Source organism: Manacus candei, unplaced genomic scaffold, assembly GCF_025592945.1.
Source record: "Manacus candei isolate 608988 ecotype Guabito, Panama unplaced genomic scaffold, ASM2559294v1 h1tg000047l, whole genome shotgun sequence".
Lineage (NCBI taxonomy): Eukaryota > Metazoa > Chordata > Aves > Passeriformes > Pipridae > Manacus > Manacus candei.
The window spans coordinates 2,684,387-2,827,105 of record NW_026138095.1 but is presented as its reverse complement, the minus strand read 5'-3'; the positions used below and the strand labels follow the sequence as shown (position 1 = coordinate 2,827,105).

General features: G+C 47.3%; 2 protein-coding genes across 5 annotated transcripts; one reads left to right on the top strand and one right to left on the bottom strand.

Annotated features, from left to right (window-relative positions):
- Positions 1-69,960: 69,960 nt before the first annotated feature.
- Positions 69,961-102,238, bottom strand: RGS9 (regulator of G protein signaling 9). 4 transcript variants are annotated; one of them, XM_051797670.1, is made up of 19 exons: positions 102,113-102,238; positions 96,041-96,137; positions 93,385-93,435; positions 93,110-93,216; positions 92,325-92,376; positions 91,230-91,288; positions 90,762-90,838; positions 89,243-89,324; positions 89,000-89,062; positions 83,361-83,390; positions 82,652-82,713; positions 80,384-80,497; positions 79,294-79,409; positions 78,576-78,663; positions 77,948-78,086; positions 77,230-77,315; positions 75,812-75,926; positions 71,980-72,353; positions 69,961-71,115 (listed from the first exon to the last, which is right to left on the bottom strand). In XM_051797670.1, the coding sequence occupies exons 1-19, from the start codon at positions 102,173-102,175 to the stop codon at positions 70,959-70,961; spliced, it is 1,932 nt and encodes a 643-aa protein (XP_051653630.1). In that variant the 5' UTR covers positions 102,176-102,238; the 3' UTR covers positions 69,961-70,958. The 4 variants fall into 4 exon arrangements, 3 of the variants coding, with proteins under 3 accessions (XP_051653630.1, XP_051653631.1, XP_051653632.1); XR_007906270.1 differs by lacking the exon at positions 69,961-71,115 and having other exon boundaries at positions 72,269-72,353; positions 75,686-75,926; XM_051797671.1 differs by lacking the exons at positions 69,961-71,115; positions 71,980-72,353 and having other exon boundaries at positions 73,054-75,926.
- A 5,608-nt stretch (positions 102,239-107,846) lies between these two features.
- On the top strand, positions 107,847-137,224 carry GNA13 (G protein subunit alpha 13). Its single transcript, XM_051797697.1, has 4 exons — positions 107,847-108,208; positions 110,450-110,676; positions 128,010-128,060; positions 132,468-137,224. The coding sequence occupies exons 1-4, from the start codon at positions 107,926-107,928 to the stop codon at positions 133,038-133,040; spliced, it is 1,134 nt and encodes a 377-aa protein (XP_051653657.1). The 5' UTR covers positions 107,847-107,925; the 3' UTR covers positions 133,041-137,224.
- Positions 137,225-142,719: the final 5,495 nt, after the last annotated feature.

Sequence of the window (142,719 nt, the reverse complement as noted above, 5' to 3'; positions counted from 1 at the left end):
CATAGCTGGGGAAATCTGATCCCAAAAAGCTGAGATTTCTTCTCAAAACAGCCAGACCTGCCTGGACCTGATGGCTGGGATGGTTGTAAGCTTTTCCTGTTGCTCCCATGAGCCATCCCACCACAACTGTCCCATGGCCCACCCCCTGTAAGAGATAATTATTTTCAAGGTGAACATTCCTATTTAATGGGAAGCACCTTCTTCGTGTGAAAATCAATTTGAAACATCCCTGGGCTCGAGTGGTGCAGAGAGTTTTGACAAAATATTTGAACTGTGTTTAGCTCCTTGGATAAATCTGTCTTGGCAGAAGTATAACCGTTTTGATAAGCTCTCATTTGGAGAAATTTCTCATCTCCCTCTTTGCTCCCCAAACAGAATAATTAATAAACCAGGAATACAGAAGACTACACTGGCATTCCAAACAAGCCTCTCCCTTGTTACAGGAGGGTAGCTGCTCTCATGTCTCCTATTAGGATTACTCCTCTTTCAGAAATCAGCAAATTTTTTTAAGGAACTTGAATCAGATTTGTCCTGAAGGTGCAATCAAGGAATCAGTCACAAAACAAGGAAGAAAAGCTCTGCAGGTTTTGCCCTGCAGGAGGACAGTCAAATTGCCATTTTCCCTTTCTCAGTGGGCTGTGGATGGTGCCAGTGGAGCTTCTCCTGGTGGTCAAGGATGAGAAGTGTCACAGAAACAGCCAGTCTGGTTCCTTCTGCCTTTCCTCAGCAGCCAGCCAGGAGCAAGATACTGGTTTTATTTCCCCTCAGTCTCTCATTTCCAGGGTATTTTGCCTTCCCATTAACCAGTCAATGGCTTGTCCCAGCCTTGTCCTGGTTTGTCTTCCCTCCTTGCATCACAATTGGGACAAGAGGCCCTGTCTGGGCATCAAGGTCCACGAAGAGCTCACAGAAGTGACCCTGAGATCTTCCTGACCCTCTGCTGTGTTTGCTCATTTCCTTCTCAGCTCTCCTTCTATTGCTTTTCAAATTAAGGTGCACAGGAAACCAGAGCGGTTTCTGATCTCTCCTCCACCTAAAAAATTAGAACATCAAAACCAGTTTTACCAGCAATAAACGAAGCTACTTTGAAAAGTGAGGCAGAGGGATCTATCTGGAGTCAGTAAGCCATTGTTAGGATCTCTTTGATCGGGAGCCTTAAATGAAAATTATCAAATGGCGCTTTAAAACATACACCCTTTTGTTTGATTAGCCTGCTGCAGATAACCTTTATTAAACCTGATCTAAAATTACAGCCATGCACTGGTGGTTCTTTGATGCCTTGGCTGTTTCATTTCCTGTTTATACTATGATACACGTTGCACTAGGAGATAAAGCACTTCTGAAGGATATTAAGACATGAAAGTCCCTTGGCTATTTGCTGGCACTGTTTTGATGTTTTCTTGCTCTCTAGAAATTAGCATATCCTTTTCAAAGACTGCCTCTGATGAGAGTAATCCTTTGCCATGATGTATTTGCTAAAAGTCATAAATGATAGTATATTGTGTAAAGAAATGACACATAAAAGGGACGATGCTAGATTATTGATAATGAGGCAACTTGTGCAACTCTGCTTTTGGCTTTTATAAAACACATTTTTGACACCATAAATACATTGAGCTTATATTAATGAGGATTTAATACTTCTGAGATTTTAGAAACTTGCTTAGAACAACTTTTCAAAAGAAGGTTTTTTTGGGAAGTTTAATGTTTTCACTAATTTTGATAAGATATTCTGTTAAGCACGTTTTGCTGCCTTCATAATGAGGAATGACGGAAAGGTTTTTAGCACGGCTTTGCCAGAATTAAACTGTGCTAGAATATTTATTTTATTAATTTGTACAGTGTCTATTGCCATAGAGATGAGGTGGATTAATTATAGACATTTGCAACAAAATGTTACCTTTCAGAAAAAAAGAATTTTGACACACATAAAAGCAAAACATGAGGATCTGATATCTGAAGGTGTAAATAAGTATTGCTCCGTTGAAGCTTTGAAGTGACATTGATTTACATCACCAAAAGATCCGTCTCCTGTTGTCACAGACAAATGACCTGAGCATTTTCACAGGAGAGAAAGCCATGCCTGGATGACCTAGAAAATAAGGACCAGGGTGTTGGGATGACAGAGGGACAAGGAAGAGCAACAAGGGCTTGGAGATCTTAACCAGTCTCTTTTCAAAGGCACTTTTCTGAGACTTTTCAAAGTGCTTTGGATGACAAGCTCTAAGTTAGACTATAAAATTTCTGCAACTGTATGAAAATCATCATAATATTTACTGAGTTGTGTTTGCACAAACACTCTTCCATCACTGTCACTTGCTGACATGTGGCAGCACAAGATCTGGGCTCTGAGGGAGGTGACACGGGCCAGGCGTGGTGGCATCGCTGGCTTCCTGCCCTGTGGTGACTTTGGTGGAGTGTGATAAAGATTTACATAAGGGTTTTTTTCTGTAGACAGACACAGAGAGCTGAATTCTGTATTTTTTTCAAATTGGGTGACCAAAGTTACACACTTGAGGCTGTGTGTAACACCTGAGGATGAGGATTTTGGGTACCTAAATTAGCAAACAGAATTTGCAACCACCCTGAATACCTGAACTCACCCTCCCAAAAATCCAGTCCCTTATCTGTACACCTTCCTGTGGAGCTGAGCCCTCACCTTAGATATCCCAGGTTGATAATCCTGCCCTCAGGAGCCAAAGATCTCATCTGATACTCACCGAAATCAATGGAACAATTGACTGTGGGTGGCTGCTCCAAGAAGCCCTAAAGGCATAAAGGTCACAGCCAGCCTGGAAGGAGAGGTACAGCCCTGCTGCCACCAGCACCCTCCCAGCAGGCACCAGGATGGCCCATTTGGAGTTGCCACCATTCTAATCAGCACAGGGCACTACTCTTCCTCTCTGTGCACCTCGCTGGCTTGGGGCAGGAGCTGCAGTTTTATTAGTTCAGGTAAACTACAGCAGGAGATGAGAGGAAGGAGCAATTGGAAAGGCAGAGACAAATTATACCTCCAGTGATGAAAGCCACCTTAACTGCAGCAGGGCTAAGACATTGCCAAGATGATTGCCAGTTAAGCATGTATTAGGCAAATAACTCTCCTTCCTTCCAGCTAGGCCTCCAGTGGAATTGCCTTCTCCTACAATTTACTGGATTGAAAGTGCCTTGAGTGACAAAATTACTTTTTTTAATGGCTGCAAAAAAAAAAAAAATCATAAACAGTTGACAATTCAAGAGAAAAAAGACTTCTAAAAAATTGATAGTGTTTTTTTTCTGTATCCTTGTCAGAAAGTCTTTCAACTTCCCTCTTGGAAAGCAGAGACACGAAGAAGGTGTTGGGAAAAGGATTTCTGCACGGGCACCTGCTGTTATTGCTGCAAGCAGTGACAGGGAGTGAAGGTATTTAGGATTAGTCCCTAAGAAATGGTGATTATCAGGGTTCCTTTCTGCAGGACCTTTGCTCATTGGCCTGCATGCCAGCCTGTAACAGGATTTGCAGGACTCCAGCCAGCTGTTTGGGGAATGTGTCCCATTCCAGAGCTTTGCCTTATGCCATGGAGTATTCATGGCAATGAGCATGACTCATGAGAACAGCTCATGCCTGCAGAAGGTTTTCCACAAATTTGGGGTGATTTCACTAAAATACACACAAGGCTCGTGCTGAGCTCGTGTTCTAACCAAAACAGAAAGAAAGGCAGTGAGCAGAAAGCATGCAATGTCCTCAAAGCCAAAGGGTTTGGTCTTTCCTGGAGGTCCTTGAGAGCCTCCTGCTGTTGTCCTCGGAACTATCCATGTGTCTCCATGGGTCCAAGGCAGAGGAACCAGAGGCTGCTCCAGAATCCAGCTGAACTGACCCAAGAGGCAGCTGTGAGCGAGGCCAGACACTCCCTGCAATAACGGAGCCTCCAGGAGCCTCCAGCCAAGGGCCCTCCCTGCCAGCATGTCACAAGACTGGTGAGTCACAGGAGGATCACAAAGTGCTGTTCTCATAATGGAGCTTAATAACAGCCAGTGTCAAGGTAAAAGCACCTGTAAATGAAGCTGCACGAATCCTCCTTCCATCTGCAAATCCCTCTGTCCTCCTCATCCTACTGCTTTGCAACTCCAGGGAAATTCCCCTTCTCTTTCCCAACATACAGGTGATGCACTCAGGTGCTGCCACATTCACCTGGACCCTGCCAGCCAGGCAGGAGGTCCATGAACAGCAACAAGACCTCACTAAATCACCGTGTCTAAAACTGCACTTTCAAGCACCTGGGGGAGGACATCTGCTCACCTGAAGATTTTCCTGCCCATTTGCTGGAGCTGACAATGCTCTTCACCTCCTCCCTGGCACGCTCAAGGTTGCATCCCAAGCACCCAGACACTGCCTGTGAGATTTGGTGCAAAAGGTGACCTTTCCCTTTGGAGTTCCTCTAAAAACCCACCCAGCACACACCCCCCCCCCTACATTGTTTGTCTCCTGAGCATCGTTAGGGTTTGATAATGATCTCAGAGGTGCTAAGCTGATAATCATCTACCTCAGCCACTCCACACACTTTGTCAGAGGCACGTTGGTAATGAAAACATGAAGTGCAAAGATATCCCCTTCCCAAGGTAATGGAAAACCTGAGTGTAGATTGACATTAGAAACAAGATAGGAGGAGGGAGAAGCCAAGTAAAAAGGAGGAACATCTGGTTCCGTTTTTCTTTGTGAAATTATCTCACACTGACCAAGCAGTACCTTCTCTGAAGTACATAAACGCTGAAGACACACACACATGGTTGTTATCAAATGGTATTGTGCAAAATTAAATTGGCTACTTTATGGTGAAATGGAGAAGGAAAGCAGGCATTTCAAACACATGCGTGTCTCTCAGCGAGGTCTGGAAGCGATCACGATGCAAGGATGGCTACTTTAAAATATCTACAAATAGTTAGGGCCATTCTGCGAGATGAATAAGCTGGGGCTGAATTTAATAAAGTTATCAAGGCCATAATAACACAGGGGCCAGTGCCTGAAACTAATAAGTGGTTTGGTGAGCATGAGATAGTTCATATGTGCAAAGCATTCCTCCGGCGCTGACTTGCAGGGGTAAGACACCGTGCCAAATTCCTCTAACCTCACCAAGATGTGCTGAATGGCTGCCCTTAGGCCAGGCTCAGCAGAGCCAGGCTGGAGGGGACATTTTTGTCCAAGGGGCAGTCACCAGCCCTTCAGTGAACAGAGTTGGTGGGTCCCCCACAGCAGGCACATGTTTGTCCTTAGCACTTGTGCTCTCTGTGCCAGTCAGTAGCAGGTTTGTGGTTTAAGGAGAGAATCAAAAAAAAAAAAATCTTCACCAGAAGCAGTCTGTTACGTCAAGTTTTTATCTAATGCTTTTCATCAGTAGCTTCAGGGCAGGTTTCTCAGGGCTCCAAACTCACTGAGCATCCCCAGCCACAGCCACGGGTCCCTGCTGGTCCCTGGAGCTGGGAAGGACACAGGGGCTCAGCTGAACGTGGGTGTGGAGAAATGTTCTCCTTTGCATTCTCCGAAATTGAGATTTTTCCCTTTTGTGGAAAATTCCACATCTCTGATTTTATTATTGTTTTTCCTAATTCAGAGGAATATTTTAGATATGAGAAATTTTCTCTGGGCTAGAAATTCCCATTGCTGCACGTGTTGAGAGGAAGGCGTTCAGTTTTTCCATCAGACCTGTGGCAGAGCAGGAAAGAGGGCTTGATTTTCCTGAATTCCACTCCAGAGATTGGAGCTCATCAAGCCACAGAGTCACTGCGGGACTTCTGTTTGGATAGACCCACCTTTCCCACAGAGCTGCAAACCTGGGCAAAGAGTAAAGCAACAAAAGCAACAACCTTACTTATTTTATTTTTCTTTTAATTTCAGCTTCAGAAGCAGAGACCCAGGAGCAGTGTCGGGTTGGCTTCGGGGAATGCAATTCTCATTCCTTTGAAAATTCTCGTTCTGCCGGTTGGGAGTTTTGTTCAGCATTTCCCTTCCCAGTTGGCATCGTGGGGCTGAACTTTCTCAAGGTGTTGAGTGTGTGGAAAGAAGAAAAAAGAAAGGCAGATTTCATCTAGCTTGGATTTACCCGGGGAGTGATTTTCTTCCAGAGATCCTAATCTGAAACCGCTTCTTCCAGCTCCCTCCCGTAGTAGTTTACAACTCCTGACGTATGTACACAGGGATGGATTGTGAGTCTGGGAGCACCAATGGGGCTGGCCATGGGCTCAGGGAAGGGATGGATTGGCATTTTGGCTCATGAGATTAAGAATCAGGTTTATTCCAGCTGTGTCTATGCCTCAGCCCTGTGGCGAAAACCACAGCATTTATATAAAAACCATTTAGGCAGAATTTACTCATCTATCACCAATTTTGGCAGGGCAAAGGAGTTTAGCTGAGCTTCTGGACATCTCCCAGAGCTGGTTCTGTTGAGATTAACCTTAAAACTCTCCACCACAGCCCTCTGTAAAGGTAGAAGAGGCACATCCTTTGGAGGGAGCACCTACAGAGGAGACTTTCAAACTGCTTTGGGAAACATAACTCTGAGCCCCAAGTTTCAATGGAAATGCACTGAAGAAAACCTCAAAAAGCAAACTACAAGCTCCTCTCCCAGATTTCCTTTTCCTTTCATGGCACAAATTAGAGAATACCAACTTAGTGGAACTGCAAGCATCTAAGAATAGCTTTGATTTTCCTAAACATTTACAATTCTGTTTTATGTACATAGTCAGAAAAGGAGCAAGGAAATACAAAATGTAAATCTTTAAATGAACCTGAATACCAAGGAGACTTTACATATCTGCTTGGAACAAATGGGATGTTGCAGCTAAATCTCAAACAGGGGAATCAGAGAGTTTCAATAGCCGTGGATGTGTGGAGCATAATCAGACATGGGATGCCTCGTGTAGGGTCCCTCCCTCCCTAGCAGGTTAAGAAAACTGTTGTAACTTGCTATAAATTTTGCTGCCTGTTTGGTTTCATGGCTCCCAGAGCCAGAATTCCCATCTCCATTTCAGAGAACAGCAACTGCTTGCTAAGCTGGATGTCAAAACCCTCCCTGGAAAGGGGCTGGGAGGATGATCCATGGATACTGTCCCCATTAAGTGGGTTCTGTGCAAGGTCTAATGGACCCAGAAGCTGTGGGCCTGAAAACACCTCCAGACATGGAAGATTTGCCGGAATTCTGGAGAGCCTGTTGGGTACCTTTGATAAAAAGTCACATTTACAACAGGGATATTGTTCTTGGTTGTACTGCAGTGCTGAGAGAAAAGTTGAATTTGGGAGGAGGTATTAGCCCTTTCCTCAGCAGGACAGCCCTGACAGAGCAGAAAGCATTAAGAAAGCAATTTAAAAAACATAATGCTCAGGAAGCACCTAATTTTACCACCAGCTGGGTGTTAAATTAATTGTGTGCAAGGCGAATGTGGCACGAGATGGAAAAGTCAGGCTGGAAATGCGTGTGCTTTCCAAGGAGCAGTTTTGTTCCTTGGTTGAAAGCAGGGAGTGTATCTCAGGGAAAGCATCAGGTGATCAGTGACTGATATCATGATGGATCAGCCCAGAGAATGCTCAGAGGTCAGGAGCAGGTTATAAGTGTCTCCAACACTGAGTTATGAGCATGTGTTGCCATCAGTGTACGGAGAGGTTCTTTGGGAAGCGGGAAGGAGGCTGCCTGTGGATGGGCAGAGCGATGATTCACTTGTCTCAGCAGACTGAGGAAACACACATTAGTGAAATCGTGGAGACCGCAGAGCCTGGAAAGTGTTACCACTCCCATCTTCTCACTAGGTAAACTGAGGTCAGAGATGCTTTTTGACTTGCCCAAGGTCACGCACAAATTAGTGGTGGAGCCAGAAACAAGACCTAAAAGACCCCGTTTCCTTTCATTGCCACAGCGTTTTCCATTGCAGATGCAGAAACGTTTCAGGCCTGTTGTTCAAAAAGAACCCATTACCCAAGTCTGCAGGACTTGTATCAACCTCAAGAGAGATCAAATAGCCCCGTGGTGAAAAGGCATCCAAGAACAGCTGCCTGCCTGCTGACTGGTTTTCAGGCTGCAATTCCTTCAGTAGCATCGTTCCTGGTTCCCACTGAACACTCTTAATTTGGATTGATGGAGCCATTCTGCAAAGCAAGAAACTTTCACTTGCAGACATGCAACTTCTGTACTTCTTCAAAACAGCCAGAAATGTTATTTATGCCAAATTTACAGCTCAAAGCTATCAGCTGCTAAAGCCCCTCCCTGCCTGCTCCTTCTATCTTTTTTTCTTCTTCTTTCTTTTCTTTTTTTTTTTTTTTTTTTTTTTTTCTGGTCAGGCTCTTGTTTTGGAAATACCCCAGATTGTAATAATTTTACTTGTACTGCATTACTTGGCTTTGTTCATCTACTGATGAAGTGCCAGCACTGAAGTAGTGCCAGATGAAAGTAGGCATCTCACAGCACTGAAGGGAACTTTCCTGAGATTATTTACTGGTTGAGTCACCCTGCAAGTGCCCTGAACGAGGAGCAGGTCACTCCCCAAACACGGTGGGAAGGTCTGATGCACAGCAACCATCAAAGCCCAGGGAAGAGGCTGCAGCCTCAGCTGGACCTACTCTGGCCACAGCTCTGGCCAAGACAATGTGCAGCAGCCAAGTTTCAAGGGAACCCAAGCACTTCAGTCCCCAGCTTACATTTGGGGTGGTTTGGGTTCCCAAGCAAGTCCACGTACCATGTGAAGCATCAACACAGCCTGGGAATGGGGGAAATCCAGCCACCATCCAGGCTCATCCCACCCCAGACAACATTTGCCCCCTGGCTGGTTTGAACTCCAGACTAGGGTTGGTTCAGTTCTCAGGCCCAGATTCACTGCAGAGATCTGAGTCCTGATGAGCATTTTAACTAACTTGGCCCAAATTCCCAGTTCATAACAGAACACAAATCCAGGCACTTTGATGTGGTCTGAGGTTTTGTAAAGAAAGGTTCAGCTGGCTCTCAAGCTGACTTTGGGTTTGGCTGTGCCTCCTGGGTCACTGCAGCCTGCGAGGGCTGCTGAGGGCTGGCCCGAGGCTGTCGCTGTCACAGCTGGGCAGAGACCAGCTTTTGTCACTGCAAATTGCAGAGAAGCAAGAAAATAGTGGGTGACTGATACAATTAACTCTTTGCAGGCATCACTGTGATGATCTGCCACGAGTTCCTTCCAGAAATTCCACCCTGTGATGGCCTTCTGCAAATAAACCACCCTTTACAACAACGGGGTTTGAACAAGCAGATCATCTTACTTGCTTTTCTTGGTTTTGGGCCATTTTAACAGTCTAACTTGCATCTTGGTAAGACTGTGATCTACTGAATTATCACTGCAAAAATCCAAGTGCCACTGTTTTCTCTCATTGTTGTTGTTGTTTTCCCTCTCATAGGTTTCAAGCTGTAGGTGCAACACCTCAGCAAAGAAGAAGGAATTTTTTTTTTTTCCCTGGGAAAACGTGATGGGCAGCAAGTGAAAGTGAGCTGCTGGAAAGTGAAGTCCTTTTGGTACTTGTGCATGTCACACCAGCTTGCTGACCAGTTACTAGCTTGGTTGAAGTCTGGCTCAGCAGATCCAACTACAAAGACATGCAGTTTTGAAGGACTTCTTTCCTGCAAGAATATATAAGAATCCTTTCTAGGAGAGACTGCTTAAGTCCCTCCTGTGATCTCCCACAGTAGACCTAAAAAGTAGATTAAGAAAAGTAATAAGCTAAAGGAAAAAAAACCCCAGTGCTTTGCTCATTTATTTTATACATTAAGGGGAACACTGACCTTCGAGATCTCTTTTTTTTCCCCTGGAATTCATGGTGATGAATAGAATGTATTCTGACTTTAAATGAAATGGAGTGCTTTGAAAAGAGAGAAAATTAGCAACATATGGGCCAAAGGACCCAAAGAGATGAGAAAAAAGGAGGGGGAAGAAAATGAAGGAAAGTTTCAGATGTCGCTGTGATCCTGCAGCAGAATATTTTAATATTTCTGCTGTGAGGGGAGGTCAGGCCCCCTTTGGACATCCCCCGGCATCGTAACGAGGCCTTTCTGTGTGCAAGGCAAATAGGAATTCCACTTCCTCCACTGCAAATGCTCCTTTACTGACCAAACCAGGGGATGCCACAGAGGAGGACAGGAGGGTCTGACAGACAGGGTGGTTTTTCTCTTCCCCATCCCCTCACTGCTGTCCTCCAGAGGTGCTTGATCATGTATGACACAATGTCCCCTGCCAGACTGCCCAGAAACCTTGGAGTCCAGGGATTTTGGTCACTGGTACTTTCCCCCGGGCTCATCTCTGCTCTGCCCAGGGGAGGACTTGGCCATGAGGCAAAATGCTGGATGTCCCTGTGTGTCCCTGGATGTCCCTGGACACCTGCACGCTGCAGAACAGGCACCAGGACACCACAGGTGTCCCCACAGGAAGCTATACTGGATCATACCCCAAAAGAGCAAAACCTGTCCTATTAGCTGGCCACCAGCACTGTCCACAGTCACATTTTCCACAGCCAAACACTTCCTCAAGTGCTTCCCCCTGACCACAACACACCTGCAACCTACACCAGAGACAAGGCTTGCTCTGGGCTCACCACTGCACTGACACAAGCATTCGCTTGTTTTATGAAATAAAATCAAAAACAACAACAACAAAAAAATCATAGTGACATTTATATTCCTATCACAATTTTTCCTTAGCTCACTTTTCTAGGGGGGAGTTTCCCTGTTTTTCTCAAAAGTATGTTTGAAATATTCCATTCCTACAGGAGGAGGTGGCCCACTTAATAAGGGGTGGGTGATTAAAGATAGTTTATGCCCCAGAAGAACACTAATCACCTTTTGGATGGGTGGGAATCTTCATCAAATCAGGAATTAGCTAAAGCAGGAGCTGAAGTACCACACTGCTCACAGTCAACTTTGTGCAGTCATTCAAGCGTCTTATTAATTGAATCAATATTCTTAATTAAATTCCCAAACGCTCCTATTTTAATTAAGGTTTGATTCAAGCCATCCAGAGCAAGGGAACTTGGAATGAAGGCTTCCAGCTTCTCCCCCAACTCTGTTGCAGCACATGTGCCTGGAGAGGCCACGTGCTGGCAGGAAACCTCTCCAGTGGAAGATAATTAGTGCAGATGAAGCCGACCTGGCCTTGCCAGTGAGTTCTGGGGTGACACTGGGAAGTGCCACACTTACACATTATGCAGACAGCTCCGAGAGACAAAATGTTTTTTTTTCTCAAGTGAAACCAAATCTGGGTAAAATTAACATTCTATCCTGTGAGTACATTTAGTCCAGATCCAAGCCTGCTTATTTTTTCCGTTCTGCCTCTGTCATTTTAGCTCATTTGTCTCTCAGCTGAAAAAAAAAAAGAAGGGGGAAAAAAAGTTCTCTGCTGTTGCACAAGCATGAAAACTGTTCTGTGCTCCCCAAAACACCCCTAAATCCGTGTATCCCCTGCACACCTTGAGATTTATATTACACATCCACACTCAGATATTTGCACAGACCTGCTCTCACTTTTGCCTTATCCCCCTATATTTTGGAGTGTATAGTGAAAAATTACTTTGGGCTTTGCTTCTCCTCTTGGCCATTGTGCAGCTTTGCTTTTCCACAGGATGCACAAATATTTCTCTAAAAGCTTTTTTTTTTTTTTTGAAAATGCTGCTGATTCCTTCCAGAGCTTAAATCAGCAGAGTGTTAAAGCAATGAAGTAAATAGGAAGCTTGTGAGTGAAATGCTCTATCTAACATCTCTTGCAGTAATAGCATAAACCCCTTTTGGCATTAGCTGTGGCCCACTTTGGGGGAGGACAGGAGAGAAATTAAGCCCCTATGGGCTTTGGCTTCTGTGCCAGATCTGCCTACTAAGGTCCTGCTTTGTGTGAGGTTGTTAATGGCTCATGGATTATGGAAATCCTTTAGCAAATGGGCTCTCTGAGCAGCCCCACGTCTCATCTCGGGTGTTTTGCAAAGAGGAAGTCAAAGTCCTGGGATGGGGTTGGAAATGATTTATACCAGGGCCAGCCCGACACAAACTCCTCCAGACCTTGGTGGGACATGTCATGATTTGAGCATCACTGGCTCTTACAGAACCAAACTTGCTTCTCAGTGTTTCAGCTGGTCACGGCTACCACCAGCTCCACCTGCCTCCTGCAGCACGGAAAGAAAACCCACCTCACATTTTTATCCACACTCTCCCAGATGTCCATGCCTGGGATAGAAAGAGTGAAGGAAACAGCATCTTGAGGTCACATTTTGCCCTCAGGCTGGTGTCACCCAGGTCGAAGGAACAGCTCTCCTGTTCCACGCTGGTTTCAGCAGCCTGGGAACATCAAACCATAAACCTGACCACAGAATGATGTCCTGAGCCCTGGGCTGTGCTCTCAGCCTGTCTCAGCAGTGGTGACCTGTGAGCCTCTCCCAGGACACTGTGAGAAAATTTGTTTGCAGGTGGCCTGAGACTTGAATGAGCTGGTGGCTCTTCCCACAGTCCAGTTCACACAACCTCACACAGATCTGCAGGTGAGCAGAGAATGGTTTGGGTGGGAAGGGACCTTAAAGCTCATCTTTTTTCAATCACCCTTCCATGGGCAGGGACACCTTCCACTATCCCAGGTTGCTCCAAGCCCCATCCAACCTGGCCTTGGACACTTTCAGGGATGGGGCAGCCACAGTTTCTCTGGACATGATTTTCCTCTCAGGCTCACATGTATAACCAGAGCAGTTATTTGCACTCTGCCTCTTCTCCACCAGTTTCTCCTCTGCCTGTCAGGTCTTGCCTTGTGGGCCAGAAGGGTTTTGGGAGAGCGAGCGCCCAAGCCCAATGGTGCCCTCATCTGGCTGAGGCTCCAGAGTGATAAATATCCACTGCAAATCCTCATCCTCATCTTCAGCTGCACACCAAGCAGTTCCAAGAACAATGGACACAAGCCCCAGCTGGGCTGGGACGTGGTTATGCCTCACGTCTGAGATGGGCTGGACCCACATGAGCCTTTTTCCACCCGTGCCACTGGCTGCTTTCCCAGCTCCCCCTGACCTCTTCACTTCACTCTTCACTACATGGAGCATGTAGCCCTAAGAGCAAAGTCCTCAGGTAATGATTTTTAGGGTCAGACAAACTCTGCCCCACAGCCAAGAGCGGGGCCCTGGGGCGACGTGCGCCCTCCAGCACCTCCCATCCGGGGATTTGAAGTGACATCACGAGCTTGTGGCTTTTATTTTTTTTCCTTCTTTTCCCCCCCGCCCCCCAAAATGGGGATCTTTCAAAATTCAACTCTTGTGGTTCCTTCCACCGATTTTGCTCCAAGAGATAAGGCTGGATCTTGGCAAGAGTCCAGCTCAACTGTTGACGGAGCCGCGCGGTTCAGCGCCGAGCTGCAGGACTCTTCCTCCAGAATAAAGGCTCCTTTTCAGTTTATAGACACAAATACACGAATAAAAGCATATTTCATGCGTGATGTCTAAGTGTATCAATCAGATAACTGGAACTGGTGTGTGTGTGGAGAAATTTCTGACGTAATACAACTTGTACGAAGAAGAAAGGCGCTTTCATTAATCTGCTGCTTGGAATGTCACTTGTACACCAACAAGTGATTCAGTAAGAACTTGGAAAAACAAATGAAGCCATCGTTTTCAAATATGCAGGAGCCTCCCAGATTACAAGAGCAAGTGAGTGTACAGGATTCACAAGCAGAAAGAGGCCCCCCAGATCCTAGAAAGGTCTAGAAAAATAACTGGAAAATGCAGAGCAGGTATGCAGAAATTATGCTGGTGTGCCCAACAGAAAATAGATTAGTTCACACCATTATATCTTATTTGGAGGAAGGAGGAAATCACTATAAAAAATAAGATCCCGAGGATCAGAGTTTGCAACATTCCTCTTGCAAATTGTCTTTGTAGTGTGAGTGCAGAAGGGACTGGCTGACTCCTGTCAAGATTAAGAGTCTCCTACATTCAGATCCCGTGTCCTGTTGAGATTTCCAGTTTGTCTGTAACATGAAGACAGACTCTTCCATCATGTTCTTGTAGCCCTGAGAACGTACAATATTCAAAACACATTGGGACCAACTCACACAAATGCTAGTGGTGGATTCACACTGCAAAACTCAGCTCTGGATACAGGTTTAAATGCCCTGAAGTATGGCAAGTTTGGATTTACTGAGAGGCACTACATTAAAATTAAATGAAAGATTTTATTTGAATCAAAGAAAGGAAATTAAATTTAGGTGGAAATTCCACCAACAAAAATTCCTGCACCGTGTCTCAGTGCCTTGGCACCTACAGATGGGTAAATACTGTTCTGTCCTTGGACACCTCCAGTGTATCTTAAGTGACTTCTGTGTAGGGACAAGATGATAGTTAATAATATTATTTCATCTTAACTGAGAAACAGCGTCTTTTCTCTGAAAATGAAAGACAGGCTCTTAAGATTCCATATCATTTTTTCTTATTTATCACAGGTATTTATAAGGTGTCTGTCACATGGGTATCCAAGCCCCAGGTTTTCTTCTTGTAAAGAAAAGTTAAATTCTTTGATTGTTTTTTTTTAAAGGTAATTTCATACCAGGCAAACGAAGCTTTCATTTTAAAAAGTATTAAAAGAATAGTTATAAAAGAGGAGGAAACATCTCTCCAGGGATAATATGAAAACTGTATCTGCTTTACAGCTGTTATGGCCCATTCCAGCAGTTCCCGAAATGTGGTCTTGCACCATTGATGCTCCATGGCATATTTGCTGGAGCTCCACAGAGATCTTGGCTCTCTTCCTCATTTTCAGCTCCTAAGCTATATAAAGAGACAGCTTAAAAATACACATTATTCTTTCCTAATGCAGCTTTTCCACTCTGGCAGCTGCTCCCCTTGGCAGAGGGAAGTCTGTTGGTCCTGATGGGGCAGGAAGGCAGACTTTGCTGCTCAAGAAAAGTAAGGAGCAAGAAAATTAGAAACTTAAGAGATAACTGAGAGTGACAGAAGTTCCCCTCAGGACAGGCTGTGTCCATACAGAAGGATGCAGTTGTCCCATTATTGGAGTCTGGTGGCACCATTGGCTGGTGACTGTGCCAGCCTGAAGAAGGGGACACATCTGAGATGAGCTCAGTCAAATGTCACATTGAAATGGGGCATTTTCCACCAAATTGCAGAAGAAACTCTTTGGTCCCTTGCCTGTCTTGCAGGGTAGGTTCAGAAAATGGGGCTTCAGCCACCAAAATCACCCTGGATGCTCTTAGTGCTGGATGGAATTAGTGCTGTCAATGGAATTTGCAGGAGCAGCAATGGATGCAAGTGGGCATCAAGATAAAGAGAGACAGTTAGCAAAGGGTTAATTTACCAAACACCAGCACAAAAGATAACAGCACCCTGTCAATGACAGTGCCAGGATAGCAGCTGATAACAGTGACACTGGCCATCAAAAAAAAAACCTGACGGTGCTTTTTAGTGGCTGCATCTCACACGTTGATAATGTTTTGGTGACTTTTGTGCCATTGAGAGGGGAGGGGAGGAGAGTGGAGTTTGCAGCTTTACTGCAGCCTGTTTGCAGGGAGGAGGGGGGATCTCAGTCTGTGGATCCAGAGCTCACTGACAGCAGCCATGGTGCTGGGTGGGGATGGAGGGGCAGCTCTGGAGCCATCCAGCCCCACCTCTCCCTCCACCTCTGGATTTGATCAACTCTGCCCTAGAGAACGGTGTTTCCAGCCAAGATCCTCATACATAAAGGTTTAGCTCAAATCCTGCATGGTATTTATAAACATCCCATAGCCTGGGATCCTGGAAACAGCTTCTCCACTAGGAACAAGGTGACAGCACTCCAAAGGTTGGGATTCATGGAGCTGCTGTCACTTGGGGCATTTCCACTGAGGAGGGGACATTTTCCAGCTGCTGTTGGGGGTTTGCACAGGCCATGAGTGTGAACTCACAGGCACAACCAAGCACTCAAGGACCAGCCCAGCATCCTGGCCATGCCACTTTGTCTGATTCCACGGAGCAGCTCCCATCCAAAAGGGCTCTGCCCACTTCCAAGGGAAAGGTTAACTACTGTGCTGAGTTAATTTTATCCCGATAAAAAACACCAGCCTCATTATTCCATCGTGTTTCCCTATCCAACTTCTGTTTATTTAAAGTAAACACCCTCAAATTATGCTGTCTTAAAAATACAAGACACCCCCAGTTTTATTTCCAGGGATACGTGTTCATTAGAGATAAGGTGATTCATATTTAAAAAAAAATCATTTTATACAGCTACTTGTAAGCAGAAAACAATAAGCTCGCCACAAAAACGCACAAATAATGCATCACACAGGCCTCGAATGCTAGAAGTCCAGTAATTGCTTTTTTGATAAGATGTGTTCAACTTCTTAGTATTATTTTTATAGCTAGAAATCTCACTTTCAGACAATGGGCTGGGAACTGGCATTCCCTGCATGTTTCAGACAAATAATGCACTCTCGATCGAAAGCAATGGAAGAATCACTCCTGCCTTGTGGGTATTATATTTTTTAATCTACCAATAAGTTTGGTTTTTCTTTCTTTTTTTTTTTTTTTTTTTTTAGTTTTACAGAAAGTAATTCCAAACTGTAAGCCACGACTGACCCAACTACTTATTAAAAATGCTAATATGCTTTTGTGCTTTGATGTCTGGTGAACAATAAAAGGGAGAGAGTTACTCTGGGACACTGTAATCCTTTATTTGTCACTAAGTTATGACACCCAGCAGAGCTGTGTGACAGTCCAAATCAATCATCCCCCGTGCACTGCAGGCCTTCTCTGCCTCCTGCAGAGTCTATGCAGTTTAATTAGCTTTTTTTCACACTAGCATAATGTACATCTGCAGCTTCAGCAAGAAAAAGAAATGGAGGATAGTTCACTGGGATACGGTGCCTTAAAAAAAGTTCATATAAAAAAAAAAAAGTCTGAAAGAAGAAACATCACAATCCTTTGTAGTTTACTTCAGAGGAGTTTGCGGTAGAAATCTACAGGACTGGGTACTCTATATTGTTAAATGTAGATTTTTTTTTTTTTTAACCTAATAAAGGCCTTTTCAGCTAAAATCTCAGATGGCATTTAAAGCCTTGTTCTTTTCTAATGGTCTATATCTTTTATACCTTCTTCTTGTGGTTGATCATGCAGTAGCTCATTATCTGCTCCTCTCCCCCTCCCCACAGAGGGTTGGTACAATGGAGGCTTCAAACTGGTATTTGCTGGTTAGAGATCGCTGCCCCCCATCTCTGGCAGCAGCAGTGCCCTGGGCTGAAGGGGGCAAAGCCCTGCTCCCTCCCACCAGCACTGATCCCATGGCCAGAGCAGGTTTGAAGTGGTGGATCCGCAGCAAAGGAGCATTCCCTAAAATGAGTCAAACACAAGCCCATGGGAGCCCGGGTGGAGAGGGGTGGGCAGGGGCTGAGCCCGCCTGGCACCCCCTCAGCCACCCTGCCCGAGAGCAAGCAAAGTCATGGGACAGAAGGTCTTCAGATAAATGGGATTCTGTCATCCCAAGAAAATATTTCTGGCCTTATTAAGCTCATGGTTGGACCCGATGACACATTCAACCAAATAAAACCGACTCGGGCGCTGCCTTGTTTCAGGAGGGGCAGTATCCCTTTCCAGCCCCTCCAGCTGAGGCGATAGAACTTGTTAAACGACGGGTGCAGACTAAACTGTTTGGCTTTTATTTGCCTTCTCTCCCCTTTGTGTACCACGAGGAAGTTTAAAGGCGCGCGCGCGCTCCGTCCCGACGCCGCTCCTCCGAGCGCGACCACAAAGGAGTCACCTGCAGAACACAGCAGTCGCTTCATTCAAATGATAGATTACATTACCAGAGGCTTGTCACTCTTAATAACCTCCCAGCAGAGAAATGCATCTGAGGAGATGGCGGGTTGGGTTCAAACGGGAACGTTTCAACCAGAGCAGGCACTTCCCGCTCCCCGGGCTCGGGGGGACGCGCCGCGGTGGAAGCGCCGCACAAAGGCTGTGGCTGCAGATGGATGAGGTCCGGTGGGTCACCGTGGCGGGGACCATCACAAAGGGCTGGAAAGCAGTCAAAGCCATTTATCAGCCCCTTGATTTCGAAGCAGAACTCCGCCTTCAAACAACAGCAATTTGCTTAAGATCTGCCGGGACCGCCGATGTTCACCTCCAGCGCCTTCGCTCGGGAAACGCCAACGTGATCCACCAGTTCTGGGCACTCATGAAAGTGCAGGAGCAGTGGTCAGACCTGCTGTCAAAGACCCTTGTAGAGCTGTACCTGAAATTGTCTTTCAAACAGCACCTCTCTAATCCTTCAGTGCAAAAATACTTTATCCTCTTGTGGGAATTATACATATTTCCCAGTTCAAAGAGGTATAAAATATAAATGTACTTCTGTACAATTCAGCATTAAGAAGAGTAAATAGTGTACAGTGCCTTTTCATCTTTAGATTTCAAGTTGCTTAAGCATTTAGAGACTACAGTTGGCATTTCTTGCTGTGCTGCTTCTTGGTCTAATGCTATTATTGAAAATACTTTTATCCTGGGCCTTGGCTGGGGTAATTCCTTTGAAAAATCTTATTCCACACTTACGCCAGCAATTCTTCACTGTTTCCCCCTTTTAAAACAGATAATTCATTAAGACTATAATATGCAGTTTTAACATATTTAAAGTTTCGTGTCTAACAGAGTGTTCCAGTTTGGGGTCTGGTGGACAAAAGCACTGGATTTCTTGTTCAGAAGTGAAACATTTTGAAATGATTGAAATAACCCAGCTGAGCTGCCCCTTTTGAAAACTAAAGAGCAGCCATGCCCTTCATGAGACATCCTGGAAGGGACCTCCTTCTCCCACAGGACCCTCTCCTGGGTGTTTCAGTGCAAACATCCACTTCCCTCCCAAGGTATCCCAAAGCTGGGAAGACTGGATCTTCAAGGACTTGGAGAAAGACAAGCAGAGGAGTGACATCTCTCTTATCAGCTTTGCTCTCGGGAACAGAGACCACATTGGTCTCCTAAGGAACACAACCAGATGGTGACACAGGGACTCCTCCTGCCCTTTATCCCTGCACCAAATGACTTGCATGGATACTTCATCAGCCGACACCTTCCTCCTGGCCCATGTGCCCAAACCACTGCACTCCCAGTTCCTCTTCCCAGGGAGAGCCTGAGGGTTTTCCTTTTTATTTCCACCCCCGTCCTTTCCTGGCCAGAGGACAACCCTCACCCCAAAACAGGCTCCAAGACAGGTAGTACAGGGTGCTGGGGAGTGATTAGAGGAAAAGATGAAAAGTTGAGATAAAATCTCACTCCTTCCTGTTTCTTATGCCTTGTTAGTGGAAATCTTTTGAGGATGAGGAAAAATGAGAGCTTTAAGCCTCCTCCGTAAGAAAGAGAGAATTCAGAGCAGAAAATAACTTCTCTTTGTAATTCCATAGGTCTTACACTAAAGTAAAAGGGAGCTCAATCAAATTATTATAATAAAATAATTTGTGAGCCATCTAATTCCCTGCCTAGTGAAGAGAAAGCACTGCTTTGGTGAAGAACAGCCCAAAGAAGAGGAGCAGAGGCTGTTTCTGGGAAGAGGATAAAGTAACTGGTTCTCTTTTTGAGAAAGTCAAGGGAGGAGGTGGTTGAAAGCATCACACTTCCACTGGAAGAAGCCACAGTGCCACTGTGAAGACAAGTCATGGCTTTTACCCTCATTTGCCACCCTATCATCTTCCTCAGGGAGGCCCAAGAAGAAGAATTTTGCACATTAGGGCAGCAGCAGGTGAGATTTGCAAGAGCTTTCCATGCTGTTACTGCCCCATTCTCTCCTTGCTCTGCCCCTGCAGGAGGTTTCTGCTCCTGTGGCACAGGGAACCAAAAGGTTCAGACCTGCAGAGCCTGGTACAAAGCCCCCCCTCTCTCTCCCCTCTCTGTGAGGCTGCTGGGTTTCCCCTCGACAGCTTTGCCCTGCCAGCTCTGCAGGGGAGGGGTGGGCAGGGGGGAGGACAGATGGAAGGGGAAGTGGAGGTGTGGTAACATGCTGGAATTCACCTGCCAGGCCCCTTAGTCAGGCAGCAGGTCAGTGGGATCCATCTGCACAGTTGGGTGGTTGCCTCCAGCAAATCCAAGACCTGCTGTTCCAGTGAGGGAGCATCAGAGGGAACCCACCCCGCTCCTGATTCTGTAGCTTCCAGTTTGCTGACACTGGAAAGGCATCAGAGAAGATAGGAGGGTACTTATGCAAAGGCATCTATCAATGGGGAGGCCCATCTTCAAAGCTTTGATTTTGCCAGGTGCTGGCACCCCATCTGAGAGCTGTTCTTGCTTGGGGGGATTCCATCTCAAAGTCTTCACATCACAGGAAGGGGAGCCCTGCTTTGAAGAGTCTCACCACCAATGGGCCAAACCTCCCATTTGCATTTCATTTTTTTGGCTGCGTGTGAAGCCTCCTGGTTGGCACCAAACAAACATTTTGCAACCTTTTTAGAGCAGCAAGGCTCAGTGTTTGCTGACACAGCTCAACACCAGGACTTGTGCATCCAACTGAGAAAGTCACCGGCAGTTTAGGCAGGTGTGGATGAGCGAATTAGAGTTAGAACAAAGTGCTGGTGCACTTGGAGTATGCCCATCAAGTTGCAACAAGCTAAAGTTAATGTTAAATTAAGGGATGTTCTTCCAGCGTTTGCACTTGGCAGCTGGTTTGATTCCTGAAGTGAAACCACGACGAGAGTTTAAGGTTGAGTTTATTTTAAGGCTGTCTCTTTTGAGTTGCTTTGCTGATGGTCCTGGGAATCTGTGTCACGTTGGACTCCAGCAGAATTTCTGCTGGATCCTCAGCACTGCCAGTGGGGCCTGCCTGGTCAGGGAGCAGCATCTTGCAATATCTCAGAAGTACAAAAGGCATCGCCAAAGGCCACTCAAACTTGTTTTTAACTTCAACTTTATCCAACTCAGAGTTTCTTTAATTTCCTAAAGGTTCTTAGAATATAGGGCAGCGCTGACATAATCAAAGCAGCCAAGTCTCCTGGCTCAGACACCGTCTTTGACCTTTCTGTGGTTCATTTTCCCTCTGTCACTTACTTTTTAGTGGAATTGCAGAGCTTCACCCTCTAGTGTCTGAGGAGGAGTTTGGAAGGCATTTAAGAAATGAAGGTCATTAGACATTACCTTTCCTGTTGCAAGCCCTTGCATGATGCACAGGGATTATTATGTCCTTGCCCTTTGGTGTAAACAAACCTTGGAGCTGTTCTCTGCCATGCTTGTAACCAGAACAAAGCCCTTTTTGCGTCCTTAAACCTCTAACATGAGAGAAAAGGAAAGCCTATTTACCTTGCATAACACAAGAAAGGTTCCTGAATAATCCAAGACAAAAGGCCCATGGTGGGAAAGTACAGAGGTGGGACTGCTGGTTTCCCTTTCATGAGGATCCCCTGTTCCAGGCTGGCACAAGGAACCTGGAGCTGCTGGTCCTCCCTGCTCTGCTCTCTGTCCACAGAGGACTTCAAGAAGATGCAACAAATCTTATGTCACGCTCACAAATGCTTTGTGTGGTGGGTGATCTCAGTGCCTGGGGACAGGCTGACAAAAAAGAGGGTTCCCAGGGAGGCAGAGCTTTGCACTGAGCCCTTGACACACAAGGAAACGGCTTTGAACTGCGTGTGACTTGGGTTGTGCTGCAGAACAGACTCTTTGGTCGGGCTGAGGTTGAAGCCGAGGACTTGGTTCAGGTCAGCATTCCCACTGAGGGGGTGAAAGCCAGCTCAGCTTCCCATGGAGAAGCCAATGCCAAAGCCTGGCTGCTGTGCCAGCAGGACTTCAGGAACTTCCCAGCCTAGTGCCCACTCACAGCCCCCTTCACATACACTGCAACAGCAGCTGTGAGCGAAGAGGTACAAAGCAGCTTGTTTTGCCCTGTTTCACATCTTTTAATCATTCCCCTTGACCCTCCAAGCACAGTTTGGCTGTATGAGAGTGTGCAGGGGACTGCTCTCCCCCCACATTGGTAGATGTGGGACCGGGCTGCCCGTGGGATGTGTGTGACAGGCAGTTTGCAGAGTGTGCTGCTCTCCCATCTCACTATGGCAATCAAAGCCCTGCACTCAAAGGCCCTGTGCTCCGCTGAGGTGGTACCTGGTGGGTCTGAAAGGGCAGGTCTCCTGTTCTTTGTTTAAATGCTGGCCCATTTGTTGACTCAGAGGCACCCAGTCCTCACCAGCAGCAGTGAAATCGTGTATGGCTCTAATGAGCGTCCCTTCAATAACCACTGCCCTGATTTTTGATACCTGGAGAGAAGATGCACCAGCTAGGGAAGAATTTATCAAAAACACGCCACTGACTAGACATCAGAGGGAACCTCAAAGGGACAGTGAACTAGAACAAAGAACAAAAACATTTACAGAAGTGCTACGCTGAAAAAAAAGGGAAAGGGAAAAACTGTACTAACAACAGTAACAAGGTCAGCTATAAAACCAGAATTAAAAGGCACTGCTGGGGAAAAGACGACGACTCAAAAAAGCACCAAGAACTAAGAACACAGCTTGCCAATCAGATCTGCACAGATTCCCCTTGATATCTTCCCACTAACAGGCTTTCCTGCAGGACAAGTAAAAAGTTTAAGCGACTGGCTCTGTGAAGGTGGGCTGGAAGCAGGAGAGCAGCATTCCCAGCTTTTAACACAGACCCTCAGGTTCTCCATCAGTGGGATGGCTGGGAGGCCTGGGGGCTTGGCCAGCAGAGCTGTGCAGTGGCCAGGAGTGGGAACTGCCCTCCAGCAAATTCCACTGAGGGCAGTTCCACAGCCTGAATAATTATTAGTGGAGGTTTGGCTCCTGAAGGGACTGGTTGGTGCCCTGAGCACATGCTGCCTCTGCCACTCCTGTCATTCACAGCCTGGGGGAGGCACTGCTGTAAATCTGCACAAATGAAGGTCCAGCCCCGAGCTTCACCAAAGTGGAGCTAAAATTAGGATGGGTTGAAAAAAAATGAAAGCATTTCCTGCAGAAACGGAAGTTTTCTACTCCACAGTAAAAGAATTATTTCTTTTTTTAATCAGTCCATAGGAATATGAGAGTTTTCAGCATTCCAGCAAAATATCCAAGGGCTTTTCTATACAGAAAGGTCATTACACAGCAGCTCTCTTTGCCTCCTGTGCAGATCCACTCATGCCACCTTTCTGAGCATCCATCCAAAGGGAGACCATCTCCCTCCCTCCCACAATTGCTGGTGATATCCACACCACAGATAAGCCCTGTTTCCCCATGGGGCATTCCCAGGTATGCCCCTTGTGAAAAACCAGTGGAAGAAAATCAGCTTGAGATCTTAATCCTGAATCTTCCTGTTCCCTCACTGCCTCAGGAGTCAAAAGTGGTTCATAGCCAATAGTGGCCCCAAACTGGAAATATCTGAGCACAGATAACAGAGAAACTTTCAGAGCCAAACCAGCTTCACAGCTTTGACCTGTACTCTGGGCTCCTCATTTCTGCCTGCAAAAACTTCAAGAAAACTGAGTGAACTTCCCCCAGAAACAAGAGTTTTTCTATCTTCCAAGCCCTGATGTGACCCCAGGACATCCTGCCAGCATGTCACTTCTGCATTGGAGCTCTGCTTGAACCTGGGTGAGCAGATGGAAGGTTTAGGGGCCCTGGGGCACCTCCCTGACCTCTGCACACTCCATCTCCCACCAGTCATTGCTGTACCCACCAGCTGGGCAGACCTCCTGTGTGACCTGAGGAGTCCAAAATGGCATGAGACCTCTACACTTAGGCCACTGACCAGCTCATGAGATATCAGAGCGCTTGAATTACCTTCCACAGTGATATTCATCCTGCATAATCAAGGGAGCTTGGCTTATCAATGGAGATGGATAGGTACCTCTGGAGGAGGATGAGAGCAGGAGACAACCTTTGCTGCTCCTAAAGGAGTCCCTCTCTCACCAGGAGCAATGCAGGGAGCTCTGAACACCAACATCAAACATCAGGCATTGTGAAGAGTGTAATCATACACCTCCCACCAATTTCTCTCCAAAATCAGGGTGACTTCTATGGGCTGGGCACTAATATTCCATTTTTAAAGCAGGTCCTGCTTGCTTTTTTCCCAGTCCCTTCCCTGTGAAGCTGTACTTGTTAGTGAAAGTGAAGAGACTTTTGATTTCTAAAGCCAATGTTAGAATGAGCATTTCCCCATGAGAGCACCTGGTTCTCGTGTTTAATGAGTAAACACAAGAATACAGAGGCTTGAAGAATGATTGTTCCCAACATCATTACTTCTGAACCCGACATTAAAGAGAAGCAAAAGACAACAGCACAGCAGTTCTTTGTTTTTCCACCACTCTTCCTAAAAAAAAAAAAAAAAAACAAAACCAAAACATCCCTAATGAGACGCATTTGAAGTTTAACATGGGGCCGTTCTCCTAGATTATAATTGATAAATCTTCCAAATTGGTGCGGGGAAAAGTATTGTGTAATAATTACTTGTTCCTTTTGAGGAAATAAATAAAATATGAAAAAAAATGTAATTACCAACCAGCAAAAATGCGGCGAGCGGGTTTCCCGCCGACCGGAGCGAGGGGAGCTGGGATTTCAAAAGTCTCTCTCCGAGTGCAGCGTGACACACAACGATGTTGTTGCTGCTGCTGCTGCTGCTCGTGTTGTGTTTTCCAAGTGCCAGCTTTTCCAGTCGGAGCCACTGGTTCGTTTGAAGCCCCCGCGCCACGATTAATTCCGCTCGAGAGAGGAACAAATCGCTGCTCGTGCCTCGGCTGGGCCGTGGGGGAGTTGGTTGCCTTGGGTGGGGAGGGCTTCTCCCAGCTGCCAGGGAGCAGGGAAGGGGCAGTGCATGAGTTCCCTGGGCAGCTGGGGGGGTCAGGGACCCCCTGGCAGGGTGGGAGATGCGATATCCAGTGGATGTGCTCCATGGATGCGCGGCACAGAATCGGAATATTCTCAGCTGGAAGGGACCCACAAGGATCATCAAGTCCAACCCTTAAAGTGAATGGTCCCCACAGGGATTGAACCCACAACCCTGGCATTGCTAATGCCAGGTTGAGCTAATCTCAGGGTCCTGTGGTTATCCCTACACTCCAGCTCCTCCTTGCTCCACTCCCCACACTCCCCCACGCAGTTATTTCCAATTTTTCTGATAAAACCACTCTGCAATTTCAACAAACGTCATCTCCAGCACATCTCAGCCGGGGCAGTTCCCCATCCCAGTCTGTGCTGAGGAATTACAGCCCTGATCTGCCCTGGGAAAACCTCTTTAGTCACAGACACCCCCCCAAAGCCCAGAACAGCCACAAAATGGTTTTCAGGTCCTCATGTTTGTGCCTCTCCATGAGGCAGCAGAGATCTGCTGGCCCTGACAGGTTCACCATGTCCCTCTCCTTTCCCTGGAGCATAATTCTTGCTCCAGTTGTCTTAGAGAGAGGCAAAACTTAGTGCAAAAGTGTCTAAAGACCCTCAGACTGAGAAACTTGAAGTTTCTCGTGAGACACAAAGATTTCCCCTGAACTTTCAGCAACTGGTTTCACTGAGTAGCCTCATCTCTGGGCTCCACTGTGTCCAGTATCTACTGGGAATGACCCTCTTCTTCCCTACATAGCATGGACAGTTCACACCCTGCCTCAGTCATTAATCAATCAGTAATTCTCAGTCTAACCCACAGATAAAACTTTCTTTCAGCCTCAAATTAGTTCAAGTTTCAGATTTCTGATTCTCAGATAAAGCTGTCAAATATATATTCAAATATCTATATTCATGCCTTCTAGACCTTTTCCTTTTTTTGCTTTCTTAACCATTGCTTTGAACAACAACATGAAAACTTAATGCTTTCAGAAGACTTCAAGCCAATTCTTCCCTTCCTAATTTTGTAAAACGTTATCATAAATGTTTTATGATGTTTAAAAAAAAATAAATCTTTCCTTAGAGTAACAATTTGAATTTTTCATGCACAATGAAGACCTTTATCTTATTCACAGTTGTCATTTTCTGTTTAGCATCACAACACAATACTAATAAAAAAATGCATTTGGATTGCCTTAAGCACTTTTGCCCATTTTAATGTATGGTACAGCTTTGTTCATGTTATTTCTCTCTGTGGAGCATCCTTAAATCTTTGTTCTCCAAGAACATCCTTTATTGGTTTTTGGAGAGGGCAGGCTACCTACAGAGCATGCCTTTCCTACCAAAAAAAAAAAAAAAAAAGTGGTTTTTTGATTCAAATAATGTGTGATAAAATTCTAGCAAAGACGACGATTAGTAAATTTTTGTAGTTTTCTGAATTATAATAATTCAGTTTGATCCTCACCCTGCAAACCTCAGTCTGATTAACACCCAAGAGCAATTTGCAGCAGTGTGGTATGAAGTGTTTCACTACAAACCCAAAGGCATATTGGCAAAGCAAACCTTGGCTGAGGTTCCTCCTCATTCGTTGGTCAAGAAGAGTGTTTGTCTATGAGCAAGGCTGAAAGGCCTTTAAATCTCTCAAATTAAGCCTAAACTGCAGGTGGATTAATCCTGGAGTGACCTGGACACAGGGCAGGACATGGAGCCTGAGCAGCACACCTGGGAATGGCCTCGGGGAGGGCAAATCCCCCGGGACAGAGACCGTCCCCTGCGGTGCTGAAGAGAGGAAAGAGATCTGTTGGGTCTCCCCACTGAATAGATTTGCAGCTTTCCAGGCTCTGGGCTCAAAAGTGCATCTCTTTCAAGTTCCCAGGCAGCAGATTTTCCCCTCCATCTTTTGCTTTTGAGAATTCTAGGAGCATCTTCCATTAAATACGAAGATGTTTAGCCTTTTAACCCTCTAAACGTGATACCACAGGCTCTAGTGATCTATTGTCAGTTAAATTCACCCTCTACACTCTCTACTTCAGCCTCTCTCTTGTGTTTCCTTCCCTGCTGCGTGCACTTATCCCTGCATTGAAAACATGCTTTTAAACTAACACACACTATTAGTTATTTTTAGGTATCAAAGACATTTTTCTCAAGATCTTTCTTCATTAATTCACTAATTCACTTTTTTTGTCTTGATCCCATTTGCCCCACGTTCTTTATTGTCTCTTAACCCTGATGCTCAAAAGGCGTCAGCACAGATTAACGAGGAGCCTGATAGCTTCTGGAGAGCAGCATTTCATGTTCTCCTGCATCCTTTTAATCAGGTTTAAACTCTTGTGGCCTCCTGTTTAAGTTCAGTTTGAAAAACAGCTAGCAAGCCTCAAATGAAAGACCAAATAAAACACATCAGTATCCCTTTCCTCCTGTTTTGACACACATTCCAAATAAGCAGCCATGCAATAGGACTCAGGAAAAAAACCCCTACAATAACATTTTAATGAGAAAGTTTTGTCCTTTCTATTAAATCTGTAAATAATTTTGCTTGAGTTGGTCAATAACAGGGAGGAATCACAACGGCACAGAAAACCCTCCCATCTCTCCTCCTGAATGGTAAAATAAATATTGAGGGCAAGAGATAAGTGCTGCAGCAGATGGGCTGTAGACCCCTGGAACATCTTTGAAAATCCACAGCAATAGCTCCCAAACCTCAAACTCAAACGCTTCTCCACTCTGGGGTTTTCAGTATTCAATCCCAGTGGTGCCTCTGAATTTGCAGCTTGAGTCCATCTCAAATCCAACCCAGTCCTAAATAATACATTATTGTAAAAACTGTAACTCTATCCCCCACAGACTGCCTGCCCCAGTAATAGCTTCTTATTCCCAATTGCTTTTCCCATACCAGAATGAGCAAAGGCTGAGCTAGCAGTTAAAGCAAGGGACTGTGAGCTGGGGGGTCTGGGGTCTAATCCCCGCTCAGCTCCTCAGATATTTGGGGAAAACACTTCACTTTTCTGCCCTGAAAAATAAGGTGGCACTTCTTTATGCCAAGACTTAGTTCATGAAAGTTTGGAAATGGCTTTGAAGTCTGTAACCAAAAAGTACTGTAAAAGGTCAGAGCATAATTATAAAATAGCTAATATCCTCTTCTCATTTTCTATTGCTGGGCCTAGCATAAGAGAAATAAGTTAGACTAAAACCTCAGGGATCTCAGAAGACTCATGAGAAACCTGAACTGGCACAAGACTTTTCCCTATGGATGTCCCAGCGATTGATTTGGACGGGCACAGCCCTGAAATTGTTATTTCCTCTGAGAGTTTCAGGATGTTTCCCAAGGCTGAGAGACTAAAAAGGCTGAAAGCGAAGCAAAGTCGCTTTTTGCCTTCAGGAAATCAGCCGACCATGGAAGAGCTGCACAGCCCTGGGAGGAGAGGACAATTTCAAAGGGAGCTTCTGCCATTATAGCACATTTTGAGCAATGCCTTGGCAGTGATGGTGATAGATGTGAGCAGAGAGACTGAAACAGGAACGAGGCAGGAGGTACCTGGGCAAGCCCGGGGTCCCTGTCGGTGCAGTCAGTGCACGGAGCTGCCAAGAGCACATCAGGGTTGCAGGGAAAACACGTCCCAAGAAAGCATCAGCAGCTTTCTCAGGCGGTGGAGAGCAGAAGGCTGACTCCCTTCTTGAGCCCAAGCACTTTGGGAAGACCACAGTAAAGCAAAGAACTGCCTCAGCCCTGCCATCCTCCCCCCGAGCGCCCGCATTATGTTTTCGGTTGGTATCCAAAAAAAAAAAAAAAGAGAAGAAAAAGTCAGTTTATGCTAAGCAGCAGATCCTTGTCACCCCACCTCTGCCAATCACCAGATAAAAGGAGTCATTATTTTAAGACCCCTGCAGATGTCTGTCTGTCTTTTGTAATGAACTCGTGAGCGCCCGCGATCGCCGTGGCTCTGTTAATTGGAGCACCCACCGTGCTGGCTGCTGGTTGTGTCACACGAGTGATTCCTCCTCCAGCAGGCCTGGTTTGCAGGCAGACACACGTGTCTGCACACATTTCGATCCAGGTGGCTCCAGAGAGCCAGGCCAGGCTCCTCTGGGGAGCACAATGTCTTCCAGAAACCTGCTCTGCGTCTCCTCCTGGGGCTGCAGGAGGACTCTGGAGTGCCCTGTGAACTGGGAACCAGTGGGACTGGCCACCCAAGCACTCCAGCTCCTGACTGGCTGCCACCTGCAGCAATAAGCTCAATCAGGTAATTAATACCAGCCTTTACTACCTGCACTACTAGAACTGCTACGAAGGAGATGGTTTTGTTACTTTTTAAAGAGCTTTCATGTGGTTACTGGGGCTTGTGAAAAAAAAAAACAACAACAAAACCAACAAAAAACCCCACCCTCATCCCCCCTGATAGCCGTCTGTACAGCTTGCTTTGTATTTTCCTCCTCCTCCAACCCCCTTCCATGACTTTCAGGCTTTCAAGTCATGTAATGCTTCGACATGGCACTGGGAGAACAGCGGAAGAACAGGATCATCACAAAGAGGTTTGAAAACCCAACAAAACTCCTCAGCAGCGGGACGAGCCTCGTTAGCTTTGTCTAAGCTTGATTTCATCGTGGAATTTATTTACCAGGGAAAAGTCAGCTTCGAGATGCCACATCTGGTTTTTCAGTGAGGGTGTTCCAGCATGGTTTTGGTTTTGTTGTTTTTTTTTTTTTTCCAAGAAGCAAGGAAAAGGAAAAAGCCCAAACCTGTGGTTCTCCAGAGAGAGCTTAATACAACAGTTGGCCCAAGTTACATGTCTAGTCAGTGGCTGAGGACTAAATTAGAGAAATACCACATTTCTTCACGCCACTCATATCCCCACTTTGCCTCTTTTTCCCTCTGTCTCAATCACTGGGCCATCCCATGCTCTGCTTGGAGTCCAGCAAGGCCACAATCCAAGGCTTTCCTTTCTATTTAAGCCACATCATCTGCTGTTTCCTATCAGCCCTCCTGAGACCCTCAGAGGTGTCTGTTCAATAGATAATTGATAGCTCAGGGGCTTGAGTGACCTTTAGAGAGCTAAGGTGGGCTCAAAAGAAGACCGGGTCTAGATCAGCACCCTGTAACTTTAAATTTTGGCTTAAACTTCCCTACAGAAATGCTTAGCCAAATACAAAAATCATGGAGATACTTCATCTCACGTGATACACAAATCTAACAAACTACCACAACATCAGCTCCATCTTCTAGTTTGATGGATGCATCTCACTGAGGGAATGAGGAGCTCAGTGCTCTGCTGCAGCACGTGCTCAGGGAGTGATGCTGTGTCCTGAGATGGAGTTTGGAGGGTGCTGGGGAGGTAAAGTGAAGCCTCAGACACACATTGCTGGAAGCCTGGAGAGGATTCATCACACGTGGGACCTCTGAGCCTCCTCAAGATTGGAAACATCAGCCTTGGGTGCTGAGACACCAAGTTTGACTCATCAGTGGTGGGATCCTGCAGGCAGACAACAGTGTTTGATGAATATTGAGGTGCAGGTAACCTCTGCTGTGCTTGGCTGTGAATTTCTTGCAACAACTCTTATCCTTTGCCCAGTAACTTGTTGATTGCCTTGAATCCAACTTTAAGCAATGTTCAGTCATTTTTTAAAGGGACCTTCTGCCATCTTTGCTACTTCAAAATGAGAACAAGGTGGTTTCTCAGCGATGTAATCAAGGGGAACCAGATGTGACCAGTTGCCATCTTGCCAGGGAGCACAGCTGGATCCAAACATACACACTCACACCTGCAGATGTAGCACAGCCTCCACAAGCACAAAAACCACCAACAGAGGAAAGAGGAGCTGCCTCCAGCCACTGTGCCTGGATTTGCTGTGTCTGAGTTTCATGCAGGTTTGTCAGGTTGCTGGTTATTTATTCTCCCTCCAGCTTTCAAGAAAGGATCAGCATTTTCAGGAGCAGCCCCTCTCCAGGCCTTGGAGAGGGAGGAGTGAGGAAATCAATGGTACAGATCCAAAGTGATCAGACAGCCACAAATTACAACTCGAGAAGGGATGTCTAGAGCTGAGCACACAAGGGGTTTTGTTCAGGGTTTCTTTCTTGTTGTTATTTTGGACTTTTTATGAGCTAGCACAAAGTTGTCTCCTTTCTGAAACAAGGCTTAGCAGTTGAGGGATGTGATTGAAGCTGGAAGTAAAGGCTGACAGTGCTTTTTCCCAGTGTTCTAGGAACAGAAAGAAATATGTGGCATCTATACAGAGAATAAGAGAGTTATTCTAGCCCTGCCCATCCCAAGATAAAACTGGACTCAAGCCATGCTGCCTTCCATCCTTACCATCAAGGAGAGATGGTGTAGTTGAGATCCTGGTGGGAAGGAACATATCTCTCAAAAGCAGTGGGAAAGGCTCTATTTTTATTTCTTCTGAATAAAGTACTTATTCTGAAATACAAGTTCGCTGTTTCCTGAGGTTCACATCAAGATCAGATGTATTAAATGTCCATCAGCCACATCTGACCTGGCTCTGGGAGAACATTCAGGCACATTCTTCTGAAGTGTTTAGATGAATACCTGAGACATCAGATTTCCCAAATGTCTGCCTTATCTAAACCAAATCTCATTTACTTCAGTGGGACTGAACATCCTCTCTGTAAATCCTGCAAAGCATCTTCTGATTATTTAGGCACATAAATACCTTTAAAAATGTGTGCCTGCAGCTGGGGTCCATCCTGCCACATGCCAGTCAGGTGTCTGGTCTTAGCCAGTCACGTAGGCAACTTCTGTCACCAGGGGAGAGTGGACATCACCACAGGGCATCTCCTCAAACCTCCCCTGAATGTCAATCTAAGGGCTGGGGCCTCTCCCTTCAGGGCCCTATCTCCTTCTATTCATCATAGAGGGAGCCAAAATGTCTAATTTGATCTGTTAGAAGTCTGGTTCTGTCTAATTTAAAAGAGACAGATCCCACCCTCCACAACTACACTGTGGAGACAAGTAAATCATGCTGGAAATGTACCCTTTTCTGAATTTGCCAGCAGGACAACGTGACAGCACACAAGGTGCTTTGGGTTGGTGTCTTGCAGGAATGCTCAGTTTACCAGCAGGCAGGCTCTCCAATAATAAAGTTTGAAGTTTAACCCCTTGAATGTCATCCCAAAGCAAATTTCAGATCAAGTATTTTAAGTATTTTGTCAGTCAGTTAGTCAGGAGGAAAGAGACACGATGCAATAAGACAGAAGTAATTTGCCAGCACCCATGGAATGCTGAAGTTTAACTCTCTCAAAATACCCAGAGAGAAGAAATAAGGTACAAAGACATGTACAAGTAATTTAGAATAATAGAGGTATTTTCTATGGCTGAACACCTAAAGACTTGTTGCCTCTGGTAAAGATTCTGCTTCAAGGAAAAAGTTCATCATCTTTTCTTTAGACATCAGCACTGAAAACATCAGCTGCAGGCTCAGAGCCACCAGTCTGACTGGGAAGTGAAAGCAGTGGGGAATTGTGGCTTGCTCTGAAGAAATGGAGCAGCAGAGGATCACCTCAAGGAACATGCCAGCGAATTAGCAACACTCCCCAGAAAAGGCCACTCTGACAACACAACATCATCCATCACGGGCTCCCGAGGACAGCTTTACAGCCATCAGGGACCAGGCTCGTAATTATAGCACAGAAACGGAGCAGGCAGGGTATTTGGACACCAAATGGCACGGGGAGCCACAGCCTGGGGGCAGGAATTTGCATTTCCATCCTCGGTGGGAGCAGGGGCTGGCTCAGCTCTGCCCTGGCTCGGGAGTCTGGGCTGAACTCAGCACAGCCACACTCGCTGCACGGGGCAGAACAAGGGGCTCAAACACATCTCAGTCACTTCCCTGTGACCTGCTGTGCCACATGGAAACAGCTCCCAGACACCTGGACAGGAGCAAAGCACCACACTGTGCCAGAGGCGCCTCTCCCTCACCCTGCAACACTGAGCATGCACCAGGCCAGGAAAAACAAATGGAACTGCTCTGCTCCTGGTCACGCTTGTCTGCATCCAACACACTCAGAGCAGTGGCTTTAAATCCAGCCCTGGCCCCAGGTCGCTGTACTGGGATCTCCCTCCAAGTGCAGGGACCTCAGAATCTGGGAAAGCCAATGCCTGAGACAGAACTTACATCTTGAACTGGAATATCCCCATTAATTACGACTTTGTAGGGGTGTTGCCAATGGGAAAGAATTTCACAGATGCAAGAGTTGTTTCTTACTTCATCCCCTCCTTTTATGCTTCAAAGATAGACCAAATGATCTGGTAGCATATGAGGCTTTTAATTATTCCCAAATCCCTTGGCTCTTCCTGCATAAAGGGCCAGAGTTAAATTCTCCCTGGAAAGGTAACAGAGCATGGATCCTGACATGGAAACAGCCAAGAACACAGGATGTTTGCAGTCTGAGAGAAAGGCCTGAGACCCTGCATGTCAATATTTAGAAGTCCATCCAAAATCACGAGTTCTAAGCTTAGCTCCAAACATAGCACATCCAGAGCTGAATCTGCTTTGTCTCTGGCAAAATACATGTTCTGCAAATTTTATTATTTATTCATCTCATTTGTTTTCCGTGGTCATCCCAGACACAGGATGATTCAGACAAGATTCAGGGTAGTTGTAATTAAGCTTTTATCATTACAGGAAAAGTGTGTTCTTGGAAATGCCAGATTTGGAAAGAGGATATGGAGGCTTCCCAAGGCAGCACTGGCATCCAACACTGGCTGAGGAGCAGCTCCTCAGTGCAAAGGGACAAAGCTAAATACCTGCCCAGCAGAGCCTCTGCAGGGATTTCTGTGGTGAGACAGGATTTGGGAGCCCAAAAGCTCCAGGATCAGGTCCCTCACACCTGCACACAGATGGATGCTGGACAGTCCACACAGGGCACGATCTGCTTCTCTAACATGGGATTCCTACAGTAATTGTCACGTTATCCCTGGTTTTCCTGAGGTTCTACAGTTCTATCCCATGGGCTTTATCACTGCAAGGATCTGCCCGATGTACTGATGGCTCCCAAGGTGGCTGGGAAGCAAAAGCCTTGTTAATACCAGCTAAGGACATCACTTCTCTTCCCAGTTACCCTTGGATTATTTTCCAGTAGCAGAATCAAGAAAACTTTGACCCCTCAAATCAAAGAAAGACCTCGAAGGTCCACAAGCTTGCCAAACTTGCTCCAAAGGCTTGTTGGAGAAGGGAAAGGACTAGCACTAAGTGTTGGTGGCTGCTTGCTCAGAGGATGCAGAGGAGCCCCAGGCTGGGCAGATGCTCAGCTCAGGGGTGTGATGGAATCACAGCAGCAGCCACACCAGGCAGAATAAAACCCAAAGCAGATGAGGAAAAGAAATCTGGGCTCGGGTGGCCAGGAAAACCAACAGAGATCCCAGGACACAGCCTGAGCACAGACAGTAAAGCTCAGCTGACAGACACCCTGGGTCCAAGTCAGAGAGAGGAAGGAAGTCTTGGTGTGGTCACAATGAAAATCTAGAGAGCTGAGCCCAAACCACCCAAACCCAGGCTGAGGAGGGACAAATAAAAGTGTCAACATATGTCTGTGTCAGGCATAAGTTTGTATACAACATATAAAAGTGATGAGATCTATTCAACAGCCACACATTCAGCATGGAAGAAGTGGTTCTTTGAAGAGCTGGATTACATATCCATCACAGAGGGGACAAAACAAAAGGTGCTGGTTGAAGTGGGTGTCCCATCCCACTGGATTGCACAGAAAGCTCTCCCAACCCTTCAGCTGCCTCAGCTGTGCAAGGGGGAATGGTTACAGTTGATGGTAGGAGGTTATTGGACTAATATTTGTAATTCCTTTGAGCCTCAGATCACAAGTACCACTAGAGGAGGGCAAAGCATTGTATCAGCAAGAGCTGTTTGTTATCCTGCCTCAGGATCTGTTGCAGGTGATGCCCAAACACTGCTCCGTGGATGGGCTGTTCCTGCTCAGTATTTTGTTTTGTATTTTGTTTTCTTCTGCATCTACCCTGACTGAAATTTGGAAGGTGGAAGTGCCAAGTGCCTGAATTCAGAGGGATCCACTTGCCTGCTGAGCAGAGGCAGCCTCAATCTGCTCCCATATCTCCTCACTGCTTCACTTATCAGAGAACTCAACCTACTTTAATATAGAGAAAGAGAAGAGCCTGGAGCTGGAACATGGGTTCAGTCCAACACTTAGATCCTGAGAATGGAAAACTCACAGTCCCTGAAGAGGAGAGAGCCTGGGTTGTGGTTTCTAGAGGGAGAAATTTAATACAATCTTGTGGAGTAAATAAACTGCAACCTCATCCCTACGTCTGGCGTGTGAGAACCTTCAATCCCCAGCAGCGGGAAAGAAATCCTGTCTGTAATGGTGCTGGAGTGAGGAGCAAAGGAAAACCAGATGCAAGGGCAGGATGAGCCCAAGCAGGCATGGCACTGCTCCTTCACAAGGACTCTGTGTGCTCTGGTGGCTGGTGCCCACTGCTAACCATGGGATGGGGAAGGGGATGGAGATGCCTCCTCTCCCGACATCCCCTACCCAGCTGGACCTGACCCCGGTGGGTGGGGTAGGAGGCAACTCCAAGGGGCAGGGACAGGAAATTTCCCTAAATCCTCTTTAATCCCCAAAGATGCTTATGTGTCACAGAGCAAGAATCAGCCTGCAGAGCATCATTGTTAGCTTAAAAAACACCCACCACAAACTTCCCCGGCTGTAAAAGACCGAGGCAAAGCCATCCCAGAAGACCAGTGTTTTAAAAGTTGGTGGCCAGCTCTGTCAGCTGCTGGTCCTGGCTTTTAATTTCCTGAAGTGCCTCATTTCTCTCCCTTTGCAAAAGGGAGCCAGCAAAATCCTCTTTCTCCCTTTCTCTCTCCCCTCCTCACAGTTGCTCTTTGAGTAAGGCCGTACCTAACAATTATTCAGGGAAACATTATGTTGACATTACTGTTTAGAAAATAAAAAAGGGTTTTTAAAGCTAGAGAGTAACATCATGACCATATAGCACTAGTGAATGATTAAAAATTTAGATGACTGCCTTTGAAACAATAAAAAGCTTTCGAAGCTTCTTAATGAGCAGCTATCAGAAATAAAGCATTTAAAACTTCAGAAAGTGCCTCTGTGGAAATTTCATTGTCTTTGATGCTGTAAAATAACTGCAGGGTGGATTCATTTCAAGTTCTTTTTAGCATACTGGTCGTTTAGAAATATTGGGAGATATCTTTCTTAGCAATATGTGGGGAAAACAATGTCTTGGTCGCTTTCATTTATCTGCAATTTGACAGGAGTGCAGTTTATTAACTTGAAAAGAGACAGATACATTATCTGAAACACAGAGAGTATAGTGGGTATTGCCTCCTTTTTATACCAGTGGGAGTCCATGACACTTTGAACTTGCTCACCATTAAACGCCTTCCTGAGTTGTTGAAGAGGCCTTTAAAAAGGGAGCCTGTGCATTTATGATGTAAATTCGTTATTTTGACAGTCTTTGAAATCTGTCATATTCACGTCCAATTTAATGCACCGCAAAAATTCCTTTCTTTTAAAATACTTTTCTTTTAAGATTTCAAAGCCATTTTCATGTAGAAAACTATTGTTATACCTAATATATCCTGAAAGTGTTTTAGCAAAGGAACTTATATGATTCTGTTTTAAGTCATGTCAGGTTTTAAAACATGTCATTTCTTCAAATAAGCTTTGACCATGATACCTTTTTTTTTTTTCATTAGTTAAAGTGCACTTGATTTCCATGGATACAATTAGTCAGAATATCTGCTATGGGATCATCATGGGATCAAAGGGGGTCCTTTCAGGCTGTATTCGGTGGAGCAATTGCCCACATATCTGAGATCAATACAGACCAGCACACAGGTAGGGAGATGCAGAGAGCTGAGGGCTGGTTGGCAAAGTGGAGGATTGTACTGAAGCACAGCATATTTAACGAGAACCTGGGCCAGGGGGAAAATTAAACAGCTCCTTTTAAAACCACGAGCTCCGAGTATTTACTCTAAACGTGGAGTGGGCCGAGGAGGAGCAGGGCAGGAGGGGGCCAGGCAGCATCTGATGAAATCCAAGTTCAGTTTATTTCTGGTCAAATCCAAGCCTCACACATTTCAGCACAATCTTCAATCCAAACAAACCTCCTTAGGCTCACTAATCCTCATTACACAGTGGATTTTAGCTGTACCTGCACTTCTTTATCAGTTTGCAAGATATTTTCAGCTGGTACAGAGGTCTTCATGCAGCTCTGCTTCAAAGCCACGTACAGAGGAGGTTCTGTACAGAGTTTCAGACAGTGTTTACTGATGCCTTATCACTTTGGGAGAGGAGGTTGGTGGGCAGGGGGAACACATTTCTCCAAAGCAGTGCAGAATCATCTTAATCTAGGGAAACGATCAAATAAGAGTTTCAAAGATCTCCTACTACAAAGGAAGGCATTAAGCTCACTCCTTGCCTGCCCAGACTCCAGGGCTGTTTTGGAATACATGGAAATATGTCTGTAACACGAAGAAACCTTCCACTGATGGTTTAAGCACCATTTCACATGTCCCCAGTGGCTGGGTTTAAAAAGCAGTGTATCCTTAGTGAGATAAACCAGGAGAATCATTACTTCAGTGGCATTTAACCCTATAATTGGGTGGTTTTTTTGGGGCCCTGATTTTATAAGGTCACCCTGTTATTTCCTTTGCTGGCTGGCTTGTGATGGTGCTCTCACATGTTATTACTCTCTTCCATCACAAGGAATGATATTTCGGGACTGAAAGGGCGAAAGATTTGTAAGGACTGTCCTTTCCCACACTGTGATTGTCTGAAAGCTTCAAACAGTCAAAGGCTGAGTGGAAACGTGCTTTAGATGGTGTCTCTGGGGCAGAAATCCCCCCTGGTCTAGGGATAGAAAAGAACTATAAGGATCTGATCATTTTATGGTTAGATCGCCTTGTCCCCCCGCAAAGGGAGGATATGCCTTCCTGATAGAGCTTGTATCAGATATTAAACCAATACTGCACTTGATCTCAGCAAAAAGGCCATTAAATCCCACAACTTGAAAAAGGCATCTTGATCCTTGAAGCAGGGAATCCTGCAGTGCTTGCTGCCTGCTAACCCGACGGCCCGGCTGCGCTCGCTCACGGAATTCATTCCCGCTATCGTTTCCCCCAGTCTCGGATTTCCTTGGCACGAGCAAAACCTTGGGCTGCATGAGAAAATACTTTGAAACGGTGCCTAATTGACTTGGGCCCGGTTCAGGGCATAGTACACCACACAAACCACCATAACATCAATCAGAGGGGAGAGAGGATGTCCCCATGTTTGGCTTAAACTACAGGGTATTTCCTTTGCCGAAAGCATTTTAATCACACTTAAGTATAGGTCTGCTGTGGCAAAAGAGACCGACCTATTCCAGCCGTTGATTTTTTCCCACAGAAGGAAACTTCTGTCAGGCACCCCGGGAAACGGCCCAGGGTTCGTTGCACCAACTGCACTGACTTCACCAGCCTTATCGTGTCTCTCCTCTCTTTACTCCCACAGTAAAAGCCGTGTTCCTGTGGTCTGCCAGAGTAATGTTTCCATCCAAGTTTGATGGTATTAAAGTTAAGTCTCTGGGATCTACGCTCCCCCTTCTCCTTCCTGGGTTTTATGCCCTTTCCCCTCGCTCCCCCTCTCCAATTAGTGCTTGTTAGCTCGGATAGTGCCTCCCTGGTAGAGAAGAAACAGGAGCCAGTTGTTATAGATATGAAAAAAAAATGTTATTTCAAGGAGACTACTGAAAACAAGCAAACCCTGTGGTTGTCTTGGGCATGACAACCCTGCTCAACAGAGCCCATCTGCACCCAAAATTATGGCATTTTCATGTCTCAACACTCTCATGATAAACTAATCACTTACTGAACAACCATCACTGTCAAACATGGGTTTAAAAATGTCTCAATTTTTAGTCATGCAAATGTCAGACGCCGAGCATTTTCACTAAGGTTTGGGTAACCTCTGTGAAACCCAAATCTAAGCAATCACAAAGCACATTTAGAAATCCAAACCAATAGATATTGCTATAAAGCAGGCAAGGGCTTGATCCTGCCCTTAGAGCAACAGCTCGGGGGCAACACCTGGGTTTAGGCTGGTTCTAGGAGAAGTGAAGCTGTGGACTATGCTACCAGTGTAAATTGCCATAGTTGGAATTGGTGAGAAATTAAAGTCACATCTGGGCATGCAGGGAACAATCATTAATAGCCATTTCAGTCATCATCTCCGTTGCTCAGTGCATACAAGAACCTCACTCTTTATATTTCCCCTCTCAGGAAACGGTGCTTACAAAACAAACAAAACAACACAATACAAACAAAACAAGTGCTTACAAACATCAGCCAAGTGAGAGAGGAGGAGAAAGGGGGGGAACAAGCCCCTGTTAAGCCATTCTGATAAATCAGAGATACAACAGGAGAATTTATCAGATACTTGAATGAGAATAAAAGCACCACTCTCTCAAAAAGCCCTATGAAACCCAGTCATCCTATGACATATTGTAGCTCATTCTCGGGTGTTTGTGTGCAGAGAGCAGAGCAAACACACAAATGACAATTGACACCCCAGCTCAATTTCTAAGCCTTTGAGATACCACCTCCGGGAATAGTATTTTATTGGAAAGAGGTTTCAGGGATACTTCCAGTTGGACAAAGCTACTTAGTGAATCACACACACATCAAAGGATGGGAAGGACATTTCCCTTGCAGCTTCAGCCATCACTCCTCCCTTTTCTGGCACAAGAGGGGCTGTACCTCATGTGTATTGCCACCATGTCATCCAGGACAACAGGAGCTGTTCCTTAAGTGCCCAGGTCCAAACTGGCCCTGAACCTCACATGAGACTGCAAGTACAGAGCTCTGAAGAGCAACGTGTTTTGGCAAGAAGCCCCTCCCAACAGGCAGGCTACTGAATCCTGCACTCCCCTGATTTCTAAATGCCTTTCAGGCATAGACAATGGCCTGCCCTAAACAGAAAAACAGCTGCTTCCAGGGAAAACCAGAAGGAACAAATGTTCCCCTGTAACCCTCTGTCCCCGTCCAAAGTCCTGCATCTCACATCAGCACTCCCGGGACTAGAAGGAACAACCACCCACACTCATTTAGGAGAGAACAGTTCATCTTAATGCAAATATTGCCCAATTATGTGAAAGGCCTCAGTGCCTCAGACACATGGATGCAATTCATGAAAGAGTCCAAACAAAGCAAGAGCGAGGAATCCTGATCAGTTGTGCAACCTCAGGCAAAGAACAAACACAAAGAGCCACTAAGGAACATCATGGCATTGTGGGACAGGCCAGGACATCCTGATATAGAAGCTTAACCATGCCTAAGGGTAGTGGTGAAAGAGAGGATGTTGTGGTAGGCAATGGCCTTGTACACACTTCTCACAGCTTTGTGCTCCTTTGCCTGGTGTATCCCCACCTTCACCTGCACAAAAATACACACACCCAGCCCAGCACCTGCAGAGATGCCTTTGGTTCAGCCAGGCTTCCTCAACATGCCTTTAACTATTATTAACTTGATATTTTTGCTATTTATTTATCATCTGATTACTTTTTTCTGTCCCCTGAAACAGCCTGCAAGTGCGAATCCTGCTGTTAGGATTGTCGAAAACAATAAAAATTAAAAATAATAATAATAATAATAATAATAAAGAAAAATCAGAAGGAAAACATAAAAAATAAGAGGCAGTGAAATATCTTCCAGACGGAAAGGGAAAGAGTAAAACTGCAACAGTGGGTTGCAAAAGCAAAATCCATTGAACTTCACAATCCTAGCAACACATCCCTTTGTTTACGAACCATCTGAAGCAAGTTCTGCCCTGCAAACTCCATGGGGAACCCTGATTTCTCCAGCCAAATTAACTAATTTTCCTAACACACACGCTAAAATCCGGTCATTTGGTGTGTCACTCAAAGCCTGCCCTCCATGTCAATAAAAACAGCCCGTGGTTTGGATTGCACAGGAGCCCATAAGGAGCACGGGGCTGGAGGATGTGTGTCCTCCACCTGTGCAGGGATTCTCGTACAGGAGGAGCACCAAGGGCTCGGCATGTGCAGGAAAAGATGTCGAAAATTACTGAAAGAAAGCTATTTTTAAATCTGCCACAGATATAGGACAGATTATATTCTTATATCATGTATAAAAATGATTGTCATTTAAAGTCTCAAGTAGGCCAAGAGGAAGATGGTGCAACTTCACAGTGCCTTCACGTTGGAACCCCCGTTGCACCCAGGTGCTGTACTTTCCCCAGTCCCCAGGTACTGAATAACTTCAGAAACAGCTGGAAAAATCACACAGACACCCTGTTAACACAGGCTACATCAGGGGTTTATATGGAGCATGATCTGCCCATAAATATAATGGAATCAAACTCGTTTAGGCTGGAAAAGACCTTTGAGGTCATTGAGTCCAACTGTAAACCCAACACTGACAACCAACAGGATGAACTTCAGAGGCACCTGAACCCTATAGATCTCACAGGGCAAGGTCAACTTGAAGATTTTTTTTTTCCCCCCCATTTTCCCTACCCTGTGCCTCTTTGCCAACCCTTCAGAATTTCACTCCTTCATTTGCAGGTAAGTACTGGGAATGACCCCGGTGGTTATGCAGCCCTGAGGCAAACTGTCTAATCTAGGCTGTGTTACCCACACTGGGGCAAGGACTGCTATGGGAAGCAGAATAGCTCCATGCTTTGCTCCAAGGGGGAAAACCTTGTGCTATTCCTGCTCCACAGAGTCTTCATTGAGCTCCTTCATGGAGAGACACTTGTGTTTTGTGTCCCCTCACTCACGAGTGGGATCCCACGTGCCCCTTTCATATTCAGAATTTCAATTTAATACCAGGCTGGGTAAAATCCACCCCACTGCTTTACAAGCACTTAGAGGGGAAAAAAGCTGGAGAAGGAAGAAACGATGCTTTGAGGAGCCTGATGCAGCAGAATGACTTAGCGACAGGAAAATTATGATCCAATCTGTATTTTGTGGGATATAAAATCCAACAGGTTCAGAGCTGCTTTCCCATCCTCACAGGAGACTCCAACAGCTTTGAAGCTGCCACTGGGGCTGCGTTTCCTTTCTCTAAGAAAGCTTTTGTCCACTAGGACCAGATGGGGATCTCAAACCTCATTTGCAGTGAAGGTAACATACCAGAGACAACACGAAGTGATAACCTAAATGGAAATGCTGATGTGAGCTCAGGCTTTAAATATTCACCATATCCCTGCTGTCATCTCAGTGTCAAAGTCTCTAAGTCCAGACAGACAGACATGGAGTGCACAGAGCTGTAAGAGAACCTGGCACCCTTTTCATTTTTAATTTCCATGTTTTTATAGCGGTGTTTGATCTGTTTCCCCAGCACCCAAGGTATGACTCACTGCAGAAGAGTGACATAAACAGTGTACTGTGTTTGAAATTCTTGTCCTGTAGGTAAGTGTGACTGGGCACTTCAGCCCTACTGAGCCAGTGACTCACTCCCAGGCTTGCAGTGTCCTCAGCTGGACAGGATTCTCCTCCAGACCTTTTTCCAAATGACCCATTTACTGAGTCACTCCTGCAAATAGGGCCCTGACAGTAGTTACAGTGCAGGGGAAAAGCAAAGGGGAGCAAACAAAGAAAGCTGGTTTAGAAACATGAGCAGGTGTAGATAGGACAGGGGGAATGGCCTCACACTGACACAGGGCAGGGTTTGATATCAGGAAGGAATTGTTCCCTGTGAGGGTGGTGAGGCCCTGGCACAGGTTGCCCAGAGAAGCTGTGGCTGCTCCATCCCTGGAAGTGTCCAAGGGCAGGTTGGATGGGGCTTGGAGCAACCTGGGCTGGTGGAAGGTGTCCCTGCCCATGGCAGGGGGTGGAATCAGAAAATGTTTAAGGTCCCTTCCAACCCAAACCATTTTATAATTCTATATAGACTGGGGAATGCTCCATTGCATTCACTCATCTGAGGCTTATGATGCTCATGGAGCCCCAGCAGCCACAAACTCAGGGAACTGCTGCCCATCCTTTGCTTCTCATACTTCCCAGGGTGGTGGGAGATGCTCCATAGTGTCAGGATAAATGATATTCTGCTGTTCTCAAGCCTGTTTCAGGGACTGAAGAGAGCTCTTGTCTCTGGCTCCACTGCCACACGCTGCCAGTTGAGTTTAATTAAAAAAAAAAAAAACATATACAAGTTGTGCCAGCTTTAAAGAGAGGTGCCCAGCAACAGCTCTGGTGCAGCTCAGCACAGCTGCCCCTCTCCAGAATCTGGGTGGGAGGTTCCCTATTACATTTTATAGCTTCATGGTTTTTTTATTATTATTATTATTATTTTATGGGCTTTTAGGTAAAGCTGCTGCTCACCTGTTTGAAAGCCCAGCTCCCAGCCCTGCCTTTAACCCCCCCAGGTGCACAGGCACACACTTGGTGGGAGCTCATTGCAGCCACTGAACTGTCATCAGCCCCTGCTCCCCACCTGTGCCCTCCTGGCACCAGGACATGGAAAAAATTCCCCAGGCACAATGCTGGGCTTGTGAGATCTGCCCTGGGCTGGTTCCTGCTGCACAAACACACGAGCTGATTGACAAAGGGATCGTTAAAAAGCACGGGGAGGTGAACCCTCTCCTGCCATCACACCCAAAGAGTGCCCTGGGCTGTGCCCCTGCACACACCCCGGGCTGGCAGGGGCGTGGGGGAGGCTCAGCTGAACAGGTAGGAAGGAGAAGTGGAGGCTGCAAATACCTTCCTGTTCTGATGCTCGAGGTCGTGAGTGTAAATTCTCACTTACATTAAAGACCTTTCAGGTTGGCAAAGTGATTTAACAGGGCAGCAGGGGGAGGGATAATCATGCCCATGCTTTTGCTGATCAGCAAAAATTGAGCTCATAGCATGTAATTTGTCCTCAGGGCTCTGACCCTACAGAGGCTACTAAAGTTAAGTGCTGGGAACTCCCAACTATTTTTCTATTAATACTCTCTGATAGCCACTGTCCAAAATATGGCACAGGTAGCTGCTTGCAGGAACATCACCCTCTCAGAGCAGCAATCAAAAATGATACTCAGCTTGTTCTCCTCCAAACTAGCAGAATCCAGCTGTTACCTCAGTGATGGACAGGATTTCTGTTTTCTGACTATTCCATTTTATTCTATACAAGCATCATTTTTTCCCTTAATTCTCCTGGTGCACCTGTGCCCTGTATCTCCTCACTGCATCACACCTGCCTCTGGTTTCTGTCTAGATCTCCTAAGTGCTTCTCTCCTGTGGGGCAGCTCCAGCTGTGCAGGGAGAGCACAGCAAACACCCAGAGAAACAGGTGATTTTGTGGACCAGAGGATTTCCACGGATGAAAAACACACACTGTCGACTGTTGTTTATCCCACCTCACCTTCTGCACCCTTAACCAGTGGAAAACAGCATTTTCTCACACTTCCAGCACTGCTCCAGTGAGCCCCTCCCAGAAGCTCTGCTGCCTCCTGTTTAATCCCACTATCATCTCCAAGTCTGCTCCTTATTCCCTCAGAGAAATATTTAGGCACACAGTGGTCCAGTTTGCCCCTGCAATGCAATTTTACCTAAAAACTGTGGACTCTGGTCATCCCATCCCTTCTCCATGCATTTCATGGAATGGGGACAACCTGAGCTCCTGCCACAGGTGGGTCCCTTCCTGCCTCTCATGCAGGTGACCTGACCCCAGCCTGGGAATTTTGGAGAAGTTCAAAGTCCCCTTTGCTGTCCCCAGCTTTCCTCAGGGGCCATGCACATGCTTCTCCCTCCCATGGGCACAGATTAGGGAATTTTGCAGCAGAAATGGAGGTAAACAGCAAAAAAAAGTGGGGCTGAGTGGATTTCCCTTTGCAAGAAGGTCTCCCACTCCCCCCACCTTTGCCAGGATCTGCTCAGATTCAGCCTCTGAGTTTTTCTCAGGGAAGGCAGAGGGGGAAGCATTTGTTTCCCAGTTCCAGATTTTCTCCTGCACTTACATGTTTGTCCATGAAAAAAAAAAATTCCTCTATTGTAAAACTTGTCAAATGAGACCACCCAAGTGGCCAAAGGGAGGGAATTGGGAAGGAGGAAGAAATGCCTTGAAAACCATTTTCTTTTTGATGGTTTAGAAAGGGAATTGAATGTTATTGTCTCACTTTAAATATGTTCTTTATGAGGAGGTCATGTAGCAGGCACATAATTTTCTAATTACAACCATGCAGATAACATGGAAACAAAATATATGGAGATTTTCCAAAACAGAGGATGCAGTTTCAAACAATATACTGTACAGTTCATCCTCCAAGTCCCAAAATAAAGCAAAGAGCTTTACTCAGAATGAACTAGATACAGTTGTAAGCTGCTAATCACTTCCTTTTACCCACTGTTTTATTGTCAGCAGAAAACCTAAACTCAGTCAGTCCCCAGATAATAACTGGAAAACGTTGTCTGAGCTTTGATGGAGTTTTCTCAGGACGTGCTGGTGCCATCCATGGAAACAGTCTCCCTAAACCCACTCACAGGAAAGGAGGAATTCAGACCCACTGTAACAACACCAAGATCCAGAAAGTTTTCCCAGCAAAACAGCAAAACTTGCTCACTGCAAACTGCACAAGGGGAATTGCATGATCAAATCCCATTAAATTGGCAGGAAATGAGGCTTAAGTGGAAACCAGTGATAGTTTTCAAACATCTCAGGCAAGTGCTGCAGAGAAAGAGTGGACCTGGGGCTTTGGTTCCCATACAGAGATGGATCCATGTGGAGAGACAGGAGGGGAGAGATGGAATCACCAGGTCGTGCACCACTTCATGCCAGTTCCTTCAGGGAGCTGGAAAACTGTGGGACAGTGCTGAGAACGTGTCCCCAAGATGCCCTTCTTGGTCTGTGCCACCTGCTGAGGTTGAAGGAGGGGTTGCATTTGGGTATAAAATGAGATTACAAATTATCTGCGGTTTTATCCCTCCCCAGATTTGCCTTCACTAGAAAAATCACCCTGTGAGCTTCAGGGCTCCTGACTTTGTGCAAAGCTTCTGGGACAAACAGGGACAGTCACACCTCAAGGCACATCAGAAGGCCCTGGTGAATGCCAGGAGGGAGCAGGACAACTCCTGACCAGCCAGGACTTCAACATCCTCAGGAGATGGCACAGTGACTTTGTGTCTCTTATTCACAGCTCTCCAACACACATTTTCCCAGCAGACAAAAAAAATCAAGTGTCCCTCTGGCTCCATTCAGCTGGATTTGACCATAATGAGCGATCAGAGTTTTCCAAGGGGGGTAATTTAAATGTGTTTACACTGCCACTAACCCCCCTGCTTTGTTTGCCCAAGATGCTCAGGATAAAGGGATGTGTCTCTGGTCTCTTTGTAGTTGAAGTAACACAGTAGCTTGTAATTGAGAGGACCACTTTTAGGCTAAACTGTTCTGGTTGCAATCCTGGATAATAATAAATTATCGTGGAGTGAAAGGGAAAATGATGGGCTGGATTTCGAGCTCCTGCTCCAGAGAAAAGCCTGATTTGGGAGAACCCAAAGATGCCTCTCAGTTTTTTTACTCACATCTCTCCCTGTTTAAAGCAAACCCATCCTTCTCCTTCACCACATCTGTTCCTGATGCTCAGGAATGCAAACTTAATATACACCATAGATGAAGCAGCTGGGAACTTCTGACCAAGCACAAAATAACCCTTTATGACCTGGAGTGACCAACCTACCTGTGCAATCAATGCACCTACTGCTCTTTACTCCCTCGAGTAAAGCTCAAGCAACCTGAGTTTCCTTATGGCCTTTAGAAATTTAGAGCAGGTGTGTGATTTCATAGGTTTGGTCCAGGATGAGAAAAAAAAATAGGGAAAAAAAGCATTAAACGAGGTAAAAGGAACCCACACGGAATAAGGACATAAAAAGAGCAGCAAAGGACAGAAGGGGAAGGTTGGAGCAACCCCAGGCAAAGCAAACTGCTCTTTTTGTTTCAGTGCTTTCTGTCCGAGCCTGCCCAGCAAGAAAAGCCCCTTTTTGAAAGGGACAGAGCTGGATTTCACACCTGGAAGCTGGACCTGCTGCTCCTGGCATGGGATGGCCACAAAGACCCAAGTCAGCTTGGATCAGTGTCAGAGCAGTGGGGGCATAAAAGGAGCTGAGCCCTCCCCTTTACACTGCACTGCTCCAGAAGAAAGCTGTGTTTGTTCCAGGGGGGCTGAATAGGCTTTAGGGGGGAGTGGTTTTTTTGTTTGGGATTTTGGGTTCTTTTGTGGCTTTTTTATGTTTGGGAGGGTTTTGTTTCTGTTGGGGTTTTTTTTGTTGTTGTTGTTGTGTTTTTTGTTTGGAGTTTTGTTTGGGTTTTTTTTTCTGTTTTGTTTTGAAGCATCCACTTTGTATCTATTTCTATCCCTCAAAGGGAGAGGAGTTCTGCAAATCCACATTAAAGCCTCCCTGGGCAGCAGTGAGGAGCTGTGCTGTCAGAAGGCTCAGCCTCCCTGGGCAGGAGCACAACCCACCTCGTTGCTCCAGCAGAACACCCATTCCCACAAACCAACTTCAACAGATCACAGTGAATCAGCTGCTGGCCTGCTCCATCCCAAGCTCCATTCACTAATCCCACACAGACAACACCGAATTTGTTCACTAGAAGCAGTTTCTAAGCTGGGGATGTTCCAGAAAAGCTGCTGGACCCCCCCAAATCCCATTCAAAGGCACTGCCAGTGGAGTCAATTCTCCTATCCCTGCACCAGGAATTAACGACCCATCAATGCTGTAATGCCTGTCCTTAGCCTGAGACCATTTGAAGCCCAGGATCTCCCCCATTCTGCACATTTCTTTCGCCAGGCAATTCTAACGAGGTCAGAATTATTTTCCTTCCTTCGCTCTAATCTCCTCGAAGAACAAAAAGAAGTATGAAAAGAAAACACAATATTTATTGTAAATCAGTGACTTCTGCATTAAAATGATCAAAGTGTGTTTGCTGCACACTTGAAGTTCAGATGCAAAGGGATTTCCAACTTAAATAAATAAAAGATTGTTTTTCTGTAATGCAAATTGCGAGGGAGCAATCGGCACAAAGTCGTCAGACACGCTCTGCAGAAGGACTGGCCCACGCCTGCACCCCACATATTTTGCATGGATGATGCTCTTCATCTTTTCAAAGGAACCACCACTCCACCAGGGCATGCTAATGCGTGCCAAGGGGGTAGAGTGGACTCCACTTGATGCCTGATTACAATATGCAGCTTAATAATATAATTTCTCAGTTCAGATATTGATCCTTGGGAGCGAAGCAGTGCTGGGAATAGAGCGGAGCAGGGGGTGGAGAAATATCTGCTGCCTGTTTTCTCATCTAACAACTCCCCAAAGAGACAGAGCCTTACCCATCCCACACACCCAGGCGTGACAAGAGATCAAAACTCGCCGGGGACACGCGCTGTGCCTTTCAGGTAAGTCAGACTATTATTAATGATCATAAAAGAAGCTATCAAGGTATTTTACATTTCTTTCATCTGGCAAGCCTGTGAGCACGTTTATTAATTGAGGAAGCCTCACTTTTCTGCAAGGTAGACTTTAATATTTTTTTACTACATCAGGAAGCCACGGCGCGGGGAAGGCTCTGCCCACCCAGCACAGACACCACAGTGCAACATCAGCCTCCTGTAACGGGGTACAGGGCACTGCCCCAGCCCCCCAAATCAAGAGCAACACCCTGCCCTGTGCACCTGAAGCTCAGGCAGGAGAGCAGACCCGAAGCCAATCTGCTCAGACACCAGGCTGGGCTGGTGTGAGCAGAATAACACTGCTGAAATTTGGAAAATAACCCCTATTCCTGAAGAAAAAAAGGGGTGTTGTGCCATCTGGCACTGCCCTCCCTCAGCCTTTACCATGCTGCACAGAGCCAGCAGTCAATACATGGGGATGCAGCACACCCAGCACAGCTCATTTCTCAAGGACAGCCAGCCAAAGCTGGGAATATTTTCCCACATGGCAGTGGCACTTCAGCCAACCTGACGTTTTCTGCCCTCCTGTGTTTTCGGAAGTTGTTCTGGTTAACCCCACGACCACCACAGCTACCACCATCCTGTGTGTCAGGAGCACTCACTCATCTCCAGGAGACATATGGGCCCTGAAATCACCAGAAAAAATCCCCCCTGAAGATCAGGGACACACTCATGTCGATATGTCCAAAGGGCAGGAAGGGGATTAGTGCATCAAAGTGACTAATTAGGGCAGTGGGTTGTTGCTGAAACAAGACCAGCTCCAATCCAAGGGATGTGAAATGGAAGCTGAACCTGAAATATTTGTGGCAGACTCCTGGATCCTGTGAAAACCAGCACATGTGTTTAACTGTGTGTAAGTCAGCACTCCTGGTAAGTGTGTGAAGCAAAACATGTGCTTAAGTGTTTGCAGAATTCAGGGCTAAATCTAAAACTGATGGGTAATAGGGGGATCAAAATTTGAGGAGAACAAGTTCACTCACCCTCCACAGCTTCAACCAGACCATTTCCCAAGATCCACTAAGAAAGTGCAAAGTTCAGCCACAGCACATTCCAAGCTCACCTGTACAAGTCCAGATTTTGTCCAAACTACACCAGGGTTTTAGGTTCCTCCCCAAAAAACAGGAGAAGACCAGCACAGCTCCAGGCCCTGACCAAAGATCGTGCTGCAGAGCTTGGATTCAGAGTAAAGCTTCCCCAAAAGTCAGGATTCCTCAGTCCTGCACAGTTTACAGCCTCCAGTTCCACGATGCCACTGCTTGACCCAAGGACAGTCTGTGGCAGCCTCGAGGTGTGTTGTGTGCTCACCTTGGAGGTGACCACCACAAACTGAGCACAAACACTGTGCTTTTAGTCAGCTACAGCATCAACTGCTTATTCCAGCTGGCAGAATCAGTATGGACTCAGCTCAGCAGGATGCTGTTTGTTTAGCTGCAAGTCTAGAACACAGTTTTTACTTATGCATCTGGGTGAATGACTGTATTACAGTTTAATTTTTTTTCAAATAGAATAAAACCAGGCACTCATACACAAATTAGCCATTGCTTTATGTACATTGTGCACCCCATAATTAGCAGGTGATATCCACTCTTTAATTAAAAAAAAATTGTTATGCTAAATAGGAGGGTTTTTGCTTAATTACAGGCTAATCCTATTTCCTCAGAACATGTGATATTTTCTTATCTCCCAAAATGGGAAAAGCACATTTGAATGGGAAGCATGTTTGTGTTCCATCCTGTGACACATGGATTCCCATGGATCTCAATATTCTCTGGAGCTGGAAAACAGGGAGGAAAGCTCCAAAGAATTATGGACCCAGGGGCAAAGAGGCACCTTGGTTTGGCCACTCTGTGCCAGAGTCTCACAGCTCTGCCTTACACCTCCCTCAGGGTTTCCTGTGCCAGGTACCCAGCATTGGCATCCTCAGCACTGTGTCCAGCCACAGGCAGGGAGTCCAGGCAGCCAAACAGGATTTTCACAGACACATCCATGACATTTAATATCTGCTTTCTAAGGCAGGAACAGGGGCTGGTGAAATAAGACATCCCACTCAACATCTATTATTTCTCCAAAGGCCTAGAAAAAAAAAAAAGGGAATTAAAACTAAACCTGACAGAGTCTTTTTGGCTGTGAGAGTTATCCTGCCAAAATGTCAATTAGAGAAACCAAGGCCCAGGGAAGCAAAGCAACAAACCTCGTGTTGGATCAGCAGTGGGGCTGGAAACAACACCCAGCCTCGGCTGCCAGTGCCTTCCTCTAACCACGGGCCTCGGTGGCTTTTGTGTTTCTCTTTCCATTATGCATACCCTTCCCTTTTCCCTTAATGATTTAGTGATGTTTGTTCCCTCACACTGCGTGCAGACCTTGCAGATCAAAATAGCCAGTCATCTAAAAAAAATTCTTTATCCTTTGTTCTTCAAAGAAACCAAATAATCTCGATCCTTTGAGAAAACTCAAAGGGTGAAGGCAAAGCATCAGGACTGATGAGAACAATAGTGGTGTGTCCCCCGACGGACGAGCATCTCCGGCGCTCCGTGGTTATTAAAAAAAAAAAAGAAAAAAAAAATTCCTTGTAGTGAAAATTCTTGGGTCAATTACTTGTTGCCACAGGGAGATTTCCTAGGAATTTTGTTGTTATTATCACTATTGGATGATTATCTGTTGCAAAACAAAGGTGAATTTCGCAGTGAAGGGATGCGATGTTTGGTAAATCTCGAACAACAGAAAGTAGAAGGGGGTGGAGTGATGGGAGATCAAAGTCCCTGCCATTCCTGTAACGTTTTGGAGCCAATGCTGGACACTTACTGATGCTTTCAGGGGCCTGAAGTATTTTTTTCATAGTTTTGGGAGGTTAAATAGTGGTAAAATAGCAACTGGCCATACAAGCACAACATTTCTGCAGCGAGCAGGGTCTGCTGACCGTGCCAGGGTCTCACTGCCCATCCCTCACTGCTTCAGTCGGGGAAGGAAAACCCTCCAGCCTCCAGGGGACAAGGAAACCAAGCCACAGTTTTCCAAGTAACACAATGTATTGTCATTTTGAACAGGATACAGACCTGGCTGGGCTGAGGACACCCTTCAAAGCATCACTTCCCTCCAGCTTGGGGTTTTACCCACTGAATTTTGGAGTCCTTCCCACTCCAGTGAGAGCAGGGATGGGAGAGGCTCTGTCCAGCCTCAGAGCCAGCTCCCACCACACCAGTCACACACCAGTGGGTGGGAACAAATGCAAAGTGAAGCTGGATAAGGCTCCTACAGAAAAAGTCCCACACAACAGAAAGAACCTTTTGGATCCGAGCACAAATCATCTGTAATTCCCTTTTTACTACAGGTTTGCACACAGAGAGTAACTTCCTCCGGGATGTGGCAGTGGCAAAGGCTGGTTTGCCTTTTGTTTGTGACTAAAGGGAAAAGGAAATATCAGAAAGGGAAGAGGTCAAAGCATTTCCCACACACTGGACGGGTGTCTTCCTTTGACAAAAGCAGGTGAACGTTAATTGCCTTTTTAAGAATGAAAATTTAATATAAACCACCTTATTTTTCACCCTCGGACATGAATTGCTGTACATTTTCCAATCAGCTACAGCAGAAATGCTCTGATTCACACCCGGAATTTTCATGGACAGCAAAGCTTTGATTCCAAGCACTTCCTCAGGCTCTGACAACCCCACTGAAGGATTTGCAGGTCCCAGCTCCACTGGTGTAAGGGACAACCAGGCACAGCCTCCACCTGCACAACCCCTTTGCTAGGGGCTGGTGGCTTCACACAGGGATGGGATGGACAGTTTGTGTGTCCCCCATCCTATTTTCCACATGGCAGGAGATTGGGATTTTGCCCTGTTCGTGCTACACAGGACTAACGCTTTTCCCAGGAACTTGATCCTAATCCCTCACTCCTGCTCAGAACCCAATTTGCACATCTGAATCACATCCCAGGGGAGCCTGAGGTGCCTGCAGCTGCTCAGAGAAGCAAAGGTACCTGCCATGGCAAGTCTGGCAAAAGCAGGGCCAGAAGAAAGGATGCTCCCATTGAACTGGTTGCCTGAAGAGAATTAATCCAGTGAACACGTGTTCTGGAAAAGATACATTTGGATATGAGGGCTGATAGGAAATGCCACCTGGGTATCAAATAGGAAGCTGAAATGTGTCTATCAAGCCAGTACTCTTTGATCATCAGCAGTCACTCATCATTTACACATCACAGGAGGATGCTCAACTCCACAAGGCACAGTCAGCCAAAAAGGAAGACGGATCAGCTGAGTATTTGTGTCTTAAAGATGTGCAGCCATTGAATAAATAACAGAAAAATAACCTAGTCAGCCTCCCAAGGGCAGCAACACCCTGAGCTCAGACAATTTACATATGTTTTACACAACTATTAGCCCCACTGCTCACCAGAGTTGAGGTGTTTTCATTCCTCATGTCACAGAGCAGTCTCAGTCCCAGTTCCTCTCACAAACCCATCCTGCAGGATCTCTCCTGTGTTATTTTACAACCTCTCAAGAGCTGCACTGCAGCTGGATGGCAGGGCAGGGCTGTGGAGGCACATTTTGGGTCTGGGGACCTTATTGCCCCCATTCAGCCCATGTTTCAGCAGGATGAGCTCCTGCAGCTCACAGGCAGCAGCACCTGGTGCCAGGTTGGCACTGCAGCACATCAGGCTGGGGGCTGTGGGGAGAAGCTTTCCTGCACCTCCCCAGTGTCAGGAAAGCCCAGGAAGAGTGTGAAATACAGACTTGCTTCGCTTACACAATCAAAAAGCAGTACCATGGGAGGGATTTTTAGACTACACAGTTAAAAACACCTAGAGAGCAACATAATTTAAAGTTTCATAAAGCAGCAGAGGAGGGAAGAGCCCTCAGCCCATTCCTACACCAGTACCAGGACACAACACATACTCTGTACACAGATAAGTTTGGGTTGGAAGGGATCTTTAAAGGTCATTTAGTCCAACTCATCTGCAGAGAGCAGGGACACTTTCTACTAGACCTGGTTACTACACCACAGCTTCTCTGGGCAACCTGTGCCAGTGCCACACCAGCCTCACTGGAAAAAACTTCTGCCTTATATCTTATCTAATTCAACACTCTCAGTTCAAAGCCATTACCCCTTCTTGTATCACAACAGAACCTGCTAAAAAGTGTCTCATATTTTCAATAGGCCACTTCAAGTACTAAACAGATGCAACAAGGTCTCCCTGGAGCTTTTCTTCTCCAGGCTGAACAACTCCATGAACACCACGGCAGGGACCAGGCTCTCCCCGCACTGGGAGCAGCCCAGCCACAAATCCCACACATCCCCTCTGCAGAAACCCTCCCACACCCCCGTGCATGGAGCTCACCTTCCAGCCAGGTGGTGGTTTGTGACATCAGACACTCCCTGGTCCCCTCATCCTTCGGCTTCATGGGTGTCCATGGGAGCAGTGACAGCACAGGACCCTCTGCCACCTTGGCACAGCTGAGCAGACACATGGAAGGCCACCATACTGGGGTTCTCAGCCCCCCACATCCCAGGGAAGGAACAGGGTGCTGCTGCAGCCACTCTTAAAGGCAGCATCCCCGGGGGAGGCTGGGCATGTGCTCAGGGCAGAACAAGAGGCACCTGTGCTGAGCTGCCCTCCCCTCACCTGATGTGCCCACCTGGGATCCCTTCCCATCTTCTCTGGGAAGAGGAGATCTCCTCCTCCTCTCCCCCACCATCCCTCTCACACTGCACCAGGCAGGAATCAGCCCCAAGCACTTGTTTGTTGATAGAGACATGGAATGTACATGGAATCATGGAATGGTTTGGGTTGGAAGGGACATTAGGGTCCATGCAGTGCCATCCCCTGTCGTGGACAGGGACACTTTCCACTAGACCAGGCTGCTCCAAGACCTGGCCTTGGACACTTCCAGGGATGGAGCAGCCACAGCTTCTCTGGGCAACCTGTGCCAGGGCCTCACCACCCTCACAGGCAAGAGTTTGTCCTAATCTCTGGTCTAACCCTTCCCTCTGTCAGTGGGAAGCCATTACTCCTTGTCCTGTCACTCCATGATCCTGCCACAAGTCACTCTCCATCCCTCTCATAGCCCCTTTAGGTGCTGGGAAATATCCAGGAAAAAACCCTGGGCTCACATGGCTCCTTTAAGTCCAATGTTCAGCTGAGCTTTGCCCAAAGACTTTGGCTCAAGTTTTCAAACCCCTGGAGCAAACCTGGTCCCAATTTTGAGCTGATTTGAACTCATTTTAAGCTGATTTATAGTTCAGCATTAAAAAATAACAACAAAAACAAATGTTTGCTAAAATGGCCTCTTTGACCATAATTTATTTGGGGCCAGATGGAACTTGGTGTTTTTAATTAAATTTCAGCTGGATTTTGTAATTTTAGGGTTTTTTTTTCAGAGAAAAACATGGAAGAAGGAATGGAAAGCAGCAATTAATTCACATTAAATGTAATGGGAGGGTAGTTACATAAATGCCTTGCAGCAGAGCAGTGTCCTTCCAGGTACATCCAGCTGCAAATGGAACACAACAGTGGAAGTGCTGCTTTGAGCTTGTCCCTGTACTATTTGCCCAGGATTTCTTTCCCAAACGAGACCTGATTCTGTAGTCCCCTTGCATCAAATGTGTCACGCACAATGCTGCATCCAAGCCATTTTGACACTGTCTTGCAGCTCTTTTCCTTGACATCCTGGTATTTTAATAGCCAGGATTAACTCACAGCAAAAGCTGAACCTTTGACATTTCTTCCTAGCAAGTAACTCACAAATTGATGCTAATATTTGGCTGTGCTCAGCAGAGACCGAGTCAACACTTACAAAATTCGCTCCTCCCTGAGGTTCCAAGGCCGGGTATTTTGTTGGTTTTTTTTTTTTGTTTTTTTTTTTTTTTTACAGGGGAAGAATATCTGGAACCTTTTAATGGATTAAAAATAAGTTGCAGTTGATCATTTGTTTGCGAGACAGAAAAGGCTTCAAAGATCCACAAGCGGATTAAGCAGGAGCGTCGGGACGATTCACAGGCTGATACAGGCCACCAGGCAGGGAGCGTCTCAAATGACTTGCTCCTTTGTGCCAGCATCAAAGCCCCCCTGAATGACTGGCAGACCCCTCCTGGCCACCCTCCCGGGGGTCCAGGGTGGCAGCAGTGACACAGTGACACGAGGTGTGCGTGGTTTGGGGAGGAAGAGGAGAATCTGCCTCCTCGCCCGCCCCGCTGCCTTGTGTCTGCGCTTTATGGGAGAAGCTCCTGACAGAGCTTGTGTTTTACAGCCATAACCTTCTCCTGGTGTTGTTTTGCCTGCCCTGCTTTTCTTTCTTTGTCTTCTCATCTCTGCTTTATCTTTTTGTTTTGTTTTGTTTTTTGGCTGGGCAGGAGGAAGCCGGGTGTGTGTGTCAAAGTCTGCAGCTTGAGTGATGGTCCCCTCTTTGTCCCTGCCTTATAACCAGGGCTCCTGTGCCAAGAAATGCCTTCCCAGAGGGAACAGGGTGCCTGGTGCTGATGCAGGGGCAGCTGAGGGTCACCTTCTGGGAGCTGGATTTATGGCCCACTGAAGACAATGGGAAGAACACCCCTGATAGAACTGGGTTGTGGGTGAAGCTTGGGCTGATTGATTCAGGAAACAGAGTAAAGGGTTGGAGAAGACAATTATGAGTTGTAAAATTGCTGCTGGCAGTCCTGGACCCACAACTGCTCTCTTTTTATTTCTTTCTACCTTTATTCTGAAGGTTCTGGGGGTAAAAGAGAGCTTTCTGCAACTTCAGTCCTCCAAACCTGGGCAGGGATGAGCAATGACAAGGTGTGGGATAGTTCCTAATTGCAGCTGCTCAGGAGCAATGCCAGCCATGGGAACCCCAGGGGGCTGTGGCTCAGGGAGAGGGTCCTGAGCTGGCCAAGGGACACCTTCTGCCTCTAAGGTTCTAGGAGTTAACATTTCACAAACTCAAGGAGGTCAAACTTCCCATCACTGGAAATCTTCCAAACACATCCTGTCCCTGGAAGTGTTCAAAGCCAGGTTGCATGGGGTCCTGAGCAGCCTGGCCTAGCTGAAGGCGTCCCTGCTCATGGCAGGAGGGTGGAATGAGATGATCTTGAAGGTCCCTTCCAACCCAAATCATTGTTCAAACTTTTGCTCAAAGGCTGCCAAGAAAATGTTGGACCACAGGGCAAGAAGCAGAGCAAGAGGCTCACTGGATTCTGGAGGCCAAGGATTAAGCCCATTGATCTTTGCAGAGGGGCTGCAGGAGGTGGAGGCTGTCCACACTAATTCAAGGCAGATACACAAGCATGGACCACGTGGCAGCAAAACTTCCAGAGTTCATGGCAGAGGAGGGTGATTTAATGGAGTGTACTTTGGAATTAGCTGGGAAAACTCTGCATAAAGGGAGGAGAGATATTGCATATACAGTGTGTGAGATCATTATATTACAGAGACTTTCAGCACCATCTCATAAGGAACACTGAAAAAGACCTTACAAGAGACTAAAAAAATCCCGCACCTCTTAACATCCTGCACTTTTAACCAAAGGCTTAACTTGCACAGAGAGCAATGCTTTTCATATTTAAATCCCATCAGCACGATGGCAGGCCAGGAGGAAATATATCCAGGCTTTGGAGCCCAGCTGCGAGGGGGGGGAACATATGAAAATGGGGTCAGTTGGGAAAAGAAGCTGACAGAAAGCCCAGTGTGGCCACCAGTTCAGTGTCTGGTTGTGAAAGGCAGAAAGTCACTCTGTTCCACCAAGTCACCTTCACCCTCAGGTGGATCTGGTGCTGCAGATGCTCTGTGGAAGAGCAGGAGCTGCTCTCTCATCACCAGGGCAGAGACCCCTGTGCTCTAAGGTGGTTTGGAGAACTGAGTGGAGCTGCACAAGTGGTGGGAGGTCCATGACTGTTCTCTCCAAAGCCATTCTGTCCCAGGCAGAGCACACAAGTTGGGGGCTGTGGTACCTGTGCTGCTCTGGCTCCCTGTGCCTCTCCCTCCTGCAGCCCTGGTGATGGTGCCCATGCAAACCCAGCACCAGAGCCAGCAGGTCCCTCTGCCAAGCATTCCAGCCCTTCTCCTCTTGGATCCGTGCTCACAATGCTCTCTCCTCTATTTTGGCACTCCAGCACTCAGGCGAATTCCAGCTACTGGAGATGGTGCTGCTTTTATTTGCTGCCAGAGAAAACTCTCAGCCCACAGCTCTGACCAGCCACTGGGTTTGCAGCTTCCTCTCTCTCAAAGGTCTTTCAAAGTAGCTCTTTCTTTTGAGTTTGGTGAAACCACTGGCTTTGGTGCTTCTCTTTGGATCTGGGGTGTTTCTTCACAGGAGCACAACTCCTTCTGCCCGTGCAGATGGTGCTCACGAGTCACCCATCACACCCAGGCAGTTGGGAAGGGGCTGTCCTACCCCCCAGCCCTCCTCTAGACCTGTCTTACCTGGGCCCTCCTCTCCCAAAATTCACCTTTCCTAACAAGGCTGAAAAGATGGCATCTTAATTAGATGGGAAAAGTACACCAAGCTCATTAACTAATTACAAGGGAAAATCCCTGCAGCAGATGCCTGGATTGCCTAAAGTACTGCTTACTCTTAACTGCTAACTTTGAAAAGGATTCTGCTATTAAAGCATTATTTTGTTCCAAAAGCACAACAGAGTCATTTATTTTTTATCATGCCTCTCCAAACTCACCCCTTGCAGCTTTTACAAAGCTGGTGTGTGAGAGGAAGGGGCTGGGGGCACGGGCAGGCATCCTTACACCTTGCTGGGACCATTCCCCAGTGGCACCAGCTGCCCTTTGAGGGACCATCCAGTGCCTGACACACTTCCACTGGCTTCAACTGGTGCCTCTACTGCTCTGTCAGGAGCAAAATACCAAATGACCTGAGGGATGGGGGCTGAAGCATGAATTTATCAAGCTGCCAAGAAGAAACTCAGCCATTAACCTCGCTATGATCAGCAGGAGACTGTCTTCCTTTCCAGTGGGAGCTGATAAAGGAGGAGAAGGAGATGAATCTTGTGGCTACTCCTCATTGCACCAGATAAAAACTTGAACTAGAAATTCCATTTATATCCCTGAGCACCCATCATTGCTTCTGAACCAGGCACAGCTGCAGTGTTAGGGCTGGACTATCTAGAGGTTGGATATTGGGAAGAAATTCTTCCCTGTGAGGGTGGGCACAGATTGCACAGAGAAATTGTGGCTGCTCCATCCCTGGAAGTGTCCAAGGCCAGGTTGGACAGGGCTTGGAGCAACCTGGGCTAGTGGAAGGTGTCCCTGCCCATGGCAGGGGGTGGAATGAGATGATCTTTAAGGTCCCCAAAACATTCACTCCAATAACATTTCCTCCCCATTAACTCCTAATGAGAACTGGAGAAGTTTCAGAGAACTGCAAAAAAAAAAAAAAAAAGACCCAAATTTTGCAAGAGCCTGTCCCAACCCAAACTTCCCAAAGCCTGAAGGACCTCGAATTCTCCCTGAGGAGCAGCAGCTCGAGCTCACCACCACCCCTTGAGAAGCAGGCAGTGCTCTCTGTGATCCCCCTACACAGGAGAGCTCTTCGGGTGTCTGTCCCCTGTACCACAGACAGCAAACCCTAAATATTTTCCCTCCTCCCCTCTCAAGGCTGAAGGAATGCCTTAAAACATTTCTAATTGTGTAATCGCAGCTGTCATATGACCTCAGTGACAGAAAATGGCCAAACTCAGAGGAAACTGTTTGCTCAAACCTATCATTAGCTCTTTCCTCCCACCCCCCCCAACCCACTTCAAATAAACAAACAAACAAATGAAAAACCCCACAGCCCGTGAGGGTGTTGTTGCTCTTTTCCTTTGCCTACAAAGCCTGAGGAATTGCATGGTCAGGGAACTTCAGCTACCCGAGGAGAAGCGAAACCCACACCACCAGGAACAATCCGTGCCTCTGCTTTCGGGAGCATTATCAATAAGGAAAGTCATAAATCGCCCGCAGAACAGGAACCTGGAGACCAAAGCCATGTAACTCAAACAGGCTCAAAGCAAAAGAGTCCCTTTAGTGTGAGGGTGGTCTGTGTAAAGTTAGGAGACACCTGCTAGCAAGCCCTGAGACACAAGCATCTGTGTAAACTTGCCCCCTCCCTGCGCCCGCAGCCCTTATAAGGTGTTGAATGAAGCAGTTTCATGAAAAAGGCTCTGTTTTGGGGCAGTTCTGAGGCTCCCATGTACCTAAGTAAAACAGAGCCGGTGCTGTGCAGCCCTGGGATGGATTACCAGGGACCACAGGGAGGCCTATTAATTATGGTGACACGCTGATCTGCTCGCTGAGCGGCGCCTTGGGTTGGGTGTCCGGGCGATAACAGCCCCCTCTGTGCGAGGGTTTGGGGGGAGCACAATGAAATCCAGAGGGTCTGAGGAAACCAGAGGGTGAGGGGGGAACCCAAAGCTGAACAAGCATATCCAAAGAGCTGAGAATTTGGGGGGGTCATCCCCATACCCCCTGTGCATCCCCCAGTCCCGCTGCAGCACCGTGGTGAGGGAGAGAGTTGGCACCACAGATTTTGGCCATCCCACTGTGGTCCTTCACCCCCTCGGATCAGCAGCCAGCAGGATTTGAGCACTGATTTATTTTTAATTGGAAAGCAAAAGCCAAACAGTGAAACCTCTACACGCAAGGCCATCACACCTTCTTATGAATTAAACAGTGGAAATGCTTTAGCGCTGGCAAGGCTGAAATCTGGAAATACCAATATTTCACCAAAGAGGTTTTTAACATGCAGAAGTGTCATATGTATTACTCTGAAGTTTCTAGCTGTAGGTGAAATCTTCTCATCATCAGCTCTCAATATAATATGTGCTTATCTTAAAGGGCATTTACTTTCCTGTGCTTACGGCCTGTATTTGAATTGTCAAATGACACTTTGCTGAAATTATTAAAACCTGGAGGTCACAGAGAACCTGACTTGAAAGCGGGAACACACATCCTTTCGTCTGAGCAAAAGTGCATATTTGGAATTTTAAATGCAAATTTTTTTTTTTTTTTGGAGGAAGAATCTCTCTTCTGGCAGCCAAGTGCAGATGGAGCATTTGAAAGAAGGTTCTGCTTTAATTTTGTGATAAGTGCTGTGAATAGACACCGTTCTGCTGCGAGAGGGAAGGGATGGGGCAAAGCCCCAACCCCAGTGGGGAGCCTGGAGGGGTGAGCAGAGGTCTCACCCCCACACAGCTCTCTCTGCTGGTGTTTCTGGTGGCTGTTACACAGCAGGTGAGACCTCAGGTGACCTGGCAGCCTGGTCCTTCAGGGAGGAGGCAGGAGAGGGAGGACTGTGCAGGGCACTGGGGGCTGTCCCCCACCAGCCTCCGCCGTCTGGGTCTTGTCCCAAGCCCCAGTGGAGAGCCAAGTTCTGGCTGCTGGGATATCCAGGCTCTGGCTGCTGGAATATCCAGGCTCCAGCTGCTGGGATATCCAGGCTCTGGCTGCTGGAATATCCAGGCTCCAGCTGCTGGGATATTCAGCGTGGCTCAGGCTGAGGAAAGGCAGGAGGTATCTGGCTTACATACCCTGACTGCAGGAATGTTTTCCTTCTGAGGGATAAGGCTTATCTGTTCCCCTTGCTCACACTTCCTTTTAGGGTGCTGAGTGAACAGGTGGGAAGGGGAAAGCAAAGATGTTCAACATCTCTCTCAAAAAACCCCTCCAGTCAAACACCTCACAGGACATTTTGCAGATCAGCTGTAACCTTCCTGCGCTGTGGTGGCTCCACATGGGACGTGCCACAGTGAATTCCAGGACGTGCCAAAAACAGCCAGGCAAGGAGCACATGAGGCAGCCAGTTAGAGAGAGGATGAGGAGCTGCCGTGCCTGGCTGCTGAGCTGGGTTGTGCCTGTGACTGTGTCCGATTGCAGCACAGGAGCACAGAGCACACCCTGCCCCAGCAGGGCGGAGTGAGAACAAAAAGCACCAGGGCTTTTGAGGGCAGAGCTTTCCCAGCACCTCTCAGCTACCCCTGGGCTGGTTTTTGGTCTGTACCATGTTGCACCAAAGCTGCAGAGGCTGCTTTTATTCTGAAAGAGCTGCAGCAGAAAACAGGAGCAGTAACGAGGGGATGTCTCTGCACCAGCCTCACCTCCCGCTTCACAGGGTGGAGCACTGAGGGCTGCAGTTGGGAAGAGGTTCCACAGGGCAGCCCAGGCAGGGCTTGGTCCATGTGGCCTCTCATCATCTATGTGCAGCAAGCCATAACCACCCAGAGCCACAGGTCCTTTCAAGCCTCCAGGAGCCACAAAATCACAGAATGTGCCGAGCTGGAAGGGACCCACAATGATCCTTGAGTCCAACTCCTGGCCCTGCACAGGACCAGCCCCAAAAGTCACACCATGTGCCTGAGAGTATCATCCCAACAGCAGGGCTGCTGCCCTCCCTCCCTGCCTGTCCTCTCCCTCATCACCTCACTGGGATGAAGGTGTTCAGTATTTTAACTCTGTGTAGCTCAACACAAAGCACTTGAGGCAAAGGATGAAGATTCAGCTGCCTCTTCCCTGAGGTGGGTGACTTCTGCTCCCTCACCTAGAGGGTCCATGAGAGAGACTCTGTGTCAAAGCAGTGCTGCAGCCTCAGCTCCAGCACCCAAAGGGGAGCACCAACAATGTACAGGTCACTCTGAAGAGTAGCAGAGCAGAGCTGGGAAGAAATTTCCTACCACAAAGGGTCCTTCCCTTTTTTCCCCTTCTACCACAAATAGAGATGAGTTTTGAGGTGTGCAGATTCCAGCCCTACCTCACTCCAGCTGCTGACAGAGGGCAGTGACACCACCATCACTGCACTTACCAGGGCACCTGCAAACATGCTCCAGTCTCTGGCCTGGGTTTTTCACCTCTGCCCATGTATTTCACCCACACAACCTGAACTCTTTCACAGAGATGTGCTCACAGTCACCCCTTCATTCTGCTGTAAATCCAGACCCTTCTTCACTAACATCACATAACCTGACTTAGCTACTCAGGTTCCATCCTGGTGCCTGCCCAGAGAGTGGGATGCTGCCTGCCAGCTCCTCACCCTCCTCTCCATCAGCAGAGCCTGCTCCTCATCCCTGTTTCCATCCCTCCTGGAGAGCTCCTCGGTGCTGATCTGAAGTTTGGATGCAGTGTTGTTTTTATATATAAATGACATTATGACAAATGATGAAGGATTAAATTACACTTCAATCAAATCATGCCAAACCAGTAGGGATCGAGGTCCCAGTGGAAAGTATACATGGAGTTCCTCAGCTTCCTGATTTGAATGACTTTGTTCTTCTTCCAGAGAAAAGGGGAGGGGGGGGGACGAAGGAGAAGAGAGGGAAAAGGGAGAGGAGGAGGGGGGGGGGATTTGGCCTAAAATGAAACATTTTCCTTTTAAGTTGAACATTTGAAAATGGCTGGGAGGAAAGAGCTGAAACACTGTAATGGCTGATACTGAAGAACAGCCTGGGACTTTTGCTTTTCGAGAACAGAAGGCAGGGAGAGAGCTGTGGTGTGAAAAAGGCAACGCTGTGTGCCTTGAAGGGGAAGGTGTTTGCAGCAGCCCATCTCCTGCAGACACTGAAAGCCCCCTGCAAGGCACTAACCCAATTAGCTTTGCGAAGAGCTGTGCTGTGCAAAGGCAAAGGCACTGACAGTGGGTTTGGTAAAGGCTAAAGACAAGCTTCACTCTGCCTTGCACTCCATCAGAGACGCTTTATTATCTTTGTGTTACCAGATCTTGCAAAGGTTGGCTCCAGAGCCTTCAGCACTGCAGCTCTGTCCAGCCAGAAACCTCTCTCCACTGTTGTGAACGAATTCTGCAGAAACAGCCATTCCATGGATGAGTTTGGCTGTAGACAGACAGACAGACAGACAGACACTACACTCTAGGATTTGCATTAAGCAGTTTGCTCTAGAGGTTGTATTAAATATTACCCACCTCCTTCTGATTTCTGGGTACAAATCTTGGGTGTTGTGTCTGATAGATCCCATCAGTGGTCAGGCTTTGGAATAAGGTGGTGGAGTCACTGTCTCTAGAAGTGTTCAGGAGGTGTCTGGGTGTGGCACTTGGGGACATGGTTTTTGGGGTGACTATGGTGGTGCTGGGGTGATGGTTGGACTCAATGATCTGGAAGGTCTCTTCCAGCCTTGATGATTCAGTGATTCTGTGATCAGTGAAAGCCCAAACAAGCCAAGCAGAAGACATCGGGTTCTCCTTTGGCCTCTGAGAGACAACCAGGTTGACTCAGCTGTGACACACTCCAGGTTGGCATCAGTCTGATGAGCCCAAACCAACTCAAAGCCTTCCTGGCAGATGAGAACATTTCAGTGAACAGTTCTGAAAGTTTTGGCTCCACGACTGCACATGAAAAAGCAGAAGACCTTTTCCCACCTCCTCATTTGATTATTACTGTCCTCAAACAAAGGTCACTCATTAACCTGCAGAAGGAGCAATGGATAATCATTACTTTATATTTATATTGTTTACATGATTCTGGTCATAGAATGTGTGTCAACCTTGAGTGTACCTGCTTAGAAGAACCTCTCCCATTTCAGAAATGAAAACTCCAATCTTGCCAAAATTAAAGGCAAAAAGAGCCCTCCAGTGGGTCTAAAATACCACTCTCATGGCATGGCAAAGCCACTTCCACTGAGAAAAGAAGGACGCCCTCAAAAGCACACACCTGAACACATGTCCACACGTGCTCAGGCACATGCTCCAGCCTGCACCTCGACAGGATAAAATCAGAATATCATCCCTTTCCTGAAGTCTTTTTGCTCCCTGAATTTTCTCCCTGTAGTGACTGGCTTTTCAAAGTATTTTAAAGAATAACTTCAGCAATAATTCCCAGGAAACCATTTGTTACCTATGGTTAATGTCCAATCTGCTCACGTTGCAGCTCAGCTTTCTGACACAGAAATCAAGGAGAACACTTGCAGAAATCAAGATCCAAATTGGTTCAGCCTCTGAGGATAATAACGACTTAGAAATATGTATAAATTTAAGTGGTTTTGAATAAGGACAGTGTTTCAAAAAGCACTCGAATTGTTACTTTGAAATAAGCCATTATTTTCTGCTTTTTTAAATTCCAGTCTTTAATAGGGGATGAGACCCAGACTGTCAAGAACCAAGGAGAGTTTTTGATGTAAATGAAAAGTAGCATTTAAGAAGTATAAGTGTCCCATAATAGAGCCCAGAGCAAATTGCCAGCTCCCAGATCTGCCTGGAGCATCCAGGACTCCTTCCAGCCCAGGAAATCAGAGCAGGGGGGTTTAGAGGCCACATCCTCTCTGGTGCTGACCTCATAGCTGACCTGGTTCCTTCTGGTGAGACCCCTGAAGGCTCCTTGGGCTGATTTCTCTACCTCTGCCAAAAGTCCAGAACAGACACTGTGTTTCAGTGGGATTTATAAGGAAAACCCTTCTGTCCCCCAGTGCCATCGCTGGAGAAAAAACATCTGGCAAGGATGCATTGCTGGGATGAACATGAGTGATTCACACAGCCAACAAGGAGTTCAGGGTCCTCATGCTCAGACCCTCCATGGACACCCACTCCTGGCAGAGCCAGCTCTTCCCAAAACATTGACTGGGAAAGAAACAGTTCTCAGAGGAGGCAGCAGCAGGACACAGGTCCTCCCTTTGCTCCCCACACAGGGAACAGTGGAGCAGAACTGAACCTTCCTCGCTCCCAGCCATGCCAGAGGGTCTTCCTGAGTTGCAGGGACACGGTTCTCCTGATCTGGGAGAGCAGAGCCAGCTCTACCAAGGAGCTGAAGTGGTGGCAATGAGAGAGCAGGTGAGGGATGAATCATGGAATTATTAAGGTGGGAAAAGATCATCAAACCCAACCATAAACCTGGCACCACCACCATGTTCACCTCTAAGCCATGTTCCCAGGTGCCACATCCACACATTTTTTGAACACTTCCAGGGATGGTTGAGCCTTAACACTTCCTTGAGTAGTTTGTTCCAATGCTTTACAACCCCTTCCGTGACATTTTTTTCCTAACATCTAATCCAAGCCCCCTGCTGGTGCATCCACTGAGGATGGCACGTGTGTGGGATGAAGGTGGGACCAGGGAGGAAGGTGGGATCAGGGAGGAAGGTGGGATCAGGGAGGAAGGTGGGATCGGGGAGGATTCCTGCTGCAGTGGAGCACAGCACAACAGGAGAGCAGTCAGCAGAGCAGAAACAGGAGCTGGCCCCAGACAAAAGGCCCAATTATCCATCCTCCTGCAAACAAACAGCCCCTCAGCCCAACTTTTTCAAAGATGGCTCAGAAGAGAAAAGGGCCGCGGGATCGGAGGGATCAGCCTAAGTCATGTACATCTATTTAACAAGAAAACTCATTGATAAGCAAACCACCTGATGCTTGCACAGCAGAAAAGAAAACACCTGGTTCTGCCTGTGGGTTGATAAGCCAATATCTTTAATCTTTTTTTTTTTTTTCTCTTGATGACTGAAGTACACACTCTGTGCGGCCCTGTGCTCCAGCCACATTGGTAATAGTAACAAAGCTTTGATGTCCCCCTCATTCAACAGAATGTTGTTTAGTTCAAAGTGAAGAACAGAGGCAATTCTTTGCTTTTAAATTATTAGCTCCCTAAGTCTTCTGTAATGATATAGTTTGACTGAAGTGTGCAGTTTATTAACTACATAAAGACGATATTATTAGAGCGGAGAAAGGCAGCCGAAAGTTTTGCCTTTCAGCTCAGCAGCAGGGGTTTTTGATACTTTGATCTCAATCAATGCTAAATGTCTTTGTGAGATAGAGGGAGCAGCAGAAATTACCTTTGGCACCATGACTGCATCAATTATTTAGTTCTTTTTCTTATAAATTAAAGTGTTCTTCAACTTTTACCCCAATTTTTTCTTCCTCTTCTTTTTTTTTTTTTCTTTTTTTTTTCTCCCCCTTCAGTTATTGGGGGGGGGGGGGGGGGGGGAAGGGCTGACTGGAAGAAATTTGGCTATGAGCATTAATAAAAGTACCACTGACCTTTCCCAGTCCTGGTCTGGGAGGGTCTTCTCTGGGTGAGGAGATGGATTCATGTGAACAACAACAGGAAAAGGAGAGCTCTGGGTAATGTGCTGTTTAACCAAATGGCTGTGTAGGCTGTTATTCCAAATTTGTTTATCTTTAGACTAAATTCCTTCTTTTTTTTTTTCCTCATCTCTGTCTTTTCCAGTATTGCTAGCATGAATACAGTCGGAAAAATGGGACACCTGACCAGAAAGATGGAGAAAGACTAGTTATAAGAGCCTACAGTGACAGCACAGGAGGGAATGGCTTCCCAATAGCTTCAAACTGACAGACAGCAGGGAGAGTCACCATTCCTAGAAGTGTGCAAAAAACATGGGGACTTGGTTCAGAGATGAATATGGTTGGGGGTGATGATCTCAGAGGGCTATTCCAGTCTTCACCATTCCATGGTCTATGATTCCAGTGGCCCAAGGCTGAAAGCAGAGCTTGCAAAGCACCAGAGCACAGATCCTGGAGCTGCAGCAGGTGCCTGCACCCTGCACATTGCATGCACTAATTGTTGTTAAAGCCCCAGGTGTCAGGTGATGCCACCCAGGTATGAGATGCCACCAAACCCTACCCACAGAGGAGCTGTGCCCAGCCTTGAGTTAGTGCCCTGGAGCCAAGGGAGGGAATAAACCATTCCCAAAGCTGATTCATCTCATCCTAAGAAGTGTTACTGACTCCTTCCCTGGGACAGGGGGAACCCAGTGTGATGGGGCCAGGGGTGAGCAAGGATAATATAGCTCAGAGCTTCTGCTGGATAACAACAAATGGGTGAATATTTCAGGGCAATTTGTGCTCTTTCAATACTTCAGGGAAGAGATTGGAGCAGAGCCAAGGGAGGAGGGTATTCCTGCGATCCTGAGGACAGAAGTTGGTGGCTGGGTTTAGTTCTGTGGTGTACCAGAGCATGTTAGAAACCACTGGGACCAGAACCTCAACTGGGAACACAAGCAGTGGGACCACAGAGGTGCTGAGGGAATGACTTTAAACCAGGATTTAAAATACTGACCTCTGGCCAGAGAAATTCTTTGTGAGCGAGAAATAAAAGAGGTCTTTGCAGAGGTGTTGAAGCATGAACTATGGGAACTTCTGTATATCTATATGTAGAATGTGTTGAAGAACAACATAATTCTGTTTTCGTGGTGATCAAAGTTTTGCAAGAAGGAGGACTTGAGACAGTGTGCTGAGCTGCTATGGCAACAGGAATTTTAAAAAGTAAACTGACTTGCAAGAGCTTATCTTTTACTCCTTAGTGTGGTGCAGAACAGATCTGGGAACCTCAGCCTAAAAGAGAGGTGCTCACCTCTGCTTCTGGTGTATTGCAAAATGCATAAAACACACCCCTGTTGGCAAGGGGAAAATCACCCTGGTGGCTGGGTTTGTCCCTGCATCCCCGAGGCTCCTGCACCCCGAAAAGCCAAGTCACGATGGTTCTTTCACAACATACTTATCCTAACTCAGGTGTTCAGGTGCTGGGGTGAATGGAGCAGGAACCTCTCTGGCTGGGCTGCCACCCCATTCTGGGAGCAGGGATGGGCTGTAAGGGGATGCAGCCTCCCTCAGAGGTGAATTCCGCCCACGGAGCGGAGTTTCCAAGAGCACCGTGTGGTGGGCTCGGTTTACAGCTCGGCTTTCAAGCCACCCTCACAAAATGTAGAGGCAGCGGTGTCAGGGGCTCTCCTGACAGCTCCTTTCAGAAGGGGATGCTGTGAAGAGCTGTCACGCTCTGAGTCAGCTGTTCTGCCAGGGCTGGCATTCCAGGCAGGAAGAGCCTGCTCGCGGAGCTATCCCAACCACGCCGCCTGCCAAAACCACACTGGGAATCCCATGGGAACAAGCCCTCTCCTGAGCCAGCTGGTACTTCCTGCTCCCGAGGCCTGATCCTGCTGGATGCTGAGCATTCTTTGTTCCATTTTTAAATTCATGAGGCTTGAGCAATGCACAGTCCGAGACCTCGGAGAGGGAACAGCCCCTCGGCGTTTTCAGCCGTGTGGCCCAGCTGGAGAGGAGGCAGTGAAATGTCAGGCTTGAGGAGAGATTTGAGAGATGCCGGTCGCCTGGAAAAGAGATCTTTAATCTGAATATTTTAACCAGGTTCTCCGAGCTGGCCATGCCCTCCCACACCCCTCTCCTCTGTACCCCAGTCCCACAGCACGGCCAGAGAGGGGCTCCCCCAAAACTGGCAGCCCCTCACAGCATCCAGCTCCCACTCAAGGCTCCAGCGAGAGGCTGAGGATCACCAGCATGGGACTCACTCCCATCCTATCCCAACAGTGTCCCCTTGAGGTTGGTGGCTGAGGCAACCCGGGAAGAGCCCTCACAGAGCTGTGGGGGAACCCCAGAAGCTGCTCTTGTTTTCCAGGCTGGCCCATACAACAAATCCCTTGGGTCAGCCTGAGTGGAGGATGCTGGAGGAGCCCACCCCAACCTGGGGTGTGGGACCTCCACACCTGGGAGTGCAGCACTTGGAGAACCACTCAGATAAGCGTCTTCCTTCCGAGTTCATTCCGTGAATATCCACGTTCAAGCACCGCAGCCCGTCCTGCAGCACAGCAGCTCAGCCCTGGAGCATGGGAGCTCCTCCAGCACCTCCGGGAGCTGGAGCAGGGCCATGGCTGCTCCGTGGGGCTGTGCAGCTGCTGTGGAGAGGGGACGGGGCTTCCTCACTGCTGCTGCCGCTGCCGGAGTCTCCTTTCTTCTGTCAGCCAAGCAGCAGGGAGTTTTCTGAGAAACTGCCCACAGGGAGCGATCACTTTTTCCAGTCATTAACCTCACACATCCCTCACATTATCGGAATACCTTGGATGTCTGAGTTGCTGCAGTGAGCTAATTCCTCCAGGTGACTGCAGGCAGCGTTAAGTGGGCTCCTGCACAGCGAGGGGATTTGAACTGCCAGAGCTGAAAGCACTCCCGACTCCAGCACGCCAGGCCTCCAGCGGGGGCAGAGCCTCAGATGTCACCGTGCGAGCACAGAGCGGTGGCAGGAGGGATCCAGGGCTCTGGAGCTGTCGTGCTCCTCCTGCACTCAGCAGGCACCTGGGGGGGTCCACGGGAGAAGGGAGGAGAGCAAGGCACTGGCTTGAGGTGCACAAGGCAGTACACCCTCCTTTTTCCTCCCATGGGAAAAAGCTGCAGGAGTTCTCAAGTTTAAAGATAGTGGGGGGAAAAAGCGGTGCCCTGAAGGGAAAAATGTTGGGAATCCCCAGTGCTGGCCTCTGGGATGGAGATGTACCTGACTGTCTGGGTGTCACTGCATCCCAGCCCCGACAGAGCAGCACTTTTGGATCCTGAAGTCCTTCCTCTGGTGTAGAAGATGAACATGAGGAGCAGAAGGCAAGGAGATTCCCAAGATGAGCCCCAAACCAATGAGAGAAATATTAGCAGTAGGATGGCTCTTGTCTTATGCACATTAAATACCATATTAGTAACTGTTACACATCACAATGTCTATATGTCATGTTTCCTGGATCATATGTTGCCAGTGTCCCATCAGGAGTGGCTGAGTAACAATATTAACACAAAAAATCGCAAAAGACACAACATTCTGTGCCATCAATAATAGGTGCCACCACCAGTGACCGTGGAGCAGGACCATGTCCCTCTGACAGAGCAAAGCTAGCGAGAGCCAATGTGCATTTCTACAAGAGAAGCATCACGGGCAGTGTGGGGCATCAGCCTCCTGCCAACCCTCAGCTCCCCTGGGAAAGAGGCTTTGGAGACAGAAACAGCCTCTTGACCTTCCCAAACTGTCCTGTGATGAGAAGTGTCACCCCAGGCCCGGGGGAAATGGGGAGCACTGAGTGTGTCTGAGGAGAGATTTAAATCCCACAGCAGGAGGGAGGAACCACGGCAGCCACACAGGCAAAGCTCCATTTATAATCAGAAAGGACAAAACAGCAACATCAGAAGTCACAGGTCATGGCCAAGCTACAGAACAGTGACCCACAGCACACACACCGAGGGAACCCCTCCACATGAACAAAACACCACACGACATAAGGAAGGCAATGGTCTGACACTCCTGATAACAGCACAGGTAAAGGCCATGGCAATGCATCAATCTGAGTTTGGAGGGTCCCAAAATTTGTTTTGGATCTTCCCAAGGTGTTTCTGGGGTGCAGTTCAAGCTATGGTTTCACACCCACGCAATGGGAAGCTGGAGCTGGTGCAGGAGGGCTCTGGAGCCTCTGCTCTCCCTTCTGCACTCCTTGCCCTCTGGGATCAGTTTTGGTTTGGATGAAGGAATGATGCTATGCCACATAGCTTCTCATGAGGGGGCACTTTATTTTCCCCAGCAATCATCTGTGTCTTAATAAACCTGCTTTTAAACTAAAAGATTGTTATTAATAAGAGGTGGACCCAGGCTGGGGACACAAACACGTCCCAGTCTTGGCACTGCAGCCTGAGTCGGGCTGTGAAAAACCCCTGCCAGCCCTGCTCCAGCTGTGCTGGGTTCAGTGTGCTGACACCTCATGGCCAAGCAAGAAACTCCAACGAGACACCGTTTCCAGGACATTCACACACACATACACTCTCCATCTGCTCTAAGGCTGGGAAAGAGTTTCATCTATCGAGAAGTCTGTCGTGAACAGACCTGGATAACCCAAAGACAGGAAATGAAACCAGTCCAGAAACACTCTGAGTTCTTGGATTACAAACGGGCACTGCAGGGTCTGTTATCCGTTGCTGTGGTGGTCTGAGTGCCCCTGATGCTGAGGGATGGCTCTAATGTAGTTCCCCAACATGGTCCACGTGCTGACCCGCTGCGGTCTCAGGCCTGGAAAGAGCATCCATGCCAGGGCTGCTCGTTACCCTGCTCTCCCCTCCTCCGTGGGGGTCTCCCAGGGGCAGATCAGCTCCTTCGTGGAGTCCTTACGAGCCCGGGGGTGTCCGTCCTCCCCCTCCTCGGAGCCCTCGGGGCACACTCGGCTCTCGGAAGGCGCGTCCGCTCTGACTTGGAAGAAGCTGTGTTGTGAAACAGAGACTCATCACACACACACACACGGCACTTTTTGATGTGCTCTGAGGCAGCGAACCGAGCCCGGCTTGGAGACTTCCACTGTTCAAACCCCAAATCCCAAAGCAAAGCGCCCAGGCACGAGCCCACAGAGAGGGAAAATGAGGGGAATGTGAGCTCCCACCCCTTTGAAGCTGAGAAGCCGTGTGACACAGCTCCGGAGCACGGAGCCAGGTGGAGCAGGAGCCCCCAGGTTTGTGCTTTTGAATTTATAATGTGGACTCATCCACTCAGTCAGCAGTAGAGGTGGGTTAACTGATAGCAGGGACATGGTTCTCTGAGTGAGGGACATGGCCGGGGTTTGGTTCCAACAGGGAGAGCCTCTCCTGGAAAAAATCCCCCCTCTCACACCTCCTGCCCCAGAGCAACAAATGCTTCACGACTCTCCCTCAAGATTTCTCCTCCCTTGTCACTTCTGGGTATCTGACTTGAAACCACTAAACCAAACCTGAACCAGTGCTCAAGAACAAACACCAATATACGAGTGGTTTTCCAAACTGAGGGACTAAAAGTAAAACCTGGGGTTTTGCACCCCCGAACAGGAGGTGTGAGCACAGCAGAGGCACCACCGGAGTTGTCTCCTGCCCTGATCCCATCAGAAAACACATCCAATGTGGACAGTAGGTGTGGAGACAGGGGGAAGAGACGTTTCAGAGCCTGGTCGGGATTCAGGTGGCACAGGTGGGATTGGTGGGGTTTAGCAGCAAGGGTAGGAAATGCAGCTGTCAGGTGGGTTCTTGGAGACCTCTGGCTAATTACAAAGAGCAATGGTGGTGGTGGGGAGGATGCCCAGGTGCCCGGGCAGTACTGACCTGCTGACCACCTTGGTGTCCGGGCGCAGCCGCCGCTCCCGCTCTCCCAGCGGCTGCACCTTCCCGTGGGGCACGGCCGGGCACCGGGGCGACAGCGCGGCCAAGGTGGGCGAGGTCCAGCAGCCCCTCCTCAGGAACCGGCCCAGGGACCTCCTGCTGCCCGAGGGGAAGGGTCCAGGCCCGGCCCCCCGGGGGTCCTGCAGGGTGCCCATGGTGCCGCTGCTGTCCAGGGCCAGGCTGGTGGGCGAGGGGCAGGCGGTGCCCTGGGGCAGGGCCGGGGGATCAGGCAGGGTTGGAGGCAGGGTGGGCAAAGGAGGGGTGCTGGTGCCAGCGTGGGCAGCTGGGCGAGGGGCCTGGGAGGCGAGGTGGCACGGCTGTGGGGAGGAAAAGGAGATAGGCTCAGTCAGGCGCGGCGGTGGTACACTGGTGCCTGGTCTCTCCAGGCTCCATCAGGAGAACAAGCCCTCTGCTTCTCTGGAGAAGGGCCCAGTGCCACAGGGCCAGGGCAGCCACAGTGCTGCCAGGAGAGACAGGGCTCAGCTGGGAGGCAGCTGTCAGCCACCCCAGCCAGGCCTGTGCCAGTGTCCCCACCCTGCAGCTCTGTCCCCTTCCCTGCCCTCCAGCAGGAGCGCGGAGGTGTCACAACTTGCCTACGGAGAGCAACGGGGTCATTGCTACCAGCCCTAGTGGGTGCTGACAGATCCGGCCCCACACCCACTGGGATGCTGGAGGAGACACCAGCTTGTCTCATTCCTCACAAGGATTAGCTCCAGGCACGGGGGAGCCTGTCATCCCGAGAATGTGATCTTGGTTATGAACACCACAGCCATGTCACACCCAAGGCAGCACTGCGCTGGCTGCTGCCGTGCCCAAGGAACATACTCTAAGCCCGAGCCCTGATGACTGGTAACACAAATCACATCTTGTGCTGAAGCCCCCAGTGTCCCTGGCTGGGGCTGTGGAGGCTCCAGCTCAGCTCATTCAGCCCTCAGGACAAGCCCAAGTATAAATTGGACAGGACAAGCACAGGACAAGCAGCAGAGGACAAGCTGCATGCTGGGTCCCCTCCCATTTCCCAAGGACTCACTCCCAGCAGAAATGAAATGCAGCTCAAGTGCCCAAGGAGAAGGGCTGAGGGCAGAGGCACACACAGAACATGTACACACACATGCAGTGCTGACACAGTGAGCAATGAACACACTGAGACGCGACAGAGAAGGATGAACTTGGTTCTTTTTCTATTTTCTACATTTATTTTTATTAGACAGATGAATGGGCGGGAGAGATGACCAAGAAATGAAACAACACATTGCTGATTTCCAATGGAAACAAACAATTTCTGGCACAAAGTGAAGTTCAGCTTGTACCAGGCGACCTTCCTCTTCGGGGACTGAGCAGCAAGGGACGAGGAACAGAAGGCTGGGTTGTGCCAGCTCATTCAGCCTGTGGCAGAGCAGAGCCAGACCCTGCCTGTGTGTGTCAGACAGGTGTTCCACAAGCAGTGACTGGTGTTCCACAAACACAGTGACTCCTGAACGTGCCACACTAACCCATGGCAGGGGAACAGCGGTGCAAAGCAGAGATGACGAAAACTCAGAGAAAGGAATGGGTACAGAGAACATAACAAGCAAAGCAGCAGACAAAATAGAAGTAGAATCAGAGGGACTGACTAGAACACACAGATTTGTTATTTATTATTTATACCCTGACTTGATCTTCCACATGTTACTACATCCTGGCAATCCCAACATGCTCAGTGCTCCATGTCACACAAACTCTGGAGAGACTGTAGAGCTCATCACAGCCAAGGAGCTTTGGACCAACCCTGCCAGGTTTTGGAGTATCTTTCAGTGCTCTTATGTCAAGGTAGGTTGATGGTGCTCAGCACCTGACGCAACAAAGCCTTGGGGTTTTAAGAGCAATTAAAGAAAAGGCTGATCCTGGTCCCCTGCAGAGCATTGCAAAACGTGCCTTTGCTTCCACCAGGAGTAAGAGCAGAGACAGCACAGGCCTTGACATCAGAGTGAAAGTCTTGGGCAACTCGGTTTCAATTCCTCTAAGAAGGTTTATCACCGATAGGTTAATGAAGGTCAGGAAAATCTCCCTGGCTCAGCCACAAGTGAAGGAGACGAGTTCTGCAGTGACACCAGATCAGATTGTACAGCCCTGATTCTGCCCCTGGTAACAGGCACAGGGAGGGCAGGAGTCGCTGTTCAGGTTGTTTTGGGACACAGTGACATCCTGACTGTCCCCCTGTTCACAGGCAGTTGGCCTGCATGGACTTGGGGACCCCAGGGCTCCAAGGGGCTGGTCTGCATGCACCCCATTATCTGAGGGCCCCCCTTCCCATCCAGCTTTCTCCAGCTTTCATCCCTGGAAGTGTCCAAGGCCTGGCTGGCTGGGGCTCTGAGCAACCTGGTCTAGTGGAAGGTGTCCCTGTCCATGGCAGAGGGTGGAACGAGATGATCTTTAAGGTCCCTTCCAACCCAATCCAGTGATCCTATGATCTCCCATTTCCTGTAAAATCCTATCAGTATTTAAAATGGATGAACAATACAAACCAGAGAGAAGCAGCTTCCCATACCTCAGTGCTTCCACACAGTCCCTCTACTTCCCTAAAATTTTAACAAACAAGGAAGATTTTCTGCCCCTCCAATTCCCTTTACTGGGCTTTGCAGGAATCTTTGCACTTCTGGTAATCACTGGCCTGGTCCAGACATGCTGTGCTTTCCCAGCAAAGCCTGGAATCTCCCCGAGCTCTTTAGCACTAAAACAGTATTTTAGTTTGCCTCATTCTACAGAGCAAAAGAGACAGAGCAAATAAAAAGAAAAACACTACTTAAAGTTGAAATCAGCTCTTAACACCTCTACCCTGTCCTCTCTTGCCTCTGGGCTACAACTGGAACTACCTCCTGTTGGGTTTTTTAACAAGACAAAATAGAAGAGCAGGAAAAAGACAAGACAAGAGGTGGGAAGGATTTGATAAAATCTCTCAGGGTCTCGTGCAGGCTCTGGCAAGGGGTGGCTCTTTGCACCTGCACACCCAGCCCATGGCACAGGGAGAGCAGAGCTTCCCACTGATCATCTCCAGCGTGCTGGGAGGATCTGGGAGTGACATTCAAATTCAAAGGGTCAACCAAAGCTTCAGAAACACTCAGCAAGGAGCCTCCCTGGCTCTTCTGCCTGTGTTCCTGTTGCATTAGCTGGGAAGTGCAGGATACTTGGAGTGAGGGGTGTGCTCCTCTCAGGGGGTGCCAGATGCACCCCTTGGAAAGGTGCACATCTCCTCAGGGGATGGAAGCCAGCATGGACACTCTGAGGTGGGTCACCTCTCCCTACTCCCCTCGGGGTCATCCACCACTGCTCCCAGGAAGGCTGGTTTGGACCCAAAGGACTGGAAAGGGCAGCACTTCACTGGGTGCTATCCCACCTCCCCAAAGAGCAGGAGGCAGGGAGAGGCAGTTGGGCTACCCAGCCTCCCGGGGGGAATCTCGGGACAGGCAGAAGTCATCTCCCCTCGGAGGTGTGCGTGGGGGGAGCCGGGTCCTGCCCCCCGAGCCTGGCACAGGCAGCAGCCCGGCCCTGCCAGCACTCCCTGCCTGGCATGCCTGGGAAGCGACATCTGCTCTCCAGAAGCCATGGCAACGTGTGGGAAGCCGGCTGATGGCAGAGAGCCGGCCTGGGAAACCTAAAGCAGCACTGACACCTTCAGGAAGGGGAGACGAAGCTCAACACCGGCCTCGGCTTGTCTTTTCCCTGCGCTGTGCCCTGCGGGGCTCAGAGCCTACTTGGGAGGCTGGGGCTGGTTCCTGCGGTCCAGCTTGCTCATGACCTGCGTGATGTCCACGGTGGCGGCGGCTTCCCTGGCTTTGGCCTCTTCCTCCTGCTGCCTCAGGATGATGGGGCTGGGGCTGGAGCGGAGGTGGCGGCGCCCGAACAAGCCGGTGCTGGGAGGGAGGGAGGGAGAGGAGCAGGGTGTTAGTGTGGAGAAGGGCACCAAAAACTCATCCCCGGTAAGCAAAGTCACCAGGAGGGCAAGCTCGGGCACAGGGGTGGATAAAGAAGTGCAAAATGCAGAGGAGGTGGTTCAAAGCAGGACTGGGTGACTCATCGTCACGCCTCAGCTCCAGAACTGCTAAAAGCGTAAAGGCAGTGCTGGTCCTGCTCCTGAGGGGCTCCAGTGCCCATCCACACTCCTCCTGTTGTTGTGTTTGCACATAACTCACACTGGTTGTGGAGTCAAACAGTGTGCATCAGTGGAATTTTCTCTGGTATCCTGAGTAAGATCAAGACAGGGACCTGTATGGGCGTTTCTTTGCGATACCCAAAAAACCCACCTGCTCCCTGCTACAGCAAAGCCACTTGCAGCAGCACTGGGAACAAGAGTTAACCCAGCTCTGGATGAGGTACCAGCTCTCCAGCTTTACAGGATGCTGAGTACTGAGTGTCCAGAACAAGCACTGACAAGCACGAAGGCAGCCACCAGGATCAACCAGCACTAGCCAGCGACCTCGTGATGTGTGGCTCAGGGACAAACTAACCAGACCCCAGACAAGTCAGCAGCAGGGCTTTTTCCACTGCCTTGAAATAGGCTTTAGATGAAACAAGTGTGAAAGTCCACGATTCCTCTTTCTTGCTTGCTGGGTTGGCGAGTGGAAGAGGAACAGAAAGGAGCACATCACCCACTCTTTAGGAGCAACTGCAGTTCAAACGGCCTAAATTTGCTGTACAACCTTCACCTTGCTCAGGAAAAACCCAATTCTAAGGGCATCCACCTTGTGCCAGCTGTCACTCACAAGCAAGGTGCTGTTTGTTCCCGTGTGCTTGTCACCTCCCCTAAGCAGCTTTGTCCAGGCAGAGATGGGCAGATCCCACAGAGGATCCCGAACTCTGGCTCTGCCCTGGCAGCCAATGTTTCACGGGCAGGAGTCTTCCCATGCCCAGGACACAGTGCTCTCTCCTTCCAGGAAAGAAGCCATGATTAATTCAACAGTCACAGTCCTTCTAAACAGACCCAACAGAGGAGGCAGCTGAGAGTTGTCACGTCTATTCCGACTGTACACAAGCCACTTCCAAAGGGCTCATGAATAAACAGCACCACCAGTCTCAAAGCAAAGCATCTTCTCAGTGAAAAATTTTATTTAATTAAGAGAACATCTAAATCATAGTAATTTTGCAGCAACTTGAGCTTTTTCTACCCTTGCTACAACAAGGAAAACAAACCCCACAATTACAGCCAGTTTCACTTGCCTTTTTTTGACAGTCTCTTGTGGCACAACAGCCTTGGCCAGCATTTCCTTGTATATTGGAGACTTTAAATAGCGGCCATAGGAGTCCTACTAGGAGAAAAAAGAGAAACTGGTAGTTATGGGCTGCAAACACCCTTATTAAAATCACCACCAAATACAGCTGCTCAGGAGCCAGGGAGGCTGGGAACTGGATAATCTCCCCCAGCAGCCCAAGGGACTTTGCATCTTTCAGGCAAATGTAGCTATTTAAACCAATACCCTTTCATCTTGGTGTAAAATTCCCAGGATTTTCCATCTCACAATAAAGCTTCACAGGTAAGACCCAGCTCAAAAGATCTGAACGGAGCTTAACCCAGGCCAGCAGGGTGTCACAGTCACTGCAAGGTGAGGAGCTTGTATTTCAGGAGCCAAACTTTTCATCGAGGGGTGAAAAATCAGTCTGGTTCTGCTGCTTTCAGTGCAATGTGCATGAGCTGGTGGAATCAGAAAGCAGGACTTCCAGCAGCCACCTGACCCCCACCACCTTGGGGACAGGCTGCCTTAGAGGGAAGAAGCAGCAGCAAAACACAAAGGCCTGAAGCAGCACTTACTTAACTCAGCAAACTCGGGGAATTTTCAAACAAAGACCCCTTGAAAGAGACAGCAGATAACACACAAAGGCACTGGGAAAGGCCCAGAGGACTGGAATCCCTCTTAGGCTTTGGAAACAAATAACAAACCTTTTTCATCAGCATGTAAATGTGGGTTTGAGCAGCATCTAGAACATATCTGTGGGGGTGCTTGAGGCCTTTGACTGTGATGCCCATTGTTGTGCCATCGATGTTAATCCAGCGCCGTGCTCCTGGAGCCAGGAAGAGCCTGCATGGAGGAGGGATCCACAGTGCCATTAGCAACTGGGGAATTCATGGGGATTCCTGCCTATGCACGAAAGGAAAAGTCCCTTCAGCTCCCCACTCAATTTGCTGTCCTGATCTTGGGCAACCTCCATGTCCAGAGACATGCAGACACTTCCTCTTGAGCTATAAACCAAATTTTAGCCCACTGGAAGCAAAAGGGTCTTTCCACTTTCCTCATGGCAGCCCCATGATCTTTGCCATTCCACACTGCTATTTAAATTACATGCTGATGCTGAAATGTCATAGAGGAGAACAGAGAGGAAAAGTACCAACATAACAGAACAACACTTCTGCTTTCATCTCCAAAGGTTCCTTTCCTATGTGGGGTCATAAGACAGCCACAGGTTACACAGAAAAGTTTCAGGAATAAAACATTTGGAGAATGACAGCCACTGGAAGGTGGTGGGACTCGTGTACAAAGAGCTTAAGAATGTAAAATTTTCACACTCACTTGTAAATTTCTTCTGCTTTTTCTTTGACCTTGGATTGGTCTCCATACTTGAGATCCTCACACGCTTCCCAGAAACTCAGATTCTCTCCTGCATAACAAGGAGACAATCGGCAGAGAGTGAGACTGAGGGAAACACAAACCCATTTATTAACTCCTAAGCTGAAATTGTTTGGCTCAATATGTGTTGGCCCTATATCGGTCTCTCCAACTCTTCAGCCAGCTGGAAAATCCTCTTGGGACCGAAGGAGGAAAACAGCTTTCCCCTGCTCTCTGCCCACTGACACCTCTAAGAGCTTGTGAGTTCAGCCAGTTCCAGCTTCTCCAGGAGGAATCACAGAATCCTAGGATGGTTTGGGTTGGAAGGGACCTTAAAGATCATCTTGTTCCACCCCCTGCCATGGGCAGGGACACCTCCCACTAGCCCAGGTTGCTCCAACCTGGCTTTGGACACTCCCAGAGATGGGGCAGCCACAGCTTCTCTGGGCAACCTGTGCCAGGGCCTCCCCACCCTCCCAGGGGAGAATTCCTTCCTAAAATCTCATCTAAACACGCCGGGAATGTCCCGGCTGTACCGTGTGTCCCGTGCCACTAGATGGTACCAGCTGCCCTGGCTGCACAGCCGCTGCCTCCAACAGCCCTTCCCTGCCTGCACTCGGTGGCATTGCCACTGCCTCGGCCCAGGGACACAGGCAGGGACACAGGGACACAGCAGACCCACCGCTGAACTCCTTCTTCAGGAAGAGCTGGAAGTTCTGCCGCCCTTTGGGGTCTCGGATCAGCTCGCTGAAGTTGAAGGCCCATCTCTCCACACGCATCCTGGTGGGGACTTCCACCCTGCCCGGGGAGAAAAACAAACGGCGCTGCCAACTTCGTGTGGCCCACCTAATTAGCAGATTAATTAAAACCAAAATACCCTTTGCTGGAATGCCAAGGGACTTCTCAGCACTCTCTGTTTTCCAGAATGGTGTAATGAGCTCCTGAAGTCAACCCACTAAGTTGTAATTAAACAACTCGGTCCGCAGCGGGATGAGGATTTAACTGGGATTTATGCTGCTCTCTGAGTGACAGCCCAGCTTGGCCCTGAGGTTTGACTCAGTCCCATTCTGGAGGAGGCACTGGTTGCCGCCCAAAGCTTTGCTTCTCATAAAGGTATTCAGGGAAGGCATCCTCTGGGGCTGTCTAATGGGACAGAATCACTCTAACAGGATTGCTGGTCTCACACGAGAACCAGTATGATGTTTGCTTCAAGCCCTGAGATGCCACTGTGCAATTAGCAAATATTATCCAGAGGGAAAACCAAGGGAGAAAGGACATATCACCAGTGTGTGCCTCCAACCCAAAGTCTCTCCTAAGAAAGCAGCCTGAGGTGTGAGCAATGACCAAGGGGAGCAGCTGAACCCTGAATTGCTAAATCATTGTCAGTACCCAATCGAGGTAAACACTGAACCACATGCTACACCTGAGTGTAACTGGTCATATCCCATTCCTGTGCTAGTAAAGGTGGAGTTCACTCATCCAAGGGGGGGATGAGACACACTCAGCAGGGGCTGAGTGCACACTCCCATCATCAGTTCAGGAATTTCTGTAATGTTAAGGAAGGCTCCACCTGAAGAAGGCAGTGCTGGAAGTTCAGCATGGAGTATTCCCAAGTTTCTTTAGCATGGCCCAGCTGTGTCATAAAGGGAACACTTCCCTGCTCATGATCAGAGAACAGATATGACAATGAAATCAGTGGTTCCCTTTCCTGATTTCTATCAGCATAATGGTCAGTGTAAACCACAAGCTGGCAAAACAATACAAATACACACAGCTTTGCATTGAGATCCCAGAACTCGGGGTCGTCTGTTATCCAGGGGTTGCTGGGGAGGCATCCAGACAGGATAGGATCATTGGAGAGGAACTGCTCAGAGTACTTCACAATCCTGCAACAAATCCAAAATCAAAACATTAATTTGAAGCCAGAACTGCACATAACTGGTTGTACAGTCTATAGGTCTCCTCAGAGGTGCAGCCCTATCAGCAACAGGGATCTGGAACACGACCCCTGCCTTCCTAGAAAAACTGATTCATTAGCTCAGTTAACCTTATCCATTTCCCAAACAGAAGTCTCCTGGCTGTCTTTCAAAGCAGTGAATTCGTCAGTTCAAGGGTAAGGAGATACAAGACTCTCTTCAATCACCTCCTTTTGCTCCTTCACTTCAAGAAGTGGGACTAAGCCCCCCAATGGTTTCTGTCTCCTTCTCCAGCCAGCTGACAAAGGCCTGATCCTGCACCATCCTGGGAGGGAAGTGCCAGAGAAGAGGAACACAAGCTCTGTGTTCACTCAGGTAGGTTCTCCCCAGCCTTCCCACAAGCTGTGGGAGAGCCCAGGGAGCTCCAGGAAACTGAGGGAGTCCTGAGAGCCCATCTCAGCTTCTCTTTGCCTCCCTCACCTACCACACAGCTCATTCCTCTGCAAATGGCTCTGAGGGCTTGGCACAAAGCAAAGCTGTCTCTATCTCAGCAGGAACCAGACAAACACTTCTCCTACCTTCTAACTTGGCCAGACTTATAATTACAACCGATTTCACTAATGTCCCGGAATTTTAGCTCTCTCCTCCCTTTTTCATTCTCGAAAAAAATCATCTGGTTTCTGCGTTTAAAATTCCTCCCAGGCCAAAGTGCTTTCATGTGCTCAGAGCTGGGAGTGCACTGTCCAGGAGCCCGTTGCTAACGGGCACTTTGGCACAGATCCTGCAGTCATACAATGCTCCTGCACAAAGCAAACCACGGGCTGGCACACAAGTGCTCGATCCTATCTTCCCACTGCAAATGCCAAGGCAGCCAGCACCTGTATGATTCACTACAGTCCACATATTCTAATCAAACAAATCTCAACCTGCCAACCCAGGTAACACAGCCCTGTCCTTTCGATGATTAGTGCTCTGGAGCTCCTCCTAAATCAATGCAGTGCTCTGAAGCGTGCACACTGTCCAGCTGCTGCTCATCGATAATAATCTGATTTGGACCCAATCCTGCAGCTGACATGGAGCTCCAAATTTCCTGAGGATTTTTCATCTAGGTGATAGGCAGAACTAATCCCATCAGAACTAATGAGTGAAAAGCCCCATTGCCAAACAGTTAAGCAACACAAAATTCCTGGAAGGTAGCCAGGTGTCCCCAGCTCCAGCTCGGAAAATTGAGGCAGGAGAGTTTGAAGTGACCTAGAGTCAGTGACAGATTAAATGAGCAGAACTGCTGGTGCCCTGCAAGTCCTGGCTCTCAGAAGACAGATTCTCCCTCCCATTTCATTCATCCATGACTGTCTTCTCCAGAGAACAGGCCTGAGCACCTTGTTTATCTTAGATCTGGTATGAATCTCTGGTGGCAATGACTGTGGAAACCAGACGGGTGCCATGGGCTGCACTTGGTCAGCACACAAGGCTCCAGGTGAGAAATGCCTCTGGCAAACACACTGATGGCTCGTGCCAGGACTGGATGCTTTGCACTTAACTGGCTGCATCAAGAATCTGATCAGGAAACACTCTCACTGGGAAGAGGAATTGCTAATTAATTGCTCTCACGGAGAGGAGTGTGTTCCTCTGTAATACAGAACCAGCAGCAACTTCCCAGCTCTGCTGCCTTCTGGTGAACATCACCATGGGGCAGGAACACTCATGGGGGTGAATCCAGCCCAGCAGACTGGCAACCAGGAGCTGGAGGGCCAGCCTTTCCCCTCTGGTTGCTCATCCCTGCTGGACCCTCACAAGGCAGCTCCACTCAGCTGCTTTTCCAGACTGCAGAGCTGTGTCCCAGCGCCACAGCCCGGCCCAGTCTGAGCATCCCTTGATTTCAGAGGGAATCTCAACCCAGGGGCTGGTGCTGCTCCCAGGGAGCCTCTTCATCCTGCCTGGGACTGTAATCCCTCCTCTGCCTCCTGGCCCAGACAACACAGAGCCCAGACAGCCCAGCATGAGGCCACCACATCGATTCCCCAGCTGAGTCACCAGCTGCTGGAGCAGACAGCTTCATCATCTCATTAGGAGATAAGCACTGAAGACTAATTAATGTGTGGACAGAAGGAAATCAGGACTTACCCTCCAAGAGAGACAGAAGATTTCACTCTGGTCTTCCCAATGGCCTGCTGATAGTACATGATCTGAGAGGGATCAGACACGGCCATGGTTAGGAGCGTGGAGATATGAAGACAAGGCCTATCTGAACCTCAGATATGCCCCCTCCCAGGTAGTGAGGCTAACTACAGCAGGGACTGCTTCTTCCCTAATTATTGCATGCCCAAGGAATCACAGAATCCCTAAACTGCCTCACTAAAATGTCTGTTTTCACTGAGCTTACTGCAAACATCAGAAGAGCATTTTGCAATGTGCAAGTAATTAAAAAGCGCTCCCCTTGCTATATAAAAATTGAATAATAGCTACCATCCTCGGCACCTACAAATGCTCTGGATGATTTAGCATGTAATTATCATTGATTCTTGGCTGTCTCTGCACTGGCGCCACTGGATGTATCTCCTGTGATTTCCCCACCACTAATTCTGATCTATTGGATTTAGCCCTGGTGTCTGTCCTTGCTCGAGCCTTCCCGTCACTGGGAGAGTTGCTGGCTGCCTGCACTGGGAGGTGCAAGGGCAGGGAATGTCCTGAAAGCACACTGATCAAAAGCTCCACGGGGCAGGGACTCTGTTTTTAAAACACCCCCTGCACAGGGGGTTTGAGCCCCCATCCCACACTGATGTAAGCAACACATACAGGATGAACACCTGGAAGAGAGGGAAGCACCACTTACCTCTCTCCTATAAGCTTCCATAGTATTTTTCTGTAAAAGAAAGAAAACCATTACATTGGGATGGGTGATTAAACTTGCCTTTTTTTTTTTTTTTGAGGCGTGGAAACACCGTTGCAGGGCTGCTGCTGTGCAGCGCTCTCCAATTAATTCTCATTACAATTAAAATCAAACACAGCAGCTCAGCTAATCAGGGTATCATCAAAGCTAAGAGCATCCACACACGGTAAATCGTCCCATTAGCTGTATTTACTGTTTAGCATTGCTTCTCCCATCACAGGCTGCCTGCATGCCTTCAATTAAGGGGTTATTCTAATGGAGCTAAAATAGATTCATTTACGAGACACAGATTAGATCATTCAATATTAGCTAAAGGAGACAGGAACCAACACATTGCAAAATATAAACACCACAATTAAAAGCCTCAGAAGCAGTATCTGCTGTGCAAGGGGTGTTTACGTTGTGATTTGAATAACTCAGACTATGTTACATGTCATCCACAAATGAGCAAGCAATTGAAGGCAAGAAATTAACTGCAGGGTGTTTATTCACACAGCTTCCTTTGAAGCACAGTTACTTTGTGTGAAATAAACTGCAGAAGGGAGAAGGAAAGACAGGCTAAGTCAGGGATGCTCCCAGCAAGACTTTAAAGGCTCAGGAGGGGTTTCACTTCTTCAGTTCCTGTTTTAGCCAAGATCTGCATCCCAGAAGTTCTATCAAAGGCAGGGGTCTGCAGAGTGCCTTGGTGAAGTTTGTGAGAGGTGAGGGATGAAGCATCTGGTACCAAATGCCACAGGCAGCCCTGCTTCTCCCCTCATCTCCCCAGAGAACCTGCACCCCGAGCTGCCCCTATTTTTGGAAAGGTAAGGTGTTCCCTCAGGGCTGCTCTGTGAGGGGACCATTGTGGTGCAGACCTGCTTTTGCATTTTAACCATCACCATGAGTCCCGCTCAGGATGGAGAAACTGTTCTGTACATGGAAGAAAAATATGCACATTTTGCTGAAACTTGCTTGGTTTTGGGAGGGCACACTCACCATTTCAGCAGCAGGAGCCAGATATGCAGCAGATCAGTCAATCTCTACAGCACTACCATGGAGCCAACCCATCTGACCCTAACACTGCCCCAGCCTGGCCAGAGCAGCACCAACAGAAATCACATTGGCTTTGAGAAAGGGAGGAAGCTTTTCCTGCTGGAAACACCACGACCAGCTCTGAATGTGGCAGGACACATCATCTCAGCAGGGACAAACAGGACAGGAAACCTCCCTCACTGATTCACAGGCTGCTGGGATATCTTATAAATGATGGAGGACCCGTAAGCAAGGAACAGCTTTTCACCCTTCTCTGCTCTTTGCTGCACCCCTGATGCCAGGTCACCTTCCACGTAGACACCATTTCTTCCCCCCATTTCTACAGTGTTGTTGTTTCAGACCGACTGTAGAAATGGAAGGCAAAAAAAAAATCACCTGCTTGAGCAGAGAAATTTGCTGATTTACTGTCTTAGAAGTGTCCTCTTTAGAGACCCGTGTTTCTGTTGCAGGCCAACTGCCTCCTGCACAACAGGAGTTCCCTGTCTCCTTGGGGAACTTGAGATATAAGCCAGGCCTCATCAGGTTTACAAGTGCCAGCTGAGTAGTTCCATTTGATGGAATTTGAGTGTGGCTAATGCACTGACTTTAAAATATTAAAATTGTTAGTTGTTTTTAAAAACAAACTATTTTTGTTCCACTTTTTTATCAAGAGGGGCCTCGGACAGGCCTGGTGCAGTGGGGTGAGGGGAGGTGGGTGCTGGCATAGTGGCTTGGAGGCAACTCATGTGGCAGTAAAGTTTTGTTATCCTCTAGAAGGGTCTGAGAGGTTGGCAGCACACCACACACACACGAGACAAACAGCTGTGGGAAAGAGAAGAAGAATACAGTAAGTTAAACGTTACATAGAAAAGGAAAGGCATGAATTAAAATGCTATGACAATACAAAAATTATATGTGGGTGAGTCAAAATCAAAGCCAATGCCATGTCTGCAAACAAGGGAAGATTTTATTTTTTTTAAGTGCATCCTACACCAAGAATCCGCTCCTGCCACTGTCTGAGTGTGGAGGGCAGTGTGGTGGACAGCTGGGCCTGGGAAAACCAAGGGGGCCTTGGTGGGGTGCTCGAGGTAGGGAGGGGATTTGCCAAGGCTCACCCAGAAAAGGGGGCTGAGCACCACTGAACTGCAGCAGAGCCAAAGGGGAGCCCAGTGCTGAGCACCCCGTGAGGCTGCAGGTGCTGGCTGTGCTCAGCCCTTTCCAGTTCCCAAACCGACAGTAACTGGGAAGAATCTCAGCTGCTTCACCCCAGAGCTGCACATCATTTCATTTCCCTTTCTCCCACAGTGCTCCCACAGCCAGTTCCCAGCTTCACTGCTGCCACAAGTGACCCTGACTACTCTCTATGTCCTGCTGAGCACTGCCAGTGGTCCCCACCATCCCACCCATCCTCACCCCCACGAGTGACTGCAGCGGTGCCAAAGTGCCCTGCGCCACCCACCCACTCTCCCTTCATTTGGAAGGAAATCATATTCGGAACAAAAGGCTCATTTCTCATAATGAGATTAATTTTGCAATGCCCTTAACGAGTGACTTATCGCAATTACCGCGGATCAGCTCCCCCGCCCCCCGGGCTTCAAACCAAAATGGCAATTAGTGAAAGGTCTGGGTCTGTCTCAGGCGAGTGCCACGAGCTGTTACACATCCTCCTCCTCCCCAGTACACATTGTGGCACCCAGGACACCCTGCCCAGCCTTGTCACACCCCAGTGCCTCTGGCCGAGCGCTCCCGGGGCACAAAGGCTGCAGAGCTCAGCTGGGAGCCAGCCAGGACCTGCTCCAGAGCCTGTGCCTGGACCTGATCCACAGGGCTGATGCCACGAGCTCCAACAAGAGCTGGGATATCTGCTGATTCCCAACCACCCATTCACATGGATCTCCTCTGCTCTCAGCGTGGGCCTTCCTGACCACACCGGGGAGGGGATGGTCATTATGTTTTTGCCTGTCTGGCCACCATTCCCTGTTTACAGAGCTCATCAACAGCTGGAAACAGCTTTGGGGTGTATGTCCAGATGAAGCTTGGAGAGAAGAACAAGCAGAGGTTGTTGTCCAGAGCTCATTTTGGACCGACCAGGACACTGCAGATCCCGACACAGACACAGCACGGAGCTCTTCAAGATGTGAGGCTGATCCTGCACAAGCACGGGGCAGGGCCAGCTCAGCTTGGCCTCCCCATGGAGCTCAGTGCAAGGCAAACCTGTGGGCACTGCCCTTCCAACACTGCAAGCTGCACTGTGGCACACAGAGCTGCCCCTGCACACACCAACACCCCTCCTCAGGGGCAGACGTGGCCTTTCCCTACAGCCCACGTGCCAGAGGCAAATCCCAAGTCTGGCACAAGATCATCTCAACACTCATCTCCACTGTGCTGGTACATCCAGCCCAGCAGCTGGAAATCAAATCCCTAACAGTCCACACGCCCAGTTTCACTCAAAAGGCCAGTTTTCCCCCCTCTTGTTTATCTGCTCCTGACCCTGCTCTTTCCAAAGATGTGATGATGCAGCAGAACTTTATCAGCCAAACTGACAGGGACTTATGAAATTAAAGGCCAGCAACGACTCGTTGATCTGTGTCTGATTTGCTGTGTACAACAAGCCAGGGCATCTCATTCAGTAGCCCCTGAATCCAGTACAACGATTTTGGGGGGAGCTAAAGCACCTTTCAGAAACACTCTGGTTACAGGAGGCAGAAGCTGAGCACGAACCTGCAGGCACTCAGCGGGTCTGGCAGTTGCCTGGTAACTCTCTGAGCAGTGAGGCTCAATCATGAGTCTGAGAACTGGGTAACAAAAGGCTAAAGCAACACTTAATTAGCTGCTCGATGGATGGCTACTTCTGCCTTAGCTACAACCTCTAACTCATTATAACAGCAAGGGATGCCCATGGGTCAGTAATAAAAGTCCCCTTCAAAGGAGTTTGAGCCCCTGTTTATCCCCAGAGGACTCTATCAGTCAGGGAGGGAGCAGCCCACCAAAGGGTCTGGGCAAGTGAAAGATGTTCATGCCAATATCAGCTTCAAAGAAGCCACTCTGATGTCAAAAAATAATAATTTTCTTTCTCAACTGCCAAGATAAAAACCCCAATTATTTGGCCAACAAAGTGAAGGTTGGATTGAGCAGGAACAGAGACACAAATCAGAGCTTGGCCCATCCTTTCTGTTCACCAAAGCTGTTGAGCCACAGGTGTCTCTGAGAGGAGCCTGTAAGAAGTTAAAAAACAAAGCTGCCTGTCCAAAGGAGACTCCATGTGGGCTTTTGGCTGTCTCAGTGTTGTCAATAGCTCTCTCAAAAGCAAAAGGAGCAAGAAGAACTTTCCCTCTTCAGCTCAGCCTACAGAGACCAGCTTAAAGGGGAAGGGCAGTGAAGTCACCCAAAGCTGGTGTCTTTTGGTTTATGCCCTCCTTGGAGCCTCCACTAACAGGGGGAACTGACCACCTCTCATTCCAGGGTAGAACTGAACAGAGACCCCTCAGCTCACTTCCTCTTGAAGCTGGCAGATGGCTGTGGGCTTTCAGACCGTTTGCAAACCTAAAATCCTTTCCGTGTCAGCTGTAAAACCGTGGGCGAGGAGTTGGCTTACTCCTCTTTCCACCACTTCTTTACTCTTAAAAAAGATTTTAAAAAAGGCTTTCAACAGCTGCTACTTACAGCAAGGAAAAATAAAATACACCCCAAGCCTACACTTTGCTCCTTTTCAGTCTCTATAGCAACAGAACACAGCTGGCCAAAGCAATTATCCTGCCTCTGGCTGCTGAGATGTTTAAAGGCTGTTAGAAAAATGGGAAGTTGTGGGAATACCTTGAGTGTGATCACAGTAACATTTGCATTTAATTGCTGAGAGATGCTTTGACTTTGCTTCCAAATGAACACAGTAAAGTGCACAAATACAGGATCACTTCAAAGGACTGAAGGAGAAAGGGAAAGGCAGCTCCAGCTCCTCATCCACTGACTGCAACTGTCTTACTGTGGACTCTGAACCAGTTCACCCAGTTACAGCCTCCATGGTTTGAGTTCTTTAATTCTCTTTCTTTAAAGTCTATAATATGCATTTTTTTTGGCAACATTTTGTGTCTCCCATCCACCACACCAACATCTTCATCTTCTTACCACACATTAATTACCCTTTTGGAGGTATTCTGTCCTTTGATTTTAAACCTGGATCTTTCCCCTGACCCTTTATACTCCACAACCCCACTCAATTCATTCAGCCCTAATAAAAAGGCAGCAATGAGCACTTGGAGATAGAGGATTCCCTAATTCAGTCTCACCAGCAAAGAATATATGTCCTGTAGCCAAGCACCCACACTAACTGGTGTGGCAAGAAAGCTGACAAAGTAATTTCAAGCCAGAAGAAGTTGCCAAAGCCTATTTTGAAGGCCCCGGCTCCCAGACCAGATGACCTCAACCTCTGGCCTGTTGGGCTGTTACAGCTGAGCTGACATGCTCAGCCTGTCATGCCCAAAAAAACAACAATCCCAGGGACACTGTCTGTGTCCTCCTGAACAAACTGAGTAGGTGTGAATAAAAAAACCAAACAACTGTCTCACCTGGGTTACCTTATTTTCATTGGGATCAGTTACACGGTCTACTCCGTACTCCAGGACATCCTGCATGCCCGGCTGTCATGGACAAGAAACATCAACAGCTTTGTGACTCTTTTGGTTTAAAGTCTGTGGATCCCACAAATGAATGAGGACACCCCTGAGCCCCGAAGGGCTCCAGTGCCAGCCATGCCCTGGGAAGCTCTGCCCCCTGAATCTGGGAATGCCCCACTCATCATCCCATCATCCTCTACTTACGGGGGTTCTGTTCACCAGCCAGTAGGCTCTCTCCTGGCAGTCCAGGGCGTACCTGTCCTCCTTCTTCCGCTCCTTCCCTGCCCTGCAAAGCCAACAACAGGGGAATACGTGACTTTTCCCCTCCTAAAACCAGCGGGATGAGAAACAGGGAACACCTCCAGCCTCCCCTGCCCCATGGATCCCAGCGTGACACTCTGATGCTGCCTCCTGATCACATCTTGCCTCAGCTAATTCTGGGGCTGCAGATCATGTTCACATGGCCACACAAGGCTTTTGAGGAATCAGCATCTTCCTGAGCTGAGCTGGGAGCAGACACATCCCCTTTTGATTAGACAGGCAGCCCTTTGGTAGCTTTGTGCTGACAATCCGCTACTCGCCATCGGTCCTGCTGCTTCATGTTGATCCACCTCCCGTGTCCCCGGGCAAAATATGAGGACTGCCACACAGAGATACATCCTGGACACGTCCCATCCCTGTCTCACAGCGAAGTGGGGCCATTTCTCACAAGAAATTGTTTGGAAATGGTACCAAGGAGTGTTCCCAGGCCCCAAAACCCACATCACCTCTACAATTAAACAGAAGAAGCAGTAGCATGGGTTTGGGCTTGGACCAACTAATTTTTTCCCAGAAAAGTCCTGGGCACAGTTTGGGACTTAGCATGGGGAAGGGAGCATTCCCAACAGGCTGTTTGCATGTGGTCTCCCTGCTGTGGTGAGCAGGGTGGATGCAGGCTGCTCTCACCAGTCTGCCCCAGCAGCACCAGCAAACAGCCGCAGACGAGTTTAATCTGCTAGTTCAGACACAGGCTCGGTATCTGACTTTAAAACTGCATTTGGCATCTCTTAGCCCAAGTCTGACCTCAATTTACAAGAACAACAGTCTCGTGTCTAATGAGACAGTTATCTGATGAGCTGTATTCCGGGGACTTGGCTGCCATCCCAGGGAAGACAGAGAGGCTGCTGAACAGCAGAGGCAGTGCCTGCTGAGCTGGGAGGTAAAAGGAGGTAAAAGGGATCCACAGGAGTAGGAAAGATCCTATGCCCAAAGGAGTAAGACCATCTAACATTCACTAACTTTCCCATTTGAAGGATTCAGCTTCTAAAATCAAGTCATTTCAGCTGGGTGCCTCAGTATGCACCTCACAGTTTTCTCCAGAAGTCCCTGCTGGGAACATTTACTGCTTCTTCATTCAGGGCACTCCATTCAGCTGTGAGATGTGCAAGTAATAACTGATCCAGACCAACAACAGGCCCTAAGTCCAGTGGCCTGGTGCACAAATGCTCCTGGACAACACTGAGCTAAATGAAGCTGTCCCTAACAAGGGCTTGCACACTGCAGCATCAGACCTCAGCTTCTTCAGGGAGCCACATCAGGTGCAAAATCCAAACCTCTCCTAAAAGTCATTTTAAAGCTGCAGTTGGTGTTTTTGAAGGGTAGTTTAACTGTGCACCAAGACAGCCAAGCTCTGCTCCTTGTACCCTCCCCAGTGATGCAAATGAGGGAATGCAAGTCAACTCACTTATACTGCTCCTTGGCCTGCATAATGACAAAATCCCACTTGTAGTTTATTTTTTGATTGAGCATGTTGTAATGTTCCTGGAATAAAAATTTAAAAAGCAGTTAGTGTGAAAATTCTGACCAGGGCACTCCCATGCCAGGGTTTTCTTGACTCTCCATAGCTCAAGGAGGCCAAGCTGGTAAATGAGCCAGGAAATCTGGATTGTTCTGAACGTAATTACAAGAATTGCAACAGTTCAAAAATCCCATTGCAAGGAGAGCAATTACCCCTGTTAAAATTATAATTCTCTTCCCAGCATTTATCTGTACTGGCTGTTTTTACACTTGCAAAATTTGGGCTTTTGATACTGCTGGAGTAACACCTCATGCAATTAAAGAGGTGATTTTTTGCCATGCTGCATTAGCAAGAGAGGGCTAAAGCTGTAGCAAATGAGGGGCTTGTCATGGAACAAGTGCAGCATCTCCTCACCTTTTCATATTCTTCCAAAATCCCTTTCCTCTTAATGTTCTTCTTTGCCAGATAAATTGCTGTGAAGGAGAAGCAAATAAGCAGTCAGTAATACTTAAACCAACAAGTCCAAGAACAATTAAAACAATTAAAATTCTACCCACATGACAAACCCAGGAGTCTTTGTCTGCTACGATATCTTCCTAACCATGAGCTCCAGGCTCACAAAAGCCCAGGGGAGAAAAAAGAACTCAGTGCTTTCACTTTGGATGCCCAGGCTGGGAGCAGCCAGGCAGAACCGGCGGCGTGTGCCTCCTGCCAGGAATCACCCTTCCTTTGGGAACTCGGCCAGGCTTTCATGGATCAAGGGATACTGGACCAAATCCTTCAGATGCTGAGGTTCTTCAGAGTCTGACCTCCAAGCTTCCCGAACACAGGCCAGTGTTTTGCTCAAGTTCTAATAAAAACATTCCAATCTAAAAATGGGCTTTTTTATTTCCCCGGGAGATCTGCAGCCTAATGCAGATAAAAGCCACAGAGGATAATGTTGGTGTAAACAAATCAGTCTGTGAACTGCGCAGCCCACGGCAGCAAACCAAGCTCATCAGCCCAAGTTTCATGACCAGCTTTACACTAAAAAGCATCATAAAGGCAACATAAGATTTATATGGAAAGAGCCATCAGGAGATACTGGAAGCCACTGTGCATTCTATAAAGAAAGAACCATCTCTGAATGCAGGGTTTGATCCAAATCTACAGGAAGATAGTCTTGGGCTCAGATCCAGGAATACACTTAACTACTCAGGGAAATCTAATCCTGTGTTTAAAGTCTTCCCTACCCAGGAAGGTAATTCAGATGTGTTCCTGTCGGATGGATCTTAGTGGAACATAAGAGCTTAAGCACTTTCTCTCATCAAGGCCACCACAAGATGGTCACACCCTCAATTCAGCACTACTGAGAATTATTCACAAGAGAGCATGGAAAAAAATGTAAGGGCTGGTCATTGCATGTGGAGACACAGCACAAGGACAGAAGAGCAAACGTGGTGCAGGACTGTTTGCACAAACCCACGGGCCTTCCCTACCCCTCCCAAACACGAGCAGTGCAGAACTCACCATAGTCTGTGTCATCAGCAGCCCAGCCCTGCACAGGCCAGAAATAGGGGGTCTGCAGAGAAATGAGTCTCTGGTTAGTGCACAAAGGCCTTGAACTCATGCCCAGAGGCACCTGGAAGCACCCACACTGGAGGGAGGAAAGTTCTCTGCTGTGCTCAGAGCCTCAGCTCCTCAGCTGTGTGTCAGCTGGCACGGTGGTGCAGGACAGCTACAGAAGGAGAACCGACTGCCAATATCAAATCCACTCCACCTCTCCCATCAGTTAATATGGACAACCTCTCCCTGCTGCCTGAGCACTCATACTGAGATGCTGGAGCCTGATTTGGCACCATGTGGGAACCAGACTCCTCATTCCAAGTACCAGTGAGGGCACTCTGATTTCCCATCGTGGTGGAAACAGTCCAACCACAAACACTGAAAACATCCCCTTATTACTGTGCTTTTTGTATATTCATTATTCAATGATCCCAGATCATTCTCTACTTCCAACCAGCAATTCCATTTGCTACTTTAAGACCTGGAAGGGAGCACACATTTGGAAGAAAGCACAGCTATTATTAAGCTGAACAAGTACACTAATTTAGTTGAAGAAACTATCACAGGTTCCCTGTAAACTGCATTCTGAGGCTTCTCTGTGGATCCCTTCCTCCTGCACACTGAACAACTGCAGGGCTGCACAGCCTGGACTCACAGCTACAGGTCCTGGGGAACTGCCCCAGCTGCCTGTTTTTAATAAAAACTAGTGCTGAACCCTCTCACAACAGCTTAGAGAAGCTGCAACTCACTTGAAACCTGTACAGGCTGCCATCTGCCTTGAGGGTGAGGTTCTTTGGCTCCTGAAGAGGGTAGATGTATCCATATTTGACAAACAGGTCTCCCAGGTGGAGTGCCTCTGAAAATGGAGAAGGCAGACGTTTTGATTGCACAGAAACACTGCACTGGAATTAAAAGTGAGTTCCTGTGCAGGGGAGAAGAATTAATCTAAAAGGTTCTGTCTATGGAGACCTTAAAGTTTTGAACTCGAAGCTGAAAAAGCCTCAATTTTCACATTTTTACCCACCTTCTGCAGTGATCTGCAAGCGCTGAAGGATCCACTGCAATATATCATTACCTGCAAGGCAAAAAAAACCCCATCAGGTGAAAATGAGACCTCTCCAGTCCTCACTGAGCTCTGGATCCCCCAAGGGCACAGACCCCTTTTTGCAAATGTACTTTCAAATGCCCCACACAAGGCAGCACAGATAAAATGCACTGCTGGTCTCCCACTGGCCATCCTGTCACTCACCAAGCCAGCACCATTCCCTGGGAGAGGGAGCCCGAGGCAGGCAGTGACCTTGGGATGGCACAGCAAGTGTGTGCACAAGCACAGCTGGCCTGAGCTGCACCTAAACCCTCATAGGTGGCTTAGAGAGGGTTTAAGCAATACAACAGATTTCACACCCAGGGAAGGTGAAGTGCCTTAAGCAATGCAACAGCCTTCACACCCAGGGAGGGTGAAGTGCCCCTTGTTTTGCATCACCTTGTCCTGAAAGATTAACTGCAAAGAACCTCCAGATTCACAGATCACGGTCCTGTGTCAGTTTTATAGAAAAACAGTGACTGGTCCTCTAAGAGTCCTTGAAGGAATAGAGGGGATATCCAAATCTCAGACCCAAGCTGCAGTGGTAACAGAATTTATCAAAGAGAGACAAGATTTCTCCGTTCACACACATTTTATCTCTCTCAGTTCTTTTCTTAGAGTGTGAGCAGTCGCACCCACAGTCAGCATAAATCTCCAGCAGTTTTAGTTTTACGTTCTGGGGGGCAAATTTCATGAACCTCCTTCCATTTAAAGAGGGTAAAAATGCACTTGTTCCCTGATCAATTACTGGTCTTTCCTTCCAGACCTCCCTTAGGATTGCAGACTGAGGTGTTGACCTTTCTTGACATTGCAGTGATGACTTAACTTTCTAATAGGGGCTCAGAGCTCTTATCCTACTGCCTGCTTCCTGAAATAGATGAAATTAAAGGATTATCTCATCACTCATTTCTAGACAGCTCTCTCTGTAAGCACTTTCCCCCAAAGGTGCACATTCAACATTGAGGTTTATTTGTGAGCCGTTTTACTGACTTTGAGTGAATTTAACTAGTTGGCCTCCTGCACATGCAGAGCCAGGCTCTCTACACTAGATCTGTGTCCACTGCTCCAATGCCTTCACCAGGCCCTCGCCAGACATGAATCAGTATCTTTTGCAACACCCAGAGGTCCATCAGTATCCATGCAGCTTGTGCAGCACTAAAAATATCACAGTTTAGAGAGTGGTGAGCAAAGGGACTGGAACTCACTTGCCTCTCAGAAGTGGACTAGAATTTATGACTTATGCAAGAGGCAACTTGCAGCACTTTTGGTTAAGGAACCAGAATGAAGCAGACGGCACGCAAAGAGGATGAGTGCCAACAGGCACTGTCCCTCCACACCAGCTGGCCATGGACTTTTAGGAAGTGGTGTTTTATGTTGGGCAGACATCAAGAGAAGTTCTTGTTCCCCTTCACTTAATCTGTGTGGGATGTCACCTTCAGCACAGGGAAATATTCCGTGCAGCGCTGCCTTAACTATTCCCTGACAGCTCTGGGAGGCAAGGCCAGCTCCTTTGTACATGTAAACCTCCACCAAACTCAGCTGCATAATCACTGTGTGAGCCAGGATGTGGTTTGCACTGCAATGCATGGAGGGTGCTGCTGAGAACGAGCTTCAGATGTGTCCTGAGTTCTTCCTGACCCTTTCACCAACTGACTCTACCCATGGACAAGCGACTTCAGTGGCTCTGCATCCTCGCTTTTAAAAAAAAAAAAAAATTGGGGCAAACAACACCCAGGGCCTACCAGACTTTGCAAACACATTGGGGAAAGTCTCCTGAGTCGCCTGGAGCAAACTCACTGGTTTCAGTGGGAGTTTTTGTGCTGAATTTCAAAGCGCTGCAGAAAGACCAAAGCGGGAGGAAGAAACTTTGGTAAGACTGTGTGTGAATATTTACAGCAGAGGGTTCCTCACAAGAGCTTTTGTGGAGGACAGGGAAGCAGAGGTACTGATAGTGCCCAGTGAATGGAGGAGCAGGCACAAGGAGGCTGAGATAAGAGCTGCCTGTAACACTGAACACAGCACAGGTCCTGTCTGCTGCTTCCTCAGCCTGCTTGAATGAGGCAAAGCTGTCACTTAGAGGCACAGAAGTGGGTTGAGTATTTTGTGCTTTTCCTGCCTACTAAAGAAAAATTATTACTAGGAGTAAACATTAAATGGGAGACTAATTGCTTATTGCTCATTTCTAAAGTACCGTCTTTCAGTCTGCCTCCAGGCTGCTTATTTTAATGGGGTTTTAATATTTATCTTTATTTGTGATCCAGCCTCACTGGGAATATGATAAGTCTGGAGGCTGCAGTACCTACTCACCTCTATGCTGAAAGAAAGCAAGGTCACTTGAGTTAACCCCCATGAGACAGCTGAAAGTGCAAGTTATCAATCTTTGTGTCTCTGACTCAAAGAGCAGGAATGAAGTGAGACACAAGTGAGTATGAGATAAAGGGAGCAGGTACATCTCAAAGGATGTACAGCGAATATTTGTTGGGAGCAAGGCTCCAGCATTCAGCCAGGCACTGGCAACCCTGGCCATGGGGTCCACACACAGCTTTTCTCTGCTGAACTTTCTTAGCCAGGTCCCTTCCCCCAGGGAAGCTCTTACCTGTCACAGCGTGTGGGATGCTGGCAACCATCACTGTCTGTGTCTGTGTCTTGATGCCTGTGTCTGGACTCTGCATCTCCATCATAAGTGCTTCGATCTGCAAAGCATGGGATGGGATGGATTACAGGAGTGGGCAGGAGGGAGCCCCAGGACCACTGCAGCATTCCAGAGGGGTGGGCAGTGGTGTGCCACAGGAATGGATTCGACAGCCACAGCCCCCTCCAAACCTCCCCCCTGCCATGAGAGATGCCACCTCCAAACCATGTCAGCTCTCACACTGACTCACAGAGTCACTCCCTCCCACTGAACACACAGCCAGGGTTAGCAGACCAGGGATAGGATGCAATCACTCCATGAGAGCTGAGTTCAGAAAAAATAAATAAATAAAATCTCTGCTACCCGTAAGTGTTCCTCTCTAGCTCAGTGGGCTCTTTGCTGGGGGAATTTGAAAGAAAAAAAAAAAGGAGGAAATAGAATCTGTGCTTCTATTGCACAGATCCCCCAGCTGTGCACAGACTTGTAGATATTGCACCATGCACCATGAATATCAGCAATATTTTGGCTGGAGACCAAACAGCAAAGGTTCTGTTTCTGGTCTGCTGATAATCACCAGGCAGGACTGCAGAAGAGCAAGAGAAGCACATTGCTTTGCTCTGGGGCTGAGCAAGAAGCTCAAACTGGAGTGTGGGGGGGATGAGAACTGTCCTTTGAGACAGCACATCCTGAGACACACAGCTTTGAGACAGGGTCTACGGGCAGCAAATCTCAGTCCCTCCAGGGATGGGGCAGAAACACACCATCCAGAGCAACATCATCCCATCTGGCAGCATCTCCCACCTGGACTCCTGAGCGATGCTTTTAACAGAGAATGAGTCTCACCCTCAGGGCCAGACCTCTTCTATTTCTGGTTTCCAATTATCTTTAATTATTTTAAAAGATCTTTTATTTGACTTCCTACTAGCACCATCCCAAAAGCACAAGAGCCCCTGCTTCCCCTTGGGATCCTCTGCTCAGATGGGTGGATTGGGCCACGCTCCTCATCTCCCTGTTTTAGATCACCCGAGCACTGGCTTTGGGGATGATGCTCTTCTTTCTGTCTTCTGCTTCCAGAGATACTAAATCAAAGCTGTTTCAACAGGACCAATTTGGTCTCTCTGCACATTCATTTTGGGTGAGGCTGTAGCTTTTTAACTAGGAGTAGAGGATTTAATGAGTGTGACTTGATGACACTCACGCATAATGAAGGGCATTGTCTTCACAGGCACCACAGTGACTTAGTTCCCAAGTCTTGCCAAGTTCAGTGAGGATTTAAGCTGTAGTGACAGGATGCACCCTGGGCCTGCCAGTAAAACTGGATTTTCAACTGCTTTTAAAGGCAGTGACAAATTAATACTAAAACAGAAAAGCCTGGTAAAATTTCACACAAATATTTGTATAAATACGTATACAAAATATTTTAAAATAGCAAAACCAGACCCAAAGTGATGCAGACTTTCTTAGGCCACAATTTCAGCCTCAGCAAGTTCAAGGCTGTGCATGGCGAGATGCCTGTGGAGCTGTGTGGGACGAGCTGAGGTAGGATGGTCCAGCAGGCAGGGTGCTAATTCAGGAAATTCAGATTCAGTTCCCTCTAAGCCTCTCAGGTATCTTGGGAAGTCACCTACTCTCTATAACTGCATAGTCACTCAGCAGGGAACACTTCAGCATGTGGATACAGGGGGCAAACACAGCCCTGTTCATCCCCACCACACCCCAGTGCTGCAACCACCCGGCAGGTCCCACCAGGCTCAGGCAGGACTTGTTCCCTGGAATTGGAACAGCACATCCTGCTCCAGCACAGGGCTGCTGTTCCTGGTGGGCTCAAACAGGTCTTTAACCAGCTGAGAGCAGGGAATTGGCTCAGAAACCCACACAGCCTCCCAGCACAGTGTGTTCCCTTCCTTCAACCAGCAGCTCTTGTCGCCTCCGTACCCTGCCACACTCCCTCTTGTCACTGGAGAAATTATATACATTAAAAAGGAAGGAGCTGCTGTTAGGGCTGCAAACCATTCACCTTGCTGATCAAAACTCAGCCTGTCTCTTCTCCTAAGGGAACACTGGTGATTACAGTGACCAGGAGTTGCCATTGGCACTGGTGAGAGGCCAGGAGGGCTGGTTAAAACCCAGCAGGAGCATTTCCTTGCTTTGCTCAGGGCTCCAGTACATTCTGTCACGCTTTCAGCCAGGAAAGAGCTGCCTGCTTTGAATTTTGCAGAGCCAGAAGCCACTTCCTGGTGCTGGCTGGTGGGTGGAGATGCACAAAGAGGTAAATATCAGGACTTCCAAAGGAGCCAGGCTCTGGGGAGAGCTCACCTCAAGCACAGAGCCACCATGGGGCATGACAGCCATGGAGTTCTCCCTTCAGAGCAACAAAAATCTCTTCATGGAGGTGATCTCACCCTGAAAGCCGCAAAGGAGCAACAGGAAAACTGTCTGTCCCCCACCTGATTGCAGGAAGTCACAGGGCTCACTGAATGCAAAGCAAAACTCAAACTCACATGTGATAAGAAAAAGCATCACTGAATTTCAGGAGCACGTGGGAGCTCAAATGTTCAGTGACTGATGGGGTGTCCATGGTTCTGGAGAAGGAGGATGGATCCAGCATGGATATTGTCCTATGGCATGGAGCAGTGGGGGCAAATGACCACTGATGGACTGCTTGGTTGAGTTATCCCAGATGCATTTCCCATCCCTGTTTCCCTGAGCTTTACCCTTCAGGTAAAATTGCCCCAGGGTCAGGGCATCTACAACACTGAAGCATCATCCGGGTGCTGAGTCTCTGACACACAAGAGCAAAACATTTCCAAGGTGAGGAGTTCAGCCCCTCCCAGCATTAAATCAGACAGAGGCATCTTTGCTTCAGATGTAAGAAAGATCATTTTCTCAGCAGGTTCCAGCTCCCAGCCGAGTGTCCACTCCTGGTGCTATAATTAAAGATCTGCTGCCTTCTCCATCGTGTGTATTTGTTTGGTTCTAGCCCCCCTCCCTGCCTGTTACTGTTTGCAAGGATCAGCCCCCCTTGCTCAGATTTCCAAGGTAACAATACAGTCCTTCATCCCAACTCTGCCCTCAAAGGCTCATTCAATTGTTTTCTAGGACTATAACTACCAACCCTGCTTTGCACATTGATGGATGATCAGAAAAAAAAGAAGAAATAACAAAAATCCATTGTTAACCACCTAAAACTTTCTGCTTTTTCTTAATTAAAGCTGAGAGGGGGAAGCCTGATCCCACGTGGTGATCCCTCAGCCAAGTCAAGTAAATGTATGAATGGGGAGGGCAGGGCTGTAGCTGGCTCTTCCCACAGTCTGGCCTGGCTGAGCACACTGGCTCTCACCAGGACTGCTCAGAGCATGTCACGCTTGGTGTGATGCTCCAAAGAAAGGTGCAGCACCAGCATCTCCCCACCTGGGAAAGGGAAAGGGAGGATGGGATGATGCTGAGCTTGACCTAAGGCTCAGCTTCAGCCGTATCCTGGGTCTCACTTAAACAGAGAGCAGGAGCCCACTGGATGGCTCCTTACAGCAAAAACACAAATCAGGTGCTGGCACACCTTGGGAAATGCTCAGGCAGATGAGGACCAGCAGCTGCTGGAAGGTCTAAGCCTGAGAAGCCAAGCCTGGCTGGAAAAGCCCCCAGCCAGGCTGTGGATGGTCCCTCCCTGGTTGCTGTGCAGCTTTGGGAGCAGCCACTGGGGACCAGAGTAAGGAAGAGGCAGAGGAAAAGGCAAACAGCATACAATCCATCAGCCCTGCGCACAAGGTATGAGTCACAATGCAGCTTGTGTAGCACAGCAAGGGAAAACACACAGCCCAGTAGCTGCTGGAAAGCACAGTCCTGCTTCCAGCTTTGCCAGGGGATGCCCAACAGAGCCAGCCCCTGACCCTGGGGCAGGCACAGGCACCAAGGGTTTGGCCTCATTGAAGTTCTCCCAGCATCCAGCCAAGTGCATGCAGCCAAAATGCATTTCAGGGCCTTCTGTCCCAACAGATCTTTGTGCCAGTATTCTTCTCACCAAGACAGTTTAGGAGGGGAACAAAATAGAATAAAGCAGCCTAAGTGTCAGCATGAGTGTTTGCTGGATGAGCAGGTGTTGCAGGGCCTTGGAGGGGGCTCTCCAATCCCCCCTTGGTTCAGCCATGAAGACCAAGCTCCACATCCAGCCCAAGTTGTGCAGAGCAGCCTCACAGCACGAACACAGCACTGCTAAAGCAACCCCCTGTCCTCTCCCCGTGTCAGTGGCAGGATTGCTGTGATCATGAGCCTCATGCTGGAGCAGCACCCCAGAAAGGCACACGGGGCCAGCAGCCTGAGAGCACGGCAGGGATCCCCTGTGTGTCAGCCGGCAGCAAAGCGTGAGCACGGGCTTAAGCAATTAACAAAGCTTCTCTCTAGGATTTTAGGTCCTTGTGGATTTAAGCCTGTAAGGTGCTCACTGGATGCTGAGCATCCTCAGCTCCCACTACAGGCAACCTGTAAGGGTGCTTGGTGTATCCAGACAGCTCTGAGGACGTGGCTGTCTGCACACAGACCACACTGCCATGGAACAGCCAAGGCTCCAAACACAGCTTCTCCAAGGTCTGGAAAAAACAGAGGAGGAACGAAAGCAAAGATGAGAGCCAGGGCCTTTCTGCTGACCACCCAGGAGCTTCCTTTCCTACTGCTAACAGGTCTTAGACCTGCAAAGCACAGGCACTACTGAAACCCCCTCGCTGCTCACAGTGTGAGTGGTGCTTGCTCTGTGTGTGAGTGGTGAACGCTCTGTAACAGTAATTTGCTGTACTCTGACAGGTCTTCCCATCTGAGGAACTCAGAGCACTTTGCAAAGGCTGCTGCACTCCCACAGAGCAGCTGAAGCACAGCTGCTGGCGGTTGTTTTCTCAAAGCACACAGCTTCTCCTCTGCACCCCCGCACTCAACTCCACAGAGTATTACTCAGTGCAGAATTTGGCCCAGAGTATTTCCCTTGGCAGGGCTCCCCAGCCAAATTTACCCTGCAAGACGCAGCATCAAAGAAAATACCCTCTTTACTTCCTCTGGCGTAAAAAGCACACTGCTTGTACCAAAAAGCAGTGAAAAGCACACATTGCTACGTAAGGCTTAGCATTGAACAGCCCCAAATTCCCCTCACTTCACCCCTGGAATCCTCCTTAGGTCATGGGTATTGAGGAGAGCTAACTACAACTTGAACAGCAACTCGCTGGCCGTACTTGTCACTAGAAATTCAGTTAATTCCACTCAACAGGATAAGCCACAGGCAGGAGAGGTGAGTAGGAGAAAAGCTAGTTTAACACTCTGCTTTTTAAAATCTGCAGATACCAGTTATACTACAACTGGCGACGCTTTTGAATGAATGCTACAAAAAAAAAAAAAAACAACACCAAATGCTTTACAAAATTACACATCACACCCAAAAGCGTGGGTGATAGTTCTTCCCACGCCTTAGAGTGCTTCTGGTCACAAATACGCTCATTTCTGAAAAACTGGAAGGAGGTAGAGAGCAGACAGTGGCTGTAATACATCCTCTGAAAGCAGACATCAGCTGCAAACACTGGGAACCACGCACTGGACCAACTGGCCCAGAGCTGCATTGACTGGCCTGGCACTGCAGGTGATGGGTTTTCCCCTGGGAAACAACACATTTGAGTGGTTTGGGGGAAAAATATAGGAGGGGGAGGAAACGTGTCAGGAGAATCATTCAGCTGAGGCTAAGCTATAAAAATAAACAAAATTACAGTTCTCTTTTCTCCGTCACTTCAGCACACACTGACCCCCAGAGCCAGCTGGGATCCACGGGGCTCTGCAACAGGTCATGGCCCCAAACTCCCGGGGATGGGGCTGTCACCCCTCGGACCCTACACGGCCAGAGCTGCCCCGGGGGAGCCATGGCCAAACAGGATGCTGTGAACACAGCCCACCCCGGCCAAAGCAGAGCCAGCGCTGCCCCGGGCATCGCATCGCCCCGCCCGGACGCGGCACCGGCGTGCCCGCCAGCGCTGATGCCCATAACGGTGCGGCTGTCCCGGCGCTCACCTTTTTGAGGAAGGCCATCCGCGGGCGGTATCGCTGGCCCTGGTCGAGCCGTGTGACGGTCATGGTGGCAGAGAGGCGGCGGAGCGGTGGCGGAGCGGAGGCAGCGGCGGAGCGGCCCCGGCCGGGCGCACCTGGCTGCGGGCACCCACACCCGCCGGGGGCGGCGCCACCGCCGCGCGCCGCAGCCAATCAGCGCCCGCCGCCCCGCGCTCATTTGCATGAAGGGGCGCGCGGCGGCCGCGTGGGGGCGCTCGAGGGAGCGCGCGGAGAGGCCGGGAATGGGAATGGGAATGGGAATGGGAATGGGAATGGGAATGGGGATGGGGATGGGGATGGGAATGGGAATGGGAATGGGAATGGGGATGGGGATGGGGATGGGGATGGGGATGGGGATGGGGATGGGAATGGGGATTGGGATGGGGATGGGATGGGGATGGGATGGGGATGGGATGGGATGGGATGGGATGGGATGGGATAGAGTGTAGTGCAATGGAATGGGGTGGAATGAGATGGAAGGAGGGGGCTAGGGCCGGGTGCAGGGCCTTAGGTCTGGGTTTGGAGCAGGGATGGGGGCCGATGGAAGGTCGATGGTCCGGACGGGGCGATGCAGTGCCCAGGGTAGTGCTGGCGCTGCTTTGGCCGGGGTGGGCTGTGTTCTCAGCATCCTGTTTGGCCACAGCTCCCCCGGGGCACTATTGGGTGTGTGGGGTCCGAGGGCAGACAGCCCCATCCCTGGGAGTTTGGGGCCATGACCTGTTGCAGAGCCCGTGGATCCCAGCTGGCTCTGGGGGTCAGGCTGGGGGGCAGCGTGAGCTGAAGTGACAGAGAAAACAAAGGTGTAAGGTCTTTCTGGAAGGTGTTTGGGAGTCACACTGGAAACAGCCCTTTTCACAGAGCAGGTGGTGTTGGGAATGGGGAGGCAGCAGCTGGCAAAGTGCCTGTGCACTGCTCGTTTCTCTGGAGAGGGGAGAATCTCTCCCCAAAGCACTCCTGGTGTGGAGCCGGGCTGAACACAGGCACCAAGGAGTTGTGACTGGGAATTGTGGTGCATGTCCTGCCCCTCGAGTGCCACCAACCTCGAGCAGCTCAGCTGTGGATGCAAGAGCTGGCTGGGCGGTTTGGGGAGTTGGTGGCTTTTCCACGTGGGGAAATGGTGACGAATGGTGACGAGAGGAAGACCATGGGGTTAAAGTGCTTCCTCAAAACAGAGCTGTCTCATGCCCATGGGCGGGGGGACAGCACTTGACTGGCAGCACTGGGAAACCAAGAGCTCTGTTTTCCCGGTTTCTTCAGAAAGCTGTGGGATTTCCTTCCTGCTGTTCCTCGGAACCATTTGTAGTTTAAAACAGAACAACTTGTTTTGTTATACGAGTGGTGGTGGGAGGACTCAGAAATATTCCAGGTGAGGTGCAAACACTGGCCTACACTACCACGAACTGCACAAGCCCCACATACTCAGAGGAATAAAAATGGTCATTTCAACCTAAAATACTGACTTTAATGGTTCCACTGAGGAATCCAGGTGTCTTATTCATGAGAAACATTTGAAAACTGGGTCTACAAGTGAGTTCAGAAATAAAATTGTCTTACAGGAAATCCGGGAGAAATAGCTCTGAAAAGCTCATGCTGAGGTGTGAGCTCTTCAGCCTCGTTGAGCTCCAAAGATCCCGGTAATTTTAAATCCTGCTGATCTCCCAGACACCCCTTCATAGATCAGGTGTGGGGTTTTTCCATTTTTAGTTGTCTCTGATGAGCTTTAATAAAGCTTCTGGATATTTCTCTCTTTATTATAAAGCTACTCGGTGTCCCTGCTATAGAAGATGTCCAATGTAAAGTCAGCTTTATTAACATCTGTGAATGACCCACAGCACCAAACAGTCAGAGATGAACCACATTTCACCTGTGCCCAGGTGAACCACCCCAATGCTTAATGCTCTTGGGCAGATCTGCCACGTGAAGCATGAGGCACGTAAATCAGATTATAGAGGCTTGTCGAGGGCAGACACTTCTGGGCCTCTAATCACAAAACCCACACTTCTGGAAAGCAAAGAATTCCATAGCCCCTGACACAGTCTGGCTGTTTATGTGTGAATTTGTTGGTAGAGAAAGCAAGAGACTTGAACAGCAGGAAGAGTGGTGGAGAACAGCAATAGCAGCAGGGTCCCTGCTGATTTCTGACTCCCCAAGTTCATCCTGGCCTTCCTGCCCCACAGGTACTGTAGAAATACATTCCCTGGGGAGTTCCCTTTACCTCCCAGTACCCACTTTCTGCTGTAAATGCAGTGCTATTTATGTAGCTGCAAGTTTCCATGGATGTTCATACCCCAGGCTAGAGGCAAATGATGCTGTTGTGGAAACACACTCGTAGTCATCACATCACAGGGTAATGGTGCGTGTCCATGAGCTCTGCAGAGCCCACAGAACCCTCTCAGCCTGCACAGGGTTGGAGATTGAGAGGTGGGTTTTGCCTCTCTGCTCTCCTTGTGAAGTCCCACAAGCTGTGATGGCTCTCAGCAGACCCACTCACACCTCTCGACAGTCTCTCTCGTGGAAAGCACTGCGGAGGGAATCCCCCCTTTTCTGAAAGATCACATTTCCTACGTGGTTGCCCCTTCTTCACACATCAGAAGCTGAATCATGCAACACAAAAGGCATGTGGTGAGTAAGCTGCCTTTCTATCTAAGGAAACTGGGGACGGCCCTGAGGGGAAGGAAGGAGTAACGTAAGTGAAGCGATGAGAGCAGCAAGTGGAGGCTCAATTTCAGCACACAGTTCCCTCTAGGAAGATTTCAAAGCAGTAAAAAAAAAGTAAAAATTGTGCAAACTGTGGCATAAAGATGTGACAGCCTCAAGTCTCCCAGCAAGGTAATGGTTAAAGGAATATCTCCAGGGTTCATTGTCCTGCCTGGTGGGGTACAAGCACTCAAAATGAGAAGCTTCCTTAGTAGCCACATGGGAAGAGCTGTGAGCACAAATGGGCAGTATTTGCTTCCTGTCACTCCTGGGCTTTCCAGGAAAGCTAAGGAAAGAGGTGGCAAAGAGGAAGGAAAAAAGCCAAACAGAGAAAGACTTTACGCACTCTGCCTTAGAGAAGAAGCCCAGCTGCTGTGGTGGGAGGATGCAGCTGGGGTAACACCTGACCTGGATGATGCTGAGCCCTCTCCAGGGAACACCGTCATCCTCAGCACAGGAATAGCCCTTCCCACTGTGCAGCACGCTGAGAGCCATGCTCCTGTGCCAGGAGATTGGGAATGACATACATGGGAGGTGTTGGAGAGCTGCCCAGCCAAGGGAAACATGAAGGGGAAAGGAGGGAGGAAGTCAGGGACTACCCAAGACTGAGATGACTTGGCTGTAGAAATTCAGGAGACCTCTGCAGTTCTGGTGATGAGATGAGAGTTGTGTCAAAAAATTAATTTTAAAACTTAGACCAGAGCTCAGGAATGTCTGGCTTCCACATCTGTGCTAAGACCACCAGTATGTGCTCCTTGGGTCACTGCATTAATTTTATACCACATCCTGCTCTCTTAAGAGAAATGCCTTTTTTATTTTTAGTAAGGCCACATGAAACAATTCCTGTGGAACTTACCTCCATGTGGAACCATCCTCTAAGGTGTGAACACTGATACTCACTGCAGATAACACTGATAATCATCACAGATTTTGAAGGTCCTTCCAGTTGAGGCAAAGTGACATTTCCATGTGATAAAGTCAGTAACAGATAAAGATTTCCGCTGTCTTTTCCTCACTGTCTCCGTGCAGCCCCACATGAGGCCAGACCCAGAGTGTTTGCTCAGCCTGGTGCCACAGCCCAGCAGTACCAGGAAGCTCCTCTGAGACAGGCAAAGAGGAAGTACGTGCCAATTTTTTGAAGTGTTTTAAAAAAACTTCTCTCTTTCTGTACCGAGAACAAAAACTGCTTAGCTGGCAAGCGCCATCCTGCCCCCCTGACTGAGGGCTGACCTCTCTGGGCCATTCACCTGGCACCTTCTCTGCAGCAGCAGGGACAGCTGAGCCTGGGGTTCATTTCTACAGAATCCCATAATCCCAAAATAGTTAGGTTTGGAAGGGACTTCTGGAATGATGCAGTCCAACCCCCCTGCCAAGGCAGCGTCACCTGGAGCAGGTGACACAGGAACGTGTCCAGGTGTGTTTTGAAGGTTTCCAGAGAGACTCCACACCCTCCCTGGGCAGCTGTTCCAGTGCTCTGTCACCCTGAACAGAACGAATTTCCTCCTCATGTTGAGGTGGAAGTTCTTGTGTTTTAGTTTATGGCTGTTGCTCCTCATCCTGTCACTGGGCACCACTGAAAAGAGTCTGGCACCGTCCTCTTGGCATCTGCCTGTGAGATATTTATATGCATTGATGAGATCCCCCTCTCAGTCTTCTCTTCTCTAGACTAAACAGGCCCATGTGAAGCCAGGGCCAAGGCCAGGGCCAGGGATGGGGAGGAAGACATGGACAGGAGTGTCTGCCACCGCTCCTGTGTTGAGTCCTGTGTCAGTTCTGGGTCCCTCAGTTGAGGAAGGACATTGTTTCTGTGAGTTAGTCTGTTCTGCCATGCCCACGGTGAGAGGACTAGAGGATATGGCCTCGAGCTGAGACAGGGGAGATTCAGAGTAGACATTAGAAAAAACAATTTTCACTGTTAGGGTGGTCAGGCATTGGATTAGGTTTCCCAGGGAGGTGGTGGAGTCACCATCCCTGGAGGTGTTTAAGAGGCATCTTGGACCTGGTGCTGGGTGGATGGTTGGGCTGGGTGATCTTAAAGGTCTCTTCCAACCTTGATGATTCCATGAAGTCATTCTCCACCTTCAACTTTGTTCTCCATTACCAAAGCACTGTAAAATTATAATCATGTGAAACTATAAACCTTTAACTCCATTACACAGCAGCACCCTGTGCCTGAATGTTCTTTCACTGTGCGTGTTTCCTCAGGAGCAATCTGGCTCTAGCAAGGGGGCACAGCCTGGATCTGCTCCAGAAACGGTGCCAAAAATCTCAATTTCAAGCTTAAGTTCAAAGCGAGTAGGGGGATTTCTTAAGGAAAAGGGAGAAAAAGTCTTAAAAGCAAATTGAGTACAGTTAAAAGGCAACTAGCAGTAGGACAGGAGGGAGGTAGGTTTAGGTCAGACATTAGGAAGAAGTTCTTTACAGAGGGAGTGATTGGGCATTGAAATGGGTTTTCAGGTTGTAGCCAGGTGGGAGTCGGGCTCTGCTCCTGGCAACAAGTGACAGGACAAGAGGCCACAGTCTTAATCTGCGCCAGGGGAGGTTCAGGTTGGTTATCAGGAAGAATTTCTTCACAGAAAGGCTGATTAGGCACTGGAATGGGCTGCCCAGGGAGGTGGTGGAGTCCCCATCCCTAGAGGTGTTTTCTAAGAAGAGACTGGATGTGGCACAGAGGAGGCGGCGTTGGACCAAAGGCTGGACTCCACGCTCTCAGAGGTCTTTTCCAGCCTCGTTGATTCGGCGATTCTGTAAAAGGAACCGCGCCTGCCAGAGCTCAAGGGGTGCTTGGACAACGCTCTCAGGCACACGGCAGGATGGTCGGGGCTGTGCAGGTGGGAATCCCTGCTCCCCTGCTGTCCCTTCCCAGCCCAGCGCACTCCAATCCCCCCCCGGCTCCCTGTCCGGCCCCTCCCGCCATTTCCTGTGAGGCGCCGCTGTGGGCGGGGCTCCCCCAAGGGCGGGGCCGGGCGGACGCGTCACGTGCCGGGCGGGCCGGCGCGGGGCGGGGCGCATGCGCGGCGCTGGGCGCGCGCGGCGCGGGCGGCGGGCGGGCGCTCCCCTCGCTGGCAGCGCTCGCTAAGATGGCGGATTTCCTGCCGTCCCGCTCCGCGCTGTCCGGCTGCTTCCCCGGCTGCCTCCTCACCAGCGGCGAGGCCGAGCAGCAGCGCAAGTCCAAGGAGATCGACAAGTGCCTCAACCGCGAGAAGACCTACGTGAAGCGCCTCGTCAAGATCCTGCTGCTGGGCGCGGGCGAGAGCGGCAAGTCCACCTTCCTGAAGCAGATGCGGATCATCCACGGGCAGGACTGGGACCGCGCGGCCCGCGAGGAGTTCCGCGCCACCATCTACAGCAACGTGATCAAGGGTGGGTGGTGGATGAGGGCGGCGGGGCCGGGGCCGCCCTGCCCTGCCCTGCCCTGCCCTGCGAGCGCCGGGCCCGGCCGGGCCGGGGCGGGGGGAGGCGGCTCGGGCGGGTCCCGCGGGCCGGGGGAGCGGCGGGGCCGCCGCCTTCTACTCCTGCTTCTCCTCCTCCTCCTCTTCATCCCGCGCTGTCGCGGCGCCTCGTCCTTCCCCCCCGGGTCGGGGCGCAGCCCCTCCGGGCCCGCCGGGTGTCACCGCCCGGGTGCGGCCCGCGGGGCGGCCCCGGGAGCAGCGGGTTGAGCCCGGGAGGTCCCGGGATTTGGCGTTTGCTCTTTGGCTGGAGCGGCTCCAGGGAAGGTCTGGAGCACCAGGAGCGGCTGAGGGAGCTGGGAGGGCTCATCCTGGAGGGAAGGAGGCGTAGGGGTGACCTTATCGCTCTTTACAGACACCTGAAAGGAGGTTGTACCGAGGTGGGGGTCGGGCTCTGCTCCCAGGTAACAAGTGACAGGATGAGAGGACATAGTCTTAACCTGCGCCAGGGGAAGGTTACGTTAGACATCAGGAAGAATTTATTCGTAGAAGGGATGAATAGACATTGGAATGGGCCACCCAGGGAGGTGGTGGAGTCCCCATCCCTGGAGGTGTTTAATGAGAGACTGGACGTGGCACTCAGTGCTCTGGTCTGGTTGACAAGGTTGGTGTTCGGTCGTAGGCTGGACTCGATGATCTCAGCGATCTTTTCCAACCTAATTGATTCCGTGATTCTGTGATTTCCCGGTAATGCGATCGCGGTAATGAGCGGTAATGGATGGGGGGGAAGATGCACCTGGAAGTGCGTGAGGAGGAGCCGTGCCCTGTGCTCTCAGCGTTTCACTGCGCTGGAAGAATCGCTGCCGTCGTGTTGGAAACTCGGCTGACACATCAATTAACAGGAACCCAGAGGCAGAGCCACTTTTCATAGATGCTTTGCCAAAACCTCCACACACGGTTTAGGAGCGGACGCTTGATTTCACTGCTGTCATCCCAGCTTTATTGGTCGTCCTCACTCATTTAATCTCTTAGCCCAATTGCCCATCAGGTTTTCAGTTTGGACTCTTTAATAGCTGGACAAAGTCTTAATGAACTTTCTCAAAACTGCAAAGCCTTGTCAGACTTCAGCCCCTGAAAATCCAGTGATTCTCAAAGAGAATTGTTTTACAAACCAGATGATGAACCGAGCCTGGAAAAACTATTCATAGCAAGGCAGTAGAAGTCATGAGTGTGTATGTTGGCCAGGTTAAAGTTTATTAATAAAGGTACTTCAAACTCTGTGAAAGTATACGTGTAAAAGCTGCAGGTCTGTTTTGGAAGCTGTTTTCCTGCAGTCACAGATAGATTTGACAAATACTTGCCTTTGACAGGTAGAAAAATCATGGAAAGAGACGCTCTGGCATTGAACAAGTGTGTTACTGTACAATCATTTGTTACCATATCTTGATTTCCTTATATCTCTCCCCATGCCTTTGCAGTTGCTTATTTCTGGAATTTTCTTTCTATTTTTTTCATCTGTTAATTTAGTACTATAAATCATTTCCCTGCATTTCCCTTATTAGTATGAGCACAGTGGGTATAAGTCCTTTAGAAAGACTTTAAAAAGAAGTTTAAAATACTCTTTTTCTCCTAGAGAATATTTACCAAAACAATCACAAAAGTGTGGGAAAGTCTGTAGGTAATACAACTCCTTCTGCACTTAAACTGTAAAATCATATTTTTTTATAAAGTGCAGTGATTTTAGTAAATATCTTCATATCTCAGAAAATGTTCAAGGCAGTGATAGAAATACTCTCAGTGATACACTATAATTTGATATAACTAGATATTAAGTTGGTAACACAAAGATTAGGAAACTTTAAAATAAGCCAACAGGTGGTTTAACATCTTTTGAAATAAACTCTTAAATATGCTTCATTTGTCTTGTATTCGTGCCAGGTGAAAGCATTTGGTAGCACAGACTGGGGAATTAGTCATTAAAAACAGCACTTTTTCAAGAGTTAAACTTGCACTGTGGATATTATCCTGTTGATTGTGGTGATGTTCTGTCTTGAGTTTTGATATTCCCTGCAAATGCCGTGGTTTGAGCCCATCCAGTAGGAACTGGATGTTCCTACCGAGCTTTGTGCAGAGGGAGTGCATTGTTTGACTCTGTGCTGGTGAAACAGTAGATGCTGAGAAACTCTGATCTCGGTGCTCTTCCTTGTCATTCAAGGTGTGAGAGTCCTCGTGGATGCCAGAGAGAAACTCCATATCCCCTGGGGAGATCCTGCCAACCAGAGCAATGGAGACAAGGTGATGGCTTTCGACACCCGCGCGGTCACCGTGGTGCAGGGCATGGTGGAGACCAACGTTTTCTTGGACTACCTGCCGGCCATCCGGGCCCTGTGGGCAGACAGCGGCATCCAGCACGCCTACGACAGGCGCAGGGAGTTCCAGCTGGTAAGATTTGGGGCTCACTGCCTTTAGTTGGGTCCGTGTGATCCTTGTTCCTGCGTTGCTTTTTCCCTAAAGCGCCGCTCGAGCCGCCTCCTCGTGGATCTGAAGCGTTTCTCTGTGGCTGGCTGTTCCTCTGTGGTATTGCACACAGATGCATTTAGCTACTTCCCCCCCCTTTCTTTTAATAATAATAAAAAAGAGATTCTGACGTAATTGTCCTCATTTCATATGTGGGAAAGCCGAGGTACTGAGGGCTTTTGTGTTCTCTAGCAAAGCCGATACCTGCACAGTGTTTTCACCATGTGTTTATTACCACCCTTTGTTAACTAATGCATCGGCTTAAAAAAACAAACCAAAAAAAAAATGGTTTGCAATAAAGGCAGGCTTAATAGTAATGTGATTTTTTTGAAGAAAAGATATGCATGGGTTAATGAGAAGAATTTAAAAACCACTCCCTTCTCTATTCCAGTTTGAGCAATCTAGCAAACATTCCCTCTGTATACTTCCTGTTTAATTTTGAATGTCTGTGTTAATACTCATGTAATGAGATTTTTGTTACGTTGAAGTTCTCAGCTGAAGGTGGAATATACAATTTAAGAGCAGGGTTGGGATGTGGAGTACACAGTTCAGTAGTGGGGCTGGAAAGGAAAAAGAAACCTCTTCATTCTTGAGCTGGAGCTTTAACTGTCCGTGACAGCTGAAGTCCTTTTGGTCTGTTGCCATACAAATGCTGCAAAAGGAAATGAAAAATTCAACTTAAATTTGTTGTTTCTTGGTTCATAGACTTGTGTATGCCAGTGGCATAGGGTTTTGTGGGGGTGGGGGTTGAGAACCTTAAAATAGATTAAATCTGTTCTTGTAGGTCTCTCAAACCTAAGTGGCTTTGTGTTTTTATGTCTTAAAAATAACCTTTGTGTTAGTGTGAATCTGAACAATAGCTCATGATGTCTCCTGTTGAGCTATTATGAATGGTTGTGTAATCATACTCTTGACTTAAAGAGGTTGTGTAAATATGCTGTAAATATGTATTGCCCTGATCATGGAATGTCTTCTGGAGATTGCAGTATGGGCAGGTGCTCCTGTGGCCTATCACCTGCTCAGCACAGAGCTCGGCTCTGTAAATAAGTTTCTAATGAGACCGTTTGCTCCTTGTGAAGGGATCATAAAAGGGTAATTGCTCTGCTATAGTCAACATCCAGTTCTGGTGCAGATGTGAATTCTAGTGGTGTAATTGCTGTGCTGGAGGGATGTGTTGTAAAATCTGTTAAATAAAACAGTTTCGCCTTTGATTAAACATGTTTAGTGACTGGAGCCTGTGTAGCAAAGGAAAGGGAGCTGTTACTGTTCTGTCGCCTGGAGTCTCTGAGAAGTAGGTTCTTTCCATAACTGAAACATGTGCAGAGTTTCACTTTGAGTGGGATGTGAAGAATGTGTTCTTCTGAATCTTATGAAAAAAAAGGTACTGTTTTTTTTCTGGGAATCCCTAAATTTGTGCAATTCTCTGCAAAAGTATGTATGGGTAGTGTTGTGCTCTAGACAGAACTCAAGGCTATTTTTTAAGTGCTCTTAATGGTTGAGTGGTGTCCTAATAATCTTTAAAAGCAAGGTAACTGCTTTATTTATACTTACATTGCCTTATTTCCTAAATCCTTTCAAAATCGCAGCCGGACATATTTATGCCAAGTTATAAACATGATTAAAAAAAAAGTAAAAAAAAGGCAGCTGAATGATGTCATTGTGTTGAGTGCAGGCACTGTGATCTGTGCTGGCCAAGCATGAAGTCTCAGTTTTACCCCAGTGAGCTTCAGCTTAAGTTCTGCCAGAGCTCCATGTGGGCGGCAGGAGGGTGGGAAGCTCCTGGAGGCAGTGTGGGGTTTTGCTGTACCTGCTGTCAGGCTTCGCAGGAGAGTGTTTGGAGAGTTTAGGTCTGTGCTGTAAGAAGGAAGAAGGACACAAATGGTTAAGGAGGGAGTGACAGGCGTGTCCGAGTCAGGAGATAGAGCAGGGGGAAGTTGGGAGAGACTCAGACAGATCGCAGACAGATCGGTCATGTCCAGTGCTGACTCTTGAAGTAAAGGCTTGAGACTGAAAAGTGTTAACACTGCAGAGTAGAGAATAAAGGGAAAATACTGTTCTGCTTCCAGTTCAATTGCTTGTGGCAAAAAATGTGATGAGGGAGAGATACCAGCAACCATTAGATGAGTAGAAGTGCCACAAAAGCAGTGTAAAGTGCTGGGACTGAGCAGGGTGGAGGAATATTACTGGACTGTATGTGCTCTTTTGCAGACTGTTAAATGAGTTTAACTTTTTTCACCAATCCAAGTTTGACACTGCACTGAAAAACATGTTTCATGCTAAGAGAGCACAGGCAGGAGTGCTGGGGAGGTGTTGTTTGTCATGGCAATAGGGCACTTTGGGGCAGAGCTAGAGGTGAGCAAATGGAAAATGGAGCAGTGATGGGTATGGAGTGAAAAATGTCAAAATTTACATAGAAATTCTGGAGGAAAGGAAGCAAGAGTGTGTAGTGTTGAAACCATTTGTAGCTTGGGCAGGTAGGAAGTACAGAGAAAGGAGGTTTAGGATTGAAGTTTCTGCATGTATATTGTTAAAACTTCAAGATACGTGTACATTTGTGAGAGATCATTGAGCTGTTCTTGCTTTTTTGGTTTTTCCCCACCATCTTTCACTGTCAATGCCAGAGATGATGCTGGGAGCCTGAAGAAACAATGTGGTCTTTTTATAGCAGCATGAAAGGGGAAAAAACAGAACTTGGTTGTATTTTAATGGAATCAGAAATCAGCATTTCCATGCCTAGTTCACTGGAGTGTCCTTCCTCATTTTGTTAACTCAAGTGGTCATGGGATTGTCAGTATGATTTATTTTCCTTGGTATAAAAATAGGGACCTTCTGGCCACGAGCAACATGTATTTATGAAAATTCATTAGGTCACACTTATGTAGTGCTTTAAAACTGGAAAGAGCTAATTACAGCTTAGTGCAATATGTGCCACTTCAGTACTTCCTAGGTGGTTAATGTTATAATGCCACACATTTTATTACAAACTGAAGTCATTCAGGTGATTGTTCCGCTAACACAGTTAACTACAGGCTGTCCTGGCTCTGTAGCATACACTGGAGATTCTGCTCATCCCAGGCTTTCTCTCCTTCATCTACTGAGCTGCTTTCTCCTGTGGCCTCTCCTCAGGTGGCTGACACAGATGAGTTACAGAATTAATGTGAACCAGCCCAACGCTTTCTGACACCTAATTAACATTTCACGTTTCTCGTCACTACTTGATTTCCGGTCAGAATCTCCCGAAATAACTTGGATAAACATCCCCATTATCTTAATTCTGCAGCATGCAAACTGACTGACCTGGGCACTGCCCGGCTTTGCTGCTCATCCTGCAGGGTGTACGGCTGTGAGGGTTTGCTGTTCTTAGGGAGGTTTGTGTGACACTGTGGCAGCTGAGCATTGTTTGGTGTTTTGTATCTTGTAACACCGAGGAAGGCACTGGTGAGTAAGAGCAGCCTTGTACAGCACCTCTGACATCAGTCATTTCTTGAACTTGCTGTGAGAGCTGTTCAGGGAGAAGCCTTTTGAAGTAGTCTCCAGGAGTCTCCTCATTCAACGAGAATGGAAAAGTGGGATGAGAGCCGAGTTGCTCAGATGCATGATAAGCTTTGGATGTTTTCTAGATTTGTTCTTGTTAAAGATAACTTTTGGGTGGGTTTGGATGTTTGCTACCAGCAGTTGTTGATCTTCAGACAGATACTTTTTGCCCTACTTGCAAATTACGTTGAATGTTGTTGGTGTTTTTGTTATGCGAGGGCAGGGGTGACCCTTTGTTTTGTCCATATTTGCAAAGAACTGCACAGGTCATCCATAGGTGGTACAGCAAGGATTATAGGATATGCACTTACCTCTGGATCACTGCTGCTTCTGTGACGTGTCTGCAAGTGCTAGATCAGATTATAGAAGACAGGAAAAGGCGTGTTCCGCTTGAAGTTGTAGTGGCAGCTCTGCTGCAGTTTCCCTGTAGCGTTCTGCTGTTGCAGATTAGTGTGTGTTTGGCAAGTGTTGTTCAGTTTACTGGGAGATTGTATTGTATTTCATCTTTTTCTCCTTGGGCTTTTTTGGGTTCTGTCTCTGAGTGTTGCTGGGTATGAGAACAGTAAGTTTGCTCTGCTGAAATAATGAGTCCTCAAATGGACACTGGAGTTAAATGTTCTTTCAGGTGCACAAGCAGCACATCTTTGAAATGTGCTTGATTACAGAGCAGGATCCTGCAGAGGTCAGCTGTGTGTGAAGCCAGACTAGGTTTCCAGATGTTGAGATCTTCCCCTTTTGGAGGGTGGATGCCCATCCTGTGGAACAGCTGTGAGGTCAGGGTGCAGCATCTCTCTGAAGTCCCAAGTGCAGGGCCTGCAAAAAGAATATCTTACCTGCCATTCATTAATGTGTCTACACCATGTGTGTGATATTGACTTTCAGAAACATTTCTGTAAACACGTGCATTGACTGTTTGGGCACTTAATCACATAATTCAGAGTTATTTTATTGAAATACAATGTTGTAATTATGTTGAGTGTTGCTTAAATTTGTGTGTGGAAACCCAAAAAGCTGCTGCTTTTATGTGTTGAAATATTTTCCCCTCTTTTCTAAATCAATAGCTCTGCCAAAGATCAGATCACAGGATGGCATGTGAACAGTGAGCATGACTCCATAAAGCCCTTGGAAAGGGCTACTTGCCATCTTTTGGCCTTTATGTGAAAAGGATTTATCAAAGATCATTGCTTTAACCGTGGAAAGAAAAGTGCTTTACAAATTCATACTCAAAAATGAGTCATTTAAATCCTCAGAAAAGACTTGGAGTTCTTGGGAGGAATTGCTGTTTCTCCTGCCCCAGTGACAAGATAATACTGGCTTTGAGTTGGTATTAATAAGACTCCATGTAGGGATTAACTCTAGAGTCCATCAATAGAGACTCGAGTGTCCTTATTCAGGGTTTGTGGCAAAACCCCTTCAGTGTGTGCCAGTGCTTTGGTAGTGGGAATTGACTGTAGTATTTCAGTTTAGCTAAATGATCTTCAGGTGGACTTTTATACTAATTTAACACAAAGTGTCATTTTTTTATCATTTTCCGAGTTGGGATTAGAATTTCTGTTTCAACCTCTGTGAGTTCCTGTGCCTAGAAAGGCTTTTTCTGGGAGTGCCTTCTTCCCTTTCCACCACTCCTCCTTTCCTGTCTGCTGACCTTTCTTGTTAGCAGCGAAATACTGAAGTGTTTGGAGAGTGGACTGGTCTTGTATTGGCAGTTGATGCTGGTCTGGTTTTACTGAAGAACATCTTTGCCTTATTTTTTTTTTTTTGAATATTACTATTTTTCTTCTTTATATTTTTATTTTTTGTTACTATTATTTTTAAGGCCAGATGTGGCTCATGATTGAGAGGTCTCAGTAGGAGCTGTCTTGCTGTGGACATGTCATCCCAGCACACACGTGCCAGACAGAAGCATGATGAGCTGTTTTCCAACCAGGAATACTAACAACCTTTTGGAGCCTGTGTGCCTTTTCTGCCTGGTTTCAGTGCAATCTCTGAGGATGGGATTCCTAATTCAGACTCATTTCAGATATTGAACAGCCTGGTCTACTGGAAGGTGTCCCTGACTGTGGCAGAGGGGTTGAAATGATATAATCTTTAAGGTCCCTTTGACTCCCAAACCATTTTGGGATTATATGATCTGTTTAAGGAGAACTACTACTTTTAAAATGAAGAATTACATTGTGGAGCAGAGGGATGTGTTCTTGTACATACTGTGTCTCCAACAAGCTGTGTCCTGTTGATAGTCATGTGCCTTAGTTTCCTAAACATTTTATTGCAGAAGCCTAAAGGGTGACCTACTTCTTGCAAAAAATTGGATTTCTGTAGCTGAGCTTTGATTAAATCGGTAGAAAATATAAATGCTCTTCTGAATATGAACATTCACATCTTGAGTGTGTGAACCTCTTCCCAGCAGATGGTTTTAAATGGGTGCAAATGTGTTAGAGGAGCTTTTGCTGTTCCTGCTGTGTACGGTGTAACGTGAGACCTCGGTACAAACATTCATTCCGAGCTCATTTCCGTGCTGGCTACTCACCTGCAAGGTGCTACATGTTGGTACCTGTGGAACTGCCTCCTTACAGACTTTGGAATTTAAACACAGCAGTGGCTGCACCGTTCTCTGTCCATTTAGGAAGGACTTCCCAAACACAAACCTTACACAGTCCCAGCACTCGTGGCTGTCAGCAAATCTCCGTGCTGGCAAAACACGTGGTGCAAATGCATCTGTGATCTTCTGTCTCTGTATTTTGCACCTGGGGCAAAGAATATGGGGTGATCTTTTTCATATGTAAATATGGGATCCTTCAGGATGCTGTGCCAGGTGCAGTGTTGGTTTGTGCTACTGTTCCCTAATTTGAGTTTACTGTAAGACTCCAACCTGAGAAGCTGGTTAAGTCTGGCCTCACGGAGCAAGTATTGCACTCGGGTTTTTTTGGGTGACTGTTTTGGCTCTTTATTGTCCTAAACTTCAGTTAATGGTAAATGTTATTTTTATGCTCTGGGTTCACACTGCACCTCTCACGCAGAAGTAGCAAAGGGGCAGGAAACTTCAGCTTGTGGCAGCTGAGGAAGTTGCTTAAGAAAATGTGAGAAAACCCGAGTGCAGCCAACCTGACTATGTAAGAAAAGCCATAGAGTAACTCTACCACTCCAGCATTGTGTCTGATGCCACTTTTTTCCTTGATAATATCTGAATTTATCACAAATAATTTCAGAGGTGCAGAGCCTGCCCTTTTACAGGACAACAGGCTGATGGAGGCCACTTGATACCGAGTGGTATCTTGTATTGCTCTGGAATATGAAGACTTTGTTTATATCTTAAGCTGAATGAATGGGCCATGGAACACATTATTAGTTAACTCATCAGCCTCAAACTATAAAGGTATTTAATCCAAATAAAAATGTGAATAATCCTGGAGACTCATCCTTATGTTTTACCCCAAAGTAGCCTGATGGGTTGAATTTAAATGGTGATCAAGAAAATAATTAAGGCTTCAGCACCAGCTAAAAGAGGTCCTAATTACTTGCAGTATCTTCTCCACTTGTGTTGACAAGAAACATCAGGTAATACAACTGGAAAAGCTGAGAAATTTTACATAGAGAAAACACCCTGAATCCTTTATCATCACAATAACTGACAACTTCAGCTATTACAGAGAAGGAAATTTTTGGGTTATAATAGGCAGTGAGCTGCCTTTCCCAGCACTCAATTCACTGTACCATGTTGCACCCATCTCTCCATCGTGGTCATTCATGCCTTAAATTTCCCTGTGCTTCAGAGCCTCCTCAGTTAAAGGAAGTGGAATATCACACTCCTCTTCAGTGACTTAACCAAGGAACTGAAAAGATCCCAGATTTTCTGGATGAAGGGTACAGGAATGTGTGATCACACATGAGTTTCTGTATCTTTTTCCTTTGTTTAACGATGTAGAGAAATAATGTTAAACAAACGGATGGGATCTCGGCAGCCTGCCCGGAGCACTTCTCTCTCTGGGCACATGATGGTATTTGATCACCCACTGGTGACCAAATAAAGAGGATGCAGAATTTCCAGGCGTGGAAACACAGTGCACTGACACCATCTGTGTTGCAAAATATCTACACAGAACTGTGCTTAAAACAACTCAGTGCAGGCTGATTACTAAAATTTTACATGTGGGTGGTATCAGGACCTTTTACTTCCATTAGCAAACACTTATATAGTTGCTCTAATGAGTAATTTCTACTCTTTCTAGTTTTAGTTAATTTATAGTACAAAATTCTGTAAGTGACAGGACATGTTTGCAGCCTCTTGGATGTTGTTGCTGTTCAGGAATTCTTATGTACTTTACTGTTACTCTGAGCTCTTTAGACAGCTTTTAGCAGTTTTTAATGATGCCAGCATTCAGCTAATGGTACAGGTAGATCTTTCACAAGACCCAATAGGTTACCACTGAGTTTTGTCAGATGTCTTGTAAGCAGAGCTGGTGTATTAGCACATCACCATTTGCCAACAGAAATACCAGAACTTAATTGAAATGGATTCTGCTAATTGAGGCAGAGGAAGGAACTAAAAAGCATTTGGTCATCTGGATTTCTCATGAGGCTGAAATAGGAACCAAATGTACTTTGAATCCTAGAGAAATGCACTGGGATCCAGTTCAGGGTTCTGCTTTTGAATGCTGTGATTTAGTGCAGAGTTTATGCAATAATGGACTTTTCAAGCATCCCAAAGTTCAGTATGGCCAGTTTTAGTGCTGATACGCTTCCACATGCCAAATGTTTGTCATGTTTTTGGGAGCCTTTGCCGGCCTTGTACAACTTGGAAGCAAGTAAAGCTCTCAGTGATGGATGGCAGATTTGCAGACTCACCACTGCTCCAGCGTTAGATTAAATGCAGTTTGAGTTGCAAACACATGAAGTCATGGAGCCAGTGGGTCAGTGCTCTGAAAGAAGAGCAAATGTTTACAGTCTGGTTCCAGTCTGTTTTGTGTGCAAAACATCTCGAGGTTTATATAGATGCTTCCCAGAGTGTAAATAGTAACTGGGAGGTGGCTGTTTCGCCTTGGTCGGTGCGTGTTTTCATAGGATTTCTGGGACTGTGTGTTCTGTGACTTGGAAGATGGGTTTCATCAATGAAATTGGAAAATCTTTTGCAGTATCAGTGTCTTTCTTAAAGTAAACTTTCTGGTAGAGGAGTTTGGATTGTAAATACTTAGGGAGAGAATAAAAAGATTTTTGGAGAAAACAGAGTGCGCCTGATCCTTGTGGACAGCATATCCTAATTTGCTTTCATGGGTTAATTTCTGTTGAAGTTCTGGCAAACAGCAGCCTCTTGGTTAGATGCTCTGGTGCTGTGGTGTGTCCCATGTGCCAGTTATTGTGTTCCTTATCCTGGCTCTGATCTCCAGAAGAGGCTGCAGCAGCCTTGAGTTTGCTTCCTATCTGGAAGCATTGTTGATCCCAAGGAATACCAGAGAATCCTACAGTGATTTGGATTGGAAGGGACCTTAAAGATCATCTTGTTCCAATCCCTTACCTTGGGCAGGGACACCTTCCACTAGTCCAGATTGCTCCAGGTCCCATCCAACCTGGCCTTGAACACTTCCACCGTTCCAGTGCCTCAACATCCTCACAGTAAAGAATTTCTTTACTCTAGGATAAAATGCTGTGCATTTCTAGGGCTTTTAATTGTTGGAAAGAGTCTCAGCAGCTTCTTAAATTTTTCATCCGTTTCTAGAATATGGCACATCCTGGTTTCCAAGAAGTCTTTCAGAATTAGCAATATGGTAACAGAGTGTCTGGCATGGAAGAAATTGTAGTTTTGTAGACTTTAATGGAATGCTGTTTCGTATCTAAGAGCTGTAGTGAATTTGCATATTTTGAAGCAAGTCTTGTTAAGAATCTGTCAATTAAATTCCTTTAGGAGAGGGGGGGTTTATACCTAGCTAAGGAAAATGAAACTGAATTTCTTCCCTCTTAGGAAAGTAATTGAAAACTGGAACAGTTTCCTCTGTGGTACACTACTATGCAGATTAGAATTCTTTTTAGAGTTTTAATTAGTTTAATTAGGATGGCATGTTGCATATGAAACTGTGGAAATGCTGTTCTGATGGGAGGAAATCCAAGGTGAGCTCAGTGAGGGGCACTTGGAAGGGAGAGCAGAGCTGAACTGGGTGCAAGAAGGAGCAGCAGCTGATGCCAGAGGCATGTTGGGATTATCTAGTTCCAGGCTGACTTGGTGACGTCCCCTCTGTCACTCCCAGCTCCCAGGATGTGGCAGGTGCTGCCGGGGAGTCGGAGCACAGGAGCCCAGGTTGGCGTGCTCTGTCTTCATCCATTTGTTATCCACATTTTGAGAATTATGGATTAATTGGATTACACGGTAAATAGGGGATAATAGATTAAAGGGATATTATTGGGTTAAACCCCTTCTTAAACCCCTTCACCTTTCTTTGTTAATACTGTTATGCAAGATAAAAATGTCAGCCACGAAATAAACTTGGTGTGACTCCTCCCTTCGGTGCTTTTGGAAATGAGCACCTTCCACCCACTGTGGCCCAGCTCTGCTGCCACAGGGTTTTACAAAAGATTGCTTCTGTGAGTCAGGACTTGGACCTTTTCCTTCTTTTAGGGCAGATATTCAGTTTGTGTGACCGAACACAGGGCCAGGTTTCACTTCTACCCGGCGTGACGCAGTTCTGATGGCTTTGAAAAGAGTCAAACCCGGCTCGAGCCGCAGCTCGAGGGCTGGAAAGAGGAAATAGGTTTGTGCTCTCGGAGGTGGGACGAGCTGTGACGCATTTGTGATGTGTTTTGGTGGAGAGCAGCATTATTTTGTGCTCCTGGATCAGCAAGTGTCTGAACTCTCCAGTCTTGCAAAGAAACAGGAATTAATTCCAGGGCACTGAACTTTATCTTTGAAATGGGCAGATCAGGTTTAAGCGACTATTCAGGTGGTTGAGCTGGAGAGAAAGGAGCTGGGAGATCTGAGATGTGTGGTCTTGACACACACTGTCTGTGCTCCAGCCCTTCTAGGGCTGGGCCATTCATGCTTCCACAGGCAGCAATGCCATTTCCCAGCAGTTTGCCCTTCCTTTTCGGGGAGTTTGGGATTAGTTTCACATGGAGCAGTTGGCTGCTCTGCACATGGCCACAGTAATGCTCATGTGGGAATAAATGGGGACTGCTCTGCTTTGGTGGGAGTGCCAGTTTGTCCTGGTTTTAACATAACTTTGGCCATAATTAACACTTAGAGAAAGGAAACATCTCGCCAGGAAATGTGTTTTGTGTTAGCACACTCAAATATTTTGACCCAGATTTGCAGTTTGGTAAGTAAAGATACTGTTGCTTACCTCTACACTTTCCCCTAGTACCTTCAGCACCTTATTAAAAATTAGTTAATGTATATGCTTATTGTAAACTCCCAAAACACTGCTAATATGCTGCTTGAAGAGAGAGTGTTATATCAAATGTTGAAGCACAGAATGGCAATTCAGAAACAAATTGTTTCCCCTCATCATAGGAGATTCCAAACAAATTGCTGGATTGCTGCTATAAAAAAGGAAAAATATATTTTTAAAATTTAGTTCCTTGAGTAAACAATGTATAAGTATGATTGTGTAGTTTTGTCCTAGTCTGTTGAGTGGGGCATGTTTGGAAGAGGAATCCTCATTAGAAAGCACTGGGAGAAGGGACTGGTAAGAAATTAATTTATAGAAACCTGAAAGCTGTGAAGGAACCAAGATTATTTTATTTATCTCCGAGACCAGTAAAAAAACCCCAACCAGTCCAATGTCTCGACATGAGACTTGGTTAAACTTCTGCTGGTCTAACAATCAAGACAATTGTGGATTTGAGCTCATTTATATAATTAGGATATGCATTCATGGCATAAATATATCATCTGGATCATCTCCCTCTTTTGTGTAATGTTTCAGACATCCCCTGTCTGGGTGGAGGAGGGAGGGTGTGCTCTCTTGTATCTCTCACCCTGGAAATCTGCATTGATTTGACTAAAATGTTTCTCCACTCCTTAGCTCTGTTTATTACTGACATTTCAGAAGACATCTGGTGCAGCTTCAGAGGCAGCACTATTGATCTGCAGTCAGTCTGCTTTTGAATCAGCTTGGGGTGGGGTGGCAAGAGCATAAAGGTTGTTGGAGTTTCTTTGCCAAAATTAACAGCTATGGATTTTTCTGGATTAAGCCTCTATCAGAAAAAACCTGTCCATAGCGGAGTGTGTGCTCTAAGCATTTTTAGGGTGCTGCAAGGTGCAGAATTTCCAGGCTCTGGTTATTCCTCCATCATCTTCCTTCAAGCTGCTTTTCCCATGTTATGGATGGGTTTGGTTTGTGTGTCAAATTCAGGCATGTACACACCAGCCTAAAAACATTGTAGGTGCCTGTTCTTAATCTAAACTAGGCTTGTAAAAAAGCTTTTCTTGTGCGTCGTTTTTGTTTGTTTGTGTTTATATGGTTTTTTAATTAAATAAAATAGGAAATATTTGTTTCTCTTTTCTAAGAAATTCAAGTAAGGTCAGGAAGAGAAAATGTTTGGTGGCTCTTACAACTCTAATCTAGAGTTACTAAGTTATATCTCCTGTTTTCTTAAAATACCTGATTTATTATCTCAGACACTTAATAAGCCTTGTCAGTTCAGTATGTTCCACTGAACTTGCAGCCAGACGTAGATGGCTTGATAAATTGTGTTTCTTTCTTTAAACCTTGTGATGACTTAATCTTTATTTGGTGCTTTTTTTCCTCTTTCTTTTTTAAACGATTGCTCTTGGAAAAAATGCAGTGTCCCTGTTCCCCTCGAAGACCTAAAAAGCCATTTGGCTGTGCTAAGGTTTCAGCAAATCGTATTTAGATTGCTGACATTGTTTTCATGGAAACCAAATAAATTGGTGCCACTTCCTGGGTTTAAAAGATGTGTTCATCTGGTGTGTATTTCATGTAGTCTTTTTTTTTTTTTGCCCCTCCCCAAAAAATATTTCTGTGGTTACTTCGCTTGACGCACTGACTAGACAGTGATCTTTGTGCCATGTATCAGCTATAAAAGATACCTGCTCTGGTTTTACCAGCAGGTAAATCACCAGCTGTGCTGTAACCATGTCTTTGGAGAGAGAGTGAGTTGTAAAACTGGAGATATTTCCTTGTACAGGCACTGGCAAGTAGTTACAGTAGTTGCAGCATTGTAAGGGAAGCTGTTGTGGTAACATCACCTTGATAGGAGCATGATTTAGGTGTGTTTTCTTGTAAATCACGTTCATGATGAACTGCCTTGGCTCTCTCAGTGAGGATCACAAGGCTCCGGGAGGCACAGAGGCTGGTTTGACTCAAACCTTTCTGAAAATGGAATACTTGACAGTTATGAATAAAGCTATTTAACAGTCAACTTCCTGTGGTTTACATGCATTTCTGAATCAGGAGGAGGCTGAAGGGCTGCAGCTGAGATGTGTATATTCCATCTGAACAAAAAAGGGCATCTGCTACAAGCGGTCAGAGGGACTGCTTAAGATCTGATATCCCAATGTGATACAATAATGTTTAAAACAGCCAAAGCACTCTCATGTAACACCGGAAGGTCTTCGGAGCTGATGTGTAGGTGGTTCATTCTGTTGTGTTGGGAGGTATTCAAGAAGTTTGCTTTATTGCAGTACATCAGTATTCATGTGCTCAAGCCTGTGTTTGGTTTTGCCACTCGTATTGGCATCTTTGGGCTGTGCTTTAAGTGCAGGGCAGGGCACGAGTCAGGTGCTGTGGGATGGTTGGTGTCTGCAGTGTCACAGGTCGCTGCTCACCTTCAGCCAAGCCACAGAGGTTTGCAGTTCAGAACTGCTCAACTGTAAAAATTACTTTAAAGGGTTCACCTGCATTTAAAAAAAGAAGTTCAGCTGTGACTAGTTAAAGACTATCACATTGAATCACAGAAGGGTTTGGAGGGACACTTTCCATAAGACCAGGTTGCTCCAAGCCCTGCCCAACCTGCCCTTAAATGCTTTCAGGGATGGAGCAGCCACAGTTTCCTGTCAGGGCCTCACCACCCTCACAGGCAAGAATTTTTTCCTAATATCCAATCTAAACCTACTCTGTCAGCAGGAAGCCATTCCCTCCTGTCCTGTCGCTCCAGGCTCTTTGTAGATAGTTCTCTCCATCTTTCATGTCAGCTCCTTCAGGTACTGGAAGGCCACAATTAGATCATCCCAAAGCCTTCTCTTTTCCAGTCTGAACATTCCCAATTCCCTCAGCCTTTCCTCACAGCAGAGGTGCTCCATCCCTCTGATCATCTTGGTGGCCTCCTCTGGACTCGCTCCAACAGGTCAAGGTCCTTCCTGTCCTGGGGACATCACTATATATTTTTAGCTAATCTTTAAATTTCCGTCCTATGTGCTCACAGAACGTGGGTGTGAAGACAACAGGAATGTGATGGAGAGCTGCAGTTTTTCCTTGGGGGCAGATCCTGCAGTTTCTCAGTTCTGTGCAGATTTTGTCCTCGGTGTGGCTCCTTTGTGGCGTGACAGCCACAGGTTGACTGAGGGGCAGCCACGTGGCAGGGCTGGACGTGGTGAGCCACACTGGAGTTAGTGGGGCAGAGGGGGGAAACCCAGACTCTTTTTTTCTACTCATCTTGGGTAAACCAGAGAGTTTACAGTTTGTCTAAGGGGAAATTTTAGGTGTGACAAGTGTCTGTTGAATACGGACATTTAAATACACTCACTGTCATGAATTTACTGAGAGAAATGTAGTTCTGTATCTACCAAGTGGTCTTTGGATCTGTTTTACAGGGATGTGACTATCATTTTCTTACCAATTTTTAAAAATTGGTGGCATTAAGACTTCCCTTGGTTGTTGTGTTGTGGGTTTTTCAGTGTTTTCTCTTAATTTTTGCACAAAATACGTAGGTTCACCCTTTGGAAAGGGACTGGAAGTCTTACTTGGCTGCTTTGTGATGCTGCCTTTTTGAAGCTTGTTTAAATGGGTCAAAACTCTTTGGTTCTGTGGTAGTGCATTCTGATAAGGATCTGTTCACTGAGGTGGTTTGCTGCTCAGTGGTGTCTGTAGTTAGCAGAGCTCACCCTGCTGCTACCAACGTGGCCAGGGCAGACAGAAAATCCCCACTAGTCAGGGCCCTGCCTTGTAGCTGTGGTGTGAAGGGTGGGTGGAAGAACAGAGGAGTTTGAAGCTGTTCAAGGTTCTGGATGCTGTGCAAATTGGTAACATCCAATGATTGAACAGCTGTTGTCCTTGGATGCAGAGTTGAGTCATGTTGATGGCACTTGGTGTGTTGGGTTTGTTGTCCGAATAGATTTTCATGAGGTGAGAGCCCAGTGGTTGAGCTGATGATGTGCAGGCAGGAAGCTGTTATGTCACTGCTGTATTAGCTGTGTTATCCTTGTAACTGGTTGATTTTAGAGTTCAGTCTCTTGAGTTTCAGCATGGCCACCCTGATGCTTGTCTGCTGTTGGCTCTGGTCGGTGACAGCCCGGGAAGCAGAGCCGGTTTCTTGCCGTTCCTCCCGGCAGTGACTTTGCTGTGTCACGTGGCTCTGGAGCGCTGCTGTTGCTGCAGGCCCCTGTATTTTGCATTTGTGATTTCAGGAAATCCCCTCTTTTAGGAAGCTGCTTCTGGGGGGTGTTTTCTGACCTTTCCAGGCTGTAGTTTGTCTGTCCCAACTGCTCAATCTGTTGCAGTAGCAGTGAGCCCTGAGACTTAAAGGAAGGGTAGTGACTTATGTCTTCCAGTGCTGTGGAGTTAATGGTTCTTTAGGGAGTAGACATTGCTGTAAGTAATATAAAAAAGAGCTATCTGAGATGAAAATACATGTTTGCCTACACACACACACACAAATACTTACAGCCTCTGAGGCCCAGGTATTCTAGAATAAATACCTCCACTTAATGAGTCTGGAATCTGGCCGATTTGTATGTAGCCCTGTGGCGAAGAGCAGGTTGCCAGCTCCTACTGGCACCTAAAAAAGAAATTAAATCTGACCTTAAATTTTATTTTACCTTAATACTCATCTACAGACAGTGGTTTTAGCACTTGGAAGGCCTGAATTCTGATCCTGTTACTCCTGCTTGGGAAGCTTGATGGATTTGTGCATCAGGGTTGTTTATTTTCTGTGAAATAGGAATGCTCTTCCCTGTACACTTTCCTTACAGGATTGAGGCTAGAATGGGTGCTGAAAAAGATGTAGTTGTACAATACTGCTGTCATAGCAAGCAGTAGTTGCTGAGTACCACTAAACTGGTTAGTGTTATTGCTACAGTTTGTCATCCCAGAGAAAACTGGGACAGCTGAGCCAAACAGAAGGGAAGGGAAGGTAGTAGAGGTGTGTTGGACTCTTTCCCTGCAGGTGTGTCGAGCACAAGGCATGTTTCAACCAGAGCCCCAGTCTTGCCTCATTAAGAGTTGATGTTCAAATTGCACACTTCAAGGTGTGGTATCTACTTGTGTTATGTAACTTATTTTAGTACCTGGAAAACTTGCAAAAAACCCTTGCTTATCTGTCTGCCAGAACCCTTTTTGGCCTGTTATTTACCCTCCCCTAGTTAGGTAGGGTAGATGCTTAGGTGGCACAATTTATTAGTGAGGTTTGATATTCATTCCAGATAAGTTTTCAGAGTTCAGATTGAAGTGAGGGGAAGTCGTTATCAGGGTGTAACTCCTGTCCTAATTCACTTGTCTGGATTAGATGTATCACCCTGGTTTCGGATGCTGCTTGAATTTCTCATCAAGCAAACTCACTCAGAATTCTTGCTCTTCCATCTGCAGAGTGAAAACACAGGTGGTTTCTTTTCTGCACTTACTGTAAAGTAAATAAGTTACAGCTGGTCATCAGGAGCTTTCAAAAGGAAGCAGTTTGTGCTTCTGTGAGGATGCTGAGAACCCTAAAAAGGTGCTGCTTTCCTCTGCAAGGAATTCCCTCAGTACATTACCTGCTGCAGTTGAATTCAGGTGCAGCAGTATCCATGCAAGAATTCCTCTCTAATCCCAGCACCCTGACAGAGTCCTGCAGGGTTGATTGTAGTTCAGGCTTACCATGGAAAACTCTTTAGTTCCGCATTAGTGGAGGGATTACAAACTGCAGTTACTGTTTGCCAGGACAGTGCTGGCTTGGATCCAGAAAATAACCTGGAATACCTGTACAGCAGATGTGATCCCATGCAGCACAGCACCCTGGAGCTCTGCTCGTTCCTCCCAGAGGAAGGAATTCTGGTCCAGCTTGGTGTCTGATGGGAAACCTGAGTTAAAGGCTCCGTGTGTTGTGGTTTCTCATCCTCTGTTGTGCTCGTCATTCCCTGTGCTCCGGGGAAGTACCTGTGGGAATGGATCGTGTGGCACTGCAGTTATAAATTAACTTTCTCCAGTGATTAATCCCCATACCTGAATGTCTGTGTGTGCACACTCTGCAAAGCCTTAGAGGGATGGAATGTTTCTTTTCATAAGGAAGGTGTGGCTGCTTCATTGATGCTCCCTGTGGATAATACTTGGATTTATTTATCAAGTCTAAACTTGGAAAGAATGTAACTATTATAAATGTGCCTTCTTATGCTTTTAAGCTTAAATGTTAACTGGCCTAATAATAAATCATCAGTTGTGTTCTTAGTTTAGCTGCTTTTAAAAATGACAGTGATTAAAGCTTACAACACTTAAATGTAGATTTTGGTAAATTATCTGGACTTCAGAATGTAAACTATTGGAATCAAATACGTCGCTTATTTAAATAACTGTTTGATTTGTTTTTAGGGGGAATCTGTAAAGTATTTCTTGGACAACTTGGATAAACTTGGAGAACAAGTAAGTTCTTTTTTTATTTTTCTTTCCAGTCTTGAGTTTTAAGTTGTCTTTGTGATCTCTGGGTTTTAAGTAGATGAAATGTAATCAGTGTCTACTCTAATAACTTTATCTTTAGTTAACTTTGACTGTTGTATTATCTCAGCAGTTCATCACTGACATGTCAAAAACACAAGGCAGTGCAAGGGCCAGGAGACTTTCTGGAAATAAAAGTTCTGTCAAAATTGAGCAAAAACAAGTTACAAATGATCGTCCAGTCAGAAGACTGTTAAAGTAGCCCCTCAGCACTAAATGATACCCAAAAATGACTGGGTTTGGGTTTACATATCCATTTAGGAACACTTGAGTTAAATCACAGGTCAGTAGTATTTATTCACTAAAGAATAAAATCTATTCTCTGAGGAAAAAGTGAAATTTCTGTAGAATACTTTTTTTATAGAACTGTTAGTTATTGCTTGAATAATGAAGTTGTTTGCTGATAGTCTGGGTTGTGTATTGCAGGAATGGCATGTGGAAAAACTGCCTTTAAAATGGGATGGTGCTTGAACTCTGTGGGGAGGCAGTTTCTCCGTGGTCATTTCCAGCTGATGGCTAACAACTGAAGGAATCCAAACCACTTCAATTGAGCCCTGTTACATCATGCTTAATTTCATTTTTCTTTTTGCCTTTAACAGATAAAAATTTGATTTTAACCCAGGCTGTTTCTCTGCTTTGAGCTGTCACTGTTCTGACCGGAGCACCGGTGCGGAACGCAGGCGCTTCCCAGACCTCTGGCTTGGGAACTCCAGCACTTGCTCTCTGAATTAGGATTTATGGTCTGGAGTTGTAAGACCTGCACTCAGGAGGAGAACTGCACTTGCTTTAATGAACTGCTAAACTCTGCCAGTGGTGGATTTCTGGTGGTCTTTGAATCCAGTGCCACTTGAGTTTCGAATGGTTTGGTTTTCTTCCCGAGCACAGTTGGATAAAGAGTTTTGCAGCTTCATTTCAAAGTTCTTTATTTAGAAACTTTGGTCCATTCTTTGTTTAAAGTGTAAAACTTAGTCACTAGTTGAGTTTTTTTAATGTTTTTATATACACACACTTACTATAGTGTGATGTTGCCGTGGGAATGCTGTGAACTCTGAATTACAGCTTTTCCAGCTTCAGGTTAGACCAAGTGATGTTGAGAATCAGAAGGACTTATCAAGATCTTCTGTTGTAGAAAATGTTAAGTCTTTGAGGAAAAAAGCACTAAGTTTTGTTCCTGAGTAAAAGATTTGATAGGTTCTTCTGGTTTATTCTTATCTATATGCAAGATTTATCTAATGAATATTTCCCCAAGCTGTATTAATGTAAGTATTTTACTGTTCTTATCTGATGCAACTGGGCTGACCTGCAACTAAATTGCTTATAAACACACAGATCTGCCATTCGTGTGCCTGTTGCCAAAAAGGAGCTGATAACAGCACTGAGGGAAAAGAACTTAATGTTCAGATTTAATCAATCAGCAGAAAAAAAAAAAGAGTATCTGACAGGCATACGTGTGTGGGATCTCTTGGATTCCTTGCAACTGTTTGTTGTTGTTTCAACTGCCAGTGCAGACTATATGTATTCAAAATATCTCACAGAGAGATGTTGCTTTCCATGTTGTGATTGGATCTTAGTCATGCCTTAAATTGTAATTTTAACTAGGCAAACTGTGATGTGATACCCAAAAGGACTCCTTTAGAAGAAACAGACTGCAGTGGATTTGGGGAAGGAGATAATTCAGGAAGGAGGCACATGTTCCAAATCAATGTCTATATGGGGATGCTTGCAGGAAAAACACTGATTGACAATGGCAAAACATTGAAAGAACTTGGAAAATAATAGTCACTGCCATCCAAGGAAAATATTCACTTAATGCTGCAGCCTTCAGATGTGGAGAATGGGATCAACACTGAGAAAAGGGCCAGCAAGTGGCAAACTGCCAGTATCCCAAGGATCTGGAGAGGGAGAAAAACATAACCATCCTTCAAAAAGATAACTAAAATACTGGGAGATTTCTTAGGAGTTGTTCTGTTTGGTTTCCTGGAGCCAGATGATGGCTGGATACCCACACTTGTCTTGCAGAACACTCCTTTGCTGTCTGTTGCATCAGAGTAGCCAATATCCAGGATAAAACAGAGAGTCAGGGAATGGTTTGGGTTGGAAGGGACCTTTAAGACCGTGGTGTGTCTTCTTTGCGTGTAGAACTTGAAAGCACTTGAAAGGATTCTGTTTGTGGTTCCAAGTGTGGTAGGAGTTTTCAATGAGTAATAGTACTTGAGAGGGAATTTGTCAGGAATTCCAGGGATAAGCTCCTTGTTCTTGAAAGCTTTACTGAATAAACATTACAGGTCAACTCCCAGGAGAGTTTGCTTTGTGCTCTTATTTCAGTATTGAAAGTACATGTGGCTTTGCCTATTATATTAATTGCTTTTATTTATTTACATGATTTAATAATTTCAGTCACTCCTGAGCTTTCCTAAGACTTTCTGTTTTTGTTCTGAGAACTTGAGACTAACTTCCTGAACAACAAAAGAATTCATATCCCCATTTGAAAGTTGAAATAAGAATTGAACCTCTTGCCTACATGTTGACAGTCAGCTTTGCTCAAAATCCCTTCACATGTGCCCAGTGACATTTGATACAGTTACTGCTCTATTCTTCTGATTGTTTTCCCCTCTACAATTTTGGTAGGAAAGACCCAAGATAAATTTAATAAAAAGAAAAGTCTTACCACCCTTTAAAGTTCTTCATTTACTCAGACAAGGGAGTGGCAGCACGTCTGCTGCTCAGTTTGGGGAGAACTCGATCCTGCTTTAGCTGTTGAGCTCTCCTGCAGGTTTAGGTGGTGTGGGGTTTGATGTGCAGCAGTGCTGCAGCAAAGGCCCAGGGTGGGGATCCTGTGCTTCAGAGCTGCTTTGTAATTTGTGCCACGATAAAAATCAGCTCCTTAGTCATGGGCAGCTGGATAAAGAACCCAGAGCTCAGACAAAACCATCTCTCCCTGGTTTCACTTTGGAGCCTACATGGTAAAGCAAAGTGATCCTTGAATTTTTGTGATGTTGCACTCCATGATTTTTAGATTTTATTTTTGTGGCTTGAACTTGCCTTAAACTTGGGATACAAGTATTGAAATGGCCATGGGGTTGTGTTTGTTCCCCCGCCCAGCCGACTGCTTGAATCAGACTTTCTGGACCATGGTCTCACACATCTTTATAAAAGCTCCAAGTCTGGGAACTGGCACTGTCAAAGGAATATCATAGATCATTCACTAAGAGGAGACTGAAATTCCAAAACCTAAACAACGCTCTCTGAAGTTGTGAGAAATGCTGGAAAAATGTGAGGAACAGTTTCCACAACAAGTGAACAACAAGGCTTTAAGTTCCAGCACAGCCAGCTGTCTGGGAGAGATGCTCCTTGCAGATAGCAGAAGGACTTGGAGCAGATGCAAAAGTGTAATTCTAGGAATGAAGAAATCCCCAGTCCAAGTCTTGAATTTCATGCTGTCAAAAGCTGACTAATAAGAGTTCATCATCCTGGAGCATCTGCATCCATTGGTGATGTTCATATAACAGTCAAAAAATAGTAAAAAAGCACTTTTCCTGCCTCTTGAATTCTGGGGAAAGGTGGGCTGGAGAAGTTCAGGGTGCAGCTGTGTGCCCTCCAGGCTGTGCTCTGGGAAGAGGCTGCTGTCCCCAGCTGCCTGGTTCTTCTCCTGTTCTTCTCATGGCCCAGTAAAGTTTGGACAAAGCCAGGCAGTGTGAGCTCACTGGTGTGGCACACAGCTAATAGAGTGACTTTTTGGACCGAGACAGCTGGATGCAAAAGATCCATGGCACAAACACAATAAGCTGCTTAAGTTTTGCTTTTCAGGCATAATTGGTTGCCTTAAAATCACTTAGTGAGCAGCTCTTTTGCACTGGAAGCAGTCGTGCAATATGCAGGAGAGCCTGGGAGGAACAGAGAGCCCACAGTTGGAACAGGATATACCCTGGTTATTGATTTGGAAAACCTGTTTTAGAACTCATTTGCTGCATTGCAGTGTTGGCAGCCAGCATGTTCCCCAGCTTTGTGAGGAGAGGATGAATAAAGCACAGAGTAATCCAGAACAAGGGAAACAGGCATGAAGAATTGCTGGTTCACCTCCCAGGTTATTCATGGATCTTTGTCATGGAGAGCTTCGTTTCTCTGGGGTACATATTTTGATGTAATATTGATGTGTTTCCTGTTCTGGACTCCAGATCTTTCCCAAAAGCTCCAGGGTTAGCATGTAAATACAGGTCTGATTATTGAAAACCTCGTGTTGTTCCTCTGCCACCTGCTCTCTCCGTTGCAGCTCCACCGTGCCCGTGATTGTAGCCTATAATCTGCAAACTCTCCTTTACTGTTTTTTTTCTTTAGGATTACCTTCCCTCACAGCAAGACATCCTGCTGGCACGAAGACCCACCAAAGGGATCCACGAGTACGACTTCGAAATCAAAAATGTCCCTTTCAAAATGGTCGATGTGGGCGGGCAGAGGTCGGAGCGGAAGCGGTGGTTCGAGTGCTTCGACAGCGTCACGTCCATCCTCTTCCTCGTCTCCTCCAGCGAATTCGACCAGGTGCTCATGGAGGACCGGCAAACAAACCGCCTCACCGAGTCCCTGAACATTTTTGAAACAATAGTCAATAACCGGGTTTTCAGCAACGTCTCAATCATCCTCTTCCTAAACAAGACGGACTTGCTTGAGGAAAAAGTACAGAAAGTGAGCATCAAAGACTATTTCCCAGAGTTCGAAGGGGATCCCCACTGCTTAACAGATGTCCAAAAATTCCTGGTGGATTGTTTTCGCACGAAACGCCGGGACCAGCAGCAGAAGCCCCTGTACCACCACTTCACCACTGCTATTAACACAGAGAACATCCGGCTAGTTTTCCGTGATGTCAAGGATACCATCCTGCACGACAACCTCAAGCAGCTCATGTTACAGTGATGTGCAGAAAGACATTCTTGTTTCAGTAACTCTCGTGTGTTGTTTTTTTTTTTTTTTTTAACTAGAAGTTTACAGCAGGAGTAGAGAAATCCAGATCCTGTCAGACTTCTTGATATGTGGCTAAAAGCTGCTGCTGAACACATTATTGCCAACTTCTGCAGAAATTCAGGCTTAAATCTCTTCCAGTGTAGCTTCAAGATGACTCAAGTTGTAATTTTATAGCAGATCTATGTCTAAGTTACCTGTAAAGTGGTAAATTTGACCTTTTACAAACATGTATATCATCCTAGAAAATTCAGAATTCCAAGTCCAGACTTCCATGAAATTGTTGCAATTATTAGACTGTGGCAGTAATTTAGGGGTGGGGGGGAGAAACTTTTCACATCTAACTTCATTACAAAGACTGTGATACCATAGCTGACTTATGATTTCTCAGGTCTACTTTTGGTTAGAAATCCCATCAATCCCTTGCTGGAATCGTCTGTTTGAAGCGCGGATCCCTGGGCGTAACGTACTTCCTGTTCAAGTACAAACCTTAGCCTTGGCTTTGAATAGGAGATGCTTTAAAAATGCTTAAAACTGGGAGCTTCAGACATGTCTGGCAGGAAGTGCTGAGTCCAGGGACGAGGGGTTAGTGGTTGGCACAGTACACGGATTCACTCCGGCGTTGTCCGTACGTCTCGGAGCCATGGCAAAGCACAGAGCACTGTGGTCTGGTCCTCTGGACATTCTGATGTGGGAAGGGGGAGCAAGCTCAGCTTGTGTTTCATGTCTTCACTAAGCAGATGTTCTGTGTAGGTAACAGATGTTCCACGTAGGTGACCCGTTCTCGAAGCGCTTTAACTTAGCACTGGTTTGTTTTAATTCCCAGCTCCTTCCAAGCTGCCTCCTCGGAGTCAGTAACGCCTGGTGATGGAGAGAAGTACTCGCAAACCTAAGTGCCTCCTTGTGTTCTGTCCTCCTCTGGTATTTTCAGTGGCCTTATGAGTTCCCAGCAGAGGCCTTGTGTAGCTGACACCGTGGGGATGAATGTTTTTTTCTGGAAAAAAACAAACAAACAAACAAACAAAAAAATGTGTCCCAGCAGAACGTGCTTCAGCTGATGAGGTTCTTTCTGAGACTTTCCAGTGGGGTCTAAGCAATCCTAAGTGTACTTGAGCCAAATACGTCGCACAGCATCTCCCAGAGTGCTGCTTGTGACCGTTTTACCCAAAGTTCCATTGCAGTTCTGTTTATTTTTTTTATTTTGGGGGAGGAGGAGGTGGTTGTTAGTGTTGCCATGTAATGAAAAGAAATAATAATAATAATAAAACCCAATGAAAATAAAGCAATGCTCACATACCCTGTGGCACACTGCAAAACGACAGTGAGCTGTTGTGTTTCAGAAGTTAGTGCAGCTGCCACGTTTCCCCCAGGCTGTAGTGTCGTGGGGGCAGCTCAGCTGCCCCTTTGCCCCGTGGAACCAATTCCTGTGGATCATGATGGTGGCCAATCCCTCAGTGAATTCTCATTCACATCCCGTGCACGTGGCGAGCGGTGGGACACGGTGTCCCTGCCAGGACATAGGAAAGCTGCCTGTCTCCTGAACTTAGCCTTTACTTACTGTGACTGTAAGTTGTATTAACATCTCTGTACCTCGCTCTCCTGGCAGCAGAGGGGGAATAGTGTATTTTTATTTAGTTAGGTGCTTTGAAAGACCTCTATTTTTTTATATCATCCAGTGAGTAGCCATAGGTTAGTCTGTGATTCTCGTCATCAGGCACTATCTTGGGAGGAAAGAACTTGGGAGAAGTCACAGTGCAGAATCTAAAAATAATCCTAAAGTCTGGATGCAGCACTGATGTCGGGAGGATGAATAGAATTTTAGATGGGGATATTTAATGTAGATTTTGCTTCTATACTGGACATGGATTATTTCTGATTTGGTGAGTTCATATGTGAGCATTTCAAGAAGGAGGATGAACTAGAGACCTCAGGAAAGACAGTGAGGCTCTTTCAAGGACTGACCATCCTTTGGAGAAGGATAATGGTTGATTTGGTTGGGCTTTAAGTGCTCCATGAGCAGACACAAACCTCTGGTGGCCTCCAAAGTCCAGTGCTGGAAAGCAGAACCTGAACAAATCCATGCCCCACCCTGTCAACAAGATAAGGAGTTGGGTTGGTTTTTTTCCTTTGCTGACAGTTGTCTGAACAAGTTTCTTTTCAAAAAAGAGACTTATCTCTGAATAAAACAGTTAATTTGGAGAGGTCTGCAGAATGTGCTTTGGAGGATGTCAGACCAGATGATTGCAGAAAAGACTAAAAACTGGTAGTGGATGATAGGACGATTACCAGGGATTTATTTAAACAGATTTATGTAAAATAATGATGAATTTTGTGTCAAGGGACCTGTTAATTTACTGAAGATGTTTCAAACTGATGTCAGTCTAAGGATGCAGCCAGGATCACCAAGGCACTGGGCACTTCTGACCTTGGCCAAAGTGGGGATCAAATTCAGCAGCTTCTCCTCTGAACCACCCCAAAAATCCTTGGTTTTAATCCTCTCAGATCACTGTCCCTGTGAACCCCAGGGCCTGTAAGAGAGCCAGGGGGGACCCCAGTGCTGGGTCACTTATAGGCCCTGGCAGATAAGCACTATATGAATCTCAGGCAGAAATGAATTGATTTAATTAAATAACTGAGTCAGATCACTTGGGTTTTCCACTCCCTGTTCTTGAGAGGGGGGTGAGACAACACACCTGGATGTACCTGTTTACATGGTTCCTGTGTTAAAATATGGCCAAAACCCCCAAATCATTGCCCTTGGCCACCTTCAGACTCACTCTTCATCAGCTCCCTGAATGGGGCACAGCGTGGACAGTTGTATTGCCCTTCAGATTTATTTCTAAATATCATTTCTTTATTGCAGGACGTAATTTTGGTACAAGGAACCAAACAAGTGACAGTTGTCTAGTGAGAGTGAAGCTTCCTCATGGAAACCAGTCTGTGGTACAAGGTTGGGATGCATTTCTGGTGAAGGTGGGAAAGCAGGTAGAAAATCAAGTTTTCCAGAAAATCAGGTTTCCCTAAATTTCTTAGTTCTCTGCTGGAGTGAGCTCTGTTCAATAGATCACTGACCCTGTGGAGATGAACCACTACCTTGTACAACCTCCCTGTACTTGAAGGTGAAATTGGTGTTTCAGCGACTGTTCCCTCCTGCAGGGTGTTAAATGAGATGATTGATACCTAAAAACTGTGGCTGTTCATCAGGGCTTGATAAAATGTCACATTTTTTAATGTATTGTATGTGGGAGTGTAAGCCATCAGTTTGTGTGAAACTTCAGCTTTCTTCTGGAATAACTGCTCTTAGAAAGAAGTCAGGTTGATCTCAAAGGCTGTTCATTGGGCTCATCTCCGAGTAGCTTTACATTTTGCCCATCAGCAGGTTGATCAGGTTGGGTGGGTGTGCCAAGCTTCCTGACCCTGGGCTGGGGACAGGATTCCTGGTGTGTGTCCAGGGTGTCTGTGGGCAGCAGAACTTCCCCCCCTGGTTATTCCTCTTGCAGAAGGTCCATCTCCCACCACCACTCCTGTCCCAGCCCCATCCGAAGTCTCGTGCCGTGCCCAGTTGTTCACCACTTCACTTTACAGGTCTTGTCTCTCTGATGGTACCATTAACATAGTTTTTAATTTCACAGCATTGCAATACAGTGCCATTTTGCAATTTCTTTGCGTTGTACTTGAAAATAAGTTGAATTGCAGACTATTTAAAACTGCTTTCCTGCGCTTTCAGTAGCAGTGAGAGCTTACCTTACGTGAAGCCTTTATGTAAAAATATATTTTGTAACAACCTCATAGATCTTTAACGAAACCAAGATTTGTATTAGCTTTGTATAAATGTTTGTGGCTTACAATTTTATATGTTGTTTAACTTTTTATAAACTTTCCAGGGACTACTTTTTATTGTAAATTTTTTTTTCTCCTTGCTTTAGTTTAAGATTGGCAATAAATTATTTCTAAGGGAGGTCTTAGAAGAAAAAGCATCACTTCCTTTTTATAAAATGGTTAAATTGATTCACAGTTTAAAACCTTACACTTGCTTGTACATTGCTCTGTACATACTCTCCAAAAGTGTTGCCTTTCAGCTATTAATATTTGCCTTGTGTACAAAAATTACTGACGATGAATAAACATATACAGCCTCACGTTGGTGTGATGAAATCATCTTTTCTAATTAATAATGAGTGGAGGCAGCCAACGGACTCTTTTTGGGGGTTGGCAAAGGCCAGCTGGTTTGCTCCTGCCACATCTTGTCTTTCAGATAAAATATGTAAGAGAGTCAAGCAAACTCCCTGCTAAAAGGGCTCCTCCAGGTGCTGCTGGGCCTGATGACTCTTTCCGTGCCAGGGAGGCACCAGGAAAATGCTGACTTGCATTTGACAGCCCGTTTGGTGCTCAGTATTTAAAATATTGATGGCACTCGGGTGTGCTCTGCGACAAGTCTCTATGAATTATGGATTTCAGTATTGCAGAGTTGATTTTACTGGGGTTTTTTTAAGCTGTCCTCTGACTAAGCCAGCCTCTGCCTCCTGGACAAACAGGTCACTGCAATACGAAGCAGTATTTTGCAGCAAAACATTGATTTCTCCTTTGTCAGTTTTTATAGGCCTGAGATGCCTCATTTTCCACAACAACCTTCGGATTTGGCCAGCGTGCTGTGGACACTAAATCCCCGGAAATACTCAGCCCAAGTCATCCTTGTTTATGCAGTTGGTGCTCAGTGTTAGCATTTATCTTGCTGATGGGGATACAGGAGCTGTAGGAATTCTCAGCAGTGTGAATGTTGCTGTGGGCGGGTTGGAACCTGGATGCAGAGTGCAGTGGACTGAAGTGAGTTAAACCCCTGCCAAACGCCCTGGAACTTAAACCAGCTCCATGGTGCAGTTTGGATTCTGGGTCCTGCCTGTCCTAGGGAAGCTGTTTCTGAGGAATCATCGCTTCATCTCTTGACCACTTTTTCGTGCTGGAACAGTCACATCATCTGAGCACTGTTTGTGATGTTGCTCTGACTTTGAAATCCAATCTCTTCAGATTTCTTTTTTTACTGCATCCTATTTCCTGAGCTGCCACCAGCCACCTGAGGAGTAAAACTAAACCATCTAGAACTCAACAGGTCGTGTTAGTTGGTTTTTTAATCCCAGTATTACAAGTGTAATTGCATCACTTTCACGTGGGTTTCTAGTTAAGTTCTTGTTGACTAAAGCTCTGAGCAACCTGGTCTAGTGGGAGATGTCCCTGCCTGTAGGAAGGGGTTGGAACTGAATGAGCTTTAGGGTCCCTTCCAACCCAGGCCATTCCATGATTCTGTGATGATCCTATGAAAGCTCTCCTTAGGAATGGGTTAGTGGTGTTGGACCATCCAGCAGCTGGAGCCCTCACAGGCTCCGATAACCTCAACACACTGATGTGCCAGGGGCTGAAGTGGTGGGAAGAGCTGAAGTGGGAAGGAATGTGTTCTGGGATTTGTGTGAGCAAGTGGAGTTTCTTCACGTTCACAGCTCCTTTGATTTACCAAAACACCTTGCTGCACGTACTGAACGTAGGTTGGGTGTTCAGGCCTCTTCCTTCCTGTTAAAGTAACTTGGTGATTACACAACTGACAGGAGGGAGCAAAACTGGAGTAGGGCTGTACCCAAATTGTCCCTGGCTGCCCTGTCAGCAGCAGGAGCTGGTTCTGGAGCCAACCCTGGTCCCCTGGTCCTGTTCTGAGAGGAGCTACCACTGAGCTGTGCAGCAGCTGAGGGTGAAGTGCTGAGGAGCAGCTACCAGGCAAGCACAGCCCCAGGGGAATCCAGCTGGAAATGGGACAGGAATCTGCACTGGCCCAGACCCTGCTGGGTTTTCCCTCTGAAACAAAAAAGGTGATGGCATTGAGGTTCTTCTGGTTCCTAATCCACTGACTGGTTGTGTTTTCCACAGAAGCCGAGATGTTTTCGCTGTGCGTGAAATGGGAATTACTGAATTAATAAGGATCCAGATATTCCAAGTCCTACAAGGTTTGCAATAGTGTTTTATTTGTGCCTAACTTCAGATGCTACTGGATTTCCTTCCTCTGCTTTCTTCCCTTGGGTTTTTATGCACGTGAGGGGCAAGACATCGGTTCCTGCTGGAGTGCAGCTTCCACCAGCAGCAGCTTTCTGGGCCCTGGGATTCTTCCTCACTATCACTCCTAAGAGTGCAACTTCGGAGTGATCCCTGCTCCTGGGTGTGAAACACGGAGCCAGTCCTTAGCCCAGTTCAGTGAACAGGCTGCAGATGAACTGAGGATAAGGAATCAAAACATCCCAAGTGAGATGTGCAGCGAGGGGGAGGCGCAGTCCCTGCCCCTGCGTGTGGCCGAGCTGCTGCCCCTGCTCAGCTCCACGCAGGGAGCCAAGGGTTTGATTAATTGCTGAGCACTGGATCTGACAAACCTGGATTTGGGGCAGGCTGCTGCCAGCAGAGCTCTGCTGCAGTGCTTCCAGCTCCATGAGGAGGTTAATATTTAAAGGCTGAGTCCTCCCAGGCGCTGGCTGTGAGCAGCAGGTCGTGTTTGCTGTTCCTGGGGCAGTGAGGGCTCCGAGGCACTGCAGGGTAAGGCAGGAACGTGTTTGTCAGCAGAACCAGTGAGTGAATAAATCCCATTTCTCTGCCTGGATGGTTGGAAACATGGTGACCCAGTAAGATGATGCTGATCAGTGCAGACTGGTTTTTATTAATTTAGTGCTTGCAGAGCAGGAGGAAGCACGAGACCCCATGCATCCAGCGGTATCCAAAGTGAGTTTTTCCCACTCCCTATTCCAATTCAATATAGTGGATCTTGCCTGTATAAAAGATGCTAACTCCCTGCCCAGGATTCTCCTCATGGACTGGTAGAGCCCAAATCCCTGCCTGATACTCGAGGGAATGGCCTGAAGTTGGGTCAGGGGCAGGTTTGGGTTGGATATTAGAAAAAGATTCTTCCCCCAGAGGTGGTTGGGCACTGACCAGGCTCTCCAGGGCAGTGGGCACAGCACCAAGGCTGCCAGAGCTCCAGGAGTATTTGGATGATCCTCTGGGGCACAGGGTGTGACTCTTGGGGATGGTCCTGGGCAGGGCTAAGGGTTGGATTTGAGGATCCTGGTGGGTCCCTCCCAGCCCAGCATATTCTGGGATTCTGTGATTCTCTCTCCAATGCAGCACCAGGCCAACCTTGGGTGGCTCTCAGCCAGGCTGCAGGTGCTGTCCTGTCCTCTCTGAGCCATCTGCAGCCTGGAAGACAGTCAACTTCTCTGATGTAGAAGAGAGACAGCCCTTTATCAGGTCCAAAGCGGAAGCAGTAATGGAAAAAGAGAAGGAGGACATCTATTTTAACATTCCCACTCCCCCAGACGGCCTTTGTGCTGGTTAGGGAATGAGTGACTGTTTCCAAGTTGACCACATACCATGCAAATGATGTTTGTGGGACGACACCAGCCATGAATAGTTCACCTCCAGTGAGCAACTCACCTCCAGCACTCCCTGCATTGGGCTGTTCTGGCAGTGCCACGGGAGGTGGGATCACCAGCACCCACATCAGGTTCAACTCTGAGCCCTCTGTGCACCCCCAGTCTGTGCCTGGGACTTGTTTGTTGTTTTCAGCTTTTATTGGAAGAAAAGGCAGTATCTATAAACAATACAGGTCCTTCAGGGGTTGCCTAGGCACAGTATTTTGCACTTTTTCTGTATGAGCTGGATTCTCTTACAATGATCCAATAGTAGCTGTGAATTGATGACCCTTTCCTGCTGTAGCCTTCATTTTCCCTGAAGGAGAGGGAAGCTAATAAAAGAACTCCAGTGAAATGAGCATTTTCCAAGAGTTTAACATCAGGATTTGCAGGCGGGCAAGTTGAGCAAGGCTTCAGCAGCATCAGCCTTCTTACATCATGTCTGGCATTTGCTGAAAATTGTCTACAATTAAGGGGAAAACTTCCTCTTTTATTCCTGCAGATGACTCTGCTTCCCCCTCTCCCATCCCCACTTACAAAACTTGAGGGGAAAAGGGGATGGTTCTCATTTTATCCTCTGCTGTGCTCCACAAGCTGCCTGGGAAAGGGACACCAGCCTGACATGACTCTGCAGCTGAGGCCACTCCAGCTCTCCTTCCCTCTCTGTTCCCAATGTCCCTCCCTGCTGATGACATTGCATCTCTGCCCACAGCAGGAAACCTTTCTGCTGCTCCTTCTCTCACCTCTAATACTCAAGGTGAAATATCACTGAACACTTTTTTGTTTGCCACTTTTTTTGTGGCAAATTCTAAATCCTCCTCTCGTTTCCAGTGAAATGGTGGCCTTCATTGCACTGCAATAAAGCAGTGCAGAGTCATCTCTGCTGTTGTCTGGGGATGCCTCTGGGGGAAAGGGACATTTTTACACATGCAAACGTCAGCAGCGAGTCCGTGGCTGTTCCCTTGCTCAGCTGAGTGACACCACTCCAAGGACCTAATTGTGGCCCAAAAGAAAGATGGAGAGACTATTTCCAAGGACCTGGAGTGGCAGGACGAGGGGGAATGGCTTTAAATGGACAGAGAGCAAGAGTAGATTAGATAATAGGAAGAAATCCTTCCCTGTGAGGGTGGGGAGGCCCTGGCACAGGTTGCCCAGAGGAGCTGTGACTACCCCATCCCTGGAAGTGTCCAAGGCCAGGTTGGACAGGGCTTGGAGCAACCCAGGACAGTGGAAGGTGTCCCTGCCCATGGCAGGGGGTGGAATGAGGTGATCTTTTAGGTCCCTTCCAACCCAGGCCATTCCATGATTTCTCCCTTTAGAAAGGCAACCCCATTTGCCTGAACTGGTAGGTTTAATACATGGAGGACATTCAGACATTTAATATTCAAATTAATTGCCAGAAGCAGCTCCTCTCTAAAAGGCTAGCAAGGTAAAGTGTTGTTTTCCCCTCTCCACAGGAACGGGAGTGGAATGTGAAAGGATCTGGCAACCAGCCAGCCGTTCTGCTGGAGCCAGGCTTTCCACTCCACGTCTCCCTACCCCGTATCATTTGCTTGCAGCAAGACAAATGCCTGTGATGATGCCAAAGAAAGGAGAGCAGAGGAGGAAAACACAGTCTGGCACCTTCTCTTCCTGCCCTGGCTCTCCTAGGAGGTGGAGCTTGGTGATTCCCTGAGCAGGTGCTGTCCCTTGGATGAGAGTCACTGCCCAGATGTAGGGAGTGTTCCTGGGAACCGGCAACTTCAAGGGTCACCAGGAGGGAGAAAAAAAGCACCTGCAGAGAGCAATCCTCAGCCTGAAGTGGTGTCCCAGGTAGGTGGGATGAGTCACTCCCCAGAAGGGATCAGCCCAGCACTTGCAGATACTCCAGTGAGGTGAAACCAGCTCTGCCCCACACCTTTGTGCTCCAGTTCCCTGATAAGGAAAGGCAGGTGTGAGTGAGATAGAGCAGAGCACTGGAGATCCCTGGAAGAAAGATCTGGATTATCTTCTTTCTGAGGGTGATTTACAAGGCCCCCTAGGACCCTTTTGTGGCAGGGTTTCATCCATCCCATCTCCATGTTCACTTTTGTAACAGTCACAGGCCATTGTAGATAAACAGCTCCAGATCTTGGCAGTCATGTGGGACACAACCCCACGTATTTTAGAGTTCCTTAAAAGCAAAAGAACAGCTAAAACATCTAAAACCGAACTGA

Excerpts from the sequence above, each read along its gene's own strand:
- GNA13 (XM_051797697.1), top strand. The coding sequence starts at position 107,926 with ATGGCGGATTTCCTGCCGTCCCGCTCCGCGCTGTCCGGCTGCTTCCCC. Across the intron at positions 110,677-128,009 it reads GGCGCAGGGAGTTCCAGCTG|GGGGAATCTGTAAAGTATTT; the intron begins GTAAGATTTGGG and ends ATTTGTTTTTAG. Across the intron at positions 128,061-132,467 it reads TGGATAAACTTGGAGAACAA|GATTACCTTCCCTCACAGCA; the intron begins GTAAGTTCTTTT and ends TTTTTTCTTTAG.
- RGS9 (XM_051797670.1), bottom strand. The coding sequence starts at position 102,175 with ATGACCGTCACACGGCTCGACCAGGGCCAGCGATACCGCCCGCGGATG. Across the intron at positions 93,217-93,384 it reads CTTGCAGATCACTGCAGAAG|AGGCACTCCACCTGGGAGAC; the intron begins GTGGGTAAAAAT and ends CTCCATTTTCAG. Across the intron at positions 89,325-90,761 it reads CAGGCCAAGGAGCAGTATAA|GGCAGGGAAGGAGCGGAAGA; the intron begins GTGAGTTGACTT and ends TTGGCTTTGCAG.